The sequence below is a fragment of the Lygodium microphyllum genome, chromosome 5, assembly GCF_053477565.2.
Source record: "Lygodium microphyllum isolate KBCC chromosome 5, Lygodium_microphyllum_v1.1.10, whole genome shotgun sequence".
NCBI lineage: Eukaryota > Viridiplantae > Streptophyta > Polypodiopsida > Schizaeales > Lygodiaceae > Lygodium > Lygodium microphyllum.
The window spans coordinates 165,745,126-165,889,304 of record NC_141139.1 but is presented as its reverse complement, the minus strand read 5'-3'; the positions used below and the strand labels follow the sequence as shown (position 1 = coordinate 165,889,304).

Genomic DNA, 144,179 nt, shown 5'->3' with positions numbered 1-144,179 from the left:
GGAGTTACAGAATCATCCTTGGTTCCTGTATATGCAAAATCGTCACTAGGAAGTGACTGTGTGGTCAAATACCACTTTCGCCAGTTTTGCAGATTTTCCCTTGTGAGGGTGAAGCTGTGGTTTTTGCAGTGGCAGAATTTTTTGCAGTCTTCTGTAATGGCATCTGATTCTCTTTCACAGATTGTCACTGAAAAGCTTGACAAGAACAACTTCCAAGCATGGAAGTTTAGAATGACGAATTTCCTTATGGGAAAAGGATATTGGGAATTTGTTGCAGGAAATGAAGAAGAACCAGTTCTTCCTGATGTTTCCAATCAACAGCAAATGCAGGCATTTAAAGCATGGCATGAGAGAGCCAGGAAAGTTATGTATTGGCTGTCTATCAGCATTTCAGACTCTATGATTGTGCATATTCAGGATGCAAGTACGCCAAAGGAGGCATGGGATACTTTGTCAAAAATGTATAGCACAAATACGCAAGCCAGGAAAATGCAGCTCAAGCAAGAGTTGCACAATGTGCAAAGAGAAAATATGAGCATCAACGACTACCACATGAAGGTGAAGAAGATTGCAGATGCACTTGCTTCCATTGGGTCACCAGTGGAAGATGATGATTTAGTTTCTGTGACCTTGAATGGTCTAGGAAAGGATTATGCGCAGTTTCGGACATCCATTTCCGTCCGTGAAAGATTTCCTGATTTTGAGGAGTTGATTGCTCTTTTAATTTCTGAGGAGCAGAGAAATGGTGGTGCATCTTCTTCAGGAGGAACTTCAAAAGAAGCTGTCTTCTACTCAAATGCTGGAAGAGGTAGAGGCAGAGGTAGAGGAGGCCGATTTGGAGGCCGTGGTAGAAATGAGAATATGTAGCAAACTCAAGAAAACCAGTCCTATGGAGGAGGACGTGGTAACTCTAGAGGCAGGGGGAGCCAAAGAGGTCGTGGTGGATGGCAAAGAGGTCAAAATGCAAACAGTAATGTTGAATGCTACTACTGTGGTAAAATGGGTCATATGGCTAAAGACTGCTATAAAAAGCAGAATGACATCATGAATGGAAAACTGCAACAAGGGAATTATGCATCTTCTAGTAGACAGGGTGATGACAGAAATGAGCATTTGTTCATGGTGCAGCACATGAACAATTCTGTGACAAGTGCAGAAGAAAGCAATGATGTATGGTATGTTGACTCAGGTGCATCAAACCACATGACAGGTCATGCAGAATGGATGGAGGATGCAAGGAAAATGGAGAAACCAGGATTTGTGGAGACTGGTGATGATACTGCATATCCTATTGTGCAGATTGGAAAAATTCCCTTGTCTATGCAGGATGGGAAAAAGAAATACCTGTCCGATGTATTTCATGTCCCGAATATCACCAAGAATCTGGTTTCTGTTGGTCAAATGGTTGAACAGGGCTTGCAGGTCAGATTTAATCCTCATGGATGCTTTGTTGAGGATATGAAAAATAAAGGTCGCTTGATAGCAAAAGGAAAGAAGAAGGGCAGAATGTTTACGTTGGATGCAGACATGTCTGAATTGAGTGCAGCAATGTTTGCACATGGGACCGGTGTAGTTGCAGATATTGATATATGGCATAAACGCATTGGTCATGTTAATGTACAGCGACTTAAATCAATGCAGGCCCAAAATATTGTTGCAGGATTGCCAAAATTCAAGGTTGCAGAAATGCATAAAGTATGTGAAGCCTGTCAGTTTGGAAAACAGGCAAGGAAACCATTTCCTAGACATGTTCAAGAGAGTAAGAAGCCATTGGAATTAATCCACTCTGATGTGTGGACTACTAAAGCTGCATCTCTTGGAGGCTGTCATTATTTTGTCAGTTTTATTGATGACTATAGCAGAAAAGTTTGGGTGTACTTTATGAAAAAGAAAAGTGAAGTTTTTGGGCATTTTAAAACTCTTAAAGCTATGGTTGAAAAACAAACAGGCCTGCAAATAAAATGCCTAAGGTCAGATGGAGGGGGAGAGTACCTCTCAAATGAGTTTGCAAGGTTCCTGCAGGAGCATGGCATAAAGCAGCAATATTCATGCAGTCATACCCCACAGCAAAATGGAATTGCAGAAAGAAAAAACAGACATATTGGAGAGGTGTCTCGTGCCATGCTCAATGAAAAAGACCTGCCAGATTTTTATTGGGCTGAAGCAGTTGCTACAGCAGTCTACATAATGAACAGGACTCCCACTGCAGCAATACATGGAATGACTCCAGAGGAGAGGTATACTGGTAGGAAACCAGATATTTCTCATTTGAAAATTTTTGGTTGCATTGCCTATGTACATGTGCCAGATGAGCTGAGATCCAAGTTGGATCCAAAAGCTGAGAAGTGCATCTTTATTGGTTACTCTCTGCAGCAAAAAGGGTATAGATGCTATAACCCTTCTACTCGTAAGTTTACAGTGAGCAGAGATGTTGTTTTTGATGAGATGAGTAGCTGGTATAAACCAGTAAATGTGATTGATGATGTAGATGCACAAAATGGTAATGCTGCACAGAATTCACAGCAGCAGTCACAAAATATTAGTGGACCTGGAGCGTCCTCTAGCAGTGGTTCACATTCTTCGCCATGGTCAGGCAGATTGAGATCAGGAGAATCTTCTCAAAGCAATGCAGATAGTGGTATGCAGGTATCACGAAAAGGAAAAGAGAAGGTTGATCAGCCCATGTTTGATGTGAATGCAGGTCACTCTTATGTGGATGGTGAATCCAGTGGCTCAGAACAGAGCATTGATGATGAGTTGGGTATTCCTTCTATTGTTACACCTGGAGTAAGGAAGACCAGGGATGTTTTGAGAGCACCTGGGAGTGAACCTACTTTGCGCAGGTCTACGAGAGCTAGGTATCCTGTGGATAGGCTGAAATATGATGGATTTACAGCCATTCACTATGCATATATGGTCAAAGTGATACAGGAACCAGAACCCACATCTTTTGAGCAAGCCATGGGAAAAGAAAAATGGGAGAAAGCCATGGATGAAGAAATGGATGCCTTGGAAGCAAATGCTACATGGGAGTTAGTACCTTTGCCTAAAGGTAAGAATGCAATTGGCTGTAAGTGGGTTTATAAGGTGAAGCATAATGCAGATGGTTCTGTGAACAGATACAAGGCAAGATTAGTAGTCAAGGGGTATGCACAAACATATGGCATTGACTATGAAGAAACATTCAGTCCGGTTGCAAGGATGGCAACCGTAAGAGCAGTCATTACTATGGCTGCATCAAAGGGATGGTCTTTACATCAGATGGATGTAAAGAATGCCTTCTTGCATGGTGATTTGCAAGAAGAGGTATATATGGAGCAGCCACCAGGTTATGTGCATGCTGTTCATCCTGAGTTTGTTTGCAGGTTGAAGAAAGCCTTGTATGGCTTGAAGCAAGCACCTAGAGCATGGTCTGACAAGATAGGACAGTATCTTGTCACTATTGGCTTTCAGATTTCCAAGGCAGATTTCTCACTTTATGTGAGAAAAACAGAGAAATGTATTATGCTGCTTGCCATTTATGTTGATGATTTGATTATGAAAGGTGACAGTGATGAAGATATCCTTCATGTGAAAATGCTATTGAAGCAAAAGTTTGAGATGAAGGATTTGGGAGAGCTGCGTTATTTCTTGGGCATTGAGGTGATTAGATCACCAAGTGGGATACAGCTCTTGCAGAGGCAGTATGGATTGGACATGCTGTCCAAATATGGGATGACAGGCTGTAAGCCTATTTCAGTTCCTTTGGAGCAAAATGTGAAGCTGAGCACAGATGCAGGTGAGCTTCTAGAAGACCCTACTATGTACAGACGCATAGTAGGAAGTTTGATTTATATGACTATTACCAGGCCAGATTTGAGCTATGCTGTTGGATTGGTAAGTCAGTTTATGCAGGCTCCAAGGAAACCACATTTGGATGCGGCTAGACGCATACTCAGGTATGTGAAGTCCACATTGCAGTATGGACTATTTTATGAGACTGGGGTTCAGATACAGTTGCATGGATACACTGATGCTGATTGGGCTGGTAGTATTTCTGATAGACGATCTACCAGTGAATATGTGTTCTCTTTTGGGAGTGCTGCAGTCACTTGGAGCAGCAAGAAACAGCCTATAGTTGCCTTGTCGAGCACAGAGGCTGAGTACAGGGGTGCAGCAATGGCTTCATGTGAGGTAGCTTGGTTGCATAAGCTACTTTATGATATGCATCAGTCTACAGATGGACCAGTTGTCATTTATTGTGACAACATGAGTAGTATACACTTGGCAAATAACCCAGTCTATCATGCTAGAACAAAGCACATTGAGGTGCATTATCACTATGTGCGAGAGAGGGTTTTACTAGGTCTTATTGATCTAGTTTATGTCAGCACAGAGGATCAGGTAGCTGACATATTTACGAAGGCATTGGGCGCAGAGAAGCTGCGCAAGTTCAGAGACCTGCTTGGTGTGCAGGAATTGGGATTGAGCTCGAGGGGGAGTGTTGAGATATCGAGCTCCACTCGTGATACGCCAGGGTGACCGTTGTGTATTTATGTCACCGACTTGTCAGTTGCAGACGCGGTTGGTACACCGCCCATGAATAATAGCTACATGATAGCTATCCTTATCTACTCTAGTTCGTGGCTCAGTTAGTATGCCACCTTAGTTAGTTGAGTTTGGTTTGAGACCCATATAGAGGGTTCTTCTATTGCTTTGTACTTGAGTTCTTTTGGCTTACACAACTAAGAAGAGGAAAACTGTTTTCAGCCTCCACCCTTGTGTGTCTTCCCCCATTGTGCAAGCAAGAAAGCTTCAAGCGAGACTCCTTCCTTCTCTCCCACAATCTTGACAGACAGGTGGTGGAAAGGAAGCTAGGAAGATAGAAGGACAATGGGAAAAAGGGCCTAGGCTACGGCCGGCCATGTAAAAAAGGGGAAAAAGGGCCTAGGCTACGGCCGGCCATGTAAAAAAGGAGAAAAGGGGATGACCGCCCAAAAGGGATTTAGGCTAGGAAGATAGAAGGACAATGGGAAAAAGGGCGGCCATGTAAAAAAGGGAAAAAGGGGATGACCGCCCAAAAGGGATTTAGGGTTTTGTATATAAAGTTGAAAAGTGAATGAGAAGCTCATTCTTGTGTGTGGCCAAAAGTAGCTCTCCTCTTCTTCTTCTTCTTCTTCTTCTTCTTGCTTGCTTGAAGCTTGTGCTTGAGAGAGGGAGTGTGAGAGTGTGAGGGAGTGAGTGTATGAGGGTGAGGGAATCGGGGAGGAGAAGCTCTCCATCTTCTCCTCTCTTCTTCTCTTCTCTTCTCTTCTCTTGTCTTGCTCGCGGCAATGGATCTTGGAGCGTGGAGCTTGCTTAAAGCTTGCACTTGGATCGTGGAGCTACCGGAGTGCGCGGGAGAGGAGGTAACTCGATTGGCATGGAGGTAAGCTCACTACACCCGTAGATATGGATGGCGCGTCGGCTATGTGAGAGATAGCCATTAGTGTTCGGCTTGGAACGCTTGAAACAATAAGCGGTCCGAGGGTCTTGGCGGTTGAGCGAAAGCTTCCACACTAATCCTGATAATTGCATGACAACCCTTCGAGAAGTGGGGAATTGACTTCATAGGACCTATTAGTTCTGCAACACAATACTCTCAAGCCAAGTATATCATTGTAGCCATTGACTATCTAACGAAATGGATGGAAGCAAGGGCTACAAGAAAGAATGACGTGAGAATGACTGCCAAATTCCTATGGGAGCAGGTGATCTCATAATTCGGCTGCCCCATCGAAATGGTTAGCGAACAGGGCACACACTTCATTAATGAAGTAATTGCGCATCTTCTATCCACCTTTCTAATTATCCATCGGAAATCCTCGCCATACTACCCTCAGGCAAATGGCTAGGCAGAATCCACAAATAAAATTCTAGTAAACGTCCTAACCAAGGTAGTCTGTGCTTCGTGCAGTGACTAGGATAACAAGCTGATTGTAGCCTTGTGGGCTTATTGCATAGCCTATAAAATGACTGTAGGCTGCCAGACACCTTTTAGGTTGACCTATGGAACTGAAGCAATTCTACCTGTAGAGTTCTTCGTTCCTAGCCTAAGGATCGCACTACATGAATGATGGGAAGGGAAGGAAGCATGGACGAAACGCCTAATTGAACTCAAACGCCTCTCGGAAACTCGCCTTCTAACTACCCATGTGCTCATATGCGAGAATGCACAATGCAAAAGCTGGTTTGACAAGCATGTCAAGTAGTGCGACTTTGAACAAGGCAACTTAGTGCTCTTGTACTCTGTTAAGGGGCATAAACAGAAAATGAAGTTTAAAGGTCTAGGGCCTTTTAAGGTTAGTGCCATCAGCCGAACCAGTAATGTCAAACTCAAGACTCTAGAAGGCGAGGGTGTAGGCTTCTTCAATGGCAATCGCATCAAGAAGTACTACCCTCCCACGCATCCTTTGCATGAACCACCAATGTTAGAACCATCGATCAAAGTAAGAGTAGCCACAATCATGGAGATTGACGATGAAGATGAGGAAGCTGTAGAACCTGCTTACCTCCACATCACGGTCATTGCCAAGCAAACATGCAATGTCAATGCCTTGATCGATGAGGGAGCAGACTTCAATGTCTTAACCCACGATCGTTAGACCCATATTGACAAACCACAACTATAGCCCACTACTTCCAAATTGAGCCCATATGGGGGCCGATCATACGCACTCGTAGGGAAATGTAGGGCCATAGTTTCTATCAAGTCTGAGAGCATACCAATGATATTTTATGTGTTTCCAAACGTTGAAAATGTAGGCATAAAATCGCTACTGGGTCAAACCTTTAAAAAGAAAGCTCACTGCAATGTCAATTATGAGTTGCAGTGTATCCACTTAGCCATTGGCAATGTTCGCATAGTGGCAACTTTCAGGAAAGGCTGTGCAACTCCTATGAGACCCACAATGCCACCAGTAGAAATACATTCAGCCAAGTCCAAGGAGGGGGGGTTTTGATTTGTTACAACCCCCCAAGCCTCTATGCCAGCAACTTACTAAGTCCAAAGTCAATGCCCATGAACCCCAGTTAAGGCGAGTACCTAAACATTAGAGCCTGCCGCCGCCAAAAAGCAATCGGCCACACCTTCACAAGGCTAAGAGCACAACCTCAAAACCTAGGAGGCCAAAACAAGCTACAGACAACAACGTGTGGTCAAGCAGCAATGGGTTCCTAAGACCCTATTGCAGGCACAAGGTTATTATGAGGGTAATGCCTGGATATGGATCCCTAAGGCTAAAACAACAGAGAGCACTGATAAAATGCCACCCTCACGTGTACCCATACCCAACCATGCAGTGTGTCAAGGCCTAAAGCTACAAAAGCCTCGAGATACCAAGCCCATCAACCCACAACTGATTATGCCCATGAAGACTAATCAGGTCTTAGCCCAAATCTCAGCCTGCTACTCTTGAACCAGTACCACGTAACTCAACCAAGACTCAAGAAGCTGCATCTGCAAGTAGTGGTGCCCCATTAGCAGTCCAGTCATCCCAGCCCATTGTGTAAGGGACCCATCCTCAATCTTGGGAACAACCAAGCCCACAACCATTTGTTGCCAAACTTTCTAGTTTTGTCAAATCTCAACCACTCACAGGCCTTAGACCCTCCTATGAGTGGAAATCATTCTTGACACTGGCGCGGCAGATCTAGCCGAAGACATAGGGAATGACGTGCTTGCTTGCCTCAGCAAACGCTTAGATGCCACATTCATATCACTGGCTCTGAGCTACGACCACTTGGACTTGGACGTGTTGCAAGAGCCCTTTGCGAAAAAAGTTCATACAATGCCTTATTCATGGGACACACTCGATTTTGCATTCATCAAAGCGCCCCACTCAGCTACTGCAGAGTTGCTCCATACTAAGATATCTATAGAGCAATCCATCAAACAACGTCTCATTACGTCATATGATAAGAGAGCTACTTTTGCTATCATTGACCAAGAAATCGAGGAGTTAAAAAAACTTGCTAAAACCAAATCCTCGTTCTTATAGAACTGGTTGTCAAGATTGTGGGAGAGAAGGAAGGAGTCTCACTTGTAGCTTTCTTGCTTGCACAATGGGGGAATACACACACAGGTGGAGGTTGAAAACAGTTTTCCTCTTCTTAGTTGTGTAAGCCAAAAAGAACTCTAGTACATAGAAATAGAAGAACCTTATATATGGGTCTCAAACCAAACTCAACTAAGGTGGCATACTAACTGAGCCACGAACTAGAGTAGATAAGGATAGCTGTCATCTAGCTATTATTCATGGGCGGTGTACCAACCGCATCTGCAACTGACAAGTCAGTGACATAAATGCACAATGATCACCCTAGCATATCACGAGTGGAGCTCGATATCTCAACACTCCCCCTCGAGCTCAACCCCAATTCCTGCACACCAAGCATGTCTCTGAACTTGCGCAGCTTCTCTGCGCCCAATGCCTTCGTGAATATGTCAGCTACCTAATCCTCTGTGCTGACATAAACTAGATCAATAAGACCTAGTAAAACCCTCTCCCGCACATAGTGATAATGCACCTCAATGTGCTTTGTTCTAGCATGATAGACTGGGTTATTTGCAAGGTGTATACTGCTCATGTTGTCACAATAAATGACAACTGGCCCATCTGTAGGCTGATGCATATCATAAAGTAGCTTATGCAACCAAGCTACCTCACATGCAGTGTTGAGATGACAAGCTCAACACATGTGGACATTGATGATGGACCGCCTGGTTAGATGGGTCCACACGTCTACATTTAGCACGTCGGTGGTCATTATGACTCTCACATGGCCACTGACTCACTACTTATTATATTCAGGTTGTTACACCTATTTACAGCTGGCATAGTTATAGCGCCAATCAACTAGTGTAGTCGGTTATGCATTGTTTGACTTAGTAGGCCACTTTCCTTTTATCTTGTATCTTATCTATACTTTGTGTACATTGTGAAGTGTGTGGAAGAAGAAGAAGAAATCAGCAAGAAAACGTTTTGGCCTCCATCTCTCTTCTTGTCTCTTGAGTGAGCTTCTCCTTGTGCATTCTGTGTGTGTTCAGCGCAGCATCTTGAGCAATCCCCTCCACCACGCGATTCTTGACATGGTATCAGAGCCGCACCACTGAGAGAGGCTGATTTCGAAGGTTGAAGCAAAGGGGAAGAAGCAAGGTTCGAGCAAGCAAGCCACGGGTAAGAAGCTCTCCCATCCTTCCACTCTTTCTCTTGGATAGTGCCTGTGGAGGCACCGGAAGCAGGGCAGAGCAAAAATCTCAGATTGCAGTGAGATTTGGTGTGCGCGAAGAGCACTGTATATTCTGCAGATCAGCCCTTTAGGGATTTTCCGCAGTTATTTTGGGCATTTGAGGCCGTTTCAGGGCCCGTTTTAGAGCCGCAAGTTGCGGATAGCAGTTTCAGGGTACACTGTGACTTCAGCTGTATTGACTGACAGTGAGTGCGCATGTTACATATTTCAGATCTGTAAGATTAAAGGTGTTTACCAGTGAGTAAACACGAGGTTTATCTGCAAACAGGTTGCAGATTGCATGTATTGTTGAGCAGACAATGAAAAAGGCTGTCTAGTGTATTGCTGTGCACTACAGGTCGAGGATTGCAGAAGATTTGCTTGCTGTTTGGTATTATTCTTGTGATAATGGCAGAGAACAGTGGAAGCCCCATCATTGAGAAGCTTGACAAGAACAACTACCCTTCATGGAAGTTCCGTGTCACGAACTTTCTTATTGGAAAAGGCCTCTACGAGTTCGTTTCAGGTGAAGAAAAGGAGCCGGAGGTAAGTGATCCTCCAACTACAGAAGAGATAAAGGCACGAAAGGAATGGAATGCAAAAGACAAGAAGGTCATGTATTGGTTGTCTACAGTAATTGACAATAATATGTTGGGACACATTAGAAATGCAGAGAATGCATATGCAGCTTGGACCATACTTGAAAGTATGTTTTCTGTAAATACAAAGGCACGAAAGATTCAACTCAAGCAAGAGTTGAATACATTGAAGAAAGGGAAGATGTCTATCAATGAGTATGCATTGAAGGTAAGGAGTATTGCAGATGCATTGGCAGCGATTGATGCAATGCCCGATGATGATGATTTGGTGTCGTCTACCTTGGGTGGACTTAACAATGAAAAGGCTTGGAAGTCTTTTGTAACTTCCGTATATGTCAGAAAGCCATTTCCAGATTTTGATGAGTTGGTCTCTCTAATGATCACTGAAGAAATCAACATGCAGAGTGAGACATCTGAAAGAAGTGGTGAACAGGTCCAGGCTTTCTACTCCAGTTCAGGAAGGGGACGTGGTAGGTTCTCTTCAAGAGGCCGTGGTACAGGACGTGGTAGTGATAACCAGCAAAATAGATTGAATCAGCAATTTGGCGATATGCAGGTTTCAGGAGGTCGTGGTAACTTTAGAGGCAGGGGGAGCTTTAGAGGAAGAGGTGGATGGCAGAACAGAGGTTCTAACAACTCTGGTATCGTGTGCCACTACTGTGGCAAAACAGGTCATATTGCAGCCCAATGTTATGCCAAGAAAGATGATATTCGGAGTGGTAAGTTGCAGGAAGGAAACTATGCATCGTCTTCACGACAAAATGAAGACAAAAATGAACGTTTGTTTGTTATGCAGCATATGCTGAATGCTGTTACAGGAAAGGGAACACATGAAGATGTTTGGTATGTCGATTCAGGTGCATCCAATCATATGACCAGCCATGCAGGATGGTTTGGAGAGATGCAGGATTTGCAGAATGCAGGTTATGTGCAGACGGGTGATGACTCATGCCACCCAATTTCACACATTGGAAAAGTTCCCTTGTCCTTGCATGATGGTAAGACAAAGAGTCTTTCAGATGTATTACATGTGCCATCTATTACAAAGAATTTGGTGTCAGTCGGTCAAATGGTAGAGCAAGGACTGCAAGTCAGATTTAATGCAAAGGGCTGCTTTGTAGAAGACTTCAATGACAAGTGCAGGTTGGTAGCAAAGGGAAGTAGAGTTGGACGTATGTTCACTCTAGATGTCGGAATTCCTACTATGAATGCTGCTATGTATGCCAAAGGAAAAGATGTTGTTGCAGACATTGAAATTTGGCACAAACGCATTGGACATGCAAATGTACAAAGGCTGAAACTAATGCAGTCCAAAGGGTTGGTTACAGGTTTGCCTACATTTAGAGTTGCAGAATTTCAGAAGGTATGTGAAGCATGTCAGTTTGGTAAGCAGGCAAGGCAACCTTTTTCACATGATAGAGATGTAAGCAAAAATATTCTTGATGTTGTACATACAGACATTTGGGGGCCTACACAAAATGTATCTCTTGGAGGTAGTTCATACTTTGTCACATTTATTGATGATTGTTCTAGAAAGCTGTGGGTATATTTTATGAAGGAAAAGAGTGAAGCATTTGAGCACTTTAGAACTTTCAAGGCTGCAGTTGAAAGAGAAATAGGCTTGAAAGTAAAGTGCCTGAGGTCAGATGGAGGGGGAGAGTACCTCTCAAATGAGTTCAGTGATTTTCTGAAGTCTCATGGGATAAAGAGACAGTTCACATGCAGGTATACCCCACACCAAAATGGGGTTGCAGAAAGGAAAAACAAGCATATTGCAGAAGTTGCACGCGCCTTGATGGCTGAAAAGAATATGCCTAAGCATTTTTGGTCTGAGGCTGTTCATACTGCTGTTTATATTATGAACAGAACCCCCACAGCTGCAGTTCATGGTATGACCCCCGAAGAATGTTTTACAGGTAAGAAGCCTGATGTTTCACACTTGAAAGTATTTGGTTGCATTGCGTATGTTCATGTGCCAGATGAGTTGCGGAAGAAACTGGATCCAAAGGCTGAAAAGTGTGTCTTTATTGGATACTCTTTAGAGCAGAAAGGGTATCGCTGTTACAACCCTGTCACATGTAAGTTCAGAGTGAGCAGGGATGTCATCTTTGATGAAATGAGCAGCTGGTATGCATTTAGTGGTGATGCATTGGATGTTGATGATGATCATGACACTCATGTGCAGGCTGAAAAGCAAGAATCACGGACTCTTAGTGGACCATAGACATCATCTAGTAGTCCTTGGTCTGGGAGACTAAGGAGTATCTCTACATCTTCAGGTGCATCTAGTAGCACTACAGGTAAAGACAAAGGAAAGAATAAAGTGTCAGAAGGCATTGATGCAGTTCTTGATGGAGACTCCAGTGGCTCAGAGAGCTTAGATGATGAGCTTGGCATTCCTTCAGTGAGAACTCCAGGTGTGCAGAGAGCACGGGCTGATGCAAAGACTCCATTGAGTGATCCAGTGGTACGCAGGTCTAGCAGGGTGAGATACCCTGTTAAAAGATTTGGTTTTGAAGGTTATGCAGCTCACCATTATGCTTATATGGTGAAACTAGTTGAGGATGTTGAGCCTACATGTTTTGAGGAGGCTGTTGGTCATGCTCATTGGGATGCAGCAATGGATGAGGAGATGGCTGCATTAGAGGCTAATAAGACTTGGGATCTAGTATCATTGCCAAAGGGAAAGAAAGCTATTGGATGTAAGTGGGTTTATAAGATTAAGCACAATGCAGATGGTTCTATTAGCAGGTACAAAGCTAGGCTGGTTGCAAAAGGCTATGCCCAGACATATGGCATAGATTATGATGAAACCTTCAGTCCAGTTGCTAGGATGGCAACTGTCAGATGTGTGATTGCTTTGGCAGCAGCCAAAGGTTGGAGGTTGCAGCAAATGGATGTAAAGAATGCCTTCTTGCATGGTGATTTGCAGGAAGAAGTGTATATGGATCAGCCAGCAGGTTATGAAGATTTAGAGCATCCCACGTATGTGTGCAGATTGAAGAAGGCACTCTATGGGCTCAAGCAAGCACCTAGAGCATGGTCCGACAAGATTAGAGAGTATCTTGTCAATATTGGTTTTTATGTTTCTGATGCTGATCACTCACTTTATGTGAGAAAAGGAGATGCAGGTTTGGTCATCATAGTCATCTATGTGGATGACTTGATTATTACAGGTGATAGTGATAGTGGGATTGCTGAAGTCAAGGGTTGTTTGAAGATGAAGTTTGAGATGAAGGATCTAGGTGAGCTAAGGTACTTCCTTGGCATTGAGGTGGTCAGATGTGATGATGGTATATGGCTGTCCCAAAGACAGTATGGCTTGGATATGTTGTCCAAGTATGGTATGACAGCATGCAAACCACTTTCAGTCCCGTTGGAGCAGAATGTAAAGCTGAGTGCTGATGTTGGGGATGAGATAGAAGACCCTACTATGTTTAGGAGGATAGTGGGGAGTTTGATTTACATGACTATTACAAGGCCAGACTTGAGCTACGTTGTTGGTCTTGTGAGTCAATTTATGCAAGTACCTAGAAAACAACACTTGGATGCAGTGAGACGCATATTGAGATATGTCAAGTCCACATTACATTATGGACTTTTCTATGAGGCAGGTACAGACGTACATGTGTTTGGATACACAGATGCAGATTGGGCTGGTAGTATGTCGGATAGAAGATCTACCAGTGGATACATGTTCTCTCTTGGTAGTGCAGCAATTACTTGGAGCAGCAAAAAGCAATCTACAGTTGCTTTGTCGAGTACAGAGGCTGAGTATAAAGGTGCTGCTGTTGCAACATGTGAGGTAGTATGGCTGCAAAAGTTATTGGCTGATTTGGATGTGCAGGTGGAAGGTCCAGTTGTCATTTATTGTGACAATATGAGCAGTATACAGTTGGCTAGAAACCCTGTGTTCCATGCCAGGACAAAACATATTGAGGTACACTACCACTTTGTGAGAGAGAAGGTACTAGCAGGTGAGATTGACTTGGTGTATGTCAGCACACAGGATCAGATAGCTGACATCTTCATGAAGGCATTGGGTACAGAGAAGCTTCAAAAGTTTCGAAGCTTACTTGGAGTTGCAGAGATGCAGTTGAGCTTGAGGGGGAGTGTTGAGATGACAAGCTCAACACATGTGGACATTGATGATGGACCGCCTGGTTAGATGGGTCCACACGTCTACACTTAACACGTCGGTGGTCATTATGACTCTCACATGGCCACTGACTCACTACTTATTATATTCAGGTTGTTACACCTATTTACAGCTGGCATAGTTATAGCGCCAATCGACTAGTGTAGTCGGTTATGCATTGTTTGACTTAGTAGGCCACTTTCCTTTTATCTTGTATCTTATCTATACTTTGTGTACATTGTGAAGTGTGTGGAAGAAGAAGAAGAAATCAGCAAGAAAACGTTTTGGCCTCCATCTCTCTTCTTGTCTCTTGAGTGAGCTTCTCCTTGTGCATTCTGTGTGTGTTCGGCGCAGCATCTTGAGCAATCCCCTCCACCACGCGATTCTTGACATGCAGCCATTGCTGCACCCCTGTACTCAGCCTCTGTGCTCGACAAGGCAACTGTAGGCTGTTTCTTACTGCTCCAAGTGACTGCGGCACTCCCAAAAGAGAACACATATCCACTGGTAGATCGTCTATCAGAAATACTACCAGCCCAATCAGCATCAGTGTATCCATGCAATTGTATCCGAACCCCAGTCTCATAAAATAGTCCATACTGCAATGTGGACTTCACATACCTGAGTATGCGTCTAGCCGCATCCAAATGCGGTTTCCTTGGAGCTTGCATAAACTGACTTACCAATCCAACAGCATAGCTCAAATCTGGCCTGGTAATAGTCATATAAATCAATTTTTCTACTAATGCATCTATACATAGTAGGGTCTTCCAGAAGCTCACCTGCATCTGCGCTCAGCTTCACATTCTGCTCCAAAGGAACTGAAATAGGCTTACAGCCTGTCATCCCATATTTGGATAGCATGTCCAATCCATACTGCCTCTGCAAGAGCCGTATCCCACTTGGTAATCTAATCACCTCAATGCCCAAGAAATAACGCAGCTCTCCCAAATCCTTCATCTCAAACTTCTGCTTCAATAGCATTTTCATATGAAGGATATCTTCATCACTGTCACCTGTCATAATCAAATCATCAACATAAATGACAAGTAGCATAATACATTTATCTGTTTTTCTCACATAAAGTGAGAAATCTGCCCTGGAAATCTGAAAGCCAATAGTGACAAGATACTATCCTATCTTGTCAGAGCTTGCTTCAAGCCATACAAGGCTTTCTTCAACCTGCAAACAAACTCAGGATGAACAACATGCACATAACCTGGTGACTGCTCCATATAGACCTCTTCTTGCAAATCACCATGCAAGAAGGCATTCTTTACATCCATCTGATGTAAAGACCATCCCTTTGATGCAGCCATAGCAATGACTACTCTTACGGTTGCCATCCTTATAACCTGACTGAATGTTTCTTCATAATCAATGCCATATGTTTGTGCATATCCCTTGACTACTAATCTTGCCTTGTATTTGTTCACAAAACCATCTGCATTGCGCTTTACCTTATAAACCCACTTACAACCAATTGCATTCTTAACTTTAGGCAAAGGTACCAATTCCCATGTAGCATTTGCTTCCAAGGCATCCATTTCTTCATCCATGGCTTTCTCCCATTTTTCTTTTCCCATGGCTTGCTCAAAAGAAGTGGGTTCTAGTTCTTGTATCACTTTGACCATATAGGCATAGTGAATGGCTGTAAATCCATCATATTTCAGCCTGTCCACAGGATATCTAGCTCTGGTAGACCTGGCAAAGTAGGTTCACTCCTAGGTGCTATCAAAACATCCCTGGTCTTCCTTACTCCAGGTGTAACAATAGAAGGAATACCCAACTCATCATCAATGCTCTGTTTTGAGCCACTGGATTCACTATCCATATAAGAGTGACCTGCATTCACATCAAACATGGGCTGATCTACCTTCTCTTTTCTTTTTTGTGAAACCTGCATACCACTATCTACATTGTTTTGAGGAGATTCTCCTGATCTCAATCTGCCTGTCCATGGCGAAGAATGTGAACCACTGCTGGAGGACACTCCAGATCCACTAATATTTTGTGACTGCTGCTGTGAATTCTGTGCAGCATTAACATTTTGTGCATCTACATCATCAATCACATTTACTGGTTTATACCACCTATTCATCTCATCAAAAACAACATCTCTGCTCACTGTAACCTTACGAGTATAAGGGTTATAGCATCTATACCCTTTCTGCTGCTGCAGAGAGTAACCAATAAAGATGCACTTCTCAGCTTTTGGATCCAACTTGGATCTCAACTCATCTGGCACATGAACATAGGCAATGCAGCCAAAAATTTTCAAAGGAGAAATATCTGGTTTCCTACCAGTATACCTCTCCTCTGGAGTCATGCCATGTATTGCTGCAGTGGGAGTCCTGTTCATTATGTAGACTGCTGTAGCAACTGCCTCAACCCAGTAAAAATCTGGTAAGTCTTTTTCATTGAGCATGGCACGAGATACCTCTCTAATATGCCTGTTTTTTCTTTCTGCAATTCCATTTTGCTGTGGGGTATGACTACATGAATATTACTGCTTTATGCCATGCTCCTGCAAGAATCTTGCAAACTCATTTGAGAGGTACTCTCCCCCTCCATTTGACCTTAGGCATTTTATTTGCAGGCCTGTTTCTTTTTCAACCATAGCTTTAAGAGTTTTGAAATGCCCAAAAACTTCACTTTTCTTTTTCATAAAATACACCCAAACTTTTTTGCTATAGTCATCAATAAAAGTGAAAAAATAATGACAGCCTCCAATAGATGCAGCTTTAGTAGTCCACACATCAGAGTGGATTAATTCCAATGGCTTCTTAATCTCTTGAACATGTCTAGGAAATGGTTTCCTTGCCTGTTTTCCAAATTGACAGGCTTCACATACCTTATGCATTTCTGCAACCTTGAATTTAGGTAATCCTGCAACAATATTTTGGGCTTGCATTGATTTAAGTTGCTGTACATTAACATGACTAATGCATTTATGCCAGATATCAATATCTGCAACTACACCGGTCCCATGTGCAAACATTGCTGCACTCAATTCAAGCATGTCTGCATCCAACGTAAACATTCTGCCCTTCTTCTTTCCTTTTGCTATCAAGCGACCTTTATTTTTATATCCTCAACAAAGCATCCATGAGAATTAAATCTGACCTGCAAGCCCTGCTCAACCATTTGTGTTGAGATATCGAGCTCCACTCGTGATACGCCAGGGTGACCGTTGTGTATTTATGTCACCGACTTGTCAGTTGCAGACGCGGTTGGTACACCGCCCATGAATAATAGCTACATGATAGCTATCCTTATCTACTCTAGTTCGTGGCTCAGTTAGTATGCCACCTTAGTTAGTTGAGTTTGGTTTGAGACCCATATATAGGGTTCTTCTATTTCTTTGTACTTGAGTTCTTTTGGCTTACACAACTAAGAAGAGGAAAACTGTTTTCAGCCTCCACCCTTGTGTGTATTCCCCCATTGTGCAAGCAAGAAAGCTACAAGTGAGACTCCTTCCTTCTCTCCCACAATCTTGACATGGTATCAGAGCCTTGTTCGTGGTAAGGAGCTCAAGAAAGCAAGCCAAGCTCGCGGTGTTCTGGTAAGAGGAGCAGTGTTGCTTTCATTTTCTGTTTTGGGAGCAGATCTCTGCAGGTAGCATAGGCGGAAATTGCAGGAGTACATTGTCTCAGGTTGAGACGCCCCTCGGGGTGAAGCAAGAGGGCAGTATATGCTGCGGGAAATAGGGCTTTAGCCCTTGGCGACCTTGTTTTTTTGATTTGAGGCCATTTCGGGGCCTGTTTTGGAGGCGGAAGTTTTCTGCACGCACTCAAGAAAAGGCCCAGTTTTATGCTGTGCAGCCACAGTTCTACAGGTCAGTGAAAAGTTACTGTAGAAATTGCATCGTATGCTTGTGCGCAGAGACATTGGGAGTTACAGAATCATCCCTGTTGCCTGTTGATGCAAAATCGTCACTAGGAAGTGACAGTGTGGTCAAATACCACTTTCGTCAGTTTTGCAGATTTTCCCTTGTGAGGCTGAAGCTGTGTTCTTTGCAGTGACAGAATTTTTTGCAGTGTTCTGTAATGGCGTCTGATTCTCTTTCACAGATTGTCACTGAAAAGCTTGACAAGAACAACTTCAAAGCATGGAAGTTTAGAATGACAAATTTCCTTTTGGGAAAAGGATATTGGGAATTTGTTGCAGGAAATGAAGAAGAACCAGTTCTTCTTGATGTTCCCAATCAACAGCAAATGTAGGCATTCAAAACATGGCATGAGAGAGCCAGGAAAGTTATGTATTGGCTGTCTACTATCAGTATTTCAGACTCTATAATTGTGCATATTCAGGATGCAAGTACGCCAAAGGAGGCATGGGATACTTTGTCAAAAATGCATAGCACAAATACGCAAGCCAGGAAAATGCAGCTCAAGAAAGAGTTGCATAATGTGCAAAGAGAAAGTATGAGCATCAATGACTACCACATGAAGGTGAAGAAAATTGCAGATGCACTTGCTTCCATTGGGTCGCCAGTGGAAGATGATGATTTAGTTTCCGTGACCTTGAATGGTCTAGGAAAGGATTATGCACAGTTTCGAACATCCATTTCCGTCCGTGAAAGATTTCCTGATTTTGAGGAGTTGATTGCTCTTCTAATTTCTGAGGAGCAGAGAAATGGTGGTGCATCTTCTTCAGGAGGAACTTCAAAAGAAGTTGTCTTCTACTCAAATGCTGGAAGAGGTAGAGGCAGAGGTAGAGGAGGCCGATTTGGAGGCCGTGGCAGAAATCAGAATATGCAGCAAACTCAAGAAAACCAGTCCTATGGAGGAGGACGTGGTAACTCTAGAGGCAGGGGGAGCCAAAGAGGTCGTGGTGGATGACAAAGAGGCCAAAATGCAAACAGTAATGTTGAATGCTACTACTGAGGTAAAATGGGTCATATGGCTAAAGACTGCTATAAAAAGCAGAATGACATCATGAATGGAAAACTGCAACAAGGGAATTATGCATCTTCTAGTAGACAGGGTGATGACAGAAATGAGCACTTGTTTATGGTGCAGCACATGAACAATTCTGTGACAAGTGCAGAAGAAAGCAATGATGTATGGTATGTTGACTTAGGTGCATCAAACCACATGACAGGTCATGCAGAATGGATGGAGGATGCAAGAAAAATGGAAAAACCAGGATTTGTGGAGACTGGTGATGATACTGCACATCCTATTGTGCAGATTGGAAAAATTCCCTTGTCTATGCAGGATGGGAAAAAGAAATACCTGTCCGATGTATTTCATGTCCCGAATATCACCAAGAATCTGGTTTCTGTTGGTCAAATGGTTGAGCAGGGCTTGCAGGTCAAATTTAATCCTCATGGATGCTTTGTTGAGGATATGAAAAATAAAGGTCACTTGATAGCAAAAGGAAAGAAGAAGGGCAGAATGTTTACATTGGATGCAGACATGTCTGAATTGAGTGCAGCAATGTTTGCACATGGGACCGGTGTAGTTGCAGATATTGATATCTGGCATAAACGCATTGGTCATGTTAATGTACAGCGACTTAAATCAATGTAGGCCCAAAATATTGTTGCAGGTTTGTCTAAATTCAAGGTTGCAGAAATGCATAAGGTATGTGAAGCCTGTCAGTTTGGAAAACAGGCAAGGAAACCATTTCCTAGACATGTTCAAGAGAGTAAGAAGCCATTGGAATTAATCCACTCTGATGTGTGGACTACTAAAGCTGCATCTCTTGGGGGCTGTCATTATTTTGTCACTTTTATTGATGACTATAGCAGAAAAGTTTGGGTGTATTTTATGAAAAAGAAAAGTGAAGTTTTTGGGCACTTCAAAACTCTTAAAGCTATGGTTGAAAAAGAAACAGGCATGCAAATAAAATGCCTAAGGTCAGATGGAGGGGGAGAGTACCTCTCAAATGAGTTTGCAAGGTTCCTGCAGGAGCATGGCATAAAGCAGCAATATTCATGCAGTCATACCCCACAACAAAATGGAATTGCAGAAAGGAAGAACATGCATATTGGAGAGGTATCTCGTGCCATGCTCAATGAAAAAGACTTGCCAGATTTTTATTGGGTTGAAGCAGTTGCTACAGCAGTCTACATAATGAACAGGACTCCCACTGCAGCAATACATGGCATGACTCCAGAGGAGAGGTATACTGGTAGGAAACCAGATATTTCTCATTTGAAAATTTTTGGTTGCATTGCCTATGTACATGTGCCAGATGAGTTGAGATCCAAGTTGGATCCAAAAGCTGAGAAGTGCATCTTTATTGGTTACTCTCTGCAGCAAAAAGGGTATAGATGCTATAACCCTTCTACTCGTAAGTTTACAGTGAGCAGAGATGTTGTTTTTGATGAGATGAGTAGCTGGTATAAACCATAAATGTGATTGATGATGTAGATGCACAAAATGGTAATGCTGCACAGAATTCACAGCAGCAGTCACAAAATATTAGTGGACCTGGAGCGTCCTCTAGCAGTGGTTCACATTCTTCGCCATGGACAGGCAGATTGAGATCAGGAGAATCTTCTCAAAGTAATGCAGATAGTGGTATGCAGGTATCACGAAAAGGAAAAGAGAAGGTTGATCAGCCCATGTTTGATGTGAATGCAGGTCACTCTTATGTGGATGGTGAATCCAGTGGCTCAGAACAGAGCATTGATGATGAATTGGGTATTCCTTCTATTGTTACACCTGGAGTAAGGAAGACCAGGGATGTTTTGAGAGCACCTGGGAGTGAACCTACTTTGCGCAAGTCTACGAGAGCTAGGTATCCTGTGGATAGGTTGAAATATGATGGATTTACAGCCATTCACTATGCATATATGGTCAAAGTGATACAGGAACCAGAACCCACTTCTTTTGAGCAAGCCATGGGAAAAGAAAAATGGGAGAAAGCCATGGATGAAGAAATGGATGCCTTGGAAGCAAATGCTACATGGGAATTGGTACTTTTGCCTAAAGGTAAAAATGCAATTGGCTGTAAGTGGGTTTATAAGGTGAAGCACAATGCAGATGGTTCTGTGAACAGATACAAGGCAAGATTAGTAGTCAAGGGGTATGCACAAACATATGGCATTGACTATGAAGAAACATTCAGTCCGGTTGCAAGGATGGCAACCGTAAGAGCAGTCATTGCTATGGCTGCATCAAAGGGATGGTCTTTACATCAGATGGATGTAAAGAATGCCTTCTTGCATGGTGATTTGCAAGAAGAGGTCTATATGGAGCAACCACCAGGTTATGTGCATGCTGTTCATCCTGAGTTTGTTTGCAGGTTGAAGAAAGCCTTGTATGGCTTGAAGCAAGCATCTAGAGCATGGTCTGACAAGATAGGACAGTATCTTGTCACTATTGGCTTTCAGATTTCCAAGGCAGATTTCTCACTTTATGTGAGAAAAACAGAGAAATGTATTATGCTACTTGTCATTTATGTTGATGATTTGATTATGACAGGTGACAGTGATGAAGATATCCTTCATGTGAAAATGCTATTGAAGCAGAAGTTTGAGATGAAGGATTTGGGAGAGCTGCGTTATTTCTTGGGCATTGAGGTGATTAGATCACCAAGTGGGATACAGCTCTTGCAGAGGCAGTATGGATTGGACATGCTGTCCAAATATGGGATGACAGGCTGTAAGCCTATTTCAGCTCCTTTGGAGCAGAATGTGAAGCTGAGCACAGATACAGGTGAGTTTCTAGAAGACCCTACTATGTACAGACACGTAGTAGGAAGTTTGATTTATATGACTATTACCAGGCCAGATTTGAGCTATGCTATTGGACTGGTAAGTCATTTTATGCAGGCTCCAAGGAAACCACATTTGGATGGGCTAGACGCATACTCAGGTATGTGAAGTCCACATTGCAGTATGGACTATTTTATGAGACTGGGGTTCGGATACAATTGCATGGATACACTGATGCTGATTGGGCTGGTAGTATTTCTGATAGACGATCTACCAGTGGATATGTGTTCTCTTTTGGGAGTGCTGCAGTCACTTGGAGCAGCAAGAAACAACCTACAGTTGCCTTGTCGAGCACAGAGGCTGAGTACAAGGGTGCAGCAATGACTGCATGTGAGGTAGCTTGGTTGCATAAGCTACTTTATGATATGCATCAGTCTACAGATGGGCCAGTTGTCATTTATTGTGACAACATGAGTAGTATACACTTGGCAAATAACCCAGTCTATCATGCTAGAACAAAGCACATTGAGGTGCATTATCACTATGTGCGAGAGAGGGTTTTACTAGGTCTTATTGATCTAGTTTATGTCAGCACAGAGGATCAGGTAGCTGACATATTCACGAAGGCATTGGGCGCAGAGAAGCTGCGTAAGTTCAGAGACCTGCTTGCTGTGCAGGAATTGGGATTGAGCTCGAGGGGGAGTGTTGAGATATCGAGCTCCACTCGTGATACGCCAGGGTGACCGTTATGTATTTATGTCACCGACTTGTCAGTTGCAGACGCGGTTGGTACACCGCCCATGAATAATAGCTACATGATAGCTATCCTTATCTACTCTAGTTCGTGGCTCAGTTAGTATGCCACCTTAGTTAGTTGAGTTTGGTTTGAGACCCATATATAGGGTTCTTCTATTTCTTTGTACTTGAGTTCTTTTGGCTTACACAACTAAGAAGAGGAAAATTGTTTTCAGCCTCCACCCTTGTGTGTATTCCCCCATTGTGCAAGCAAGAAAGCTACAAGTGAGACTCCTTCCTTCTCTCCCACAATCTTGACAATTTGACCAACAGAAACCAGGTTCTTGGTGATATTCGGTACATGAAATACATCCGACAGGTATTTCTTTTTCCCATCCTACATAGACAAATGAATTTTTCCAATCTGCACAATAGGATGTGCAATATCATCACCAGTCTCCACAAATCCTGGTTTTTTCATTTTCCTTGCATCCTGCATTCATTCTGCATGACCTGTCATATGGTTTGATGCACCTGAGTCAATATACCACACATCATTGCTTTCTTTTACACTTGTCACAAAATTGGTCATGTGCTGCACCATAAACAAATGCTCATTTCTGTCATCACCCTGTCTACTAGAAGATGCATAATTCCCTTGTTGCAATTTTCCATTCATGATGTCATTCTGCTTTTTATAGCAGTCTTTAGCCATATGACCCATTTTACCACAGTAGTAGCATTCAACATTGATGTTTGCATTTTGGCCTCTTTGCCATCCACCACGACCTCTTTGGCTCCCCCTACCTCTAGAGTTACCACGTCCTCCTCCATAGGACTGGTTTTCTTGAGTTTGCTGCATATTCTGTTTCTACCATGGCCTCCAGATTGGCCTCCTCTACCTCTGCTTCTACCTCTTCCAGCATTTGAGTAGAAGACAGCTTCTTTTGAAGTTCCTCCTGAAGAAGATGCACCACCATTTCTCTACTCCTCAGAAATTAGAAGAGCAATCCACTCCTCAAAATCAGGAAATCTTTCATGGATAGAAATGGATGTTCGAAACTGTGCATAATCCTTTCCTAGACCATTCAAGGTCACAGAAACTAAATCATCATCTTCCACTGGTGACCCAATGAAAGCAAGTGCATCTACAATCTTCTTCACCTTCATGTGGTAGTTATTGATGCTCATACTTTCTCTTTACACATTGTGCAACTCTTGCTTGAGCTGTATTTTCCTGGCTTGCGTATTTGTGCTATACATTTTTGACAGAGTATCCCATGCCTCCTTTGGCGTACTTGCATCCTGAATATGCACAATCATAGAGTCTGAAATACTGATAGACAGCCAGTACATAACTTTTCTAGCTCTCTCATGCCATCCTTTAAATGCCTGCATTTGCGGTTGATTGGGAACATCAGGAAGAACTGGTTCTTCTTCATTTCCTGCAACGAATTCCCAATATCCTTTTCCCATAAGGAAATTTGTCATTCTAAACTTCCATGCTTGGAAGTTGTTCTTGTCAAGCTTTTCAGTGACAATCTGTGAAAGAGAATCAGATGCCATTACAAAACACTGCAAAACATTCTGTCACTGCAAAAAACACAGCTTCAGCCTCACAAGGGCAAATCTGCAAAACTGACGAAAGTGATATTTGACCACACAGTCACTTCCTAGTGACGATTTTGCATCAACAGGCAACAAGGATGATTCTGTAACTTCCAATGTCTCTGGCACAGGCATACGATGCAATTTCTACAGTAACTTTTCACCGACTTGTAGAACAGTGGTCGCACAGCATAAAACAGGGCCTTTTCCTGAGTGCGTACAGAAAACTTCCGCCTCCAATACAGGCCCCGAAATGGCCTCAAATAAAAAAAACAGAGCAACCAAGGGCTAAAGCCCTATCTCGTAGCATATACTGCCCTCTTGCTACACCGCGAAGGGCGTCTCAATCTGAGACAATGCACTCTTGCACTTTTCGGTTGTGCTACCTGTAGAGACTTGCTCCCAAAACAGAAAAATGAAAGCAACACTGGTCCTCTTACCACGAACCAGGCTCTGATACCATGTCAAGATTGTGGGAGAGAAGGAAGGAGTCTCACTTGTAGCTTTCTTGCTTGCACAATGGGGGAATACACACACAGGTGGAGACTGAAAATAGTTTTTCTCTTCTTAGTTGTGTAAGCCAAAAAGAACTCTAGTACATAGAAATAGAAGAACCCTATATATGGGTCTCAAAACAAACTCAACTAAATAAGGTGGCATACTAACTGAGCCAGGAACTAGAGTAGATAAGGATAGCTGTCATCTAGCTATTATTCATGGGTGGTGTATCAACCGCGTCTGCAACAACTGACAAGTCGGTGACATAAATGCACAATGATCACCCTAGCATATCACGAGTGGAGCTCGATATCTCAACAATGGTATGCTCTTTGATTGTAATGGAAACTCAAAGGATGCCAAATAATGACCAATGCTGAGCAGCGATGCGCCATCAAGACATCGAAGTATGACCCAACTTATGTCACTCCAACTTTGTATAGGGTGTTAACAACTATTCATGACCAACCCCTGGAAGAGCACATCAAAGGACACCCTTACCTTGATCGCCTCCTGACAAAGGAAGAGTTACATATTGCTAGCCGTATTGATTCTGGTGACTTCCTGACAAATGTCCTTACTTACATCACACACGTAGGTAGCCGACCCTTCGATCTGGACCGCAAAGCTTAGTTGGAGTACAATCCAAACTTCTATGCTTGGCTCATGCAAAAGTAAACACTCGATCCATATGTTGAATGCCCTAGGCCCGTTAGCCTTCAATCCTAGGAAGGATTCTTCTCAAATCCGAAAGGGGAGGGGATAAGGTTAGTGAGTCAAATCAGAACCAATCAAAATCAAGAAAATGCATAAACACATAAGAAAAAACACACCGCTATGAAAACCTCAGTCAACACTTAAACGCAAGAAGGAAAGAAACACGTTAATTTGCGATTGAGAAAAAATGTCACAAAAATGTTGAAATAAAGGGTGAAAAGTCTGAAAGGAAAGTTTATGTTGGAGCTTACATGTTTTCATTCAACAAACATGAAGCCTTTCTTTTCAGCAAATAACTATTTCAAAAGCACTAATGGGAATGATGGTTCATGACAGGATTGAAAGATGTCGCAGCAAGATCGCGCTCACTGACTCCCTTTCACGGAGGAGGAGAGGACACAGTACGACATCAACTTAGAAAACTGTGCTTATAATCAGCTGAAATGGGAAGGTGTAGCCAAGGAGGAGGCCGCAAGGACAGTGGTGGAACAACATAACCTCTTGAAGTACCTAGAGAAGTTTGCGCAGGAGCCTGACCACACAAAGTGTGTGGAATTTTTGAGAACGTACAACCCTGATCAAGAATGCAGAACAGTGGCTATGGGAAGAGGGGAGAATGCTCAATAGGTGGAGGTGCCATTGAACTAGGCGTTGGTGGAGAAGGCATTGGGGCTGGAACCTAAGGTGGAGAAGGAACATAAGATAGATGTGTATGATATGCTAAAGATAAAGAGGGAGGATGTTTTGACAAATGACGGTGTCAACATACAGGATATCCCCAATGCTGAGGCCCGCATGCAGGCAAAATTGGCGCACTCACTTTTCTCCAGCAAGCACTATAACTCCCTCATGCACCAAATCAATGTTCCTGTGTTGGAGAATGTGGCAGCCCACACCTTGGATGAGGTAGACTGGAATAGCTACGTGTGCAAGACTATAGACCAAGCAGCCAAAGCACTAGCCCTAGGCAACAGACAGGCAGGCGGAGAATCCCTAGCCTCTAAAAATACCGAGAGGAAGAAACCTTCCTCGAAAGCCTCCTTCATCGGGTATGGAATTGTGCTGATGGCCATCATCCAGGAGGTTGTAAAAGAAGCCCAGCAAGGAAACGAAGGAGTAGATGAGACTCCAGATAGGTCGCTGAACCACCAAGGCAAAGAGCCATCGAGCGACATGACAGGAACTGAGACAGAGAAGGAGGATTAGGAGGCTCAATCCAAAAGAAAAAAAAAAGAAGCCCACCAAAAAGACAGCTCAGAAGAAGAAACAGAATGAGAGCAGGAAGAAGGAAAAAGAAGATCTAGAGAGAGCCAAAAGGGAATCCCTAAGAGAGGCTGCAGAGGGGAAGAAGAAGGAGAAGAAAGAAGTTGAAAAGCTAGCAGAAGAATCAAGGAAAACAGAGGAAGTGAGAGAGAGAAGAGCTGCAAAAAAGGAGACCGAGCTGAGGAGAAAGGAGGAGGAAGATATGGCTGAAGCAACTTGGTGGTCCATAGAACAGCAAAGCCGACTCGATGGCCTAGGGGCTTTAAGTCCACCCAAGGATGACAAACCCGGCTCAAGCACTCATGTACCCAAAGTCATACCGCCTGTGGTCATCGAAGGCAAGGGTAAGGCTCCCATCCATCCCATCCTGTCCCTCTTGGTGCCTGCCAGTGAAGCAACCACTTTCACTCCAAGCATCCCAGCCAGCCCAGATGTAAACAATTTTGTGGCATGGATGCATTACTTCATCAATAAGGAACTAGCCCAAGGAAAGAGTGTGGAGACTACGGCCACTGGGTTGAAAAGGCCAGCCACAGATGCCGAGTCTAGGCAGGATCCGAAACACCAAAAGATGGAAGCTTCCACCACTTCAATCCCTACTATTATGACACCACCAACAAACTATGATGAATATGTTGTTGAATTGCTCTCTCAGTTAGAGAAGGCAAAGGAGGAAAGAAAGATAGCGGTGCCTGAGTTGGAAGCGGAAAAGGAGTCGATGGTAGCCTTCCATCTTGAAAAGACGAGGCAAATGGCTATGCAACAAAAGGAAGTCTTTGATGTAAAACGGGAACTAAAGGCTAAAGATGACAAGGAGGAAAGCTGGCGGCAATGGCTCGTAGATGAAAATCAAGAGCTAGTGAAAATGCAGAGAGAATATAAGCTTTTAATCATGCAACATGAGGATCTAGCAACAAAAATAGGTCGGGGATCAAACGGGGCATGAAAGGGTTTGTCGTAATGGAAGAAGGAAGGAAGTAAGAAGAGGAGCAAAACCACAGAGAGATGGAAACCATGAACAAAAAGTTGAGTCTTGAAAGAAAGGAGCAGGAGAGAACGAGCAAGGAATTGGAAGACCAGGAGCAGAGACTCATGGCCCTGGTACAAAGGCAAGGAGAAAGTATGGAGGAAATAAAAAAGAGAGCCGAAGAGTGGGTAGGCCAAAATGAACGAAGAGTGAAGACCTTGGCACGTCACTTAGATCTCGTGGAAAAAGAGAAAATCCTAGTAGAAAGTAGAGCAGAGGCATCCCAAGTGCGATTTAATACTCAACAATGAGTTTTCCTGAATACTCTGATGGATGCCACTCACATGGAGGAAGGGGGGTCCCTTGAGATGGTAAAGAAGAAGCTGAGCATAGCATGCAGAGCTCTGTGAGTAGGGCTACACATGCCCCCACAACCCGTTGCAGTTGGGCTGAGCCATGATAAACAACACAGGTACCTGGCCTAACCCCCCAAGAGATTGATGCACTAGGGTTTGTAGAGGAGGTACAATAGGAAGATTACCCATGGAGTGAAGCTGAACTGCAATTTGACATGTGCAGATTCGAAGAAGAAGTGATCTCACAACCCCCTTCAACCCACTCTGAAGAGCAATGGTAGCCAACAGACACATCCATGGAAATAAAAACTGCCCTGAGGGAGAAGAGAAAGAAAATAGTGGAAGAAGCCAGACAAAGATTGAGGGCTAACCCTATGGCATAGCTATTCGCACCTCTTCCACCATGCCCAGATGACCTATTGGCCAGTTTCCATGCAGAACTCGTAGTCTGGGAGAGACAAGAAAAAGAGAAACAACCTTTTAACTTTAGCTTCCTCCTCCCCAATGGCCTACGTAGAGTCATTTCCCTTAAAATAGTGGATGAGGTGATCGGCGTGTGGAAGCCGGCTATTGGGCCAACAATGGCTGGAAGAAAGAGAGAAGAATCCCACTCTCTAGGGCACCAAGGATGTAGAGTATTGGCAAAATAAGGTGTTTGAAGTGCCTCGGTCTGTGCCTGGATACGAGTACCAGCCACTATGGTTGAGACGTATCTACGATGACAATGTGTTCTCATGGATGGCTTTTTGTAATACCATCCCTTTTGAGAGAAACAACCCCACCTTCATAGCATATCCTCGTAGGGTAGAAGTAGACTTTGATGCAAACACCCATGGCCGTTACGACTTCCCCATCATATATGACCCACGTACTACCACCTTAGCACAAGCCCTCACTTTCACCTCAGACAGCCTAGATGCTACCATGACCCGCTTTGTTGCTGACTTCTCCTCCTGTCTCGATCCTGCTTTCATTACCACATGCAACTACCTTAGGCTATTAAAAATCCTACTTAGGCAGGACCCCACCTTAGCAGAACATGGTCTCCCCCCACTCTTTTTTGACCCTAGCGCCATAGATAGCTACACGATGACCCACCTAATGATGCGAACCAACCTTCTACCTTCCTTCTACCTTGCTATTCTGGAGGATATGAGTGACAGCCAATTCACCCGTTGTAATTACCCATTCCTTAAACACAAGTTGCGGCACGTAGCTCACAGTCACTGCACCTAGGGGTCCTTAAGTTAGACACATCTGGTGGCCTCAGTTGCGGCAGACTCTATTCCTAACCCCCTAACCCTTTTTGCCTCCCCAGTTCATGCTTAGGGCACCCCAAGGGCAAGATATACCTAGGAAGATAACACTCTATTAGACCTATCAACCTACTAAGCTACACAGATCGCACCTCCCTTTGCATGAACAGGGTCCTTGAGTGTGGGACATCACCCAAGCTTACCTAGGGTTAGACCCAACTCCCTGTTCCACTAGCACAAGCACATAGCACTGCATGGCAAGGTAGAAACTCCCCTTAGGTCGAGCACTTTCTCCTTCTAAGTACAACAAGATGCTACAAACCACCAACTTTGGAGGCCCCCATCATCTACTCGACACACCTTGGGTTCTCCATCCAAACCATTACCAAAGCTTCCCAATCAAAAGAGTCCACATGTGGCCCTATCATCACCTCACCAACCACTTGCCCAGACCCCACCCTTCCACAACAAAGAGCTCGAAGTGCCATGGGACTAGCACCCGTCTCAGAGGGGGGTAATGTTAACCTTAGTTCAAGATGGCAGAAATATGAAGCAAAAAGTGAAAAAAGGACAGGAAAAGAGCAAAGGTACAGAGGCGGCCCCTAAATATAAGCTAAGGCAAAAAGCACAATTTTAAATGGAAGGCGCCTCAAAAACTCTAGAAACTCTTGTAAAAGAGTGCCAGGCTCCCTCCTGTGCCATTTGTAAAAGAATAGACAGGTGTAGGCTTAAGACATGAGTCAAGAAGAGGGAAATAGGAAAAAGGACCTTGCTACAATGGTCGGTCATGTAAAAAAGGATGGGTACCCATGAGATTTTGGGGTTTGTATATAAAGTTCAAAAAGTGAATGGAAGCTCATTCTTTGGTGTGTGGCTAACAAGAGACCTCTCTCCTTATCTTCATCTCTTCACCTTGCTTGTGTGTGTGCTCTTGAGAGAGGGAGAGTGAGAGGGTGAGGGAGTGAACACGTGGGAGTGAGGGATCAAGAGGGTGAAGCTCTTCACCATCTCCCCTTCTCTTCTTCTCTTCTCTTCTCTTTTCTCATGCACGCACAACTATGGTGGATGGAGCTTTATGGAGGAGGCTTGAGGATGCTTGAGCTAGCATCTAGGATCGTGGGGCTACCGGTGTGTGCAAAGGAGGCAACTCATTTCGGCATCAAGGTAAGCTCACTACATTCATAGGATCAAAGGCACATCGGGTAGGTGAGAGATAGTCATTAGAGCTCACTTAGAACGCTTGAACAATAAGCGGTTCGTGGGTCTTGGTGGTTGAGCTTGAGCTCCCTCAACACTTGTGTGAAAGATGGATGCAATCATTGAATTTCAAAAGTGGCCAATAGTTGGGATCACAAGGGATATATTCAGGAGAGTAAGTGACTATTTGCTTATTTTTCATACTATCTGCCTTATTTTTCATTTTCTTATTTGTTATGGTTCATCTTGCTGAACTTTGTAGATTGTGGGACTAATATATCTCAGTGGTGATTATGTTGTGATTATGAGGTGATGCAATATTGTGGGTGATGATAGGTGGTGATCTTCGAGCTTTTAAAAATGTCAATGTTGTTTATGGTATCTTGGAAAATTATGTCGAGGTGATCATCATGTCGATATGGCCCATTATTGCTTGGTAGTGACCTTTGTGTGCTATGACCCCTGCCACTAGCCAACAATTTCGTGTATCGAAACTCTTAAATGAATAGGAGTGTATCCAATGGTCCCAAGATATTAAGTTTGTGTTGTCTAACATTTTAGCTTCGTTGCCAAGACCAAGGACACATCAATCTAAAAGTCACTCATGCATTTATGTGTTGTGGAATAGGAGGGGCATGCAAATGCCAACTCCAAAACGCTTGCACATTAGATAGGGAATATTTTGTGATTACTCGAATGTGAAAATTTCATTCCTTTCATTGGATATAATGAATAGTAGTATATTTTTCTCATTATTTATTTGCATTCTCATTTATTTTTATCTCCACTTTATTCTATTTAATATTTTAAAAAATAAAAATAAAAATGTTCTAGTTGTTATGATTAGGGAAGGGCGGTCTTGCTTAAGTGTGTGGTTTTATTTTATGGTCTTGTTGGAGAGAGAATTTTTAGGGTTGAAGAAGAAGTAATTTTATTGCTTTTTAATATTTTTTAGGGTTATGATTTTTTTCAAAAAAAGAGAGAATATAAAAAGAAGGAAGAAGAAGAAGAGAAAGGAAAAGAAGAAGAAGAAGAAGAAAAGAGAATGACAAAGAAGGGAGAGAAAGAAGAAACACAAGAAGAAGAAGTCCCCTGCCAGCAGCCACCCCCCCCCCCCCACACAAATCGTCTCCCCCACCATCTCCCTCCTTGGATCAACCATCGCCACCGCCTCCATCTCCCCTCCTCGGATCAACCATCCCCCCTTCTTCAACATCCTTTCCCACCTTCTCCACCCCGCTCCACCTCATCACCACCACTCCTTGCCTCTCCACCCCCAAATTTTCCCATCTCCACCACCACCATCTCCATCCTTCTAACCCCCCACCACTATCTCCACCTCTCTCACGCCCCAACCAATCTTCCTATAGTGACATGGTTGTTTTTGCATAGAGCCAAGTCTAAGATTGAATTTGCCCTTGACTCCATCCCCTCCACCCCTAATGCCGCTTACGACTAAAGAACTCATCCTAGAAGGAGGAGGGTCTCACAAATAAGGATTTAGGAAGAAGGGTTCAGGTAGAGGAGAGTAGTTGTGCAAGGAGCATTGATCCTACGACAAGAGAGTAGCATACAAGGATTTGCAATCCTATAAATATTGTTGGTTGTCAAATCTTTCTATCTCCCTCTTTTTTATTGTATTGTTGGCATGGAATGGATAGATCTGAATGAACTTGGAGAAGAGACACATTGAAGAGAGAGAGAGAGAGAGAGAGAGAGAGAGAGAGAGAGAGAGAGAGAGAGAGAGAGAGAGAGAGAGAGAGAGAGAGAGAGAGAGAGAGAGAGAGAGAGAAGGGGGTCCACAACCAACTTGGCTCTTTATAATCTTTCTAGTGGCAGGAGAGAGAGGGAAGTCCAAGGAGGTGGTGGGCTACTTAATGCTAGGAAGTAGAGGCTGCATAAATTTTAAACCATTTTAAAGCTTCTAATGTGTCAAGAGAGGCCTTTACACAGACATGTGCATGCACATATGCACACGTAGACATACACATAAGACTTAACACTTCCTCCATGATCGTACACACATGCATGTGCAAGTGCACCTAGAACACATGCACGGATCCACACATGTGAACATAAGACTTACACTTTGCATAAAGGTATATTGCATGTAAGACACCCCATGCACGTGCCCTAGTAACCTTGTGTACCCCTGCACATACACCATGACATATGTACATAGACCTAGCACACATGTGCATGGTTGCTTGCACATGCATTAGCATCCCTGAATGTGTATATAAGTCTCAACACATGCGCATATGCACTAGCAGTTAGATCTTGTGTACATACCCTCACAAGCTGTGTACACGAGTGCATGTGCACAAAACCCCTCGCACTAGGACACTTGCACATATCCCTTACACATGTGCACACACAAGTGTACATAACGTAAGTTATTGCATATAGCCACATGCACACACAACACCCATGCACACATCCCCCACACATGCACATAGACACATGAACATAGGTTTCTATAAATTTTACACACATTCCTACACACATGCACATATATCCCTATACATAGACATGTGCACATGCACATAAACCCACGTACACAAACATGTGCCCATAGGTCATCACACATGTACATAACCCTTGTACAAATACACAAGATCCCTACATATGTGCACACAATCCCTAGGACCCCTACATGCGCACATTTACCCATAGCTAGCCATATATAGCTTCCCTCGTGCACACATGCACTTGCACACAAGTCCTTGCACTCGCACACGTGCACACACAAGTGCACATGCACATAGGTCATTGCACATAGGCACAAGCACACATCATGCTCACATCCCATCACATGTGCACACATGCATACATGCTTGCACATGCAACATCCACATACACAGCACCTACGCATGCACATAGGTTCATGTAACTTTTACATATGCACGTAAGACCTTGCACACACACACACCCACATGTGTACATAGATCCCTACACACAAACATGTGCACATGCACATAAGCCCATGCACACAAACATGCACCCATAGGCTATCACACATGCACATAACCCTTGTGCAAATACACAAGACCCCTCCATATGTGCACACAATCCCTAGGACCCCTACATGTGCACATCTACCCATAGCCAATCATACATTGCTTCCCTCATGTGCACACAAGTCCTTGTACTCACACACGTGTACACGCACAAGTATACTTATACATAGGTGATTGCACATAGACACTAGCACACGTGCATGCACACACAACCCCATGTACTAAGACTCTTGCACATAGTCCCTTGCACATGTGCACACACAATCACATGAACACATATGTCATTGCACAAAGGCATTAGCACTTTAGAAATTTCACAACAATCTCACACACTCGTACATGCACATGCACACATGCATATAGATCCCCACACATCCATGGACACATGCACATGCACACACATGCATGTATAGACTCATGCACACATGCATGTGGACCATTGTTTAGGCACACGATGATCCCATACATAAATACATCACACACTGCACATACATATGCTTGCACTCACATGATTGCAAGTTAGCCTCACATACACAGGTGTATTATAATTCGAAAGCGCTATATGGTGCACCATGCATACACACATCCATATGACACTTCTAGTACAATCAGACAACTTAGTTACACGCACCAGTATATTTACATCATCTTAATGCTTGCAAGACCTAGTGCTCTCTTGTCATGCATGTGAACCTCTAACCAAACACACTTTAGATGCATTCATTCATGTAGTAAAATACTTTTGTGCATTCAAGTGCACGCAAGCATATAGGTCCACATGTGTTGCACTAGTGCACATTATGCACTCACACACCTCCTTCATAGGACCCATTCACATGCACTCACATTTTGCATGATACCCATTGATATGCTTGGATGTTGCATGTCAAGGTTCTGAAACAAAGCTTTGTTTAAATCTCCTCCCAAATAAACAAAACTAGAAAAACCTAAAAACCACAAAAACTAACAAACAAAGTAACAAAACATCGTGACACCATCTTAACCCATGGACTAAGATCCACGAAAGGGTGCATGTGCCTAAGAAGCGGTCATGAGCTTCATACTTGGCCAATCAATATAGAGACCCAAGCCTAGTCACATTATTGATCTAGAAAATATGCTTGTGCATGACCTCATTAATCACATCATCAACCCAGTGAGTTTGGAGACCACGGGGACCATTGGAAGCTTTATGGATAACTTAGGAGAAAGTTCATATGACTTCCAAGTCACAGTTGATAGCTTCTAGCAAGCTACAAGATTTGACGCTTCAAGCATGACGACTAAATCATTACAACGAAAGCTCATAGAAATAAGGGGACAAGGTATGCTTGCTCTCAATCGTCTGCTTGATCTCAACAATGACACCAAGCTATAGCTTGCCACTATGTAAGTAGAAATGGATAGCATTCTTAGGATGTTATCTAACATAGGAGTAATTGGCTCATCACAAGACTCTCTCTATGAATTGGTGCAAGAAAGACTATATGACCCATCAGAGATGATCTAGGCCATAGCACATATCACACAAATTATCTTGATAGGTAGGAAGCACGTTGACCCATAGAGACCAAGCTAAAATCCCTTTAGTGGTCAAACAATCAGACAAATACTGAGCCAGTGACAACTATAGTAGTTTCACAGAATAATTTGAGCAAGTCTACAAGGCAAATAACCTTGCGGATAATATCAAGAAGGCTCAAGAATTTGGACTTTACCTAGGTAAAAAAGAGTGCACTTGGTTCACGAGTCTTGATACAATAGTGAAGGCCTCCTTCATATTACTAAAAGCCTTGTTTATCAAGCACTTTGTTGAAGCTAGTTATGCAAACAACCTCATTGTCCTGGCTAACGAATGTGAGCAACATGAGGGGGAGAGCAAGAGAGATAACATCTCTAAAGTCAAGGGCCTATTCAAATGCATACCCCTAACAAAGACACCCACACCCAAGAAAGTCACAAAAGCCTTCATCAAAGTCATCCATGATGAAACGATTTGTGAGACCTTAGCCAAAAATTTTGAACTAAATTGGTATGTCCTCAATAATGTCCTCAACGAGGCTATCCATGTGGATGACCTACACAAAGAGCGAAGTAGGGAAATGTGAAAAATGGGATCCTATCTAGAAATTTGTGTAGGGCAAACACAGACAAATAGTAAAGAGGTGGTGGAATTAAACGATGGTGTCAAAACAACATCAAGAGTTGCTTAAAATGGTAGAGTCCCTAAAAAACTCAAAATCATATCGCCAAAATGTGCAATGCATGCACTATAGTGGCATGCACTATAGTGGAGACCATCTGCCCTTCAAATGCTCTAGACCACCCAGAATGTGCAAAAATTGCGGATATTTTAGATAGGAATTCGCGTATTGCAAAGCCCCATGAAGACGTTTGGGACCTAATTTTACCTATCCACATTATAATCATGGTATTACTTACCCTAGACAACCCCCATTTGTTCCACAATTGACTTTATCAGCTCCTCTATATCATAAAGCAACCACCTAGCATGCTTAGATCAACCCCTATGGCATCCCTAGGCCCTCTATGCCCATTATTACACACCCTCTGCCTCATTATGCCCTAGTCCACTTCATTGAAGAGCTCAATAAAGAGGACAAATATACAAATCCTTTTGTCTATTATGATGACGAAGGACATCCCATCTTAATGAAATAAAACCCAATGTCGATTATGATGTTAGTATGAGGCTACAGCTAAGGCATGCCTCCAACCTGAGAATTGTGGGCAACCAAGATATATTTCCTCGAGATACCCAGAGAAAAAAGAGCAAGCTAAAGCTAGCAATGTTGAGTAGCGCTATCATAAATGTGGAATTACACACATGTACCCAAACTATCCCCACCACAAGGCCAACACCACAACCATAAATTGTTGTTGTTGTGAGTGCCTTTAGCATTCCCATTCCAGTGCATGCTATCACTCGCTCTCAAAGAAAACTAGGAGGATTCAACCTTGAGGGACCCATAATGATGAATGAAATGGGGATCAATGAGAAGAATGTGAAATGAAAAAGGGTTGACCTCAAGCTCAAGAGCAAAGGGCTTACATCCCCACCCCAAATAACTATTGTTTCTAGTATAGAGAGTGCTACAATTGCATCTCAAACCACTAAAGAAACCCTCACTAAGGATAATTCTTACCCTAACCTCATGAAGCAACTCTTTGCAATTGACAAGGTTAAGGAATGGGTAAGGGCAACACTAGAAGGACTACACATCGACCAAGCTAATGAAATTCTCAGCATTTCTAGTTTACTCCCACTATCTCATGCTTCTCTCCCAATGAGGCCATGCTAGCTTGATGAAATCTTCATAGAGCCACCAATTGATTTGCAACTCAATGGACAAGAGATTTCTCTCTCCCAGATGCAAGTTGTTTGCCCTATTGTAATATTCCCACCACAATGCTTAATATCAAGAAACGAAATCGGGCTTGAGGCATTTTAAAAAACTACTCGTCAAGCTATCACATAAGTGACCGCACATAATTTTCTTAATATCGAGTCTTGCATCAAATCAATTCCGCAATCCGACACGAGAAGATGCCTCAATGTTCCCAACCAACAAAAAGTAAAGATGCCTCATAAATAATATTACCACTGCTTGATCATAATTTTTATTGCATTATATTTGATTTAGCATTCCCAATTCCATTTCATACATCAAAGATCGCATTGATTTCATAACCACAAGACAAATTGAAAACGCCTTAATCGGTAGACAAAGAATGCGCATGATATTGAGTAAGTTAAGTATCAAAGAGTATGGCATGACTTTATAAACTAGATAAGTCATGAGGTGACTTAGCTAAAAACCAACAGATGAAATCGTTTTGAAGAAAAAAATATGTTTTTGAAAAAATAGGCTAAAATGCGTGACCTTTTTTATGCCTAGAGGGAGAGAAAGCATTAAATAATCATCCCCATGCCATGTAGGCAATCAAAATGCATTCTTAATAAAGCTCACTTGGCTCTTGACAAGTAGCCAAAAGAATGAGTCGACTACATGCGGCACCTCATACCTATAAATACACCCCCTCTCCTTCACAAAGAAAGCAAGAAGAAATTCATCCTGATGATGGAAAATTTTATCTACTTCTCTTATCCATTGAAGCTTTGAGCTTGAAAGAGGAAAATACCCCCCTCCTACCTCATTTTCATTTTCTCTACCCCTTATTACACCTTCGTCCCGTACGACCATATAGCTAAGAAAAATATTGGCAAAAGTTTTCTAGACGACCACCAACTCTCCATGAACTACCACGTCAATTTTCCCTGATATCCGTGGCTCCCCGTTATCGCAGAAATTCAAAAAGCCCATTTGAAGCAAGGAAAACAAGGATCGCAGACGATGGAGAAAATGACACGGTAAGATTTGCGAAACCCCTGTTACTACAAACCTGATAGAGGTAACATCTTGTCGGTTTGGAAAAATTTAATATTTTATAAGCTTGTCATTGTATTTGGCTTTAAACGATTATAAGCGCATTCTAAAGAAAATGCACATGAATTGTCGCTTAGGCAAATAACCTAAGTAATATAATAACTAACTATTTAAGTGAAAAAACACTTTCACTTGGAAAAGGATTATATGTCTATCATTTTTTTAAAAATTAAATATGGTTTATTTTGTGATATTTATTGTTATTTTATTAATGACTCATGTGATCATAATAATAGAAAAAAGCTAGATACTGTGAGAGAAGCGAATATTTTATAATTTTTCCTTGAAAGTAACTATCTCTATTTAATTTTGCTAATGATAAACATACACGTATGAGTTTTATAATAATTTATAGAAAATCATTTAGATAATATCATGAAATAATCAATGCATTAAATCAACACAAACTTGTATAGAAAAATATATATTAGATGCGCATAAATTAGGTGTGTAGTAATATAATTCGATGTTTGAAAGATGAAAGAAAAATTGCACTTATGATTTTTGCATTGCCTAGAATAAAGTTTTCATAAAAACAATCAGCATTGCACTTAGGACATAGCTAAATGAAAATTGTTCTTTCTAGATAATGTTGAAAGTTCGGCAAACGATCAGACATCATCGATTAAACCATAGAATATGAGTGGAATAAAATAAAAATTATTTTCTTGTTGAAAACATACGTAATGTTAATATTAATGAGTATATTACCAAGAGCGCCGATATCATGAGTTGACCCACGTATGAATTAACGAGAAAACCTAACCTAAAATATTGAGAATGTTGAAGCAAAAGCAACTATGTGATACTCGACATCTGTGAAACTATCAATATCAGGAAAGTAAGTAAATATCAGAAGTTTGTAAGACTTGTTGAACATTGATAAGACTTTGTCGATACAAATTATAAAGTCTAAACTGACTTGGAAAAGCATTTGAAATCCTGCTAAGCGCGAGTTAGGGTAGGGCAATGCATGAATTGCTTGCCATAGGTATAAATGCCCATATTATCTTTTAGAGCGAAAATACCAAATTTTTCATAAGGATAAAATAAACTTCAGATTTGCAAAATAACTTGCAAATCCCGAAAAAGAGTTGCAAGTAGGAAGCAAAACCCTAAGAATAAGGTGGAAACTTAAAATAGAAACCCTAGATTTGGGTGGGGCTATTTCCTATACTAAAAACACTTGCTACTGTTTCTTTTTTATTTGTGCATGCATTGATGGTTGCATAGGAAAGATTGATTGTGCTTGTATCAATTAGATCTAATTGTAAATATATAATCAGGATAATAAGAGGAAATATCACGCTATGCCTCCCCCACGGCTAGACACGAAACCCTGCTCCAAGGGGGATTGTTTTGTACCACCACGAGGAGCTTTGGACCAGTCCCGATGGCCACAGGTCGCTCGGTGAGGAATCTGTTAGGCAAGAGGAGGCGAGAGCACCAGGGCGGGGGACCCTCACACGAATCAGGATGGGATCCTAGAATCCTCGGTACTAGTGAAGGGATGGAAATCTTGGAGGGTTTCTTTTCTTCTGCGCGTAGACAGAAGGGATTTTTTAGTGAATGGAGATTTATCTTCTACGTAGGTAGAAGGGAAAAATCATTGTAAATAACTTTACAAAATATGTTTTGCCAAAAGATTGTTTTCTCTGTCTTTATATTGTGCCCTAAAAATTAGGCGAAGGAACCTATGATAACGGGTTAATTAACAAAGCTACTTTCATATGTCATAACTTAATGTGATAGGTAATTAGAAAACTAAAGAAAACCATTTGTGGGAAGTGGGTGGGTGAGATCCCTGATGGATCTGTCCTATGGATGGGTGGTCTCAGTAAGCTGGGAGCTTCTCTTAAGAGATTGAACCAAATCTTAATTAGGAAAAATTAGGTAGATTCAAGTGTTAACTTTCCTAGGGTTAGGTCTTAAAACCTTGATCAATAATTATCTTAGGGAAAAGGTGTGGCAGCAGTGCCAGAACTCCATTAAGGGTCCTTGAATCCTAACCAATTACTGGAAAATAGTGTTGCACTCCATGAACAAAGGGTAACTACGATCGCTCCAGTCAGACAAGAAGTCCTTGTGGGACACCTTTGATGGAGGTAGCTAATGTATTGAGACCTTAGTTGTCAAATTAGGACCCCGAGCTTGCAGGTTGATCGTCGTGGGGATGGCCGGTACCTTTTGTTACAGGGTGGGCTCTGGGAAACCTAGATGATAGGACCCATGCCTTCTCGTGAGTGCCAGGCAAAGCCATCTAGGATAGTTCCCCGATGGACCACTAAAACGTGTTGCCAAAAAATTGCTAGGTAGGCATGTGACACCTATGGCTATAATAATGTTACACCCACCATTATCGCAACCCTTGCATCAACTAGTATTTCTATTCCACTCAGCACTTTGCTCAAAGGCAGTCCCATGATTTGGCAAGCATTGAGAAACTAGGTGGAAAGCCCAAACCCTGCCACGAACCAACCTAATCACACCATATAATGCCATTCAACGCCAGTGTCTCTCCAACCCTCAGTTCCTTAGGGGTTAACACCTTCTGGGAAGGAGCTAAATGACATGGCATCTTCCAATCAAAACCCTTGGGGATAGTACATGGCGAGGAATAGTGGACACTAGAGTTGGTATAAGTATTGACAATCAAAGCATATTCCAAGCCTACGAAAATCCACCAATTGAACTATTGCATTTTAAATTGACTGTGGCTCATGGATTTAAAGTCAAACCCTTGGGAGCCTTAAGGGATTAGCTGATCAAAATTGCTGGAGTAAAACTCAAATGAAATTTTGTTGTCATGAATGATGTAGACTATGACCTGTTGCTCGATTGATCTTGGCGCACAATGCATGTCCCATTAAAGACTGAGGCAACTGTTTCCTCTTTCTTGAAAATTAGAGGAGTTATTATGCATCGAGATGGAGACTTGGAAAATGTCCCTTATTGATTGGGACACTATCTCTATGCTATTGCAAGACAACTGTAATGATCCGCTTACCACACACCTAATGACCAAATACATTCCTCCCTTGAAGATGAGCAAGATTGGATGCACATACTTGCAAGCTGTGAATTTCCATTCAATGAGAAATTAGAATATTGCTCAGCCCACCAATACTTGAGCTAGCAAGATTCACAACTTTCTATAGATCTCCTCAGCCTAGCGTGCTTAACAAGTGGATGTTAGATGTAACCATCCAGTCTGCACAAAGACAACTAGTGCCCAAGGAGCCTTTGACTTCCCAAGAAGATGATGAGCACCATAGGCACAATGTTTCTCATGATAAAGTTGATTACTCAACAAAGCAAATGGCAGAATCATCTAATAGCCACGAGCAAATCTTCCAACTAGTGCCAAGTCCACCTAGAAGTCCCAAATCTCCTACACCTTCTTTCCCTAAATGGACATAGGAAGCACAATAGTAGTTGTCAAGTGCAGTTGCTCAATCCCAATCTCTATCTCTATTTGAACTTCCAAATGTCCAAGATGTGGGACATGACACCACCCCTAATTCACAGCCTAAGGATATCCATGTGCAATCCACTGTGACTAGCGCTAGATTTGCACAAGTGAAGGCACAAATGGCAACAAAAGACATGACCACTTCTGATCTGCGTAAGGACTTGACATTGCAGTCTACCAACAGTGGCCAATCCATTGAACTAGCCACTACTACTTTCGATCAGGAATCACAGCAATCACAATCGTGATCACGCCCCTTGCGAAACGTGTCCTTAGCAATTCACCTATGGAAGAGATGTCACAACCAACTTCCTTGACACCTCTGGCACTTCCGAAGCACCTAAAGCCTAGGCTTGAGGAGAAATACCTTGAAGATTTGGCTAAAGAGATAGCACATCTGACCAATGAACCAGAGATGAAGTGCATGATGAAGCTTGATCACAAGCTGACAGCCATCACACATGTGTATGTCCATGCGGACATCGGAAGGTCAACACCAGAGCAAACAAAGCTCATAGCCAAACCCCTGACTTGGGACAAGAACCACAACATGTTTGCTCCTGCTATGTAGCTATCGTTGAAGAATTCATAAAGGACATCCCAAAAGTCACAACTAGAGAATTGTGCTTGATACCCTCACTCTATACTGCTCAATGTGAGACAAACAAGGAAAAGCTCGAAGCAATCAAACAAAAAGGGAAAGGACAAGGTAAGTTTGTGAAAAAATGGTACTCCATGGTAGCCAAAATTGGCCACAGACTAATGACGCTCACTGAGCAAAGGAAAGCCCTTTGGACATCAATACATGATCCCACATATGTTGCCCTGACCTCATTAAGAGTGTTGGCAATAGTCCATGAGGTCCAACTTTCTACCATTTTCCAAAAAAATCCATTGTATGATAAACTACTTCTGGAAGAAGATCTACACATGGCTAGTAGGCTAGGTGTAGGGTGCATGGTACTTTATGTTAGTGCATATGTCTTATACCTCACTCAAGACCTCTGCAATCCTAGATCTCTATGCTTCCCATCAATACAACCCTGATCCCTGCAATCCTAGATCCCTAGATGCCAAGAAGATTGAGGCCAAGAGTGTTGAAGAGCTGAGGAATAAAGCATCGAGTCCACCCACCACAAATGAACTCATTATCATCTCTTCTAATGGCGGTGAAACCTCAGACACATCCATGTATTTTGATAAGTCAAAGCAACCATTACCATCAATGGTTGCTTGCAACACTCAATCCACCAACAATAGAACTTACATTGGCCAATCAAGAGTGGATACAACACTGTCACAACAGGTTAACAAAACTATACCAGTCACATCCGAGGAGAACCATGACATAATAGCAGCAAAGCCTTAGGAGAAACATGAAAACCCCAAGGACATGAGCAATCCTAGCATTGATCAATCTTGCTCATCTAGGCCTGAACCCCCAGCTATGCTAAAGCCGAGGGAAACTCCCAAAACCTTGCATGAGATAGCAACCAAGCAAGCCTTCATAGAAAATAGAAGTGTCACAGAGTGCTTGATCGAGTTGGAGGCTAAACTCAAATTATTTGCACGTGCTTACATCCTTACGGGAGCACATTCCCTAGGGAGCAGATTGAGGAATATTTGTCATATTTGGTATCCTAGGAAGAGCAAGAATATCTTAATGAGCAATATGACAAGCTCCTACATGAATGCATGCAACTCATCTCTGACGAGGAAGCCGATGAACTATGCTTAATTATGACATTCAACGAAGCACTTTGCCAAACAAATCTCTTAGAGATAGTGCAACTAAAGTGACAATCAAAGGATCAAAGACAATTTGAAAAACATTGGTTTGAAAATCGTGCTAGAATGGCCGAACTTGGAGCCCAGATTATGACACCAGATTATGACAGTCTCAAAGGAACGACTAGCCAAATGTGGTACCAACTTCCTTTCGAGTACTGACTATCATTCGAGGTATGGACTTAGTTGGAACTAGCCAAGTGAACTCTTTGATTGATAAAATTCTCACTAAGGAGGAGCTACATGTTGCCAGTAGACTCGGACAAGGCACCATGCTACTCGATGTTGCAAATTATATGTTGTTATTGAGTGGGCTGCCACGATTACTAGATACGTATGTCACACTCCAGTACAATCTTGAGTTCTAAAATTGGTTTTTATCCTCACAAAGTGACATGGATTCATAAACATGTACATAAATAAACAATGTGTTTTGTGACTCTGTATAGATAATACCAAAAGAAGCAAAGCCAACACACACACAAGCAAAGATAATCAAGTGAAGGTGATATGCATCAAATTCAACACTATGGGATTCAGATAAGTGATGTCTTTTTGAGCTGCACCTGTTCATTATGATTGAAACATATGACTTGCATGTACTCTCATGAGTTTCCAAGTGAATATAGGATGACACAAAACTCTGTACGAAAGTGTTCAATGTCCAAGTCACCACAAGACCACCAACCCCACAAAAATCCATTATGGAAAAAGCAATAAAAGTACCAAGAACAAAGAGCCACGACGAAAGCCCCGCTTGCCAGAAGAGAAAATCACCCCTACATATTGCACACATTGCATTTGAGCATGGCCCAAAGCATAGCCATTGGCTACTCTCTCTTTCTTGGCCAAACTCTACATCTGGGTAGAAGCCATGCTCTCAACAATGACAAACGTTTCTTCATCAACTAGGATTCAATTCACTAGATGCTCTATCCCTTGTCCATGCACAACTCACTCTAGTTGCTACCTCAATTGTTCCGATGTCTCACATGTTACAAAGAGGAACTAAAAGGGAAGGGTAAGATTAAGGTGGCAAGCTCTCGTTCACAAAGGAGGAGCAAGCAAAGTACGGCTTGATGGTAGAAACGAGGGGTTTCAGCCAGTTCACATTCAAGCTTACCCTAAACCTAGAAGACGTCATCATGGAGGAGCCAGCCACAAAACAATTACTCCTGGACTAGTGCAGTCTATAGAAATATGTAGAGAATGTCATGCAGGCTATCGATTACAGCAAGCGCGCAAAATTTTGAGGAGCTTCGATGCGGAAAGAGACTATGGCATGGTGACGGTAAGAAGAGGAGAAGGAGCTCACCAAGTAGAGGTGGAGTTGTGCCTTACAATTGTGGAGAAGGCCTTGGGTTAGCTAGTAGCAGGAATGAGAAATGCCCAAGGAGGGATGTGCATAACATGCTGGGGGTGAGCTGGCACCAATCTGAGAACAAGAGGGAGACGAAGGCCACAAGGACAGCAGGACAACATGGAGAGAGTTACTAATAAAAAGAAGAATGAACAACCACCTCAACATCAAGAGCGAGAGGACAATCATTGTTGAGTACCAAGGCTCAAAAATTGTCAATTCAACAGGAGAGGAAAAGATCACTCTCAAAATCCCCATGAGAAGAACTCAATCCACCTCCAAAGGAAACAAAGAGCTGCAAAGGGTGGAGGAGGAATTGGAGAGACTAGAAGAAGAGTGCAGGAAAGTGCCAGAAGAGGAGGAAGAATGACTAAGGCAAAAGGAGGAGAAGGAGATTTCTCTAACAAAAATGGAATCAAAGATTTAGCCTACAATCTAGTACATTCCAAGGGTAAACGCCTTTTGGTGGAGAGCAAAGTCACAATTGTTAAGATAGGAAGGCTAGAGCAACAATGTGCATCCTCCTTGAGCACATTGAATATCACATAGCCGAAAAGGAGAAGAGACATCGAACAACTAAAAAGAAAACTAGAGCTAAGAAGGAGAGCGATGCAACATGGGCTCCATGCCAAGCCATTCATTCCTTGGTAAATCTCTTAGGCCCCCTCGAAATGTAACTACTGTAGAGCATCAAGATGATATCTAGCGTGCCCCCTCCCAATGCATCTCCAAAAAAAAAAAAGAAAACAAACAAAAGACCCACACAAAGCAAAAGGAAAGGAACAATGAGCTTTTCCATGTATATCAAAGTGCCACAAACATTGCACCTAGGGGTCCTCAAGTTAGGCATGTCCGGTGGCTTTGGTCAGTCGGTTGACCCCCTAGCCCTTCCTGTCCCCCCACTCCACACTTAGGGGGCATCAAGGGCACGACACACCTAGGGATTTTGTGCTCACCTATGGTTAGATCAGTCTCCCTAAATGACACCCACAACACTTCTCCTCTACACAAACTGGGTCCTCAAGTGTGGGACAACACCACAGGCTTCCCTAAGGTCCTCGACCCAACTCCTAGTTGTTTCACTAGCATGGACAGCATGTAACACTACACAGTGAGGTAGACACACCCCCAAGTAGTGCACTTCCTTTTTCCTTTTTCAAGTATACTCAACAATGACGATCAACCACCAACATTGAAGGCCCCCACTACCTGATCAAATCTAATCTCAGCCGCCTCCGCAATCTAATATTAGTGTCAATGAGCTCAATTATGCTATATCATGTTGTTAAAATCACAAATGATGTCTCAAGAAGCCTTCAAGTGTACTTCTCCTCAACATCGACAATTTTTTCCACCCCATTGAACCCTCTCTTCATCCACACATTGCTTCAAGGAACTAGAGTAGCCTAGCACTAACCCCTAGGGAGAGACCATATGAGAAGTTTTCAATTGTAAGTATTGAAGACTCCAACGAAAGTGCCATCAACTCTTCATCAACACTCAACTCTAAACTTTTGTCCTTTATCATCATGCAAGCCCACCAAAGAATCGTCACGCGTAGAATCCCCAGAACACCAACACCTTTGCTAGCCATGAGTGTGACTCCTGAAAAGGAATAGCCCTATCATCAACTACAACAACCCTATCACTAGCTAATCACGCCAACAATGTGCCACCAATGACCTTCATTTGCACCACCACCAAAACTTCTCCAAGGCAAACCACAACAGCCCCTTCCACCCACTTCTTCAGTGCATGCTAAAGCTTGCTACCTACGACACTCGTCTAGGAGGGGGAAATGTTAACCCTCAAACAAACAAGGTGGAAAATTCAAAAAATCTAAAGCAGAAGACAAGGCCAAGACAAAAGTGAAACAGAAGACGAAGGTGTGCTAAGAAAAATTTGGGAATACAAGAAGTGTAAAAAAGTCTTAAATCAAGAAGAGAGGCGCACAAGAAAAAGTGCAAGTCAATATTTTTATAAAAGAGCACAAGGCACACCATGATTAATTTTAAGAGTGCCTATCTCTCACTCGTGCAAATTGTAAAGGTAGATGGGTGGTAGGAAAGAAGCTAAGAAGATAGGAGGACAATGGGAAAAAGGGCCTAGTAGGCCACGGTCGGCTATGTAAGAAAGGGGGATAAGGGGATGACTGCCCAAAAGGGATTTAGGGTTTTGTATATAAAGTTGAAAAGTGAATGAGAATCTCATTCTTGTGTGTGGCCAAAAGTAGCTCTCCTCTTCCTCTTCTTCTTCTTCTTCTTCTTCTTCTTCTTCTTCTTCTTCTTCTTCTTCTTCTTCTTCTTCTTCTTCTTCTTCTTCTTGCTCGCTTGGGCTTGAGCTTCAGAGTGGGACTATGAGAGTGTGAGGGAGTGAGTGTGTGAGGGTGAGGGACCATGGTGGAGAAGCTCTCCATCTTCTCCTCTCTTCTTCTCTTCTCTTCTCTTGCTTGCAACAATGGATCTTGGAGCGTGGAGCTTGAAGATTGAGCTCGCTTGAAGCTTGCACTTGGATTGTGGAGCTACCGGAGTGCTCTGGAGAGGAGGCAACTTGATCGGCTATGGAGGTAAGCTCATTACGCTCGTAGAGAGAGGTAGTGCGTGGGCTATGTGAGAGGTAGCCATTAGTGCTCGACTTGAAACGCTTGAAAGAATAAGTGGCCCATGGGTCGAGCGAGAGCTCACCTCTACACCAGTAAACCTTCAATGCAAAATGTGGGCCAATACTATCTGGTTGTCAAGTTATTTGCTTTAGTACACCTTTCATGATGACCCCTAACTCAATCACCACCTCTTTCAAGGGCTATCCAACCCCAATAGATGAGCTTGTCTTGCATAAAATCCTTAGCCAATGGTGATTGGGCTTCCATAATAGAACAAACCTTAGTTTAAGTATCTTTAGAGAACTCATGACCAGCCCCACATGGTGATGGAATAATTTGCATTGAGTCCTATTTGACTTCAACAATGATATTTTCATCTTGCTAATGTGAGACCAAGGAGTTAATGTTGAGTAACTGAGTGACTTTGAGGATGACCCATCAATGTAGGACATTGAAGATTTTGATTCGAACTCCATAGATTACAGCACTAATGGCTACGTCATTGAGCGAATCTGCTTGGATGCCAAGCCCTCTCAACTCGAGATCTTACTCATCAATGTTGGGGTCATCAGGGTAATATCCAAATTAGAATGGCTTGAATATCCTAATGTTTTAGACTACGAAAAATTGGGACATCAGAGCATTAACCCATGTTCAAACCTTGAAATATTGCTTGTACAAAGTGGCAATCATCATAAATCCCAACTAGTCTGTGCACTCTAAAAATGAAACTTTGAGCCCATTTGCAAAGAAAACAATTGAAGAATGGGACATGCAATAGTACATCAAAGACAAAGTTAGAAGAATTCTAGAGATTTACCTCTATGCTTCACAAAATTTAAGAAATGTGACTGAATAATCATATTACTTGGAGCTAAGCAAGAAGGAATATCCAATGAACCCATTGAGGGACCAGCAAAAGTCATAGAGGTGAATATAATAGAACCTTCTAAACCCATATATATTGCTAAATACCTCAATGTAGAGGACAAAGCATGACTTTGGACTTGTTGAAAGAATATCAGGATGTCTTTGTGTGGAGCTTAAAAATGCTTTTCCATGAAACTGATTGTGGGATGTGAATTGGATGATTATTCCAAGTGCTTGTGTTTGATGGTGAATGCATGGCAGGGGTCTGTAATGACAAGTTGCCTTGGGAATAAAGGAACGTCCTTCTTGGAAGATGATATTAGGTTGATTGTTGATTGTTCTTGGTTCTTAACTGGATTAATTAAGGAAGGATATTTTGCGCGCGTGGATCATCTCCAAGGTCACGCCGCGTTTCAACCCGAGAGGGCATTGCTCAATTCATGGGTCGAAGGTCGAGTGGTGAAAAGGCCAAATACGGAAAGTGTGTCTCACTCCTAGGTCACTTGGGGTTAGTGGAGCTCTGGACACCCCTTGTCGAGTCCGAAACGGAGCTGTAGACTACCGTAAGCCCAACGTCTGGAGGTGTTGAAAGATCATATTCTAGATACTGGATGGAAATTTTGGTGCCATGTGATCTGGACCGGGTACTTCTATTGGACAGAAGGGATACATGATTTCTCTTATATGGGCAGGAGACAAAGATTAACTTGAAGATAAGTTAAGGAACTTGTTTGTTAAAAGGAATGCTTGTTTTGTTTTCATGTCAATGTTGTAAATTACGCAAACGAACCCCGTTTCCTAAAAGGCCTAATTAAGGGAGCTGATTTTGAATGTCACACATAAATGTGATAGGACCTAATTAGAAAACTAAAGCTATCAAGGGAAGCTGATTTTGAATGTCACACATAAATGTGATATGACCTAATTAGAAAACTAAAGCTATCAAGGGAAGTGGGTGGGCAGAACCCCAACGGGTCGGTCCTACGACAGGGTGGTCCCAGAGAATTGGGAGGCTTCTCACAAGGATTTATTGCCGTTCGATTTTAGGTATTGTTAAGTTAGAAATCGATTCATGCCATTTTAGGGGATCAGAATGGGACTATGCCCTACGGGAAAAGAGATTGAGCAGCACATCCCTCTCATTTCCCATTCTCTTTGAACCAAGTGTGGTATGGATCTTCTTTGGATTGGGCATCTCTATATAAAGTAGAATGCCCAAAACTTGACGCTAGAATGCTATTAGGAGACCTTGGCCCTAAGAACCCAGATTTCAGGTTGATCCTAGTGGGTTCGGCCGTGAACATTCCTTTACATGGCAGACTCAGGAAACCCTAGGCGACAAACCCGAACATTCCCTAGGAGTGCCGTGCGATGATGCTCAGATTCATTTCTCGATGGACCGCTAAAATGTGTTTAGACAGCTAATAGGCGAGCATGTTACAGTTGGTATCAGAGCCAGGTTCGTAATGATATGTGATAGATTTATGTATGGTTCGTAGACGTATCATAAACAAAATAACCTAAGCAGTATGGCTTGATTGCCAGACACCTTCTGCACCCACGAATGCTGACATGCAAGAGAAGAAATTTATTTATAAGCAGGTTAAGGCACCTGAGTTTGATGGAGAAGGGACAGATGTTGCAACAGAGACAGAGATATGGATTGAGTCGACGGATGATTATTTCTCTACTTTGGGAACTATTGCTACCAATTAAGCAATGATAGCCAAACTTAAGTTAGTTAGCCAAGCTCGGTTATGGTGGAAGCAATGGTGCAAAGATCAAGGTATTTTTGGAGCCGCTATCACTTGGGCTCAGTTGAAAGATGTGGTACATGGACGATACCTTCTGCCAACCTACCAAACTTTGAGAATGAATGAATTCTTCAAGCTCAAGCAGTTAGAATTAACCTTGGAAGCCTACTACTCAAAGTTTACAACCCTACGAAAATACGCGCCACCTATGGATATTGCGCAACAAGTATCCAAGTTTTGCCATGGCCCACTAAACACTCCTCTAAACCACCGTCTAAAAGCAATGCATCCAACGAATTTGCAAGATGCCTTACTTCGATCAACACCAATCGTCCAAGAACTTGGATCGGGCAATTGTGACAAAGATGTCCTCGAGATCACAACAAGAAATGCCACACGTGTGGAGAGATAGGGCACATCCATAGGGGATGTCCCTACCATCAATGCTTCCATTGTAATGAGCTAGGGCATGTCCAAGCAGATTGCTCCAACCTAAGTCTAGAAGATAGTGAACCCCCAAGGAAACGAAGCCACACAAGTGTAGTCTATGGATATATAGAGGAGTCAGTCGAAGACAAAGACCTAGAACCTACTACACCTCTTCAAGATTATTAAAAAATCCTAAGAATTTTGTCGACATGAATACAACTTGTATTGGAATAAACTTTACTCTTGTAACTATAGTTAACCATAGTAATATGAGTTGCATCTATTTTGAGCCTAGAATTTGCAAATGATTAGAGGTACTCTGGCAAGGAATGATAGTTATAACCTGCAATAAATCTCCCTTAAGACATTTCTTCTGAACTAATATGGATTGGGTCTTGCCAGAATGACGAAGTTTGGGAGTATTCTTTAATACTGCAAGCAAAGCCGATTGACAATGGACCTCAATCCAAATCTAAGAAGAGAACAATTCTTTAAAACAAATTTTTTGCGATAAAGGACCACTTCAGTCTGTTGAAAGGATCCTAGAACAATTTGGGGCCTAAAGAAGAAAATCCTGCCAAGGATGACCAGAAATCTTGTGACTCCAAGTGATAAAGCTTCGTGTTGTTTCTATTGCAAGGAGCTAGGTCATTTCAAAAGGGAATGTCCAAAGCACCCTAAACATCGATGCTCCGAGCGCTACAACATTGGACCTAACCACGGCAATTGTCCCAACAAGACTCAAAGACTTGAACCTACAAGGAATGAAATTGTACAAGCTCCAGTGATCCAACATATACTAGATACTTAGGAAAAACCTAGAAGATATCCATGAGATGTAACTACAATAAACTCTTCTCTTGTAATCCAGACTCGGATAAATCCAATATGCTTATGAGTGATCAAAGTAGCACATCATATGCATGGTGGGTCCTAACCCATAGAACATAAGTCCCATTAATGCTTGTCTTTCCCATTTCTTTCGAGATGAGGACATCTGGAGTTCTCTAAGGGGGAGAGGATGTAGTGTCCCATCGTTACAAATGCCCCCCCTTTAATAATCTTTTCGTGAGACGACCCCTTAAAAAATCAAATTTAAATAAATTTTTAACGTCCCCCTTGATCCGAGAAAATCACAAAAAAATATTTGTCTAACACTTTGTTGATTTTCTGTACATTTGGAAGTTTGAAATAAAGAAGAGGATGAGAACAACCTCTTGGGAAATCCAAGAAATCACTGGATGAAAATATTTCATGGACCGGTTTACTAAGGGGGGGTGAAGAGTAAAGATCAATGGAGGAAGGTGAAGGAAAAATGTGTAATGAGAAAAGAAAAGACATGAAATGGATTTGGAGCCATCCAAAGAGCATGTGAGGCTCATAATGTCATGGCTTTGGAGCCTTATAATAATTCAAATAAATGGGACCCTTCTTGGAAGCATTAGTGGAAGAAAAATCAGGCACATGATTTTGTAAGATTTTTAAAAAATACTTCCACTCCGATCCAAAAAAACTTTTCAACATAAACGTTGTAACGTGTGAGCTGAAGTTTTGGCTAGTATTTTTTTATAATTTTTTGGAGCTACGAGTCGAGAGATATGGCCAAAATGGTGGATGCCAACTTTTTCCAACTGCCGTGGAGACCACCTCCCAATTTTATACACACCCACACTTAACACTTCCATAAAACATCATTCATTAGACTCCCAACCCTTTCCCCTCTCTTCTCCTCTCTCTCAAGCTAATAAACCATTAAAATTCTCCTCCTAAATCATCCTTAATTGTAGTAGTAATGTATGAATTCTCACTACTCTCTCTTCATTATTGCTAGGTATGATCTTATTTTATGAAGATTCTCTATATTTTTTAATAGGAGAGGTCTTGGACTCAAGCTATGGGGGGGAGAATAGAGATAACTCACCTATGATGGAACTTGATTAAGTACAAAATTGGTCAACAAAACATCTAGGTGGAGCTTCCACATTGGTGGAACCGCCTTAATGCAGCTTTGGTCGTGTTAATTCCTATTCTATCTTAGCCTCCTCCCTAAACACCCTCAAGGCCTATATTGTTAACCCTCAAACGAACAAAGGTGGAAAATCTGGAAAAGCCAAAGCAGAAGACAAGGCCAAGACAAAAATGAAATAGAAGATGAAGGTGTGCCAAGAAAAATCTAGAAACACAAGAAGCGCAGAAAAGTCCTAAATAAGGGAAAAAGGTGCACAAGGAAAAGTGCAAGTCAATACTTTTGTAAAAGAGTGCAACCGCATCATGATTTAATTTAAGGAGCGCCGGGCTCCGGGCTCTCACCCGTGCAATTTGTAAATGTAGATGGGCGGTGGAAAGGAAGCTAGGAAGATAGAATGACAATGGGAGGAAAAATGACCTAGGCCACGGCCGGCCATGTAAAAAAGGGGATAAGGGGATGACCGCCCAAAAGGGATTTGGGGTTTTGTATATAAAGTTAAAAAGTGAATGAGAAGCTCATTCTTGTGTGTGGCCAAAAGTGGCTCTTCTCTTCTTCTTCTTCTTCTTCTTCTTCTTCTTCTTCTTCTTCTTCTTGCTTGCTTGAGCTTGTGCTTGAGAGAGGGAGTGTGAGAGTGTGAGGGAGTGAGTGTGTGAGGGTGAGGGACCGGGGAGGAGAATCTCTCCATCTTCTCCTCTTCTCTTCTCTTCTCTTCTCTTCTCTTCTCTTCTCTTCTCTTCTCTTGCTCGCGACGATGGAGCTTGGAGTATGGAGCTTGAGGATGGAGCTTGCTTGAAGCTTGCATTTGGATCGTGGAGCTACCGGAGTGTGCAGGAGAGGAGGTAGCTCGATCGACATGGAGGTAAACTCACTACACTCATAGATATGATGGCATGTCGGCTATGTGAGAGGTAGCCATTAGTGCTCGACTTGGAACGCTTGAACAATAAGCAGTCCGTGGGTCTTGGAGATTGAGCAAAAGTTCCCACATTTCGGTTTCGTTGCCAAGACCAACGGATTCAAGCCTTGAACGCTTGCGCACTTCGAATCAAGCGCATTGAAGTAGGGTTTTCCCTGAATTGGTGCTTGAGGTAGATAGGTAGGAAGTGAGGGATTTTGAAGAGATATTTGATCTCCTAAGCAAGTAGGTTTTTGTTGTTTTGGATTTGGGAAAGCATGATGGAGTAGTGTAGGTATTTTTCTTATAATTTTTTCTTGCATTTAGGAAGGATAGGAGCAAAACATTGGAGCAAACAGTAGGGTTTTCTATTGCTGTATAACAGGCTGAAACAAGAAAATAGGGGCCCAGATTCAGATTTCTGGCTGGAAGAGTATGAGGGATTAATTTTTGAGGTTACAGTAGACTGGGATGGGGCAATAAGAGGCCCAGGGAACCAGGAAAGACCACAATGAGCTTGAGAGCCAAGGGGAGAGCGAGAGAGAGAGAGAGAGAGAGAGAGAGAGAGAGAGAGCGGCAGGGAGACCTCTGAAGTGCCGATCGATTTGAGTGCCACAGTGATTCCAGGTAAGTCTGGCATTTCCTTGTAGTGTTTTGTACCTGTTTGGAAGGCGTTGGATGATTCCAGGGAGTAGGCGTTGACCTTGAGGCATCCCGCGCAACCCGCGAGCCGTCGTCCGTGTTGTCAAACCAGTCCGTCAGATTCCCAGAATCGGACCATTCAATTTCAAGGTCAGACCATCTGACTGCTAGAATTGGATCACCCTGTCCGATCCGATTCCCAGAATCAGACCCCTGCAAGAATCGGACCTAGTCTCGAAATCGAACACTCGGACTTCAGAATCGGACACATGAAAATCGAATGCAAGGAATCAGACGGGTTCAGACTCGGATGGCTATCAAAATCGAACGTCCAATCTCAGAAATCGGATGTGACCAAAATCAGATCACTGGACCGATCGGACCAACCCAAAATCGGACGTCCGATTCTAATAATTGGACTCCTGAAAATCGGACATCTGAGAATCGGGCAAAAAATTGTCAAAATCAGATAGGTACCTAGAACACAAATTTTGACGTATCTAAACCTTGAAATTGACCCCAAAGGCTATGTAGAGCTAAAGGCACATCACAAATCCATCATTGGGCTGAAACTTAGAGCAAGTAGTTTAAAATTTGGCTATAAACGGTCCTCCAAATTGCGCATGGCGCACCTCCCCCGAGCAGGTTGGAGAGAAAACGCGCATCATGATAGGTCCTCCGGATTAGGCCCTAGTGTAGTAATGGCTCTACACAAGCATAGATCTTCACTTACAAAGCAGCAAACAGAAGCCCACACCCAAAAAAATACAAAAAGAGACCCTAGAACCTCAACAGGCCAATCTAGCCAACAAGGGCAAAAAGGCCACACTACAAAAACACATACGTGTTGCATTCAGACTACATCTAGCCAAAGCGAAAAGCAACAACATCAAGCTACAGCAGCGAGAATGACTAGATATGACAATCCTGACCATAGATGCTCTTTGAATAGCACTGCACTGACGATCCAAGACATCAGTGGAGAATCCACATCTGGTCGTGCAATTGGGGACTCAAGGGCATTTGTCAAAAGGCTTAAATTTACAAGCCAAGACCGGGAAGACGAAGACATAGTACCCCTGCTTATCTTAGGGTCAAACTCACTGCCAAAAGAGAGCATACTATCGATGCTCTGATTGATGAAGGAGCAGATTTCAATAACTTGACCTATGAGGCATGGACCCTACTAGGCCAACCAGAGCTGACACTGACTAATGCAACTCTTAGCCCTGACGGGGGGACACCCAAAACACTTATGGGAAAGTGCAAAATCCTCGCGACAATTGAGACTGAGAGCTTGCCTATCCTGTTTCATGTTCCTCCAAATAATGCTACTTGTGAAAAGGAAACCCTCCTACGAAGACCCTTCAAAAGGGCGACCAAGTGTGAAACTAACTATGTAGCATAGAGGATACACCTGACACTACCGGGTGTGAGGATAGTCATGACCTTTAGCAAGGGTGACCTCATCAAACCTCGAGGGAAAGGCAAGGAAGGTGCTAACATAACAGTCAAGCCTACCAACAAGAGCAAGGACTTGTTGAGTTGATACAAGCACAGGTCGAACAACGAGAACCAGTGAGTGAGGCCATGCTTGAAACAAGAAGGTCAAGAGACAATGCCAAGGACAGGCTTTGGACTTACAAATATCATAGAAGACCCCAAAAGAAGCCCAAGCCTTATAGACGAAGGCATCGATGGAGAGCCAATACAACACCGAGATGGATATCCAAAGCGTTGCTATGTGCTCAAGGGTATTATGCAGATAACCAATGGATTTGGGTACCAAAACCCCCTGCTAAACCACCTCTATCAGTTGAAGGCCGGATTGCATCAAAAACAACGAAGCAAAGGAGGAAATCTAAGAGAAACTCCAGGTCTCAAGGCAAGAAACCAAACATGAGTGTTCGAAAGAAAAAGCCTCAACCTAGCACACTTAATCAGCAGATGTCATATGTAACCATTGAGTGTGCACAAAGACCACTAGTGCTCAAGGAGCTTTTGACTTCCCAAGAGGATAATGAGCACCAGAGGCACAACGCTGCTTGTGAGAAGGCTGATTTCTCAACAAAGAAAATGGCACAATCGTCTAATAGCCTCGAGCAAATCATTCAGCCAGTGCCACGTCCACTTAGGAGTCCCAAGTCTCCTACACCCTCTTCCCCTAAAGGGACACAGGAAGCACAACAGTCGTCAAGTGCAGCTGCTCAATCCCAATCTCTACCTACATCAGAGCTTCCAAACATCCAAGAGGTAGGACACGACACCACCCTTAGCTCTCAACTTAAGGATATGCCTGTGCGATCCATCGAGGCTAGCTCAACTGATACTCGATCTACGCAAGTGAATGCTCTAAGGGCAACAAAAGACACGACCACTTCTAATCGACCTAAGGACTTAACACCGCAATCCACCAATAGTAGCAAGTCCATTGAGCTAGCTGCTACTACTTCCAATTAGGGATCACAGCAGTCACAGCCCTTGGCCGTTACAATGCCCCTTGACAAACGTGTCCTTAGTAGTTTACCTGTGGAGGAGGTGTCGCAACCAACTTCATTGACAACTCCAGCACTTCCAAAGAGCCTAAAGTCTAGGTTGGATGAGTTAAATAGAAGGGAAGAGCTAGACTCTCCAAAAAGGGAGGCAGTTGTACCCTCACAACCTAGTGAGGCTATTTAGCAGGCCACGGCTACATCCCATAAGGACACACTAGAGAAAGAGAATGCTGAGGCCCAACCAAGCACATCAACGATTGACCTAGTCTAGGGTCCTTGTCGTTGAGAGATGCACCTTCACTTACCAAGAAAAAGAGGAGAAAATAGCAAAAAAAACATCAGTTACAGGTGGTTGTGGACCCCAAGAACATTGACACCAAGAACGTTGGAGAGCTGAGGAATAAAGCATCGAGTCCATCCACCAATGACCCCATTGATGCCTCTCCTAATAGCTGTGAAACCTCAGACACATCCGTATGCTCTAAAAAATCAAAGCATTCGTTACCATCAACGATTGCTTGCAACACTCAATCCACCGACAACAGAACTCGCATTGGCCAATCAAGAGTGGATATAATGCTGTCACAACAGGGTGACAAATTTATACCAGTCACGTCCAAGGAGAACCATGACACAATAACAAAGCCTCAGGAGAAACATGGAAATCCCAAGAGCATAAGAAATCCTAGCATTGACCAATCTTGCTCGTCTAGGCGTGAGCCCCCAGCTATGCTAAATCCTAGGCAAACTCCTAGAATTTTGCATGAGATAGCAACCAAGCAAGCCCTTGTTGAACATAGAATTCTCGCAGAATGCTTAACCTAGTTGGATGCTAAGCTCAAAGTGTTTGCACGTGTCTATGTCCTGGCAGACATGGGCGCATTCCCTAAAGAGCAACTTGAAGAATACTTGCCATTTCCCTTGTCCTGGGAAGAGCAAGAACATCTTGACAAGCACTATAACAGGCTCCTGTATGAACGCATGCGACTCATCTTTGACGAGGAAGCTGACAAACTATGCTTAATTGTAACATTCAATGATGTGCTCTGCCAACCAAATCTCTTAGAGATAGAGCAACTAAAGCAACAATCAGAGGGTCGAAGTCAATTTGAACAACGTTGGTGTGAAAATCGCATTGCAATGGCCAAACTAGGAGCCCAGATCATGACAGTCTCAGAGGAGCAATTGGCCAAATGGCAGTCTCAAAGAGACCCAACCTATGTGGCACTAACTTTCTTTTGAGTGCTGACTGCCATTCGGGGTATGGACTTAGATGAAACTAGCCAAGAGAACTCTCTGTCTGATAAGGTTCTCACTGAGGAGGAGTTACATATTGCCAGTAGACTCGGACAAGGATCCATGCTACTCGATGTTGCAAAATATCTATCAGTATTGAGTAAGCTGCCACGAGTATTGGATGTGTGTGCCACACTCCAGTACAATCTGGAGTTCTAAAATTGGCTTTTATCCTAGTGAAGTGACATGGATTCGTAAATATGTACATAAATAAACAATGAATTTTGTGACCCTGTGTAGACAATATCAACACACACAAGAAATGATAGTCAAGTGCAGGGAGAAGAGCTGGGTTTGACAGGCTAAGCTCCTCAGGTCCTCCTCTCACCACACATTTAAAAGTTGTGTGACCATCCCCACCTCCAAGGGGAGGGCATGCAACCCTCATTACCGACATAGGAAGCCTTGACCAACATCTCTTATGGTGTGGATAGGGTATCGTCCCTTTCTATATACCTTTTCCCCTTTCCGGTCTATCCTTTCGAGGATGAGCCCTGCCCCACTCCATGACAACCAGTCCATGCAATTTAGCATGAGCCAAGATCTGCCAATGGCTGGAGGCCAAATGAACATCATCATGGGGGCCATCCCTCTACAACAAACGCTGCATGCCTCACCTCTCCCCTTCTCGTCATGTGCACTTGATAACCCACTGTATAATCCCTTCCATGCAAACAGTTTTATCCTGTCTCAAGGCCGCTTGGTTCGCATTTTGCAGGTCCCCCTATGATAGCAGACATGGAGCACCCAGTGCAACTAGCTTGCAAAGATGCTATCCGCTGTCGAAGGGAGCATGCAGCACAAGCTCCTCTGCCGGAAGGCTACGTACCTAGCTTCAAAAGGTATGCAAAGAAACGAGGCCCCAAGTGACACCGTCCCAGACGTAGGTCAAAAAATCCCTAGGCCAAGGAAATAGAAGCTCAAGGGAGCACACAAGGCATGGCAACACCGATCGTGCAGGCCCCCAACAGACGCTCAGGCACCAGGTGCTCGAAAGAGGAGAGAGCAGCTCGAGACAAGCAAGAATTTGATGCATTGTTCAAAAGTATTCTAGAAATAGTTGCGGCCAAGGACTACACCATTCAGGTCCCAGGCGACATCTTCCCTGCCCAACCTCACAGGAGCCCCTCACCAGCAAAGCCTCAGTCACCCGACCACCCGGACTCACCCCGCCTCGTACAAATAGAGTAGCCCCATGTTATGTAAAAGGCTTATTAAATGCTACATGGCCATGACCTTTTGTCTCTAAAGGGTTACATACTGACATGTTCCCCAATTGTACAAGCTTTTCATATCTGGGTTTACTATGTTTCACATCTTTAGCAAAAGAAAAAGATAATCAAGCGCATGTGATAAGTATCTAAGTCAACACCATGGAATTCAGATAAGTGATGTCTCCATGTGTTGCACTCATTTATTATAGTTGTGGCATGAGTCGTGCATGTACTCTCATGAAGTGACAAGTGGATGCAGGATGACGCAGGTCTTTGTGCGAAAGTGTTCAATTCCCAAGACACCACAAGACCGCCAACCCCACGAAGAGCCGCAATAAAGCCACGCTGTTGAAAGCAAAAATCACCCTTGCAAGTGCCCACGTCACATGGCCCAAAGCATGATCTTAACCACTTCCTCTTTCTGGGTTACACTCTGCGCCGGACACTCACAGTAGCCGTTACCCCAATTGTACCAACATCGCACATTCCAAAGAGGGTTGCAATATCTCAAGTGTATCTCCCCATCTCAACGAGTGTTTCTCTAACAACGAGGCTAGGGCACAATCATCATTATAATATCCATTTCCTGAGCCTTCGAAGCTTGACATTCCCCAACCCATTGAAAGGCTGATAGCCTTATCATATTGCAATGGTTGTACTCAGGCAAGTCCAAAAAAAAAAAAAAGAAAGAAAGAAAGAAAAAAAGAAAAAAAAAGCACAAGAAAAAGAAAACGAAAAAGGAAAAAAAGAAAAGAAAAGAAAAGAAAAAAAACGAAAAGATATGAAGCGCCCACGATCACAGCACAAAACCTAGGGGTCCTCAAATTAGGTACGACCAATGACCTTGGTTAGTTGGCTCCGTCCCTAGTCCCCTAGCCCTTTAACATCACCCACAATTGTTCAGGGCACATCAAGGGCAGGACATACATAGGGAGCTAGACCTGTCACCCTGACCCATTCGCACAATTCCCTCTTTCACTCTGCCTTAATACCATTGCAATCAATTGTGGTAAGCACCGCATGAATGGCCATGAAAAGTACACCGTCCTCATCAAGCAAGTCCAATATCTCCCAACTACTAAAAGAGTGGTGTCCTTGTGTTCAATTAGGCTACCTCATGTAGACACAATGCAAAGGATGTCTCATACACCTTCACGTGTACTTCTTCTCAACATGAACAACTTTGCTTCATCCACACATTGTCATGAGAAACCAACCCACGGTCTTCTAACTACATAATATCTAAGTATGCACGAGCACTCACATAATATCTGCACCAAAGCATATGCACAGTTTGGGTCCTCAAGTGCAGGACAATACTCTCAGCTTGCTTAGAGTTCGACCTGTCTCCCAAACTAATTGAACTATGTCTTGTGCAGGATAGAGAAGACTAGCACTACCCCTAGGGAGAGACCACCTATGAGAGGTTTTCAATTGTAGGTATTGAAGACTCTAACGAAAGTGTCGTTCGCTCTTCATCGACACCCAACTCTGAAATCTTATCCTTTATCATCCTGCAAGCCCATCAAAGAATTGTCATGTGCCGAATCCCCAACAAACCAACACTTGTGCTGGCCATCAATGCAATCCCCAACAAAGAACAACCCTACCATCAACTCCAACAACCCTACCACTAGCCACCTAGGCCACCAACGTGCCCCCAATGACCTTCCTCCACAACACCACCAACACTCCTCCACAGCAACCATCGATGTCCCTTTCACCCACGTCTTTAGTGCATGCCAAAGCCTGCTATCCACGACGGTGAGTGCCATGGGACTGGCACTCGTCTAGGAGGGGGGTAATGTTAACCCTCAAACGGACAAACATGGAAAATCCGGAAAAGCTGAAGTAGAAGATAAGGCCAAGGCAAAAGTGAAACGGAAGACGAAGGCGTGCCAAGAAAAATCTAGAAACATAAGAAGCGTAGAAAAGTCCTAAATAAGGGAAAAAGGCGCACAAGGAAAAGCGCAAATCAATACTTTTGTAAAAGAGCGCAACCACATCATGATTTAATTTAAGGAGCACCGGGCTCTCACCTGTGCAATTTGTAAATGTAGACGGGCAGTGGAAAGAAAGCTAGGAAGATAGAAGGACAATGGGAGGAAAAAGGGCCTAGGCCACAGCCGGCCATGTAAAAAAGGGGACAAGGGGATGACCACCCAAAAGGGATTTAGGGTTTTGTATATAAAGTTGAAAAGTGAATAAGAAGCTCACTCTTGTGTGTGGCCAAAAGTGGCTCTCCTCTTCTTCTTCTTCTTGTTCTTCTTCTTTTTCCTTGCTTGAGATTGTGTTTGAGAGAGGGAGTGTGAGAGTGTTGAGGGAGTGAGTGTGTGAGGGTGAGGGACCGGGGAGGAGAAGCTCTCCATCTTCTCCTCTCTTCTTCTCTTCTCTTCTCTTCTCTTGTCTTGCTCGCGGAGATGGAGCTTGGAGCGTGGAGCTTGAGGATGGAGCTTGCTTGAAGCTTGCACTTGGATCGTGGAGCTACCGGAGTGTGCAAGAGAGGAGGTAACTCGATCTGCATGAAGGTAGGCTCACTACACCCATAGATATGGATAGTACGTCGGCTATGTGAGAGGTAGCCATTAGTGCTCAGCTTGGAACACTTAAACAATAAGCGGTCCATGGGTCTTGGTGGTTGAGCGAAAGCTCCCACATATATAAAGAGGCCTTCTCTTTTGTAATTTAAAAGAGAGAGCCAAGAGGTCTTCTTCAGCCCTATTGAGCCTTCCCCATTCTCTCTCATGAGCTCATGCAGTTCATTCCCTTACTATAGCTTATGCATGCTCTACAGTGTAATAAGCCCATGCTATTGGTGTCCATATTGTGTATATTGATTATGTCTTGAGGGTTTTCCATCTCTTGTGCCCTCTTAAGTTTTATTGATTCATCTATTTTTTGTAGCTCTCTCTCTCTCTCTCTCTCTCTCTCTCTCTCTCTCTCTCTCTCTCTCTCTCTCTCTCTCTCTCTCTCAGTTTTCCTCTCTTCTCCCTCACAAGCTCCTCTCCCTCTTGCATAGAGTCCTAGCCCACTCTTCCATGACTAGGTGGTGCCCTTACCTCATTTACTTTGTGGCAAAAGGGAGTTTGGCATAGTATAGAAGCTGCCATACCGAATTTCCTTCGTCATAAATTGGTGCCCCCGCTGAGGACATTCTTATCCACAATTCTCTACCTCCTTATGTAGGATGATACAACACATAATGGTGCATCCTCTACAACAAGTGCTCCAAGTGGCTCTTCTCCAACGCCTTCACCAACTCTTTTTGAAGCTGGTCGAAGTCCACAACTCCCACAATGGTCTCCCAAGGAAGCCCAAGAAAGGAAATATGCCTATCGGATGACGGTACGTATGCGGGTAAAAGGTGTTCACGTTAGAAATTCCATTCTCTCACAACGGAAAAAATCATGGTGCCATCAATTGCTAGGTTCTCATAATTGTGGTGAGTGTTTTGCAAATAAAGTGAAGGCCCTTCCGAGAGGTCCTCGTCTCCAAATCATCAAATCCCTCTCTCTCTCTCTCTCTCTATGATCTAATCCATATCAAAGGAGGACAACTATGCATGAACGGTGTGGAGTTTTGTTGAGCTACAAAGTATGGAGACTACCTTCAACTGTTGCTAGCTCGAAGATTGGGTGTGGTTGAAAAGGTAGCCATCACACCTTATGAAATATATGTCGTCGAGGAAGGACACACTAAGGCAAGAACAATCACTGGTGAGCAAATTCTCTGTATAGCAAAGTTGGTGGGTTCTAGAAAGAAACACTCTGGGAAAAATCCTTTATAATTCAAGAAAGTGCATCCCCTCTACTCCCTTAAGTAGTCTCCACTTATGAATAATAATAATGGCCCAAATTTATACACCTTTCACTCTGTACAAAACATCTGAGTTAATGTATGCATCAGTAGGAAGATTTTCTTCCAGCAGCGTCTTGTCATGTACTTTGGGGCTGAAAGATTAAGGGAGATTCTTGTATCACCAGAACCTATAATCTTTCCAATGCTAGACTACAATGCATCCTTCAATGTATATGTCTTTATTTTATTATAATAGTTTCTCATGAATCACCGTGAATTTTATGGACCAATCTAACCTCTTGCTATGCAAATTGTGCATATTGTAGCCAACACAAAGCTTAGATTTCAAGGCATTATTAGAAGCATACTGGGGCCTAGACGTCTTGCTAAAATCAATGCATCTGTGAACCCATTCATCCTTCCCCTCATAAAATACAACTTAAGTCTAGACGTGTTTATCTTTGTACTCTACTAAGGCAACATGGCATTTCCAAGCTTCTTTGGGCACAATGGGGAAAATGCAGTGGATTTTTTTGACAACCTTGAGATGGCCTTCCTTGTCTCTGGGAGGGATGATGAAGCATTAAAGTTGAGGGCTTTTTCTTTGGTACTCAAGGAAGAAGCTAGAATGTGGTTCCAAACTCTAAATCCGGCCCAAAGATCTGAATGGGAGGGATTGAATGCAGCTTTCTTGCAACAGAGATTTCAACAAACTAACCCAACTGAAGAGTTATGGAAACGGCTTTTGGCCTTCCATTAAAGTGATCCTTATGGTTATGCAATTTATGAGGAAGGGTTTTTGAAGCTTTGGGGACAGTGGTCAGACTCACTAAATCCTAGTGAAAGAGCTCCAAACTGCCTTCAAAAGGATCGATTTATTTCAGGTTTGTACCCCTTGCTCAGGGAGAAGGTAAATGTGAAATTTCTAAATACTTTTGAAGATGCTTTGAGAATCACTAGGGAAAATAATCGAAAGATTCTCTACCAAGCCCAAGCTAGCCAAGCAGTTTTGGGAAACAACATCACAACTATGAAGGCCTCTCAAGTTCCCCCAAATGTATCTAATGCACCAGGCCTTGTTAGAGGTCAAGAAGGCATGATCCAACAAATAAACAATCTTACTAATCAACTAGAGGGTCTGAGAGTGAATCTTGTGCAAGATGCAAGGAGACCTATCGAGGAGAATGGTGGGAATCGACCACAAATGCGGCGACAAGCAAGGGAGATGTTGTGTTATAACTGTGGAGAAAATGGACATGGCATGTACAATTGTCCTCACCCTAGAAGATATGATCACCCTACCAGAGGTCCTCGACAACAAGTAAGCCCTCCTCGTGCTAGGAATCAAGAGCAAGAGCAATCATGACCTGCAATTTTACAACCACCTTATGTTCAAGCTAAGACCCTTGCTATTCAACCAAATGTTAATGTCATAAAAATAGGGGAGGTGGTCAGGGATAGAAGGCTCCAAGAAAAAATAGCGAGAGGTAAGATGAAGGTAGATATAGTAGAGACCATGCCTATCAAGCGGGTATGTGTCCAAACTGAGGCAAGCAAGGAAGAAATCAATGAGACAAGTACATCACAGACACCTAGAGATGAAGGTAAGAAGAGAAAGACTCGAACTAGGTCTAAAATTGATATCTCTGACTTTCCTTTGGGTTCTCGGACACAACCTTATGATTTGATAGCAGATCTGTGCTCTCAAGGGCCAAAAATTACTTGGCCACAACTACTTCATGCCTCTCCAAAGCTACGACGACAATGGTCAAAAATGGTAATCATAAGGGCAAGGCAAGGTAAAATGGTTAGTGCAATCAAGGCATGTGGCCTCAAAGATATAGTGCCTTTAGTGGAGGCTCAAATCAAAGGTCAACGGATTCGAAAAATATATATCGATAGTGGAGCAGAGGTTCGTGTCATGACAGAAAAGCTTATGCATCAATTAGGTTTAGAAGTAATGGAATCCTCAACCTTTAGGGCAAAGATTCCCAACAATGATGCGGTCACAAGTGAAGGCTTTGAGAGCTTCTATTTTTGGAATCACTATAGCAGTGGATGTTTATGTGATGCCAGTAAAGGGAGAAGGATATCCCCTCATCCTAGGGAGACCTTGGCTTATGGGCATCGGAGCTAGGCAAGATTGGGCAACAGGGGATCTGGAGTTGAGGCCACGTAAGGTGGGCGGCCACGATCAAAAGGTGGTTTACAACTTGAAGAGTGGGCGTCAAGAGAACCTTGAACTAGAAACGTCTGTCGATTGAGTGAAGCTCAAGTGGATGTTCCTCATCAGTAGAAGAGGAAGAGAGTTCAAGTGGAGAGAGTGATAGCACTCTCGAAGTTATGGGCGTCACCCTAAAGGAACCTACGTCATTAGAAGACAACCCAAGAATCCAAGGAGAAGATGTGTGGGATGCTAGCCTAGAGAAGATGATATCCAAGGATATAAAGGATGAAGAAAGGGAGGGTTATGTGAATGTTCTCAAGAAGCATGCGTCATTGTTTATTTTTTATTATACTCACATTACAGGTGTCACTACAGTGAAGCATCACATCCAACTCAAAGAAGGAAGTAAACCTGTAGTACAAAGATTGAGAAGACTGGGAGTTGTGCAACAGGATGCACTATTGACGGAGGTGAAGAGACTCTTGAATGCAGGATTCATATACCCAGTGGAAGATTCAGAATGGGTCTCCCCACTAGTAGTGAGGCCAAAGAAAAATGGTCTCTCTCTCTACTTTGCCATATTTCACAGTCCCTACCCCTCCATCTCTTACAATCTTAGAAACTTTTTCATTCCTCCTAAATCATGCCCTTTGGTCTCACAAATGCCCCAACAGCCTTTCAACAATTCATGAATATGGTCTTCCAACCTTACTTTGGTAAGTCCATAAGGGTTTTCATAGATGACTTTTGTATTTACAGCTCAAGGAACATACATCTACACAAGGTTGATGAAGGATTTACTCGCTTAGATAGGTTGGGTGGACAACTAAATATGGATAAATGTCACATTAGGGAAAGCAAGGTTACACTACTAGGGCATGTAGTGTCAATTGAAGGAATTGAGGTAGATCCAAAAAAGGTAGAAACATTGCTAGCTCTACCTTCCCCAACCTCCATCAAACAATCAGTCTCCTTCTTACAAAAGCTAAGATATTTGGGTAGATTTATACACTTACTCTCTCAGGCCATATATTCCCTACAGCAACAACTGACATGCCAAGAAACACTTGTATGGAGTGAACAAAGTGAAGGACATTTTAAGGAGATAAAGAAAATGTTGGGGTCACTTCCTATAATCCTCCAGCCTTGTTGGGAAGAAACATTCTTTGTAAACCCTAGCATGGGAGAAGAGGCCATTGGTGATGCTCTCCTACAAAAAGATCCAACAACATCCTTCATGAGGCCTATGTATTTTGCCAGCCACCTCATGAAAGCCTCAAAGAAGGCTTACACCTCCATAGAACAACTAGTCTTGGCCCTCACATTTGCAATAACCAAATTTCGGCCATATTTGCTTCCAAAGAGGTTTGTGATCATCACTATGGAGGATATGTTCCCCTATGCACTACAACATATGGAAATCTTTGACAAAATAGCAAAGTGGGTGGTCCGACTTCAAGAGTTTGATTATACAGTGCACGTTGAAAAAACAACTCGAGCATGCCGGATGATATTTTGACAAACAGGTGCTATGAGAAAAATCTCATGGTGAAAAGAAATGACCTTCCACCACCCCCATCCATAAAGACTCTTGTAGATGCTTATAGCCTCTACTTTGATGGTGCATACAAGAGAACTAAGGATAAGGCAGCCGCAGGCATTGTTGTTTTCTCTCTATGGTGAAGGAATCATCTTGGAAGGTGTCCACTCTAACAATGAGGCAGAATATCAAGCTTTAATTCATGGTCTTTGTTGGTGTCTTAGTAATTCAATCGAGAGGTTGAATGCTTTTGGAGACTCCATGCTATTGGTAAGGCAGATGCAAGGTACATGGGCATGCAATAATACAAACCTCTCTAGTAAAATGAGAGAGGCCAAATCTCTTATGAGAAGATTTAGGGAGGCACAAGTACATCATGTGCCAAGAGACCAGAACAAGGATGCCGACCATCTAGCATCATCAAAGCTGAATGAGTCAATGAGAGAGGCCAAATATCTTATGAGAAGGTTTAGGGAGGCACAAGTACATCATGTGCCAAGAGACCAGAACAAGGATACCGACCATCTAGCATCATCAAAGCTGAATGAGTCAATGGTGGGAGCAGTGGCCTATCAAACCCCAAGTTTAGGAAGGCAAGGAAGACTTAGAAGATATTCTACACCTCTTAGAGCAAGGAGAAGCTCCCAAACACCTAACTAAGGGAGAAAGACAGTGGCTAGCTCGAAAGGCTACAAGATATCGCATGGTAAATGATAGTTTGTATTATCTTGGTAAGGATTGTGTGCTTAGGAAAGTGCCTTTAAAGTGGGAAATTGAAGAAATCTTAAAAGCTTGCCATGATGATGTGTGTGGAGGCCACTTTGCACATGACATCACAAGTAGAAAGGTTCTACAAGTCGGCTTTACTTGGCCCAGTCTACACCGAGATGTCAAATATTGGTGTCAAACATGTGAAGAATGTCAGAAATCAAGACCACTATGACTCATAACAAGACCCCAAACCCCAATCAAGATCTATGGATCCTTTGAGAAGTGGGAAATTGATGCCATAGGGCCTCTACCATGCACTCCATCAAGAAAAGAGTATATTATCATGGGGGTAGATTACATAACTAGATGGGCCGAGGCTATGCCAACTAGAAGAATCACTGCTAAGGAAGTGAGTAAATTCATCTTTGACCACATTTGTTGTAGGTTTGGTACCCCTCTTGAAATACTATCAGATAGAGGACCAGGGTGTAGAGCTAATGTGGTGGGTAAACTCATGCAAAAGCTAAATATTCAACGACGAAACTCTACCCCTTACTACCCTAAATGCAATGGATTGGTGGAGAAGGTAAATGGAATGATTTGTAAAATCATCAGCAAACAGGTACATTTAAGGCCCCGGGATTGGGACAAGCACCTTAGTGGAGCTCTATGGGCTTATAGAACCTCCTTCAAAACCATGTTAGGGTTTACACCTTTTCATCTAGTTTATGGAAAAGAGGCTCTTTTGCCTATTGAGGTGAAATTAGCTAGCCTTCGGGTATTATGTGGCACAGTAGGCTCTCAAAAGGAGAAGTTACATCAAAGATTACTGGACCTAGAGAGGCTACAATTGGATCGTGAAGAAGCCATCAACCACTACTCCCAGGAAGCTGAGAAGCGTATAGAAAAGTTCAACAAGAAGCTAACACATAAAAACATCAAGGAGGGATCTTTAGTGCTTCAATATGACAATCGCTTTGATAAAAGAAAGGATGGCAAGTTTCTCTACCCGTGGGAGGGACCGTTTTGGGTCACAAAAAAATTCAACAATGGCTCCTACAAACTTCAAGACATTGAAGGAAAAGTGCACAAGACTAGGGTAAATGGATGACACTTAAAACCCTATCATATCAGGGTGGGGTCAGCTCAAGATACCAAAGAGTGTCTAGAGGCATAAATACCTCTAGCCAAGTTGGGGGGGCTATATGATGTGAGAAAATCACAAAAAAATATTTGTCTAACACTTTGTTGATTTTTTGTACATTTGGAGGTTTGAAATAAAGAAGAGGGTGGGAAAAACCTCTTGGGAAATCCAAGAAATCACTGGATGAAAATATTTCATGGATCGGTTTACCAAGGGGGGTGAAGAGTAAAGATCAATGGAGGAAGGTGAAGAAAAAATGTGTAATGTGAAAAGAAAAGACATGAAATGGATTTGGAGCCATCCAAAGGGCACGTGAGGCTCATAACATCATGGCTTTCGAGCCTTATGATAATTCAAACAAATGGGACCCTTCTTGGAAGCATTAGTGGAAGAAAAATCAGGCACATGATTTTGTAAGATTTTTTAAAAATACTTCCACTCCAATCCAAAAAAACTTTTCCAACATGAAAGTTGTAGCACGTGAGTTGAAGTTTTGACTAGTGTTTTTTTATAATTTTTTGGAGCTACAAGTCGGGAGATATGGCTAAAATGGTGGACACCAACTTTTTCCAACTGTGGTGGAGACCACCTCCCAATTTTGTACACACCCACACTTTCTTCCCCACACTTAACACTTCCATAAAACATCATTTATTAGACTCCCAACCCTTTCCCTGTTAGATATGATCAATGCCCCATCCTCATTAGGCGCCACCAATGATCCATGGTGCTCAAAGTTGTAAGGCCCCCATTATGAGGAGAAGCCAAATGTGAGCTCGGACATTGGTTGAGTCCTGACTTGTATATCAGATGAGGTCTATGTGACCGGATGGCAAAAAGGTGACCGTTGTGGGTTTAATCTTTGGGTTAGACAGAGTGGTTAAGCGAGTAGCAACTCGAGGCGCATTGCATCAAGTTGCAGGGTAAGGGAGTTAAAAGGGTCCCCTATTTTGGGGTCCAGGGGCCGCGGAAGCGTCCCTTGGCTGGGGGGTTGGCCCCCCTAGCGGGGGTCCGAGGGCAGCGCGCCCAGTGCGATGGTAAAGGGAATATTCCCTAGAATATTCCCTAGCCGACTAGTGGAGGCTCATATGGTAGGTCGGTCAAGCCAACCTAATGGCCTTCGCGGGCTATAAAAGCTAAACCCCTTCACAACCATCTATCATTCATCTTTCACCCTGTTAGAGTTGTTGTTCCAGCTAGCCTTGAGCTCTTCACCTATCTTCTATCTAGATCGCCATCTAAGCTTCACACAGTGGATGCGCATGGGTGGACAGAGCCATCTTTGTATCAGTTGTTTGGAGCTAAAGAATTTACTAATTCTCCTTTTATTTATTGTGTACTCTCTATCTCTTTCTTAGATTATGTTCACTGTGCCGTGTAATTTTTTACATGGTATCAAAGCCCAGGGGGCTCTAGAGATCGGAGAGTGTGCAAGAGGCAAAGGCTTCAACAGCAAAGAGAAACTATATCGACTTCTGGAAGCGGTTTTGGTGCATCAGAAGCAGTGCAAGAGGTGGCGCTACTGTACCGACTATTCAAACACTAAGGATTCGTCCATCAACCTTCAGCGAAGGCAAGTTAGATGGTACAAACTACACCTTGTGGAAGTTCAAAATTACAGCTATCCTTGATTCTTATGAGCTTTTGGAGACTGTGCTGGGGACTAACCACCATAGAACCACAGCCTACCCCCGACCCATCAAATTCTAGTGTGATGATTCCTCCGAATGCAGATCTTCTATGAGCTTGGAAACGAAGGAATGCAGATGCATTGTGTGCCTTAGTTACAAGCTGTTCTGACAGTGTTCTGACTTTGATTCAGCATACAACCAAAGCATCAGAGGCTTGGAATGTACTAAGGAGTCAGTATGAAACACGAAACCAAACAAGGATTCAAAACTTGGAGAATCAACTAGCAGTGGAGAAGTTTGCTGAAGAAGAGACAGTTGAAGCATTCATCGCTCGGATTAAGAATCTGCACGACCAGATGATTGGCGCTGGGATACAAAAGACTAGCAAAGAGCTAGCTCGGAGGTGTCTTCGGATTTGTCCACAAAAGTTTGATGGACTAGTGACTGCCCTTAATACTCAAGTAAGACCTCAAGCTTTGACTTTTGAGGAGTTTTGTGCATTATTGATGGAGGAGTTGAGGCTGAAAGCCCGAGAAGAAAGCAACAATGGAGATGCTGCATTCTCTGCCAATGCAAAAGGCAAAGGTGGTTCCTCCACCAAAAATGATGGTGACAAAAAGAAGAAGGGCAGCAAGAAGAAGTTTCAAGGAGAGTGCTTCTACTACAAGAAGAAAGGACATGCAATTGCAGATTGTCGTGTCAAGAAGGCAGATGAAAAGAATGGTACCCTTAAAAGTAAAGGGAAAGAGACAACCAATACGGCTGAAGCAGAGTTGGAATTATTCATGGCGACCATTGAGGAAGTGTGCTCCTCGACGCAAGAAGAATCTACCACTGACTCATGGGTGTTGGATAGTGGGGCCTCCCGTCACATGACCAACAAGAAATGTCTATACAGTTCTATGTAGCCTCTACAAGAATTCATCACTGTGATGGTTGGAAATGATGCTAAATGCCCTGCTATGGGCACAGGTACTATTTCTTTTGTTGCTGCAAATGGTGAAGTAAAAAAGCTTTCAAATGTGTTGTATGTTCCCGAAATCAGGAGAAATCTGTTATCAGTTGCTACCATAATTGATCTTGGTCATGAAGTGATGTTCAAGAAGACAGGTGCAAAAAATCTTGATAGTGCTGGCACAATTGTTGGCAAAGGAGAAAGAAAGAATAACCTGTATGAGCTAAGTGCTCTTACAGCCACCGCTGGAGTGGGTACAAGTAAGCTTTGGCATGAAAGGTTTGGACACATCGGATTTGCAGTGTTGAAGGAGACACAAAAGCAAGGTATGGTTGCTCACCTACCTACAATAACTGAATTGAAGGAACCATGTGAAGCTTATATGATGGGCAAGCAACAGAGAAAGGCATTTCCACAAGAAAGCAAGAATAGAGCACAGGCTCCTCTAGAGTTGGTGCATGCTGACTTGTGTGGTAAGATGCCTACACAGGCCTTGGGGGGATCTTCTTATTTTATGTTGATTGTCGACGACTACAGTAGGAAGATGTGGGTATACTTCCTTCGTGATAAGGCTCAAGCTTTTGGTAAGTTTAAAGAATGGCTAAAACTTGTTGAGAATGAAACAGGGAAAAGTGTGAAGAAATTTAGAACATATGGTGGTGGTGAGTTCAACTCAAAGGAGTTTGAAAACTTTTGCAAGAGCAAAGGGATCAAGCGTCAATTGATGGCGCCTCACACACCTCAGCAGAACGGTGTTGTGGAATGCAGGAATCACACCATTGTGGAGATGGCAAGATGCATGCTAAAGGGCAAGGAATTGCCTAACCATTTTTGGGCTAAAGCTGTTAATACTATAGTCTACATTCTAAATCGGAGCTACACAAAAGCTCTCAAGGAAAAAACACCTCATGAGGCTTACACTGGTAAGAAACCATCTATCGCACATTTCAAAATTTTTGGATGTGAATGTTATGCACATGTTCCAGATGAGAAGAGAAGTTAAAACCAAAAAGCAGAAAATGTATCTTCTTGGGTTATAGTGATGAGCAGAAGGCTTACAAATTATATGACCAAGAGGCAAAGAAGATCATCGCGAGCGGTGATGTGGTGTTCAAGGAGAAGCCACATACAGTGGAGGAGGAGAAGGCAAGTTCTTCCACTTTATCACCATCAAGCGAAGAAGTAGTCCACTATGAACCTGTCCCGAGAGCTGTCCCTATCCTTAAGGAGGAGGAAGCATCATCTTCAGATGATGAAGAAAAAGTTCACCAACCTGACATCAGCCCACCGGAAAAGCCATTGCCGCGCTGGGTGAAGCAGCTCTATGACCACAATAATCCTATGTCTGCATCTGTTGAGGAGAAGGAAGACAAACCAAGGAGGTCTCAGAGAATAGAGGAGAGGTCTTAGAGAATAGAGGAGCAAAGGAGGGCTTCTGCTCACATAGTCAATATGGCCTTGATGGTTGAGATTATGAGAGAAGTAAAGGAGCCAACTGACTTAGAGGAAGCACTTGCAGATCCATCATGGAAGGCTGCTATGCAAGTGGAGTATGACAACATAATGAAGAATGACACTTGGGAGCTAGTGGATCGACCAGCAAAGTGGACGGTTATTGGCACCAAGTGGATCTGGAAGGTAAAGTACAAGGCTGATGGTACCTTAGAAAAGTACAAATCTAGACTGGTTGCCCAAGGATTTTCACAAGTTGAAGGGTTTGATTTTCAAGAGTCATTTGCCCCAACTGCTAAAATGACCACTATTCGCATGATACTTGCAGTGGCTGCCCACAAGAAGTAGCCAGTGTACCAAATGGATGTTAAGTCAGCGTTCTTAAATGGTGACCTCAAGGAGGAGGTGTACGTGGCTCAACCACCAGGGTTTCAGGCCCCCCATTCTGAGAACAAAGTGTGTAAGCTGAAGAAGGCATTGTATGGGCTGAAACAAGCCCCTAGAGCATGGTACCAGCGGATAGATAAGTTCTTTTTTAAACCTAAACTTCAAAAGATGTGCCTCAGATGCTAACTTGTATATTTACAGGGATGGTAAAAAGTCTGTAGTGATTATTCTATATGTGGACAACCTTCTTATTACATGTGACTATGAAGATATGATCAACCAAACTCGAAAGGCTTTGAGTTCTGAGTTTGAAATGACAGACTTGGGCTTGCTGCACTATTGTTTGGGGATTGAAGTCTGGCAAGAGCCAGGAAAGATCTTCATCTCTCAAAAGAAGTATGCATGGGAGATCTTGAAGGCATTTGGCATGACCGAGTGTAAGGAGATAGCTACACCTATGGGGGTGAATGCAAAGTTATCCGTCGAGGATACATCAGCACTAGCAGACATTGGGAGGTATAGGAGGTTGGTCTGATCTACTTGTGTAACACCAGACCAGATATCAGTTTTGTTGTTGGTGTTTTGAGCAGGTTCTCAAACAAACCTCATGAGAGTCATTGGAAGGCTGGGACGCGGGTGCTCAGATACTTGAAGGAAACTCTAGACTATGGTATCATATACAGTTTTAGAACTTCTCTTGTGGGGAACTGTGACTCAGATTGGGCAGGAGACAGTGATTCCAAGAAGTCAGTTTCTGGTTATTGTTTCTCTTTGGGTTCAGGAATTTTCTCTTGGATTAGTAAGAAGCAGCCAACAGTGGCATTGTCTTCTACGGAAGCAGAGTACAAGGCAGCTTGTTTTACTGCATGTGAAGCAGTATGGTTGAGAAGGATTCTATGGCATATGGGAGTGCAAGATGAAGAACCAACTGTGCTGAGATGTGACACTCAGAGTTGCATCGCCATTGCCAAAAATCCAATGTTTCATGCACGCACCAAACACATAGAGATCTAGTATCACTATGTGCATGATTTTATGGAGGATGGGATAGTGGAACTGGTCTACTGTCCAACAAAGGAGAATGGAGCAGATATCTTTACCAAAGCACTTATGAAGCATCTGCTTCAAGTTCATCTTCAGAGACTCGGCATTGGGCCGAGGAGATAGTTCACCTATGGGTGGACATTGAGGGGGGGTGTTAGATATGATCAATGCCCCACCCTCATTAGGTGCCACCAATGATCCATGGTGCTCAAAGTTGTAAGGCCCCCATTATGAGGAGAAGCCAAATGTGAGCCCAGACATTGGTTGAGTCCTAACTTGTATATCAGATGAGGTCTATGTGACCGGATGGCAAAAAGGTGACCGTTGTGGGTCTAATCTTTGGGTTAGACGAAGTGGTTAAGCTAGTAGCAACTCGAGGCGCATTGCATCGAGTTGCGGGGTAAGGGAGTTAAAAGGGGCCCCTATTTTAGGGTCCAAGGGCAGCGCCCCCAGCCCGATGGTAAAGGGAATATTCCCTAGAATATTCCCTGGCCGACTAGTGGAGGTTCATATGGTAGGTCGGTCAGGCCGACCTAATGGCCTTCGTGGGCTATAAAAGCTAAAACCCTTCATAGTCATCTATCATTTATCTTTCACCCAGTCAAAGTTGTTGTTCTAGCTAGCCTTGAGCTCTTCACCTATCTTCTGTCTAGATCGCCATCTAAGATTCACATAGTGGAAGCGCACGGGTGGACAGAGCCATCTTTGTATCAGTTGTTTGGAGCTAAAGAGTTTACTGATTCTCCTTTTATCTGTTGTGTACTCTCTATCTCTTTCTCAGATTCTGTTTGCTGCACCATGTAATTTTTTACATTCCCCTCTCTTCTCCTCTCTCTCAATCTAATAAACCATTAGAATTCCCCTCCTAAATCACCCTCAAATCATCCTTAATTGTAGTAGTAATGTATGAATTCTCACTACTCTCTCTTCATTATTGCTAGATATGATCTTATTTTATGAAGATTTTTATAGGAGAGCTCTTAGACTCAAGCTATGGGGGGGAGAATAGAGACAACTCACCTATAATGGAACTTGATTAAGTATAAAATTGGTCAACAAAACATCTAGGTGGAGCTTCCACATTGGTGGAACTGCCTTAATGTAGCTTTGGTGGTGTTAATTCCTATTCTATCTTAACCTCCTCCCTAAACACCCTCAAGGACTATATAAAGAGGCCTTCTCCTTTGTAATTTAAAAGAGACAGCCAAGAGGCCTTCTTCAGCCCTATTGAGCCTTCCCCATTCTCTCTCATGAGCTCATGCAGTTCATTCCCTTACTATAGCTTATGCATGCTTTACAGTGTAATAAGCCCATGCTATTGGTGTCCATATTGTGTACATTGGTTATGTCTTGAGGGTTCTCCATCTCTTGTTCCCTCTTAAGTTTTATTGATTCATCTATTTTTTGTAGTTCTCTCTCTCTCTCTCTCTCTCTCTCTCTCTCTCTCTCTCTCTCTCTCTCTCTCTCTCTCTCTCTCTCTCTCTCTCTCTCTCTCTCAGTTTTCCTCTCTTCTCCCTCACAAGCTCCTCTCCCTCTTGCATAGTGTCCTAGTCCTCTCTTCCATGACTAGGTGGTGCCCTTACCTCATTCACTTTGTGGCAGAAGGAAGTTTGGCATAGTATAGAGGCTGCCATACCGAATTTCCTTCGTCACCCCTCACTACCATTGCTAACAAGTGTGGCGAGGGAGGGGGAAGAGGAAGTGACGTCAACGAGGAGTAGGAAGACAATGATGACGGTGCCAGGTGAGACATCACGATGATGTGGAAGCCATCGACGAAGCCAAGATGGAGAGGAAGGATGTGGTGAAGATGATGTGGGTGTCGCCTGTAGAGCCATCATGTGGACGACGATAGGTGGTGGTTATCACCACCACCACTCCATAATGATGCCCCCCTCCTTACCACCTATATAATTCCTCCCCAATCGTAAAGAGGAGACTACTCTTTTACCCCCCCCTTAAATGAAGGGAGGATATACCACCCCTTGCGCCCCCTTGCCTACCATAGGATAGAGAAAGAGACCCCCCTTTTTGCTATGGAGGAAGAGAGAGGGAAAGGAAGGGAGAGTTGAGAAGAGAGGAAGAGAGGAGAATGGAGCCCCAAGAGGAACACCAAGGAAAAGGGAATTCTCTTGCAAGAAAATCTATCTTGTAACATCAACAAGCTTGTTTATTATGTTTCATATGATCACAATGAAGAAAAGAACACCAGGCACAACAAATCTTCATACAGCATCATGTAGATCTCCCACGGATTTGATAGAATCAACCATATTCTTCAACATCTTCATAAAATCCATCAATATAACAAAGAAAGCAAAAGAATACACCATCTTTAAATGGAAATACATCACATAGTATTCGTCTTCAATATCTTCATAGTCTTCTCTCTCAATCTCTCATATACAATCACTCTGTTTTAGTAAAATTGGCTATCTCTGACTCTCTCTCTCTCTCTCCATTAATAATACATCATATCCTCACTACAATCTCTCAAAATCACTCTCAATAATCCCTCTTAGGTCGTGGATACCCCTCCCAAGAGGTATGTCTGATATGAAGAGTCACCAGAGCCACTACAGTGTCCTTTCATAGCTCACTACTGTCACTTCACTCCAGTCTTCACTTGAGTCTTCAGCAGCTACTTCTTTCACTTCTTTCAGCTCTTTTGCACTTGTATTCACCTCTTTCCCAAGGCTAGAAAACTTTCCCAAGCTACACTCTCATCCATCATAACACATACAGAAGCATACAGAACAGTCTACAAAACAGTACCAGAACAGCTACAGTACAAAACAGAACAAAGATAGAAGCTCTACAGAAGACCTACAGAAAGTTACAGAAGGTCATCAAAACCTCATAACTCATACTCAAACCATTCCAAACTCTCAAAAACCATTCAATAAGCTTTCACAAGATCTCAATCTTCATCAATCAATACTCCATCCCTCCTTACAGAAGACAATCAGAACAAAACAGAACAAAATAGAAGCTATACAGAAGGTATACAGAACCAATCAGAACCTATTAGAACATCACAAAACCTCATATCTCCACTGATAAACATCATGAACTTCCAAAACACAATCAATATCATCCAAAACACTCTCAAACCACTTCCAAACCAATCAATCATCTCATAAAATCAACCATTCAACTCTCAAAAACAACAAAAATCAGCCAAAAAACAAGTCATTTCAACACTCAACATATCCCTACACTTAATAAGGAAGCGTCCTCGCGACCCAGGAAAAAGGGAATACAAGTTCATTCAAAAGCTCAACTTTGATCTTCAATATCTCTTCAAAAACAATCCATCCAACCACGACCCCAACTTATAACCTGTATCTGATATAAAAAGACAACGAAAGGAAAACCCTTTATACATTAACACTTCTTATCAAACTGAAAATCACAACAAACTTGTAAAGGATATAAGAGGTTTCTTCTTCTTCTTCATCATCTTCAACTCGCCAACCACGATCCCATCACCACAATTCTCCAAAATGTAGCTCGCACGAAATCCAATCCAATAGGAAACCACCACGTTCGTTTTACATAAATTAACCCACAACACAAACACTACACACAACACAACCATCTGAATGACTCCTCCAAAAAGAGAGATTTTCATTAAAAAGCATCCACCATACATTGGAAAAGGTATCAATGAAGATGATCCCTCTTGAAAGATTGATGATTTCGGAAACGATCCATAAACAAGGATTCATCTACAAATGTTTTGGGAGGATTTTGAAAAAACTGAAGGTAGCACATCCTTTCCAACAGGACAAGGTATTTGCTAGGCAAACAAAGGGCATAAAAATACAATATATCCAGCTGCTGGGAATCAATACTCACATTGACATTCATGCACAACTTTGGAATAGGCTTTGAATCATTATGAGAGTGCCTATGCATATACGCCAAATACCAAGCAAAGTGAGCAGTTAATCTCACTGAAGGATCTGCAGACTGTGAATACTGCTGAGCAAAATGAATATAGTTCTGATAAGCTTGACTGGCAGCTGTCCATTCTCCTGGAATTACTGGCCAATTTATCTGAGGTCCTGTAAGGGAATCATTCAAACTCCATCCCCTTCTTCTAGAAATCTGATGATCAAACCCGTCATAGTCACTAACCAACTGAGGTGGTTGAGATATAGAAGTGTTAGGAGAGGGAAGTGGAATAAGGAAAAGTGGATGAAGTGAGGGGTAGGCAAAATCATAAAAGGAAGAATGATTTAAAGAAGGAGTGGCAGAAATTTGTATGGAATCAGTAAGGAAGGGTGTTAACTGATAAATAGGAAATGTGGAAGGTACATGAATGGATGGAGAAGGACATGGTGGAGAAGGGAAAAATACTCTATCCTCAATAAAGGAGCAATATATAAAAATGGAAATTTGAGGAAAAGATGAAGGTTGGAAAAGAAGGGGTAAAATAGTTGAGGAATTGGATTGACAAAGGGAAAGATATAGATCATATCGATGAGCCATTTGTTGGTAATACAAGAGGGTAGGAACAGAAGGTCCTAAGAGAGATCTTCTATGATAGGCATCAAAGAAGGTAGAATCAAATGGATTATGTTTTGAAAGATAAGCTAAGAGATCCACCCTCAGTTGATTAGTACTCTGGGCATAGGTAGGGGCTATGTTCTGTCTTTGATTCAGGACCACAGAATCAATCATGGTATGCCAGGAATTATCATGACAATTAGCCACTGTGAAGGAGTAACTCTGGAACATGTCAGCTATGCGCAACTCCAAATGGTTGACATACAAAACAGCTTGTAGAACCATGTCTCCCACATACAATGCCATATCCACCTCATCTGGAATTAACAAGTCTCCTCGTAGATACATGTAGGACATCAACATGGTATCTGTCGTGACAGAATCTTCAAACACCATCCTGACCACCTCTGTCAGCAACTCAGCAGACCAAGCCCCACTCCATCCATCCTCTGGAACAGGTAAATCCATCGTGGAAAGCTTCATGTAGAAGGCCAACTTCTGTAATTGGTAGTGGACAAAGAAAGAATGGTCTGGTGGAACATATTCTTGAAACTGCTCAAATGTAGACCATAACAAATCCATTCTGGATTGCAATCTTTCCACTTTATCTTGGAATAGAGGATACAAGGTAGCCTGTCTCTGAAGAGCAGCCAAGTCCTGCTGTGAGAGAGAAGGAATCAAGGGAACATTAGGGCTTGGAGGAACAGATCGTGACTTTGCCAGTTGATCTTGTAACTGCTTGATTTGGGAGGCTTGGGATTTCACTGTGTCATTAGCAGTCTGTAAGGCTGAAAGTTTGTCATCTAAAAGAGTTTGAAACTCCTGCGCTTCTCTAGACATCTCTCCTTCTCCTTTGAAAGGCTAGTAACCTCTAATTGAACCTCTGTAAATTGAATCTTCAAAGAAGATATCTCATCTCTTTGGGTTGCAACCAGTTGGGTTTGTTGCTCCATCTGCTTAAACAAATCTGCTAGGGTATCCTTAGCAGAGGCTAACTCGGATGTTGCCTTATGCAACTGGTCCTTAGACTGCATGAGTTCTTCATAAAAGGAAGCGTACAGCTGTTGAACACAGGCTGTCACTGACAATTCAATGGAGCTCTGAATGTCTTTACAGAGGAAAGGAATTGCATCTCCTGAGACTAGACTGTTCACTGAGGGAACTGATATGTCCAACGATCCTTTGCAATGTGCTCTGAACAGGTTATTACATGTGAGATACCCAGGGAGATCACTGCCAGAGGTAGCAGGAATGGGCACTGAAGGAAGAACCGAAGGAGCTTTATCCGCTACTCGCTTCAAGCATTTGCGCTGTATGACCAGGGGAGGCGGAGAATCATCATCCTCTATATCAATGGGTTCGGACTCATCTGAAGGTGGAGGAGGAGGAACTGGATCTGATAGAGGAGGTGGAGGCACACTCTTCTGTAAACCTGAGTAGGTCAAGAAGGTTGACAAGTATGATCCATATGTGACATTGGTAACATTACCCCTGGTGACTTTGACGAAATGTTGATCCATTTTAGTGAGGAGGTAAGTGCTCCAATCAATAGCAACTCCTTTCAACACCATCCTTGAAGCTGTGAAAAGCTCTTTGGATAAGTACTGGGATGGCGTTTTGGCAGGCATAAACCTGTCCTGGAGAAACTGACAGACCATCTTCCACACGGAATCAGTGATCATGGAAAAGGAAACTCCTGAAGAGTTGATCACCTTCTTAACATCCAGCATTTCCCTTGTCTGCTTTTGTAACAGCTTCAAAATCTCTTCATTAAAGAAAAGCTGACGAGTGGTAACAAAAGGTTCACCTTTGGAGGGAAGAGACAGAGCCTTCCCTAGGCCTCGAGGTGTCAAAGTCATAGAAATACCCTGGACCAATCCCGACTTCTTGCTGTAGAAGGCCAAAAACTCATCACACAACGATGGATCCTCGGGAAGCAATGGAAAGAAGGTAGCCACAAAAGCAGCGAGTCCCGCCTTCGTGAGGGGTTCAAAAGTGAGTAGGGAAGAGTAATCCCTACTAACTAGTGGGACATACTGGATAAAGGGAGGAGCATGAGAAGCGCCATTCAGATGGTTACACACACACCACAAACACAGACAATCAAGGAGAATGCCTGCAAAGCAACAGACAAAAAAAACCAAGGATAAGAGAACAACCAAAATAATAAAACGTGACTCGACCAACTAACCCCAAGCAAACCACAGCCTAGAAAAAATTCGACATGACCTCGAGACATATGCGACCGAAAGCTTCATGCTATGCATCATACAAACACCCAAATCCCCGTATTAGGCAATAAAGAAAAAACTACACACCGTACCCTTAACCGTAACAAAGACACTAAACCAAAACATCACCACAACCTACACACAGCAAGACCACAACTTTGATAAACCAGTGTTGGACCATGGAAACAACTCCAAAACTGCGCATACCCATCCCACGAAACCGGGTTCATTAAAAAAGGGAATTAAGTGCAGTGAGGGGAAAATTAATTTAATGAAAGGTTCATTTTAATAAATTATTAAAAAATGGGTGAAGTTTTATTAAGTGATAAACCTTAACAAGAAAACGGCGGTTCCTTCTTAAAAATTTAATTACCAATTATTAGATTAAAGCGGTGCTTTAATTCGAATCCCGAACTTCGATACCTAGACTAGGTCTCTAAATGCAAGTTCATTTTTAAAAAATTAGGGTGATGTGGAGCATTTTTTTGCCAGCGCGTGCTCTTGTGACGGCTGGTTCATTTTAATTAAAAATATTAAAGTGCTGCTTTAGCGCACGTAACGCGTGCTAAGTGAAAGGCGGGTTTATTTTTATTTTAAAAAAATGGTGTGTTTAGCGCGAATGTGCGTGCCATGGTGGTGTTTAGGGTTCATTTTTTTTTAAAAAGTATGTGTTTGTTTGTTTGTTTTGTTTTATTTCTTGTTTGTGGGTTTTTTTTTAAAAAATTTTGAATTAACCGTGGGTTTTGGGGTAGCAGAAAAAAAAATAACAAATAAAAAGGAAAATACCTGGTAGTGGGTGTATGGAAATGCAAAGAATGCGCTCTCCTCAATCCAAAAATATCTGGATTTGTTTTTCTAGATGTTTAGTTTGTGTTTGGATGAAAAAGGTGTTTTATTATTGATTTGTTTTTTTTAAAAGGAATTTAGGTGTGAAATGAAATAGTGACAGCTTAGAAAAATATGCCAAAAATAAGTAAAAATTGTAATGGAAGTGTTATGAATTTTTCAAAAATTAATTTGGAATTTTTTTATCATTTTTAATGAAATTTTTCAAATTTTTTTGGGTATTTTTTTAAAAGATTTTGGAATGTTAAAATGTTTTGAAATTTTTTTCCTAGAAATTTACAATTTTAAAAGGGTTTGCGGGTTTGTGAATTAAAAATCTGGGAAAATACCAAGAAATAGGCTGCGTGGCAGCAATCAGCTAACAGGCTCCTGCACACGATCCCACACACGAACAATCTCAAGCACCCACACGCGCATGTGTTGGTGGCTCGAGGGAGAACAAGGGTGTAGGAAGGGTGGGTTCCTGCGGTTCAGTGGGTGAACAGTGTTTTAGGAAGGGGGACGGTGGGTTCGGCTGGTGGGATTTCTGCGCGGGAACAGGGGTTTGGGAAGGGGTACGGTTTCTGCGGTGCTGCAGGGAAACAGGGGTTATGGAAGAGGTTAGAGGGGATTTGTGTGTTGTGAGGGAAAGGGGGCTTAGGTGGATGTAGGTGGGGTGGTTTATGTTAGAGGGGAGGGAACAAGGGCTTGTGTGGGGGGGTGTGGGTGGGTGTGTGTTTGTAGTGGGGGAAAGGGGGGCTCGGTTGGGGGTGGGGAGGGAATGTGTGTGTACTGGGGGTGAAAGGGGATTAGTGAGGAGGTGAGTGTTTGGGTGTGCTGGGGGGTGTGAATGGGGATTAGGGAGGAGGTGAGTGTGTGGGTGTGCTGGGGGTGTGAATGGGGATTAGGGAGGAGGTGGGGGGTAGTGGGTTTTCTAGGGGGGAATGGGGATTAGGTAGGAGGTGAGAGGTAGTGGGTTTTCTGGGGGGGAATGGGGATTAGTGTGGGGGTGGGGAGGGAAAGTGTCTGTGCTGGGGGTGAATGGGGATGAGTGTGGGGGTGGGGAGGGAAAGTGTGTGTGCTAGGGGTGAATGGGGATAAGTGTGGGGATGGGGAGGCAAAGTGTGTGTGCTGGGGGTGAATGGGGATGAGTGTGGGGGTGGGCGGATAGTGGGTTTGAATGGGGGTGGGAAGGCGGGAGGCCGTCGAAGCGGGAGGTCGTGGCAGAGGCGGGGCCAGGGGCGTCAGAGGTGAAGACGGCGGTGGGCAATGGCGGCGTCGTCGGCAGCCAGGGCGGCAGACGTTGCAGACGGTGACGGCAGAGGAGGGGCCAGGGGCGGCGAACGACTGGCGCCGCGGACGGGCGTCAAGGCGCAGGTTACCACGGCGTCGAGGAGGCGTCAGCGAGGGCGCCACGGGAGAGGTGACTGGGCCGTCGGACGCTGCAGAGGAGGGGCCAGGGCGGCACAGGCGTGGACGTCGCGGACGGGTGTCACAGGCCACAGGGCTGGACCAGGGCGGGGAGCGCGCGGGGAGCTGGTGTCACGACTGGGAGGAGGACGCGGACAGAGGGCGCTGTAGGGGGCGGCGACGACCGTGGCAGAGGGCGTCCGTTGGGCGAAGGGGGTGACTTCAGCAGTGGCACGGCGGGGCGCTGCAGAGGGGCGGCCCACAGGGTGGGGACGCCAGGAGAAGAGGGGAAGAAGAGGGAGGAGGAGGTGGAGGGGAGCAGGAGATGGAGGGAGGGGAGGAAGACGCAGGGAAGGGAGAGGGAGAGGTAGTTGGAGGAGGGAAGAGGTCGGGGTAGGGGGGGGATAGGGAAGGGTGTGGGATAGGGGTTAATGGTTAGGGCATAGGGGGGTTGCCCAAGGGGTGGGGTAGGGGTAGGGGTTGGGGGTAGGGTAGAGCATAGGGGGGTGACCAAGGGAGAAAATGGGCAGGGGGCCCATAAGAGAAAGGCATACCCCCCCATCCCGCGCATGCGCGCGCATGCGCGGGGCGGGGGTAAAAAAATTTGCCGTGACAGGATTGAAAGGGCCCCCGGATGCGGGAACGAGGCATGCGGATGCGACCAGGGCGCGTTAAAACGCGTAAAATTGAAAACTGGCGCATTCACGTGTGGGACGGGACGCGTAAGAACACATAAAAATAAAGAAAAATTAATACCTCCCAATCCGGAGGTCAAAACAAAATGTTGTAAAAACAAAAAGTGGGAAGGACGACAAGGGGAAGACATGGAAAATGTGCAACGGAGGTTCCGGGGTAAAGACAGGGCATTCACATGCAAAAAACACAAAAAAAGACCAAAAAACACAATTAAAAATTAATATCGGAAGATCCGTGCATTGAAACGAGGTGCAAAAAAAAGAAAAAATGTGCAGAAATACGTGCCCGACAATCCTATCACATCAAAACATAGTTACGACTGAGATAAGACATGTTCACGTGGGAAAAACCCAAAAAAACAGACCCGAAAATGGGATCGGAAATTAATATTGGACAAACCGTTCACTGGAATGACATGCAGTAAAAAGGAAAAATGTCCGTAGGAAGGGGTGGCACAGGTTTGTCACGTTAAAATGCAATTCCGGTGGAAGTAGGAGGGGTTCACATGCAAAAAATCCAAAAATACGCCCGAAAACACATTTAAAAATTAATAATAAAAAATACAGAAGGCGAAAGAGGGTGGAGGAAAAAGGAGAAAGGTGGGGGAAGGCACGATGGACACGGCTATCAAATAAAATTGGGACTCCGATGCAAACAGGGCAGGTTCACATGGAAAAATATCAAAAAGACGCACGAAAAAGTCTTAAAAAACCGGAAAATTAATATTGGTCAAACCGTGCATCAGAATGACTCGGAGTAAAAAGGAAAAAGGTCAGGGAAAAAGTGATTGTCAGGGCTATGATGTCAGATCACGGTTCCAAAGCAAGCAAAGCATGTTCATATGAAAAACCGGCTAATTTGCGCAAAATGCTTCAAAAATTAATAACTCGAAAATCGTGCACCGGAAGAGGGGAAGGTAAAAAGGAAAAATGGTCAGTTCAGAGGGAGGAACAGGGCTATAAGGTGGGATTTGGACTGCGGTAAACTTAGGGTGCAGTCACATGGCAGGACCTCAAAATCAGGGAATGAAGGAGAACTGCAAGGGAACAGCCCCAAGGGTGGGTGGAAAATGAACGAGTGGGTGGAAATGGACCCCATTAGGGTAAAAGCAAGTCATGGCATAGATGCATTAGCAGGTTGAGGCATATGCAAAAGGGTATGCAATGTAGACGCGCAGGGACGCGTCCCCACACTTAAGACCTTAACGGATAAGGTTAACCGAGTAGCAGGGACCCTAGGACCACATAACAGACCATCCACCAACGTCCCCACACTTAAAACATGAACGTCACTGAGAAACAGAAGGTGTAGGGTTAGAAAAACTATCCATTTCTTTTACAGGCTCTGGAGCTTTGTTGGACTTTGTTGCTGTTGAGGGAGCAATCCTTAATCCACGTCTTCTTGTCAGTATACTTTTGAACCTTTTTCGGCAACTAGGAGACAACATCAATAATTGTCGGAATGTGAGGTTTGGTTTAAAGGTATCTAGATCTCTGACCAGATCATATTCCTTAATATGATCCACTGGCTTCTCTAACAGGTTAGGGAATGGGGCAACACCCATTTTCATTTTCCCTCTTTCTTCCAACAGAGGCATCATGGGAACTTCTTCTGCCACTTGTGGCACTTCCTCCTATTCTATCTCCTGGACCTTTGGTCCTGTCTTTGGAACTGTCTCTGTGACTCTCTGTGGCACTGTAGTGCTCTGTACGGCACTGTCAGGCTCTGTTTTGTTCTGTTCTTCTGGTGGAAGATTGAACTTCACTGTTCTGGCAGGAGGATTGTTTTCTTTCTGGATAGGTGGTTCCTTCTTCTTTGCACGTGTGATGGCAGCAACTTCCAATTCCACTAAATTGGAGGTAGGCTCTTGGGCCTTGGCCGGACTATCAGTAGCACTATTTTTCATTAGGGCTGGGCTTGGACAGTCTTTTGCAGTGTGGCCTTCTCATTTGCATCGACTGCATAAGGGCTTGTAATCTACTGACCTTCTAGGATTTGGACAATTTGGTGAAATGTGTCCCTTTTCTCCGCATTTGTAACACTCCACTTCTGATCTCTGACCACCGCCAGACTGTCTTCCTCTGTAACTTTGGGATGGAAATCTTCTGGGTCCGAAATTAGGACCAAACTCTCTAGGCTTGGGTCCAATATCCTGTGTTATCATTTTGGATTCCAGCAAGTTGAATCTTGCATCTTCTTCCTTCCTTCTCCTATCATGCATCTCCTTCAGAGAGCAAATGTCCTATGTATGGTTCTTCCGCAAACAGTAGGAACAGAAAGCTCCAGGAATGGTTGGTTTTCGTGTACATTCAGTGGCTAAATGACCTGCTTGATGACACTTACCACACCAAGTATTTGACCGCATCACATCTCTTCCTGCTCCTGCAACGTTGGATATGCTAGTGATATTCACTTTCAGCGTATGTAGCTGCTCTGTAATCACGTCCATCAACTCCTTTTTGATATTTGCAACTGAGTTGGATAAGTAATCCTTCAAGCTTTCTCCTCCTGAAGTACTGGCAGTAGGGTTTTGAGGAGTCTCTGTAATCACTACATAAACAGGTTGGGCTGGTGCAGAAGGATTTCTGTTCTGATTCTAATTCAGAGCTCCTGTTTGAACTGTTGGCTGTTGGCTCCAATTGGTTGGGTTCCACTGTTCCTGCTGATTTGGCATTGGGGAAATTGGTTGGGACCATTGTTGTTGTGGTTGAACCATCATTTGAGGCATTGATTGTGGCCACTGTGGATTTGGTGCACTGTACTGTGATACTGGGGGCATCTGTTGGTAGGGGTAGGGGACAGTCCCGGGGACTGCATTTGGTGGGTACATCATTCCTGGCATCAGAGGAGGTGGGACTCCTCTTCCTGGATTCATCGCCAATCTAACTTCCACTTCATCATACAGTCTTGCACCTTCTGTTGCAGCTTGCAATGTGGCTGGTCTTTGCAGCTCCACAAACTTACGGACTTCTGGTTGTAATCCTCTGAGAAACACCCCCTTCTGAATGCCATCATCTAGATTATGGTTAGTCCATATCTTCAGGATGGATTCCATTCGTGAGACATAAGCTTCTACTCTTTCTCCAGAGGACTGACTTAGGTTCATAAATTCCTCTCGCATCGGCTCTTCAAAACCTTCACGCCTGAATTTAGTGAGGAAGGCCAACTTCAGGTCATCCCATGTGCCAAAAGTTCCTGCTGCTTGTCTCTCATACCACTGAAACGCCACGCCCTTGAAAGTGGCGGGGAATATTGCTAGCCAATGCTCAGGGGTTCTGGCATTGTTAGCCACACATGCTACCATAAACTCTGCTACATGAAGATCGGGGTCTTCATTGTACTCTCCCTTAAAAACTGGCAATGGAACTACATTCGCTGGCCTGTCATCAATATTTCCAGGACAGATCTGGCTTGGAAGTGGACCTCCAGCAGGAGGAGAAAGGGCTTGATGTGCCATTGGGACTTCTGTAAAGAGTTCCGCAAGGGCGTCAAAGGCGGCTTCTGCTGCGAGCTCGTTCTCAGCCCTAATTTTTGCTTTCTCTCTTTTCACGTACCTCTGGACTCGTTCTAACGCTTGCCTCTTTATTGTGTCATTCATCAGGGGGTTGGCTCCACTATATTGTTAGTCCTCCACAGAGGGTTAACAGAAGGCTTCAGTCTCTGGAGGACTCTCTTACCAACATTTCTTCTACTTCTTCCTTTTCAACGTCTCTGAATTCTGCTTTCATGCCACTGCACAGAGGAAGGTATTCGGTTCTGAAGGTGCCAAAATGCATACGTCTAAGCATTGTGGTGGTGCCCTCATCATAGTAGTGCCAGCTTCTGATGGTTTCAACAGTGTATATTGTGAAGAACACTCTGTCTATCAACTTCCAGTGGGTTGCCAATTGAACAAACAGAAGATTATCAGTGCACCAAGCATCCCACGTATCTTGCTGTTGAGCATCCACGAACAAATTCCAACTTTTTTCCTTCTTGTCTCTATGAACCTCCACAGACCAAGACTCCTGAAGCTTCTTCACAATCTCCCACTTGATGATGTCTGAAAACTTCTCAATGAATACCAAATCTTCCATGGATGGTCATTCTCTCTGTTTCTTCTCTTCAGTTTGTTCCCAAACAGTTTGCCACCAAGATGCAAGTTTTTGCTGCTTCAACAGGAAGTGGAAACTGTCCACCACATAGAGCATGCATCATGATGGTGATGTGTTTCCGCCATTGTGGGATGAACTTCTTGTGGAAAGTGGCTTTGATTATGAGAAATTCCAACTCTTCAGTGGAAGAAGGAACTTTACAAACATCCATTGAATTCTTCTCTTCTTGGCAATGCCATTTCCTTCATTTTCAGTCTCTTCTGGTGCTTGTTGATGCCAAGATTTCCCCGGCTGCGCACCAAAAACATGGAGCCCCAAGAGGAACACCAAGGAAAAGGAAATTCTCTTGCAAGAAAATCTATCTTGTAACATCAAAAAGCTTGTTTATTATGTTTCATATGATCACAATGAAGAAAAGAACACCAGGCACAACAAATCTTCATACAGCATCATGTAGATCTCCCACGGATTTGATAGAATCAACCATATTCTTCAACATCTTCATAAAATCCATCAATATAACAAAGAAAGCAAAAGAATACACCATCTTTGAATGGAAATACATCACATAGTATTCATCTTCAATATCTTCATAGTCTTCTCTCTCAATCTCTCATATACAATCACTCTGTTTTAGTAAAATTGGCTATCTCTGACTCTCTCTCTCTCTGTCCATCAATAATACATCATATCCTCACTACAATCTCTCAAAATCACTCTCAATAATCCCTCTTAGGTCGTGGATACCCCTCCCAAGAGGTATGTCTGATATGAAGAGTCACCAGAGCCACTACAGTGTCCTTTCATAGCTCACTACTATCACTTCACTCCAGTCTTCACTTGAGTCTTCAGCAGCTACTTCTTTCATCTCTTTTGCACTTGTATTCACCTCTTTCCCAAGGCTAGAAAACTTTCCCAAGCTACACTCTGATCCATCATAACACATACAGAAGCATACAGAACAGTCTACAGAACAGTATCAGAACAGCTATAGTACAAAACAGAACAGAGACAGAAGCTCTACAGAAGCTCTACAGAAGACCTACAGAAGGTTACAGAAGGTCATCAAAACCTCATAACTCATACTCAAACCATTCCAAACTCTCAAAAACCATTCAATAAGCTTTCACAAGATCTCAATCTTCATCAATCAATACTCCATCCCTCCTTACAGAAGACAATCAGAACAAAACAGAAGCTATACAGAAGGTATACAGAACCAATCAGAACCTATCAGAACATCACAAAACCTCATATCTCCACTGATAAACATCATGAACTTCCAAAACACAATCAATATTATCCAAAACACTCTCAAACCACTTCCAAACCAATCAATCATCTCATAAAATCAACCATTCAGCTCTCAAAAACAACAAAAATCAGCCAAAAAACAAGTCATTTCAACACTCAACAGAGAAGAAGAAGAGAAGAAGAAGAAGAAGAAGAGAAAGAGAGAGGAAGAGAGAGAGGAGAAGAAGAAGAAGAGAAGAAAATGAGGATAAGAAGAGAAGGAGAAGTAGAAGAGAGAGAGAGAGAAGAAGAAGAGAATAAGAGGAAGAAGAGAAAGAGAGAGGGAGAGAGAGAGGAGGAGAAGAGGAGGAGAAGAAGAGGAGAAGAAGAAGAGAAGGAGAAGAAGAAGTAGTAGAAGAGAGTGTGAGGAGAAGAAGAAAGAGAAGAGGAGGAAGAAGAAGAGGGAGAGAAAGAGAGAGAGAGAGAGAGAGAGAGAGAGAGAGAGAGAGAGAGACTCTCCAAAGGGACCTACTTCCCTCTCCCTCCAGAGAGGGTGGCCAAATGCATCTCTTTCCCTCGTGGCTGTGAACCTATACCCGTCTCGCAGGATTATCCTCCCAATCACAAACTCAGCTCTCTCCCCGATTGGCCCACTAATCAAGCACAAGGTGTGGGAGCCTTATGCAACTCGCAAGGACCGATGATGGCTTCCAAGTGGAAAATGATACCCGTGGATGGAAACCCCACAACGAGCGACGAAGCGTCGGGCAAGGACATCACTACCCACCCAACTACATTACCGGTTGTAAGTAATGTATTTCCAAATTAATAGGTGCTTGCTTTGATTTTTGACATGAGATTCATTACACCCATGTTATGCCATACAAGAATAAGACATTAAAAAGAATAAATTGCATCGCAAGTGTTCGAAGGATTGCATGGAAAGCAGCTTATCCTAGAAAAGAATCCTTATCGAGCTCTAGTCCTTTGTCCAAGCTCTCGTTAATAGCTTATGTTGATAAATTGGGAATCTTGATGTTGTGCGTAGCTAATGCAAACGACGAGCATAAGGACTAAAAATGAGATACCTTGAGATTCGTGCGATAGCTACGATGTTATCAATCCTATTCATGGACTAGAATGGATACAAACAGCTATAGGCCTCAAAGGCAAATGAAGAGCTCAAGAGTTAGGGAAACTCAAGACAAAGGATAGGCCGATGCTTTCGAACTTGCTGAGAAGAGGGTTAGGCTATCGATCAATATAAGTGCCCAATAGAATTTACATTCTCTCATAGTTATATAAGACCTTGGCATGTGTCTTAGCCAAAATGTTAAGTAGATTTTGCATGAAATCGCTTAGACCCTAAAGGGGAGAGCGAGTATGCGATGGAAGGTTATCGCGATTGTTCTTGCAATGTTGGAAAAGGTTATCATTGTTTTTGTTGAATTGATCTAACATCGTCTTAAAAAAGCTTTTGCATTAAACTGGTTGTGGGATGTCAATTGGATGATTGTTCCAAGTGCTTGTGTTTGATGGTGAATGCATGGTAGGGATCTGTAATGACAAGTTGCCATGGGAATAAAGGAATGTCCTTCTTGGAAGATGATATTAGGCTGATTGCCTTGAGAGAGAGGTTGAGCAGTGCATCCCTCTTGTTTCCCATTCTCTCTTTGAACCAAGTACGGTATGGATCTGCTTCAGATTGAGTATCTCTGCGTAAAGTAGGATGTCCAAAACCTAATGCTCGAATGCTGTTAGGAGACCTTGGCCCTAGGAACCCAGATTTCAAGTTGATGCTAGTGGGTTCAGCCCCGTGAACGTTCTGTTGTGAGACGAACTCGGGAAACCCTAGGCGACAAACCCCGGAACATTCCCTGGGAGTGCCATGCAGCGACGCTTAGATTCGTTTCTCAATGGACCGCTAAAACATGCTTAGACAACCGATAGGCGGGCACATTACATTAATCTTGAATTTTCTATTTTGTAGATAGCAGCCCAATGTGTTCCTATTCTTAAACCTACCCCAACCCCTATACACATCAAGGATGTCCTTAATGAAGATAAAGTTGTGTTCTCTGCTAAAAAATAGATGGATATGGATATACAAGAATGGAGAGTAGGCCACCTCAAGATCAAAGTACTAACCAACCTCACAAACTTGATAACTAGGCATGAAGCTATCCAAAATATGGTCATCCAATGTGGCTTGGTTGAGTATGTCAAAGCTATGGAGACATGCATTCATTCCTTGATGTATGATGGTCTCATCAAAAGCTACAACCATGATACTTAAACTAGGCATCAAGGCAGGTTCATGTACTCAGTGCAGACAAGCCAACATTATCAAGACAAAGAAGTGGCCATTGAGTTTACTCCAAACTTGATTGAGGAAACTGTAGGCATCAAGGCAGGATCCAGGAAATAAGTTAAAGCATCCCATGTGACTCAAGTGACTCAACAATTGGGGGAATTAGCAATAGCTGCAAATGGAGTTAATTTGAAAAAATATCCCAAAGGAGGGACTAAGAGTCATAGCACATGTGCTCCATTATATGCTTACTTACTATAAAACCAAAGCCTACCTATCGAAGTGCCCAAAATGGTTAATGGAGGATATTTTGACAAACAATCTGGTTGATTCTAGAGTGACTAAATTTAATCAATTACTAGAAAGCCCTTACAGGCATAATTTAGTCAGCTAATACCCTTATGGCTTTCTACTAAGGGCTTTCCAGTAATTTACTAAATTATGGCCGTAAGCCCTTATTGGCATAATTATTGAACATAAATACCATATTAATAAGTAGTTAGAGTGACCACTTGAGTGTGTCAATATTTATAGCCATTATGGCATGTACAAAAAATCATCCCAAAATGTCAAATTCACTTATAGATTTAAAATCCAACCACATCCCTACTTTAACCATATACCTTAGCACTATCTTACTAGTATAAATGAGTTGTGGTATCACATACATCTTGTGCTTATGCTACAATCATGTGCATACATGTGTGATACCATAGGTTAAAAAATAAAAATGTTAGAATGCATGTACTAGGACAATGCTTAGAATACCATGGTTTTTTTGAAAAATTATAAAGTAATGCATCCTTTCATGTTGTATAACAATGAGGAGTCATCATGCTACATTCAATGAAAGATGCCGCTATGTGATCATGTTTGGTAGACCTAGTGTGGGTACTAAGTTGGATTAGTGTACCATCCTCTTTCAAACATGATGTGTTTTGGGATATTGATAGAGGATGGTGGTTTGCATTTAAAAGGTGGCGAGGCTAATTGTAGTACTCTTTATAGTAGCATTCCTATGGCAATATGTTGGGGGTAAAGGCGCCTCCGCCGTGCCGCCCCGTGTATTACTACACTGACAGTACCCGCCACTGCACACTACAGGTGGCGGGCGCCCGTCACGTCACTTTATTCTTTATTCTTTTAGTGACAGTTTGAATAAAGGAAGGCCCGGTCACACATTGTGACTGTTGGAGCTCCCATTTCTTGTCTCTCTCTTTCTTGCTCTTGCTCTCCCGCCATAGCTCACGTGCAAGCTTCGATCCTTCTCACCTTTCAACTGGTATCAGAGCTTGGCATTCTCTTACTCGAGCTCGACTCGGTGCTTCCCGACCTTCGCATCGACTTGCTTCATGCATTGGATCTCCATCCCGGCAGCCATATCCAATCTCCCCGAGCTCCCGTCACTCCCCAGCTTCCCGAGCACCTTCCCAGCCTATTGAGGCACCTTCAAGGCATTGATACTGAGGTATTTGATCATTCTTTCAAGGTTTTATTTCAGTCTACAGGTTGCAAACAGCAAGGGCAGCCATGGCTTCAAACTCTTGAAGCTTATTCCCCTCATATTGTGTCTTACACCTATCAAGGCTCAAAGAGGCTTGTCATAGGCCTTTGATATGCCCTTCTTGAGCCCCCCATTACCCCCTTTTCAGCCCATGTGGATCAGCAGCAAGTTCAGCACCAACAGGGCAGATTGCATCATTTTTTTCCAGGCTGTGAGCACTCATCTACTTCAGCTCCACACTTGGCCAGTGCTTCTTGCTCTCTACCTTGATCAAGAGGGCTATAGACTTCATGTTTGATGTCATTCAAGCTTTGGGCATTGGTCTTGATCATTCGGGGCTGATTTCTTCAGATTTGGGACTGTCATAAACTATCATAACAGGCTGAAAATAGGGCAGCACCATTGGCATTAGCATTTGTTGCTTATACTCCATTCCGGTTATGCTATTTGATGCCCGCATGCGGTCTACATGATGCCTAGTGCCTTGGGAATGTATGCACATGATTATGCCATGATTTTGGCTTGAAATATTGGCTGATTTGGGACTGTTATTTACTGTTATACAGTACTGGAAACAGGGCAGCCATACTTGGCATTGGCATTTGATGCTTATACTCTACTCCGGTTACCTTATTTGATGCCCGCATGCGGTCTACTTCCTACCCGGGTGTATTGGGGATGTATGCATTTGGTTTGACCATGATTTTGGCTTGAATTCGGGGCTGAAATCTACCGTTTAGAACAGTAAATACATGCTGGAATAACAGTGGGCTGAAGGTACTTTACATGCTTTGGCACTTACCTACCGATACCGGATGTATGCTTTGAGCTTTGGCATGATGTCTCTGACATTTGGGGACGACTTGGAGCATATGTATGAGATTATGGGATGCTTTTGAGCTTCGCATTAGCTCCGTCTTCACTGGCATTTGGACCGACTTGGCATGCTCGTGGACCGCCTATGCCTCATGTCTCTGCTTGACAATTAGGCTTTTGCATTACATGCTTTAGTTCGTGACATATGCTATTTGGTTCATGTATGCCATACCGACATTTGGAGCTTGGATTTGGATGTATTTGAGCATTCCCGGCTTACTTGATCACTGATCTTGGTTGCTATTTGGATGTCATTGAGTTGACTGAGAGCTTATTTGGGCTTATGTATTGCTTCATGGTTAATATGACCGGTGCTTCATGTATGTCATGCTCTCTTGGATGCGCTTGATGCATTGACAGGGTCACTTATCACTGGTGCTTTCTCTTGGGTTGTTTGAGCTTTTGAGCTTGCTTTGTACGCCTTTTGTGCCAGTGGGAGCATTTTACATGCTTGCTTGACCTTTGACAGTTGCATGCTATTGGAGCACTTACATGTATTTGGAGCAGTTTATGTCTTGAGCAGCTACATACGCATTGAGACTTTGGGATCATACTTCGATCTTTATGGATATGCATTGATGTACTCTTGGTTCACATGATGCTTATGAGCTGAGTCTCATATTTGGATCTTTCTCTTTGAGCAGACACCTATTTGTGTCAGGTTTTGGCAGTTACAGGAACACTTTGCCTAGAGTGTCTGGGGGTGTGCCTTTCACTGGCAGATGTTATTTTGACATGCTTCGGTGTTGAGCTCATGTTCTTTTCACTATCATTGGCCTTGCTTATGTCCGTTTCATGCCGGCTTTGGACCTAGCATTGTTTGCTTGACATTGGATCCTATTTTAGGACAGATTGCTCTCTAGACTGCATACCTACAATTTATTACAGCAAGCAGTTATTGGTGGACTGAGGTGTACTTTTCATGCTGAAATATCCTGATTTGGTGTACCGCACCTAGTACTAAGTGGGCAGCCACTTTTGGCACACTTTGCTCGCCCTTTGGACCCCGTTTTGGTCATTTTTGGGCAGTTTCTGCAGTAAAACGACAAGTAGTTTTGGACTGTTTGGGCATTTCCAGCCTGCATAATGGCGTCATCTTCGCATGATAGTGCCATCTTTAACATTACAAAGTTGGATGGTACCAAATACTCTTACTGGGAGAGTCAAATATGGCAGGTTTTGGTGCAAAAATCTCAGATTAAGCCACTTCGGTTGAGTGGGGAGCAGCCTGAAACTATGGACAATGACGACTGGCTTGAACTTGATGAGCTATACAAGTCCACGATTGTATTGTCTCTCACTGAACAGGCACATTATAATGTATTTGAGGAAGCACAGAGTGCATGGGATCTATGGAATAAGATCAAGAATCTTTATGATAAGAAACGTCCGGCGAGTCAGATGTACTGGTTGAAGCAGCTTATGGATCTGCGCATGAAGGATAATGCGACTATGTCTGCTCACTTGAGCCAGTTCCATGCTATACTGAAGAACCTGACTTCGCAGGATATCACCTTTGGAGAGGAAGTAACTCCTCTTTTCTTGCTTGGGACTCTGAATGAGTCATGGGATGTATTCCGCACTGCTCTTTGTGCCTCTAGTGCTACTCTAAAATTGGCAGATGTTGAGAGTGCTCTTCTTCAGGAAGAGGTGAATCGCAAAAACTTGGATGCCTCTTGTGGTAGTCATGCTTTGACAGTTAGAGGCAGGAATGACAGGAATGATCGTGGTAATAACCGTGGTTGTGACTCGCAGAAGGGTCGGTCTAAATCTCGTGGCAAGTCGCGTAGTAAGTCGCGTGGGCGCAATGCAAATGTCACTTGTCATCATTGTGGGAAAAAGGGCCATATTAGACCACAGTGTCATGAGTTGCGCAATGAGAAGCGCAAGGATAAGGGGAAAGATAAAGTGCAGGAGAAGTCCTCTGATCGCAGCATAGTACCTGCAAAGTCCAGCGTCAAGATTGAGGAAATTAATGTCACGCAGACTGAGGAGTCCGATGGTGGTGATGGGTTTATACTTGCAGCTAGTTCTTCTGATGCTTCACACTTGACTGAGACATCTAGTATGTATGCACAGTGCTGGTTATTGGATTCCGGAGCATCCTTCCATGTGACGCCTTACCGTGAGTGGTTCCACTCTTACCGCACTATATCTGGTTCAGTCAGACTTGGAGACGACAGGTCTCTTGACATTGTGGGCATGGGTGATATTCAGTTGCAGTTTTCCACTGGCAGTTCATTTTTGCTTAGGGATGTACGTCATGTACCTGCGCTTACACGCAGTCTTATGTCTGCAGGATAGCTGGATGATGCAGGATTTCATGTATGTTTTGGGGATTCTACCTGGAAGATTACTCGTGGCAGACTTGTGCTTGCTAGAGGCGCCAAGTCTGGCAGCCTCTATCCTCTTGTTGTATTTGGGTCCTCAGTTGACCATGTTTTGGCAGTGGGTTCTATCCCACATGTATCACTTTGGCATGCTCATTTAGGGCACATGTCTTTGAAGGGAATGAAAATGTTATCTGGTTTGCAGTATCTTCCGCCTTTGGATTATGCATGTTTTGACTCATGTGATCATTGTCTTTATGGTAAGCAGAATAGGTCTACGCATAAGAAATCGGGTAGGCCACGCATGAGTGAGCCCTTGGCATTGGTGCATTCCGATGTTTGTGGGCCTATGCCTTGCATGTCTATGGGTGGCACGAAGTACTTCGTTACCTTCATTGATGATTTTTCTAGGAAAGTGTGGGCTTATCCCATAAAGCAGAAGTCCGATGTCTTGGCAGTTTTTCAGAGATGGCTTGCTCTTGTTGAGAACCAGACTAGGTATAGGCTGAAATGCCTTAGGACAGATAATGGGGGAGAATATGTCTCGCATGCTTTTGAGCAGTTTTGTGATGACAGGGGTATTAAGCGTCAGTTGACCGCCCCTTACACCCCACCCCAGAATGGTTTGGCTGAGCGCATGAACAGGACTATTCAGGAGCGTGTGCGCTCTATGCTTAGCCATGCAGGCCTACCCCAGAGTTTTTGGGCTGAGGCAGTTAGTACGGCAGTGCATGTCATAAATCGATCGCCTTCCAGTGGATTGGATTTCCAGGTTGCAGAGGAAGTTTGGGCTGGTAAGCCACCCTCTTATGCGCATCTCCGTGTCTTTGGATGTGAGGCATTCTGCCATGTGCCCAAGGACAAGAGGAGCAAATTGGATCCAAAGAGCATTAAATGCATATTCCTTGGCTATGGTGAGTCAGGAGAGATGGGCTATCGCCTATGGGATCCGCAGGCGTGGAAAATAGTCCGCAGCCATGATGTCGTCTTCCATGAAGACAAGATGCACAGGCAGCCTGAGAAGGTGGTTGAGATCCGCAGAGTGATCTTTCAGGAGGAGCCTAGAGCTCCAGCACAGCCAGTAGTACAGCCTGCAGCAGTTCCTCCACAGGGCTAGGGTGTTGGACAGGCAGTTAGACAGGCAGTAGAGCCTGCGGTGAGACAGTCTGCTAGAGATAGACGCCCACCTGACAGATTTCAGCCCTCTATGCATTATGTTTTGGTTACAGATGCAGGAGAGACTTTCACTTATGATGAGGCTATGCGCAGGGGTGACAGTCACTCTTGGGAGAGGGCTATGCAATCTGAGATAGACTCCCTGCATAAGAATGAGACTTGGGATTTGGTTGCCTTGCCTAAGGGCAAGAAGGCTTTGCCATGCAAGTGGGTGTACAAGCTGAAAAGTACCCTTGGACACCCCAAGCTGGCATACAAGGCTAGATTGGTAGCAAAGGGTTTTAAGCAGGAACATGGTGTGGACTTTGATGAGGTCTTCTCTCCTGTGGTTAAGATGACCACCCTGCGCTTAGTCTTGGCTTTGGTTGCACAGCTTGACTTAGATCTATATCAGATGGATGTCAAGACGGCTTTTCTACATGGGGACTTGCATGATGAGATCTATATGGATCAGCCTAAGGGCTTTGCAGAACCTGGCAGGGAGCACCTAGTGTGCAAGTTGAAGAAGAGCTTGTATGGCTTGAAGCAGGCACCTAGGGAATGGTATCATAAGTTTGATGCCTTTATGCAGTCACAGGGCTACAGCAGGAGTGCTATGGATCCGTGTCTTTACACGAAGAAAGCCCGTGATGGCAGTTTGCTTATCTTGGTACTCTATGTTGATGATATGCTGATAGTAGGGAAAGATCATGATGAGCTAGATGCTCTTAAATCTCAGCTGAAGAAGAGCTTTGAGATGAAAGATTTGGGACAGGCCTCACATATACTTGGGATGCGCATTAAGCGCGATAGGCATCAGGGGCTTTTGTATCTCTCACAGCGGGAGTACATTCATAAAGTCCTTGAGCGCTTCCGCATGCAGGACGTAAAGCCTATTGGCTGTCCATTACCTTCTTATGTGAAGGTATCACAGGCCGATTGTCCGCAGACAGATGAGCAGAGGGCCGAGATGGCCAAGATCCCTTATGCTTCAGCCGTGGGCAGTTTGATGTATGCCATGATAGCCACTCGTCCAGATATTGCGCATGCAGTTGGTGTTGTGACACGCTATATGGCTACACCTGGCAGTAGACATTGGGATGCCGTGAAGGGTATCATGAGGTACCTGAAGGGCACAGCAGATATGTGTATTTGCTGTGGTAGCCAGGATACAGGGGTCGTGGGGTACACTGACTCCGATTATGCAGGACATGCAGATAGTAGGAAGTCCACTTCTGGCTATGTATTCACCTATGCTGGAGGGGCTGTCTCTTGGATGTCCAGGGTTCAGAAGTGTACGGCTTTGTCTACCACTGAGGCCGAGTATGTTGCAGCCACTGAGGCTTGCAAGGAGGCCATATGGTTAGGCCGTCTAGTTGCTGACCTTGGGATTGATGCTACACCTACACTGCATTCGGATTCTATGAGTGCCATTCAGTTGGCTAAGAATCCGGTCTTCCATGCGAAGACGAAACACATTGAGGTGAGGTATCACTTCATACGTGGTGTCGTGGAGGACAGGTCTGTTGACCTTGTCAAGATCTCCACTGACGAGAATCCTGCAGATCTGCTCACGAAGAGCCTCACTACTGAGCGCTTTGCCTTCCTCAGGAGGTTGATGGGCGTTGGATGAGATGTCGCCTTTCCTCATCCCTTGTACCTATGTACATTTGTACTGTCTTTTCTTTTTTTCTTTTCTCTCTCACTAGGGCAGATTCACCTTTAAGTGGGAGGTTGTTGGGGGTAAAGGCGCCTCCGCCGTGCCGCCCCGTGTATTACTACACTGACAGTACCCGCCACTGCACACTGCAGGTGGTGGGCGCCTGTCACGTCACTTTATTCTTTATGCTTTTAGTGACAGTTTGAATAAAGGAAGGCCCGGTCACACATTGTGACTGTAGTTCCCATTTCTTGTCTCTCTCTTTCTTGCTCTTGCTCTCCCGCCATAGCTCGCGTGCAAGCTTCGATCCTTCTCACCTTTCACAATATACTTAAAATCACATGTGCCATTTGTTAGGAGTGTAGCATGGGAACCCTAAGCAAGCAAGGTTGCATGAGGGAAGGTGAGGTGGGAATGAACTAAAGGGCAAGGGAAACTCTAACCCTAGCCCACATTAAGGCTATATAAATAGTCTGGAGGTCACTCTCAAGTGTAGAGACAGTGCACCAATTGTACCTTGAGCAACTTACTAAGTAAGATTTCCTTCTTGTACTTGAGCTCTCTCTCCCTCTTGTTGTGCACATAGCCTTATTCTCTCACTCTAATTTCCAACATGGTATCAGAGCCATCTCTAATCCAATAAGCTCCCTCCAACTCCATCTCACACTAAGTGCACATGAGAGTTTCATTTTTTCATCATATCTCTTAATCTCCATAGCTATCTGCCATACCCACCTCTATTGGAGGACCTAGGGAGAGCATAAGGGAGAATTTCAAGTCCTAATTTCTTCTAGGATCTCTTCCTTACCTCAAGATGTAGTAGCACAACACCTTAGAGATTGACAATGTCCACCACAAAAGGCGGCATGTTGAAAATGCAGATTTGGTGCAATTTTGGACAGCATGAAGTTTGAAGACATGGCACAACCTATAGAAGCACAATCATGGTGGCCAGCAAAGGGATTTGTTAGCCCCCCAAGTGAGCTATCTCTACCTCAAAGGGTTTTGGAAAATTCCCTCTCTACTGGCTACAAACAAAAAAAACCCTAAGAGTGAGTCTGGATAGCAACCATAGCTAGAAAGCTTCAAGCTTTCCCACTCCAACTTGAATCACCCTGGAAGTCATTAACAGTGATTCTAATCACAGATTAATCTTCTCTAGAGATTGTAACAAACCTTGAACCTCCCACTTTGGGTTGTACATACTTAATGGGCATCAATAAGTCCATCAAAAGACTGACATTTCACATCTCAAGTGAGGCATAAAATTGAGATGAGTGCTTGTAAGCACTAATGACCTACTTCTTAGTCATAATCTTGGTTTAACTTAGTTGTGGAATATTCTTTATGCCTTCAAGAGATTAAGTCATTGATCTTAAGCATATCTCCTAAATTCTTAACTCTCATCATCTCCCTATTGATCATCGTAAGGCTATGTGTCAAGTATAAACACATAGACCATTTGCTTCTCTTCATCTAATCTATTTGTCTGAGTACACATCAATTGTGTACTCAAGTAAGGCTATTGATCATTGTAAGGCTATGTGTCAAGTATAAACACATAGACCATTTGCTTCTCTTCATCTAATCTATTTGTATGAGTGCACATCAATTGTTTTGAGCTTTCTATTCACTCGGATTAAGACATCATTTTAATTTCTTCCACCCTTATTGTCAACCTTGTAAAGGTTAGACAATACCATTGGCTTGTGCAATTGGTAAGACTTGCCTATCATGGGTTATTTGATGTAAAGCCTCAAATCTACAAGCTTGATGGGAGAGACTTCAACCCATGTGAATGAGGGAAGGTGAGGTGTGAATGAACTTAAGGGTGAGGGAAACCCTAATCCTATCCCACAGTGAGGCTATATAAATAGCTTTGAGGTCACTCTCAAGTATAGAGAGAGTGTACTAGTTGTACCTTGAGCAACTTAATAGGCAAGTGATAACCAGGAAATCAGTGCAAATAAAGGCACAAAAATGTGCTCACATGGAAACAACTTTTGTTAAATTGATACTTTGCAATTGTACCCCTTTGTCAAAAATCAAATATGAAGCAATGTAAAATGTGTAGTCCAAAAGAGACACACTATAAAATATTCCTAGGAAAAGGAAAGGTCAAACCCTTTTGTCTCATGCTAAAAATGAAAGGTCTTTAGACCTTAGTCCATGTATGCAAATTTGAATTTTTATAATTCAAGAAAGGAAAAGGAGGTGGTTGCAGCCGTGGGATTTGGGGAGGTGGGAGGTTGAGGTGGTTACACCCTCTCTCTTCCTTTATCTTCTTCTCTCACGGTTCATTTCTCCCTCTCTCATTTTGGCACAACTCTCATCTTTCTTGTTCTTGCTTCCCTCTCTTGTGCTTCATGCTCATTTCTAATGGAGAGTGAGGAAGAGGAAGAGGGTGAGGATGGAAGAATTTCTCTCAATTTCTTGTGTGCCTTTCATTTGTGTGTTTGGAGAGCATGGTTCTTGGTGAGAAGAAGGAGAGTTTTCTTGCAGGTTTTGTGGCCAGCAAATGTATTTGCAGCCTCTCTTGGCCGGTTCGTGGTTCTCATGGTACCGTGGTAGGGTGCTCTTCATTTGGTGCACTGGCCGGGAATTGGGGTGGCTATGGAGCTTGCAAGGATAAATGGGCTTCTACCATTGCAAATCTGAAGCCAAAGATGGTCAAATAGAAGAAATGAACACGGAGAGGTTCATAGGCCACCAAGGTTTGCTTCAGGAGCCTACAATGTAGTTTCAATTTGAAGAGATTTCAAGAAGGATCGAGAAAGATGGTGAATCAGCGTGTTTTGCTCTGTTCTGGGAAGTGGTGTGCGATGAGCACAGGATCAACCCCACGGGTGCATACCACAGTGACTCGGACCTGCAAATGGAGTGCATCAAAGTCTACTTTAAACGAGGCCAACGGTGGGCTATGCCTCACGTCCCCCACGCTGTGCTGATGGACCTGGAGCCTGGCACCATGGACAGCGTTCGCTCGGGGCCTTACGGCCAGATCTTCCGCCCTGACAACTTCATCTTCGGCCAGACCGGCGCCGGCAACAACTGGGCCAAGGGCCATCTGGGAGGTGGTGTGCGACGAGCACGGGCGACCCTCTGATCTGCACCTCATGTTCTTCTCTTCTCGAATGTGCGTCAATTACAGCTCCATCGTCTTATCCATCCAAAATCCACACTTTAATCGATAATCTTTTGAACAAATACCTTCTTGATGGTGGTTCATATGCATACTTTCCTAAGCATTAAGTCACACCTTCTTTTACCAAGCCTATTCTCTAGTATACACAAAGTATTTCCATGAATTTCCTTTTAGCTTTTGTTTTATTCCTAATATTACCTCCTTTCCTTTTCCTTTCTAAAATTAAACTCGGTGGAGTACATCATTGCCATATCTTTCATGAGGATTTGCTTTATGGTGATATCTTTTTTCGAGTTCTCTTTCTATGCTTAATGAGTGGTTATCTTTTAGTTCATGCTAAGTGTGATGTCTTTATGTGCAAATTGTGTGAAAAGCCCTATCTCTTGCGTGATGTATGATTTTATGTGGTATGTTCATGACCTAGGCTTTACGACCTAGTTATGTTTTTCTATTGTGTGTTTTTTTCCCCCCCCCTATCCAATGGCAATTCAAAGACGATTGAAGAAAAGAAATGAAGACCGAAGATGAAGACAAAGACTTTTTCAAAGAGCTGATTGTGGTTCTTCTTCAAGTTTGTTCGTGGGGACGCTTCACACTTAAGTGTGGGAGGAATGATAACCAGGAAATCAGTGCAAATAAAGGCACAAAAATGTGCTCACATGGAAACAACTTTTGTTAAATTGATACTTTGCAATTGTACCCCTTTGTCAAAAATCAAATATGAAGCAATGTAAAATGTGTAGTCCAAAAGAGACACACTATAAAATATTCCTAGGAAAAGGAAAGGTCAAACCCTTTTGTCTCATGCTAAAAATGAAAGGTCTTTAGACCTTAGTCCATGTATGCAAATTTGAATTTTTATAATTCAAGAAAGGAAAAGGAGGTGGTTGCAGCCGTGGGATTTGGGGAGGTGGGAGGTTGAGGTGGTTACACCCTCTCTCTTCCTTTATCTTCTTCTCTCACGGTTCATTTCTCCCTCTCTCATTTTGGCACAACTCTCATCTTTCTTGTTCTTGCTTCCCTCTCTTGTGCTTCATGCTCATTTCTAATGGAGAGTGAGGAAGAGGAAGAGGGTGAGGATGGAAGAATTTCTCTCAATTTCTTGTGTGCCTTTCATTTGTGTGTTTGGAGAGCATGGTTCTTGGTGAGAAGAAGGAGAGTTTTCTTGCAAGTTTTGTGGCCAGCAAATGTATTTGCAGCCTCTCTTGGCCGGTTCGTGGTTCTCATGGTACCGTGGCAGGGTGCTCTTCAGCAAGTTTCCTTCTCGTACTTGAGCTCTCTCTCCCTCTTGTGCACATAGCTTTATGCTCTCTCTAATTTCCAACCAACACCATCATTATGGGCCAAAAATGTATACTGAATCATCATTTCAAGGTTAATATACAGACTTGAGACAACATACCTAGAGAGGTTAACCAAGTAGTCCAACCATGTTATAGGAGAGGAGGTGGTCCATCCCTATCTAAGACTAGACAACAAAAGTTATTATAGTTACTCCACTACTGAAGAGAGTCAAGGAGAGGCATGTAGATAGCAAAGGTTGTGAGAGAGGAGCTTAGTAGGGGTAGGAGGACGACAATGGAGGAGTGATGCTCCATGTAGTTGTGTGAGGGGTTTCAAATGTTGAATGCTTTTTATATCTAGTTGCATTGTAAATAGCCAATAATTAAGGTTTCTCTCATTCCCCATTCCTATTTCTTCCATCCATTGTGTTGATAGTTGAGGCTTTCTCTCATTTGTTAGCCCTATTAAAGTTCTATTATAGCTCACTTTTTCATCTACTTTAGCAACACTTGTGAGGTTTCAACAAACCCCATTGTCCCGGATCCCTCTTTGCGCAACCAAATCCCAATGGGGCCTGCTATTACCTCCTGCTAATGCAGCCCTTAGGTGAAGAAGATTTGAGACCTTAATACATGTCATCATTGCACCATTAGTGCTCCGAGAGGGAGCAAGGGAAGAGGAAGCTTCATGTAATAAAATAAATTAGCTATATAGCCGTTAGGAAACCTTATAAGGATTCCACTTTTTAGTGGTTCTCCAACAAATATTTTCCCATTTTTTAAAATATTTATTCAGGTGGCAATCAGGTTCCCATTAGGAATCCAAAGCCAAAGGCATTTACTTGTGTAATACCAAATGCTAGTTAAGTAAGAGAAGATTCCTTCATGTGGTGGGTCAAGTACCCTTAAAGTATCCAAACCAAGGTGTTCCAATATAATACCTAACTATCACAAGGGAGGAACATGCTTACATGCTATCAATATTTTTGATTTCTAGCATTCTCCCTATATCTTTATTTAGGTTACTTTGTGCACGCACATGCATGTTGGTTTTTCAAAAAAAAAAAAAGGAACCATTGAGCATCTTGGTGACTATGGCAATTGTGTATACCTACCCTAACCCTTGTACCCATGTGTGCGACCTAAACAAATGGTGTTACTTAAGGGACAACCACCCTAACCCTAACCCTTGTACCCATGTGTGCGACCTAAACAAATGTGTTACTTAAGGGACAACCACCTGCCATAGGTTGGGTTTCTAGGTAAGCACCCATATGCTTATTGGTTGAACATTGCTTGGAGTCAAGGTAAGTTGAGATTCACCATTCATGGCTCAGTGCTTAGAGATTTAATGATTAGCCTCCAAAGCCATGGTTTTTGAAAGCCATTATTCAAGAACCTTTGCACCAAGAGTTGAAGTTGGATGTTGCTTGGTATGTATTAGTATTTGAGTATAAGATTGATCCAATTTGTTAAAGTGTGACCTTTTGGAATCAAGCAAGTGGCCTATTTCTACTACCGTAGATATAGTGAACGCATTTGAATGGGAGATTACCCTATTTCTCAAAAAATTTAATGTATACAACAAAATGTTCACAACCGATGGCAAAATTTAGAAAATTAGTGATATACATTTAAAGTGGATTGTGTCAAAAAATAAGAATATGTTGTCACAAAAGTCAAATTGGAGTGGCACTCCATGGTAGATAGTGAATATGTTTGGATTGGTTTGATTGAAAATGCTAACAGGATTAGGTACATTAATTAGGAGTAGATCACCTTAGAATCTAAAGGCATGGGTGAAGTGCATAAGTATATCAAATCAATAAGTAAGTGCAAATTGTTTGCAAAAATTAAATTCAAAGTAGAAAAGTTATAAGTTGCACCAAGGTGGGGATTAGCTAAAGCTCATGGGAATGCCTTTGCATTGCTACTTACTATGTTTGGAAAGTGTAATAAGGGTATTCTAATTACCCAAGAAAAAAAGAGAGTTTGTATGTGTATATGTGTGTGGGCATGTGTGTATATCCATGGGCCTTTCAATTTTGACTCTCATCTACATGTATATAATCTTTGTTATTGGGGATAAAGGCACCTATGCCTATGTTGCCTATGTATTCACTACACTGATAGTACCCACACACCTATACATTGCAGGTGGTGGATCTCCATCACTGTCACTTCATTCTTTATTCTTTCAATGACTAATAAATGAGGGAAGGCTCGTCACACATTGTGACTGTTGGAGTTCCCACATATCGAGTCTCTCTCTTGCTCTCTTGCTCCATTCACCATAGCTCACACCACCCTTGCTTAAGCTTGCTCCTAATCCCACTTGGGCTTCTCCATTCAATTGGTATCAGGGCATTGGTTTGAGAAGCTTCTTCTTTGGTTTTGCTTCAACCTGTGAATACCTATAGCTCAAGGTTTAATGGTTGCTATGGCTTCTTCCATTTGAGGTAATCGTTTGATCTCAGCTTGCTCTAGGGTTGTTTAAGCTTGCCTAGGGCCTTCCAAAGGATTGAAAGAGCACTAGTAAGTGCTCCATTGTGGCCATTAATAGCAACAACCCGATCAACATGATCTGACAACTTGTGCATGTTTTCTAGGCAACATCTCAATCATTCACAGTAGCTCCATTGCCTGCTTTGGCACTCAAGTAATCATTGGGTGTTGCTTGCCTCACTCCCTCTCATTGGTAATCATCATTGAGGATTGGTTTCGAGCTCATATACTTCAAATATTCAATGTTTGAATAAGATGGCATGCTACCATAATAGAGAGACAACCATTTCACCTAATGTCTGAACTCATTTATGCTCATATGCTCATGATATGATGTTGGGATTACTGGTAGATTTTTTGATGATGCTTTGAGATGCCTTGCAGACTACTTTGAGTTTCCATTACTCAATTTACACAATTATTTTCACTACTACAATAAACAAGGTAGCAAGCATTTACACAGGGAAAATATATGCCTATTGCTCTTTGATGCTATTCGATTACTTCATTGGATGTATTGATGTATGTCATTGATGCTATGCATCCAAACATGCCCTTGAGAGCTTTTGAGCTTTGACTTTGAGCTTGGTGACATTCATATTGGCAGTGTCTACTTGACATAGTGCCCCTACACTTATGGGCTTGAGGACTTACTACATGTATTGCTCTCAAATGTATAATCCGGATGTATCTTAGCTTTCAAATGCTTATGTATTTCATGTGTTGAGCTTGCACCTACTTAGTTGGTATTTGGCTTTGTTCCAATGGATATTTTACAATTGAGTAAAGCTTTGGTTATGTGTATGCTCTCTTGATGCTCATTGGATGCAATTATTCTTCAATGGGCTGATTTGATCATGCTTTGGACCTGGCACCTACTTTTGTTAGAGTGATGTCAATCATGCATACACAATGCTTGGCTATGTATTGAGCTTCATTACCCTTACTCAGTCGGTCGTGCATTTGGTAGTTTTCCTTTATTCCTCCAAAGACCTACTATGTGCATGATGTCTATGTCTACTAGATGTACGATTTACTAAAACATTGAGGTTGTGACATATCTTCATACCAGTTGTATACATATTCACTACTGCTAGTTGCTCTTACATATCTCATTCATTACAACAGTGTGAGCTTGGATTTTCTTGATTGATTGCCACAATTTATCTTGGATTCACTACTACATTTATTACATTAGCGTTGTAATTGCAAGTCTATGCATTATCTATGAGAGTAGATGCTTTGATTTGATAGTTAATTACTAGCAGTTATAGTGGAAAGCCCTACACTTTGGTGTTTTCTTTCAATTAGACCTTGTCTTGGTTGTGATGTTTCACAATTGATGGATGATTCAAGTATGCAATCCTCCTCCTCTCTTGATGTTTCATAGTTTACTAATGCCTCATTGGATTATGCTCAATATTGGTTGATCGATTTAGGGACTTTATTTCATGTTACCCCTCATCGAGAGTGGTTCCACTCCTATTGTAGCATGACATGATCTGTTAGATTGGATAATGACTCGGCATTGGATATTTTTGGTATTGGAGATATATGGCTACAGTTTGCTTCAGGTAGCATATTTACTTTGCGTGATGTATGCACATAACCTCAGGTAGTATCATCTTTACTTTGCATGATGATGTAGGTTGCTTTGTATCTTTTGGTGATTTCTCATGTAAGATTACCTATGAGAATCTTGTCCTTGCATGAGACACCAACTTTGACACTCTTTATCCCTTACTTGTATCTGGGTCTATTGACCATTTTTTTGGTCGTGACTGTAGTACCCCATGTATCATTATGACATCATCACCTTGGGCATATATAATTAAAGGGACTAAAAATGCTTACCTATTTATAATATCTTCCGCCCCTTAACTATAAATATTTTGATTCTTGTGATAATGGTATTTATGGTAGGCAAACACATAGTTCACATAAGAAGTCTCATATTACGCACATAGATGGGCCTCTAGCTCTTTTTCATTCTAATGTTTCTAGACCTATGCCCTATTGTGGCATGAAGTATTTTGTTACTTTCATTGATAATTACTCAAATAAGGTCTAGCTATATCTTATAAAGCAAAAATCAAAAGTATTGCCTACGTTTTAGTGTTAGCTTGCTCTTGTTGAGAACCGGTCTCAGTAATGGCTGAAATGCCTACAATCTAACAATGGGGATGAGTATGTATCTAAAGCCTTTGAGCAATTTTGTTATGAGAAGGGCATTAAGTGTCATTTTATCCCCGTCTACACCCCACCCCAAAATGGTATAGCTAAGCATATGAATAGGATGATTCAGGAGAGAGTCCATAGTATGCTTAGCCATCAGGCTTACTGCAACATTTTTGTGCTAAGATAATTACTATTGTCATATAGTTGATAAATTGATTTCCTTGCACAATGATTGACTATCAAGTAGTAGAGAAGGTAAGGTCTTAGAAACCTCTGCCATATGCTCATTTTGCGTGTCTTTGGTTGTGAGGCCTTCTCCCATGTTCCCAAGGACAAGCACAACAAGCTGGTTCCTAAGTTAGCGAAATGCATCTTTCTTGGTTATAAGAGATGCGAGTGAGATAAGCTATCATCTATGGGATCCGCAGGCTTGAAGGTCATCCACAGCCATGATATTGTTTTCCAGGAGAAGAAAATGTACAAATAGCCTAAGAAGGTAGTTGAGATAGGCAGGGTGATATTTTAGGAGGAGCCTCCTACTCCCATATAGCCAAGTAGATAGCCTATAGTTGATGCTCCAATGACCCGAGACCATGATGTTAGACAAGATGTACATGCCCCACAACCTATTTTGAAACAATCTACTAGAGATAGGCATTAGCTTGAGCAATTTACGCTCTCCATGGATTATGTTATGGTGACATATTTTGGTATCTCTTACTTATGATGAGGATATGTGCAGAGGTGTTGGTCACTCTTGGAAGAGGGCCATGCAGTCAGAGTATGATTCATTGTAGACAAATCATAGGTTGAATTTGGTTCATTTGCCTAGTGGAAGGTGTGCTTTGCCATGCAAGTGGGTATACAAGTTTAAGAGTACCCCTAGACACTCCAAGACAATGTATAAGGCCAGATTGGTTGCTAGGGATGTTTAAGCAGAAGCATGGTGTTGAATTTGATGAAGTCTTCTCTCCTATAGTCAAGATGATTACCCTATGATTAGTTGTGGCCTTGATTGTGTAGTTAGATTTGGACCTTTATCAGATGGATGGAAAGGTGGCTTCTTACATGGGGACTTTCATGATAAGATTTACCCCAAGGGCTTTGAGAAAAAAGATAAGGAAAACGTAGTATTCAAGTTGAGAAAGAGTCTTTATGGCCTTAAGCAAGTACCTAGGGAATGGTACCACAAGTTTGACACTTTCATGCATTCACAAGGATATACTTATAGTGATATGGATCTATGTTTATATGCAAAGAAGGCTCGTGATGACAACCTTATTATTTTGGTACTTTATGTGGATGATATGCTGATTGCTAGGAAAGCTCATGATGAGCTGGATGCCTTGGAAAGTTAGCTTAAGAAGAGATTTGAGATGAAGGACATGGGATATGCCTCACATATTCTTGGGATGCGCATTAGGCATGATCTCTCTAAGGTGCTCCTTTACTTATCACAGAAAGAGTACATCTAGAAGTTCCTTGAGCAGTTTTATATGTAGAATATTAAGCCTGTTGGCTTTAGGCATTCTCATGTGAAGGTTAGTCAGGCCCATTGTTTGGAGTCTTATGAGTAGAAGACCAAGATGACCAAGATTTCTTATGCATTTGCAATGGGTAGTCCAATGCATATCATGATATCCACTCATTCTAACATATCGTTTGCAATAGGAGTTGTGACATGCTATATGGCTACAACTTGCATGCAGCATTGGGATGTTGTGAAGGGTATCATGAGGTATTTTAAAAACACTACAGATATGTGTATATGTTATGGTGGCTAGGATATAGGAGTCATAGGGTACATTGACTCTGATTATGTAGGGCATAAAGACAATATGAAGTCCATCTCTGGCTATGCCTTTACCTTTGCTAGAGGTGCTATTTCTTAGATGTCCAGGGAGCAAAAATACATGGCCCTATCTACTACGGAGGTAGAGTATATTGTAGCCACTAAGGTTTACAAAGAGACTCTCTGGTTAGGCTGTATTACTGATGTGGTCCCTCCATTGTATTCAGACTCTATGAGTGCTATTCAATTGAGCAAGAATGTGGTCTTCCATATGAATACAGCACATTGAGGTGTGTTACCAGTTTATCAAGATCTCAACTCACTAAAATCATGTAGATATGCTCACTAAAAGTCTCTCAGCGAAGTGTTTTGCCATCCTTAGGAAGGTAATAGGTGTTAGATGAGATGATGCCCTTCCTCATCCTATTATTGTACTTTATGTATATTTGTACTTTGTCACCTTTTTTTTTTCTCTCCTCACTAGAGGCATATATTGCCTTTAAGTGGAAGGTTGTTGGGGGTAAAGACGTCTATGCCTACGATGCCCATGTATTCACCGTATTAATAGTACCCGCACACTTGTACACTACAATGGTGAGCACTCATTACGATCACTTCATTCTTTGTTCTTTCAGTGACTAATTAATAAGGGAAGGCCAATCACACATTATAACAGTTGGAGTTCCCACATCTTGAGTCTCTTTCTCTTTTGCTCTCTTTCTCCATTCACCATATCTTATATCTCCTTGGCTTTCGCTTGCTTGTGCTGCCACTTGGGCTTCTCTCTTCAATCTCCTCATGTCATCTAAGAGGAGAAAGAGAGGACACATAATTGGATGCCGTACTATTGGTTTCTTGCTAATAAAAAGATGCTCATTTTATAGATGTGTTTGTTAGCAAAATGCCAATAAGCACAAAAGAGTCATATAGAGAAAGACAAATACAACAGCTTTGTCAATTTAATAATTTCATAGGTGTCCAAGTATAATTGCATACAAAGTCACATTGTGTATAATTATCATGTTATGAATGGTTCACTTTGTTTCTTTATAAGCATACTCCTGTCACTTGATTGCCTACCATTTTGATTTTTACAAGGCTTGCATGTTTAAAAGTTTTTGTTTGTGGAAAGTTATGTGTGTGTATGTAGAGAGGGAGGGAGGGGGAGAGAGAGAGAGAGAGAGAGAGAGAGAGAGAGAGAGAGAGAGAGAGAGAGAGAGAGAGAGAGAGAGAGAGAGAGAGAGAGAGAGAGAGAGAGAGAGAGAGAGAGAGAGAGAGAGAGAGAGAGAGAGAGAGAGAGAGTAGCAGTAGTAGTAGTAGCAATCTCAAGATGCCCTATGACATATTGCACAATTCCAAGATTTGAACCTTTGTGGATTGAATCTTGATACTAGGAAACACTTGTAGGGGGTTGAGAGAGAGAGAGAGAGAGAGAGAGAGAGAGAGAGAGAGAGAGAGAGAGAGAGAGAGAGAGAGAGAGAGAGAGAGAGAGAGAGGAGGAGGAGGAGGAGGAGGAGGAGGAGCAGCAGCAGCAGTAGCAGTAGCAGTAGCAGTAGCAGTAGCAGTAGCAGTAGCAGTAGCTGTAGCAGTAGCAGTAGCAGTAGCAGTAGCAGTAGCAATAGCAGTAGCAAAAGGAGTAGGAGTAGTTGTAGTTGTAGTAGTAGTTGTTGTTATGTGGTATGAATAATCTCAAGATGCCCTATTTGTTGTTATGTGGTATGAATAATCTCAAGATGCCCTACAACATATTGCACAAATCCAAGATTTGAACCCTTGTGGATTGAATCTTGATACTGGGAAACACTTATAAGGGGTTTAGAGAGAGAGAGAGAGAGAGAGAGAGAGAGAGAGAGAGAGAGAGAGAGAGAGAGAGAGAGAGAGAGAGAGAGAGAGCATGTGCATGTGCTTGTGTGTGCATGTGTGTGAGAATATGCCCCTGTGTGCACATGTGTGTGCATGCATGCATGTGAACCCTAATACATAGAGGCCATTAGATACAAAAGAGAAGGCACATGAGACCCTCTTGATAAGTTACCCTCATGGAATATTTAGACCTTAAAAAGCGAGTGAATGCTACCCACTCGAAGACGTGAGGTAAGAGTCATGAAAGTGCTTGAAAAAGATGCATATGAGGTGAAGATTATAAAGCATCAAAGGTTTCCAAAGTTGTTAGGTGCCCCTTGACTACAAGTATCGAGGCCGAGGTAAGCCTCGATATTCAATTGATACAAAATCATATCACATTTAAAGTTGTTTATATGAATGAAGATAAAAAAGCATCAAATGGCTCACCAGAAGACTGAAAATATATTTGGAGATGGAAGGTAGCACCCTTGATGGATTTCATGGTCTGGAAGAGGTATTCTTGTGAATGTGCATGGTGCGAGAGTGCCCAAACAAGTTGAGGAAGGAACTTGTGGTGTTTATGACCTTGTTAAGAAGCAAAGGTTAGTAGGAGGGGGGAAGTGGGGACTTGTGTTGAAACATTTTGCGAGGAGCACAAAGGCATGAGAAGTGCCGCCCCTTTCATGCTATCAGACAGTGATTTTTAGATCCTTGTTAGTAGTGCAAATAACGCTAAGAACAACAGATTCTGTGAGGCAAGACAGTCCTTTTTGGGTGTGTGCTGATGTGTATGTGTGTGTTTACTGGTCAATGACTGGGAACATGCACCCTCTGCTGCATTGCCTGATGAAATAACATGTCGTTAGCCCTGTTCAAAGAGCTCAGACAGTAGCGCGCCTCGCTCTCTCACCCTCCCTTTGGTAAGTGTCTCTCTCTCTCTCTCTCTCTCTCTCTCTCTCTCTCTCTCAATTTGAGCAGCTGGTCTTGATCGCAAAGAAAGAAGATTTCTGTAACCTTGGTTGACATGTGATGTTATGGTATGTACGTAAAAATGTGATCTCTCCCGAATGAGGAAATTTTTGTGTGAAAGCCACTAAAGAAAGGCCTTCTGTGGGGTTTTCCCTGAAAAGGAGAAGAGAAGGCACGCTAGCGGATCCTGCTTCTCTGCACTAGTAAAGAGGGAAACGCCTTTTGGGGAAATGCTAGAGGGTCATTTTGGACTCTTAGCAATTGATCTAGACTTGTTAATTTCCTTCCTACAGCCCTGCCTTTAAGCATTTGGGCTCAGTTTTTGTGCGCGCTTTCTTTGACAGGATTTTACATTTTTCGTTCTGCATGTATGCAGCCTAGGATAGGATTGGATGTTCATCTGCTCTGGTCTCAAGAAGAGGTCCGAGCCCCATTACAAGAAGTTTTCAACAACTTTCCCATGTCGGGAAAAGGGCTCTTATCCCTTGTTTTTCTGCATAGTGTTCAACATCATGAGCTTCTGCTCAGGAGGCTCCCCACAACTGCACCCAGTTAGGTGTGTGGTCCCTCCCTCTCAGAATCTCATGATGTTGTCAGAATTCACAATATGGGAATTCTAGTGGAATTTCTCTAAAACTTCTTGCGATGTATGCAGCCTAGGATAGGCTTAGATGTTCAATTGCTCTAGTCTCAAGAAGAGGTCTGAGCGAGTACTGTACTGACTTTGAGGTCGTTGTTGAGGACAGTTGTTACACAGCTTGACAGTTTTTTTTCCTTTTGTCCAGGTTGATCAAGTGGAATATTCATCATCCTCACAAGCTTTGCAATGGCGGCCACAGATTCATTGTCCCGTATCGGTTTGGCTGGCCTTGCTGTGATGGGCCAAAACTTAGCTCTCAATATTGCTGAAAAGGGCTTTCCAATTTCTGTTTATAATCGTTCTACCAACAAAGTAGATGATACTGTTGAAAGAGCCAAGGAGGAGGGTGAGCTGCCTGTCAAAGGTTACTATGACCCTAAGGACTTTGTGCTCTCGATCCAGAAGCCCAGAGCTGTCATCCTTCTGGTTAAAGCAGGATTCCCTGTTGACCAAACTATTGCAACATTGTCAAACTTCATGGAACCAGGTGACTGTATTGTTGATGGAGGCAATGAATGGTATGAGAACACAGAACGCAGGGCGAAACAAGTTGCAGAAAAGGGTCTTCTTTATCTAGGGATGGGAGTCTCTGGAGGGGAGGAGGGTGCTCGATATGGGCCGTCTTTGATGCCAGGAGGGACACTTGAGGCTTACAAGTACATTGAAGACATTGTTACAAAAGTAGCTGCCCAAGTTGATGATGGGCCATGTGTCACATATGTAGGAGAAGGAGGATCTGGCAACTTTGTGAAAATGGTACATAATGGGATTGAGTATGGTGACATGCAGCTCATCTCGGAAGCTTATGATGTGCTGAAATGTGTTGGAGGCCTGTCTAACCAAGAAATTGCAGAAACTTTTGCAGAATGGAACAGAGGTGAGCTTGAAAGTTTTCTTGTAGAGATCACTGCTGATATTTTTACTGTTAAGGATGACCAAGGTCAAGGAGAGCTTGTGGATAAGATCCTTGACAAAACCGGCATGAAGGGCACTGGGAAATGGACAGTCCAACAAGCTGCAGAGCTTTCAATAGCTGCTCCCACCATTGCAGCGTCCCTTGATTCTCGGTTCCTGAGTGGTCTAAAAGAGGAGCGGGAGGCAGCTGCCAAAATCTTCAAAGAACATGGACTAAGTGATGCCTTGGGATCTCAAAAAGTGGACAAAAAGCAGCTCATTGATGATGTGAGGAAGGCTCTTTATGCCTCTAAAATTTGCAGCTATGCCCAAGGTATGAATCTCATTAGAGCAAAAAGTATAGAAAAATCTTGGAACTTGAATCTTGGGGAACTTGCTCGCATTTGGAAAGGTGGCTGTATTATCCGGGCCGTCTTCTTGGATCGGATCAAGAAGGCTTATGATCGCAACCCAAAACTGGCTAGCCTTTTGGTGGATCCTGAGTTTGCCAAAGAGATGGTAGAAAGGCAAGCAGCATGGAGAAGGGTAGTTGGCCTTGCTATTTCAATGGGTATTAGCACACCAGGTATGAATGCAAGTCTAGCATACTTTGATACATATCGGCGTTCCAGACTTCCTGCAAACTTAGTACAGGCGCAGCGTGATTACTTTGGGGCGCATACATATGAGCGCATTGACCAACCTGGTGCATTTCATACAGAGTGGGCCAAGTTGGCAAGGAAGTCCAAGACAGGTGTCAATGGCCACACTTAAAAGCTGTGGTCGCATTACAGTTATTGGATTCCCTATGATCTGACTCAGTCCAGAGATAGAAAACTGTGCAGTAAGGGTTACCCTTCTGGGAAGCTTTGGTTTTCCAGGTTTTTGGGAATCATACTGCTTCGGAATAGTTTTGCAGGTCGAAGGAGATTTAATAATTCTGTTCCTCTGAAATTTTCACAGCACTGCGAAAACAATATTTGAATGTTGCTGTACTTTTACCGTCATTCATGGGCAGCTATTAAACTTTCTTCACCATTCATATGAATAACTGCAATCTGATTCATCTAGGAGGGCTTTGGTTTTTCAATATGAAGCTAGCACCTTACATTGGAAAGTTCATCAAATTCTTGTGAGTCTGTGTTAGTGGTTCTTCAGGTGTAAAGAAATCTATCATTTGCCAAGCGTATATATTGGCTGCTGCCCAATGCACAGCCTCTGTGGAACCAGCAGAGTGATTTTGCTGGGGCTTTCCATGAGTGTCCCAAACAAAATTCTTGAAAGTATACCATGCTTACCAATGTTTGTGAAGGTTCCAGAATTACAGATTCCATGGAAGACCAGAAGGTCTTCATGCTATTCTCTGTTTAGTTCATTATTGCATTCGCTTAGCAAATGATTGAATTAAATCATTCACTACTGTAATTTGTTAAAATGGCCATCTAAGCATGGAATGACCTCAAATGATTTGATTGTAGCCATTAGTGCCAGATTAGCAGTCTATAAATGGTTTTTCCAAGTTGATCTTCTTTGTATTACACGTTCTAGTCTTGTATTCTTGCGGTGATCAAAGTCTGTGCCAGATTGGAATTCAGGAATTTGTGTTTTTCGAATCCCTTTGTAGCAGCTTACAGCACATCCAAGGAGTTTTCAGTAGTAGAGCAACAACATTCCTGGAGGTGACAATTCTTCAGTGTGAAACATGGAAATACCCAACTTGACAAGAAGCATAGTTTATTCTGTTTTCATAAAACACTCAAAATTTAAGAATAAGGACCAGAAATGGTTCTGTTCTCCATATTTCCTTTCAACACAAGTTGCTTGTTTCGAACCCTCGGAGACGAGGCAGGTTGAGAATGTCACCATTCATTTGCAACCTTATAATTAACAACTTGGTAACCATGGTGAGGGAGCTTTAGATATTTATTCAGGCAGTGCTAGTCACCCTATAGATAACCTATTATGTCCCCTTAAAAAGTGCTTTTAGTGTGTTTTCTATGGCTGTACCCATTGTTGGAAAAATGTGGATAAGTTTAAAAAGACTCAAAAGTTGTTTTTGCCTGCTGGGTTCATTCACTGCTGTATGAAGAATATTGGTGTGCAAACTCTCGAATGAACTATGAAAGCATCAATAAACAGGTGGATTATGAGATGCATGTAATACACAAATGCAACATGTTACATTCCTCTGAAGTGCCATGGAATCATGCATGTGACCACATCCTTATTTTGAGAATGAATGGTTTGATGAACATGGTCGAGATACATCTGGTAAGTGTGCATTTTCCAATGATTTGTGGCTATGGCAAGTGGGTAGGCTCTTACCGAGGTTAAAAGACAACTTGGCCTTTTGCATTGATCCACACTTCAAACTCTTGTGGAACAGTTGTGCATGTTCATGTGGGCATGCAAACATGTTCTTTTGCAAAATATTAGATCCAAATTGAAATCTCTAAGTGATCCAATCAGAATTCATTAATGCCAACTCTAGTAAGCTAATCAAAAGTTACACAAAATCTATTGAGTAGGCAATAGTGCCATCATGTTTTCCTAGTGAGAACTTAAAGAGTCATCATCCTTCATATTTGTTAGCATTAACCTAAAGGCTATGATTTAAAGAAGGTGCCAAGAGGTAGATGTGTCTCAAGCATTTTCACATTACATCTGGTTAGATGCAAATATCTTCACCAATTAGCAATATCCACTAAAATCCAAGCATACATGCAAGTTGATAATTTTCTTCATCTAGTCCTTTTGATTTGATTATTTTTCTGCAGTGTAATCATGTTGCAATTGAGTTGGCTTTCAAGTCTTTTCATGGAAGGATTATTTGCATCATTGTTGCTATGATGGGTTGTGATTTAGTACCATCAGGTTGGAAATTGCAAGAACTCTATCAAATAGAAAGGAGGAGTTGGTTTTGGACACAAGGTTAGGATAGACCCAATCCCTTTCTTAAAACAATGTATTTATGCTCTGCAATGGGTTACAAAGGTCTTTTGGTAGACTTAATGATTAATGCTCAATATTACGCAATATATGCATAGCGGATTATTGTAACTTTGGAGGACTTCCAACTTGTAATAAATCTTCAAGTTGTGAAGGATGGGTGCCATTTCAATGAAATGAACATAGTTTGTAATGTTATCTTTTTTGGAATTGTGTTCTCTAAGTGTACTAGATATGTGACTATGTCCCATTGCAAAATTGTTATACTCACTTAAAAGTATGAATTAAGTTTTTGCTCTCATCCTTCACTCAACTTTGATGTGCATGTTTTATATGACTTGCTAGCAGTTTGCTAGCACATGTGAAGGTTGTGTTATTAACTTCTTACTTACATTGCTATCATTCTCAATTTTAATAGGAAAAACATGTACAAACTCGCCATTTTTTATTATAGACTTTACTTTGGACACCTTTGTACAATCTATGTGGTGTGAAATTTCTAAGGGTTAGTAATTGCACGTTAATTTCTTGATTATAGATCCATCTATAATTTTATGTAGGATTATTTTAAAAATACCGAACTTTACTAGAATGTATTAAAACGCCACTGGCACATCCATTAGGTGGCCAAGAGCCCATCTTTAAAAAAAAAAGTGAGTAGCTCCCAATGACTAGCATGGAGCTACTTTTTTGGTAGAAAAGTGACAAGAGATACCAAGCTTTGGGCCAAGGATACTGCCTTTTTTTTTTTGGCAAAATAAAAGCTTGGATCTTAGCCATCTAATGGGGTGTGCATGTAAAATTTTGTAATATTTCAATAAAAGGTTATGTATTTAGAATTCCACGATGGACTATGCATATGAAGATGCATTTACTCAATTCAAGGCTTTAAACTGGTTAAAAGTTCATTCTTCCTCTCATTTTCACATCTTACTTTAATTATTTCCTCCATTCTCACATCCGCAACCTCTATCTCTCATTTATCCCTCCCACCTCGAGCTTGCATGGTGCATGCCAAGCAAGCCTCTTGTGTTTCTCAAGCAAAGACTACACATCAAGTCCTACTTGGAGCAGAAAGAGGTGGAGCCTCCTTTGATGTAGTAGTAGGTACTTCCCCTAAGGCATAAAGACCACCACAAAAGAAGAAAGATGGAGGTTAGCCACTAATGCCCTATAGGAGATAAGGTGTACCTAGGGAAACTATGAGCTCCTTAACCTAAAAATATCCTTCCAGAATGTGGTTCAAGAAATTATATAGGACTTGTAATTGATCAGGCCACGAAGGTATCAAGCATGAGTAGTTGATTGACCATTGTCACACCAGTGGATTGTTGTAGCCATGGAGGCCATGCAAATGACTTGTAGAGGGGTTTCTTATTGACTTCTTTGATGATACAAAGTTGGTAACCATTCATGCAAAGCATGTTACAATCACATTGACAAAGATATGAACTTTATACATGGCTTTGATAGGGCAAGGGTACTCCTCCATAGACTTATGACACTAATGGTGCAAGATCCTATAATGAGTGCTACATCATAATAGCTTAGAAAGCCAAAACATTTTGTATGCTCTATAATAATGGAACACACACACACACACACACACACACACAGATGCAATGTGTACTCAAATCAATTCATTTAAGTTTAACATATTAATGCATTAGAATTAGTAAAGGATACATATACGAGCTACTATTGCCTATACATGATCATAGGTATACATACTGCATGTGTTTACATAATTAAATCAAATTACACCAACATACGCAAATGCATCATTCACATATCACACATTAGTGTCACACTTAGAGAAACCATACATTTATTTAAAATATTTATATTTATTAGGACAAATCAAAATATCTTATATTCATCAATAAAAATACATGTGGTAGCTAATAGTGATGATCAATACAAAGAGTCGATAGCCAATAAGGACTCTCATTCATTCCTTATCTTTTTTAACGATAGAGAGGAGTATCCAAATTCAAATGAAGATAGTTCTTTCTTTGCGTAAAAAATGATATGCTTTCCCTTCAAATCCTCCTCTAGGAGAAGAAGGTTTTGACACTTTTACAAGCTCACCTCATGTGGCGCACGCTAAGCATATAACACCACATGTTTAGTCAAACAAGTAAAGAAGCTTTGAACACTTGACTAGCACCACCTTCTTCAAGCTAAATGTTATAGGTATTGCTCAAAAAGGTTTAAACTTGGTTAAGGCTTGAATTTTCATGATTGTTTCCTCCCCTTGTGGGGTGAGCATTTCTTGCGAAAGACCACCACATTAATAATAAGTTTGCCAATGTATTCCTTTAAAGCTAAATCCTTCTATCAATCTACATGTCAAGATCCTCCTTGTCTCAATGTAAACTCATCTATATACTATATATCTTAAGCAATATGGTCAAATCAATAACATGATTAGTATTGACCTACAATTATTAGAATGCGATGAAACTTGACCATAGGGTGTGTTGAGTCCCATGGAGTCCACTAGTCTTGGGTCAAAGTAGTGCTTGTAGCCACCTTGTTCAAAGTTTGGTATCTAAGGCCACTTTCCTTGCACTCTTATAAAATTATTCTCTCTTTGTAAGCCTTAATTAAAAAGCTTTGCTTTCTCATGATAAAACATGCATATAAGTAGCAAGCAAGCAAGTTTCTACTCACTCTTTGTCTCTCTTTATTCTCTATTTGTGTCCCTCACAACTCACTCTCCACTCTCTTCGCTTTGCTCATGTAGTGTGTTATTGCAAAAAAGTGGCTCCAGTTGCTAGATTTCAAATAAGGTAGCTATAAGCATCATTTTGACCCAAGATTTGACTGGTGGATCATGAGGACTTGATGCATCTTATCCTCAAGTCTCATTGCATGAAAATATATGGTAGTGTATTATTTTTCAACATGATATCAACGAGAGAGAGAGAGAGAGAGAGAGAGAGAGAGAGAGAGAGAGAGAGAGAGAGAGAGAGAGAGAGAGAGAGAGAGAGAGAGAGAGAGAGAGAGAGAGAGAGAGAGAGAGAGTTATATTAACGTCTTCTAAAGACCAAAACTGGCCTATGAGACAAACTGTGATACAACTGATGAGGTCCAGCTATCCAAAATAAAAGTGCTGAATGAAAAGCTAAAAACTGGGAACTGAAAATACGGTGCTGTGAGTGTGATAAGTGTCGTGTATGTGTATGTGCGTATGTAGCTCTGGTACTCCAGATAATGGCTACAAAGGGGGAACAAATGTCGGCTGTGATAAAGTGGTGCGATGTGTATATGTAACAGATGCAGGGAGATATACTATCCTGGGATGTAGTAGCAGTCGTCGAAGTCGTTAATAGCAGGTGATCCCTCCTGGATGCAGGATGTGGTACATCGGCGGTGGAGAAAGAGCAAACTGGAGATCTGAGATCCAATGTGTCGAGTGTCGTCGGATCTCAGTCTGCTGTCGATGTAGATCAAGAATCCTCCGGATCTCCTGTCGGTGTGGCTGTGGGGTCCGAAACCCACGGATCCTCGTGTGGCGTCGGGTACGCTGGTCCTCAGCCTGCTGTAGTGTGAGCCCGGAGGTCTGGCTGGAGGCTGGTACAGTAGCTCTCACTCTGTCTGTCTGAAAGAACTGTGTAATATTCGTCTGGGTGGGCCCCTCTCTGATTGGCACCCGCTGTGTGCTCTACTGTCTGATGTGCCATGCCTCTCCCAGAAAACGGCCAAATGATCTCTGATCCATATCAGTCATACATCCCTGAAGTGAGCTGCTCAATGTGTATCTAGATCTCAACTCTGAGTACGCCGGGCATCTGAGAACAAAATGCTCCTCACTCTCCACCTCTGATCTGCAAAGGGGGCATATCCTCTCCTCCTGTGGGATGCCACTGGCTCTGCCACTCTCAATCATAAGCTGATGTGATGATACCCTGAGCTGTCCAATAAGAACTCTCAATTGATGTGGCATATAGATCTGCATATATCTCGGAATCTCTATGAATCCCTGCTCTGATATGCTCAAGAACTGTGTATAATAATGTGCCATCTTTGATGGCAGTGGCTGTGCAGGGCTGACCCATGTCCTCTGTATATAAATATGCCATATCTCCTGTCTGATGACTCTGTTCCTCTCAGAGAGAGAGAGGGTGTAAGTGGGAGCCTGAGTATCATATAGAAGAGGTGGGAGTCTATCAATGTCCAGCCCATGTCTGTCAAACCAAGCTCTAGTCTGTGCATACCATGATGTGGTATCCCCCGCTCGAGCCATCTCCTGAGATGCCATATATGCTCTGTATGCAATGCGATCTCTGTCCATATCCTGAAATCTGTGTATGAAGCAGACTGTTTGAAATAATGCCTCGACTAGCTCGCACAATGTCATGTGGGACTGAGGCCTTGCTGCGAATCAATCTAGATATCATGATCACCTGAGGTCTCTCCATCAATGTCCATACATAATCGGCAAGGCCTGGCCCCCATATAGCTGCTCCATACATCAGTGCTGGAGTGACTAGAGTATCAAAGAGCCACCCCTTGGTGCGGGGCTCCTAGAAATGTGCCTGATGACACTGTCGCTCCATAAGAGCCAATGCTGAGTATCCTCTAGTGAGGCGGTCACGAGCTGCCTGTGTCATCGAGAAAGTCCCTGAAGCTGCTGTAAAGGTGACTCCCAAATATACATATGATCTAGTGACCTCAATACTCCCTCCTGCTGCCATGAAAATACTCTGTCTGCGTATCTGAACTGATGTATGGAATATAAGAACCTTGGTTTTACCAAGGTTCACTGTCATGCCTCTCTGTATGCAAAAATCATCCAATGCTAATAAATGCTGCTGTAATCCCTGAGCTGAGTCTGAGACCAACACAATGTCATCTGCATATAGTAAGATATAAACTGTGGCTCCACTGAGATCTATACCTTCACCGGCTCGCTGTTGAATAAACTCTGCTATCTCATCAATGTATAGCCCAAATAGAGTCGGTGAGAGTGGGCATCCTTGTTTCACACCAATGGTGCTCACAAGGGGATCTGATATACCTCCCGGACATCTGACTCTGCCAATAACCCGCTCATATAGTGCATAAATACCCCACATCATGTCATCATCCACCCCCAGATCAAGTAGGCATCTGAAAAGCCTCTCTCTCGGAACCATGTCAAAGGCTTTGCGGAAATCCACAAAGCAACAGTACAATCTCTGTTTCTTCACTTGTGTCTTGTCGATCAGACAACGGAGAGTGAAGATGTGGAGAGAGAGAGAGAGAGAGAGAGAGAGAGAGAGAGAGAGAGAGAGAGAGAGAGAGTGTGTGTGTGTGTGTGTGTGTGTGTGTATGCGCGCGTGCGCGCGCTTATACAAATGCAATAAAACAACAACAAGGGTTAGAATCAACACTATACTATATTAAAAAACTAACAATTAAAAAATTATATGTATGTGTGTGTGTGTTTGTATATGTATATACATATATACCTCTTGCTCCAAATGAACTTTGCACAAGAAGATAACAATAATTAGAGCCAACATCAAGGTTTATTGAAAATACGAGAGAGAGAGAGAGAGAGAGAGAGAGAGAGAGAGAGAGAGAGAGAGAGAGAGAGAGAGAGAGAGAGAGAGAGAGAGAGAGAGAGAGAGAGAGAGAGAGAGAGAGGTAGTTGTGTGTTCTCTAGAGTTGCGATGAAAAGAAATTGTAGAGGTAAGTGCAATAGCCAAAATCCTAATTACTCTCACTAAATGATAATTAGGGTTTTGATCAAAACCCTAATTACTCTCATCATAGAGCTTCAATGGAGATGAAAATTTACCAAAATGGAGAAGAGAGGGAAAGTGCTTTGTTGCTAAATTTTTGGGCCAGACTGATTTTGTGTGGGAAAAAAGAAAATTTGAAAATTATCCAAATAAGGGGGGTAAAGTAAGAGGTCAAAGAAACACAAATTTTTGCACTATTTATTCTTGCTTTTCTAAATCCTGAACTACCCATTTTTAAAATAAAAAACACAAAACTAGGTGAGAGAAGATTCGCTCTCCATGGATGTCAACATCTATCATTCTTATTGCACAATCCAAAAGGCCTACCTCTTAAACTATAATATTTTTAAGGGCCCATTTTTTGTTCAAATTTTTTCTAATGGCTTTTTGGTAATAGAGGCTGAAAGATGAAGTTACTATCAAAGCTAGGGGATGTGGTCAAAACGGTCATTTTTATAGAGACTTGGAAGCTAAGAAATGACATAGTGGTTGGGTGGGTCAAGCCTTGTGTTCTCAATGGAAAAATGTCATTTTGTTTGTAATGAAATATTGGTTGTACTTAAAGCCTTTTGACCTACATATTTTACTTATTTAATAAACAACTACATTATAAAAACATATAAAGGATATGGGTTGTACAAATCAAAAGATACATACATGAATCTACTACTCCAATTGAGAGATGGGTACAATTGGCATGCACCCCTCCTCCAACCTCACTCTTAGATGCATCAATTGGAAGCTAGTTCAAAGATGGAAGAATATATAGAGAAATAATAGTCCTCATAGAATGATATTTCAAATATTTTGAACAATTTGGTGTTAAAAGCAGCTACGCTTTGATACCATGAAGTCCAAGAAACTGAACTCACAGCACATTAAAAGAAAACCTTGTGGTTAGTAGAATACTAAAAGCACACAAATTACCATATTCAAATAAGGAAAAAAAGAGAATTAACTAAATGAATGAATGAATGAATGAATTGATAAATAGGTCCACAAATTGCAATGCGGTTGAGCTAAAGCAAAGGAGAAAGATAAACCCTATGATCTCTTGTCTATCAAGGTGTGGGATAATAGAGTTATCAATGATGTCATGGTAGGTGAATGTGCATCATACTAGATAGATTTAGCAATAAAAAGTGGCAATCTAAAGGTGTAGGGGTACTAAAGAAATTAAAACAATGAGGATGAAGATAAACACACATACACACTATTATTTCAATAGTTAATGAAGTTACATGAGAAGATTGAATTCCATGCGGGCTAGGGAGCTTCTCAAATGGGTTGCATGAAGAAACACAAGTGGAACTAGATGATAAAGGGTGCCAATAACTTTTAGAGGCATACAAGTTATAGATCAAATGAAGGAAACTATTGAAAAGGGTTTTATTGGTTGACAACACGATGCATCACCAAGTAAGGGAATAATCAAGCAAGTTTGGCATTTGGAGACATATAAGAGAAAACAAGAGCATTTAAGCATTTAGAATATTCCAATGGAATCAAAATGTGGATTGTGGAAAAGCACACACTAGCATGCCTCAAAGCACAACCAAGTGAGATTGCCAAAATAAATACATATTTAGGAGTCCTCCCTAATGAATGGCATGGAGAAACACAAGAGGAGCTAGATGATGAAGACTACTAGGGATATTTAGAGTTGTATAGGATAGAAAATAAACCAAGTCCATGTATAGGATAGAAAATAAACTAAGTCCAATTATAGATGAGAAATGGTTCAAATGGATGATATCATGGGGAATCAAAATATTTCATGAAAACCAAAATGTGAATTACAAACGAACTTACACCAAACACATCAAACAAAAATAGGGCAAAAGCCATCATAGAGGAGTTTCAAAAACCTATTGTAATGCCTTGGCCCCTTCGGCCCCTCCCCGCACATGAAGGGCACTTAAGAGGGGGATTAAACAAAGTTTTAAAACCTTTGTAAGTTAAAAAGGAAGGAGAAAAAGAAATCAAATGGTTATGTCCACTAAAGTATATCGCCAACTCACCCCATCTCACTCATCTTCTTGAGATCATTTCATCTCATCCTGCTACCTACTACTGCCGTGCATTGCAACCCTTCACCACCATCCACAACAATCACATCATCTTCATCTTGAACATCTCTAAGCATGCCCATGTTTCCACCTTGCAAGCCACACATATGTCTGTGAATGATGAGAGGAAGAGAGAGATGATTCCAATGTAATGACAATGACAAGGGGTAGAGGGCTATTAGTTCTAAGGCTATAAAGCTTTATACTATGCACAAATGCTAGTTTTTTAATGGCCACAATCATGCTCAGAGAGAGAGAGAGTTAGGAGAGAGAGAGGTAGATGAGAAGATATAAGGGAATGTAGAAGGGAAGAAGATATGAAGGGAGAGGAGATAAAAAAAGAGGGAGGAAGAAGTAGAGAGAGAGAGAGAGAGAGAGAGAGAGAGAGAGAGAGAGAGAGAGAGAGAGAGAGAGAGAGAGAGAGAGAGAGAGAGAGAGAGAGAGAGAGAGAGAGAGAGAGAGAGAGAGAGAGAGAGAGGCAATGAAGGAGAGGAGGATATATTTTTTATTTGAGGCTCAATAGCAAGTTTCATCACATTTTTGGCAAGTAGTAACACCCCTAAGTCGGGTAGTGCCATGCTAGAGGGCGATCCCTCAACCCCACTTTGATTCTACCATTCTTGCAGCCATGGGAGCACGTCAAGTCCATGAGTTGCAAAGGGCTCTAGATACTTCCCTATGCTTCTTCTTTTCTTCTCTCTCGGACATCACCAATACCAGCTATCCCCAATGCCAAGTCATTACCTAAATGGAAAAATTCAGTCATACTACGATAGGTGTGAAACCACTCTCTATGAGGGGTCACATGAAAGGAAGCCCTTGAATCTATCAACCAACACTGAGTATATCCTGATAAAGCATCAATCAGCTTATGAAGTATCCAAGGAAGAGGCTACTAATACGAGAATGTGATCTAAATATATTTTCCACATTAACTTAGTCTCTATGATTAACTCAGAGTCTTGTTTCATTAAGTTGAGACTATAAATAACCTATGGTTCTCTCTCAAGAACTTTTTGTCTCCTAAGTCTTAGCTCAAGTTTATCAGCACCTAAGTTAATATACCCTTGCATGGAACTATTGCGATAAGGGCTCATTGAAAGTAAAGATTATGCATGGGAGTAGAATGAAGAATGCTATGCTTTCATTGTGCATGAAGTGTTAAGCCTACTTAGGAAATAGCTTTTGATGTAAAGAAAAAAATAGAGCCATATTTTTTAGCATGTGACTTCAGTATTAGGAGAATAATGTGTCTCATTTTCTGTCTACACTCTAAGGAAAATTAAGTTGTGGATTGCATCTTTTTCAAAGCGCTCAAAGGATGTTATTTTGGTTTTTAATGAGTTCCACCTTTAATAAAAGTCTAATTTTTATAGAATATTCAAAGTTATTGTTTGGATTGATGTTATAGAAAATGGAATCTTTTCCTAGTTGATGATGAGAGACTAATTGCTTGTCTATGTATTTATACAAAATTTATTGTGCCCTTTGTGGGTGGATTTTTGATTTCACACTAAATCTCCCCCAAGGTTAGTGGTGGAATCCCTTCATCAAAGGGCTAGTTTGACTACATTGGAGGCTAGGACTAGCCCAAATGCAAGAGGTCTCTCCATTGAGAGGATATTAGGCTAGGATGTGACAAGGGTATTAAGAGGGCTCTAGTAGTATAAATGCCTTAGGTATGTCAAGGACTAGCCTAACCCCTATGAGCCCAAAATGGACTTCTTGGAAGGCCTTGATGCTAGATAAGGGCAAATTGGTAGACCGTGTGCTTGAGACTTGGACATGTCCTAGATTAAGGGATGAATTCCTAGGGTCTCATTACATCTTAGAGAAGGTCCAAGAAAAATACATTCTTTTGCAATTGCTTTTAAAGGATTGCTTGACATAGTCTTTGTGTTTATGAAAATAACTTATGTGCATGAACCAATGTTTAGTGATCAATTAATGAAGCTATCTTTGCATGCCAAATATAAATGTTCTAGGATAATTAGATAACTAAAACACACCCTCAAGGAAAGTGAAAGGATGAGATCCTTGATGGGTTCGTCCTACTACAGTTAAGTGGTCTTAGTGAGCTGAGAGTTTTTCTTCAAGGTGATGTAATTAGAAAAAGGCTGACTTGACTGCCTAGTGCATTATCTTGGATCTCGATCAATGCCATTTTAGAGGACTAGAGTAGAGACTATACCCTACATGTAGAGGAGTAAATGGATATTGCTCCCCCTTATTTCTCACTCACTATGAACCAAGTGCAACATTGATCTACTTGACTTGCAAATACAGTGGCTCAAAGACGAGTTGTTAGATGACCTTAGTATCAAATTAGGAACCTAGATTCAAGTTGATCACTATGGGTTATGATCAAAACATTCTATTTTGGAGTGGACTCAAAAGAGCTTAGGTGATAAACCTTGTATTATTCTAAGGAGTACCAAGAGATGTCACTTAGGATAATCTCTTGATGGGATACTAAATTGTGTCATCAAGGGGTCCTTAGTCCATGGATGTTACACCTACGCATTGATTTGCTTTAGGGTCATGATGTAGCTAGCAATTCCATAGCTTTCATAGTTGGTTTTCTTTTTGTTCCCACAAGATCCCAAAGTGGATCTCTTTTTGTGCATATAGCAATCCAAAGTTAATTTCTTTTGTGTCAATGGGCAATTTTAATGTGTGTCTCTTTGTTCTATATGCTTTGAGGCATCTAAAGGACATTAATACAAATTCTCTCTCTCTCTCTCTCTCTCTCTCTCTCCACACACACACACACACACACACACACACACACACACACACACACACACACACACACACACACACACACACACACACACACACACACACACACACACACACACACACACACACACACACACACACACACACACACACACACACACACACACACACACACACACACACACACACACACACACACACACACACACACACACACACACACACACACACACACACACACACACACACACACACACACACACACACACACACACACACACACACACACACACACACACACACACACACACACACACACACACACAATCATCCATTAGTCTACCATATAGAGTAGACAGTTAGTTTCACACCCATCTACATGCATGTGTGTGTTGAGCTACCTATGCACTCAACAATGGGACATGAGTGGAGCTCCTATTTTTTTTAGGAGTTCAACCTCCTTTGGCAAACTAGCTCCCACCTACTTGCTCTCCCTTCTCTCCAAAACCATCAAGTTCACAAGCAATCAAGAACGCAAACCAAATGGTTTGAAGGATGTAGTAGGCACATCCCTTGCTCCTTTTGGTTCTAGTTGATTTGATTTCGAGCTTGAGATGGATGATGATCCTGGTCCAACCTCATCCACTTCAAGAGCTTGATCCACACTTCATTCCATTTCGAGATCTAACCTCCATTGTCAAGAAGAAGAAGTAGAAGGATGATGATGATGGAGATGGAGAAATAAAGAATGCTTCACCTTTGTCCCTCACACTCTCAACCTTAATCTCTCTCTCTCTCTCTCTCTCTCTCTCTCTCTCTCTCTCTCTCTCTCTCTCTCTCTCTCTCTCTCTCTCTCTCTCATTGGACCAACTGATGGCCCCACCCTAGGGAATCATTGTAGACATAGCCTCAATGAGAAATGTAGAGCTTGTAGGAGCCATTATTTACATATATAACGGATTGGAAAACTATACCTTGATGCTACCACCTCTCTATGCTAGACAAATCCATTATAGATATCTTGGAAAGAGAGTACCCTAAATTAGTTTCATATTATATTTGGTTTAGACCTTATTTTGTATTGTTTATTCTCCGTTTGGTTAGTCATAGCATTAGATTACGGCTATTTTGGGACTTCGAAAAATTCCTTGACTTTCAAATGATACATTTTGGTCTCATAGGTCGATTTGGCCCTTTGTAGATGTTAATATAACTTTCTTTATTTATTTCTTTTTCTTCTCTCTCTCTCTCTCTCTCTCTCTCTCTCTCTCTCTCTCTCTCTCTCTCTCTCTCTCTTAGTGGGAGCAACTAAGAGGTAAAAATGAGAAAGAGAGAAAGAAGCTTTCATTCATACACAAAAATGACTCTTTCATTTTTTGTTGACTTATATGCACAAAAATTTCCACTATTTTTGACTCTTGTGTGAGGTTTTCATATCCATTTCTCTCTCTATTGCAAGGATATTAAGAGTAAGATGTAGGTGAATGGGCTTACCCCAATTGTTCATGGTCTATGACCACTAGGTATTCTATCCATTCTAATTCTAATTCTAATTTCACTCTAGCTACTCTAATGTCTATTAGCCATCCTTCCTCATCCCAAATCATTGCTAGAGAATTCTTCCCTATCATCACCATACTCACCTTCACATTACCCTCTCTATTATTGCTAGAGAATTCTTACCTAGTGCCATTAAGTCTTCCTCTGGTTCTTCCTATTGCATTAGTCAAACAACTAAGTTGTTGTAGTAATTTCAGAGTGCCCACCATTACAATTTGGTCCATTTTCACACTTGTTGTTGTAGAAATTCCTCAAAATAAAGTAGGTTGGCCTGAAGATTCTCATTGAGGTACCATCACCATTGAGTAATGATTTTCCTTAGTCCTATATGATTGGTTAGAATGCCAAAACCCCTGGCACTAGGGCAAGGTGGCTTTGGATTCATCATGAGAACATCTACCATTGAGTCAATCGTGCTATGTTCACCATTGTGTAGTAAGATCTTATTTGTCCAATTGACTCATCCATTCATATTCCTCCTTGTATTCATTTTCTTATGTGAATGGCAAGTTGAGTGTGGCTAAAATGTGCATCCAATCCTACTCATCTTCTAGGTAGGGATATACTTATTGAGGGAGCTAGTCATAGTTGCACAATTGGTGTCTCCCTTGAGCATGCTAAAGATGGCATCCAAGTTTATATATGTGCTTTTTCAACATCTATTTCCTAAGAGAATACTAGTATGTTAGCACAATCTTCAATGAATTGAAAATTTTGCATCCAAGGGTGGCCTAGCAATAAGTCATAGTCCACAACCTTCATGACCACGATGTTCACTATGACGTTAATTCCCATGATCTTGATGGGCTAAATCTTAAGCAATCGTAATGATTAAACGTTGTTTTCATTGGCCACCATCAATTAAAATGCATGCTTTCCATGGGTGGCTCCATCTAGCAAGCATGACCTAATGGTGACTACACTCACTCCCACACTCTGTCTAAGATACCTCTCCTTTGGGTATCACCTAGAATTTCCATGAGAGGGATGGCATAGTGCTTTTTGGCTCCCTCCTAGTACATGTTTACTCCAAGAACCCCTAGAGACAAAGTCAATACCCCACCATTGGTGGTGCTCCCTTATCCCATGAAGTAATGAATCACACAAGTGGGACTATTCCATAGGAGCATTCTAAGTGGCATTGACACATTAGTTGAAGACATGGCAACAATGAGGCTAGGTTTCACTTAGTTGGATTGGGGCTAGTGGGTTTTCTAGTTAAGTTCCCATGTCCCCTTGATCACACTCATGTGGCCTAGCCCTTGTTTAGTTGAGTTAGAGGATAATCCTTTTGGATTGTGTTGTTAGTGGTGTTGAGATAGTGGGGCAATGCTGGATAGGCTTATAGTGCTTGAATCATAATTATCTTATGGCTCTCACTCAACTTCTTGAGATTCCTACACCATCTATTTACCTTATCTATTATTTATAATTCATGTTTGGCATTAGGACATCATGTCTCCTTATATGTTGTTGCCTTCTCTACTAGCAGAGCTATATTAGCACTTTTTGCATTAGAGGTAGTATTTTTGGTGGACGTGGTAATGAGTTTCCTAGAAATTTTCTTCTTTATCATAGATGCATTGGTTTTGGAGGGCCCAAGAATGAAGACGACAACTTTTTTACTCGATATCTATGCAACATTGTTTATAAGAAAAGGAATGGTATTCTCATCATTTATCATATTTATCCTTAAAGAGGTTGAGAGGTATTAATGGGAAAGTGTCTTTACTTGCATTATATTTTCATTTAGGAAAGCTAGGGTACATGTGAGCGATGCCATATTTTGGGTATCATTAATCTACATGACTGTCCTCATTAGGTTTTACCTTTTACAAACATCTAGAGGACGCATGTCCTGGTTGCCCATAGTTCTAGCATTCAATAGGGTAGCTTTGAGTTGGAGGTGTTTCTCTTCCTCATCCTAGAATCATGACGAGAATGGGTCTATAGTGCACAAGGATTGCATTACCTTGCTTGTTGAATGTACATAAGGGCTTGTACACTCTTCCTCTTCCATAAGCTCTTTCAGATGGTGGATTAGTGCTTCACTAGGAGGATGCATGATGATAGGAGATGCTGGAAGAAGAATGCCCAAAGGATTCATTTCCACCCTTTGCATTGTAGGCTTTTGCTTAGTATGGGCTTGCAAGGCCACTTGAGAGGGCCTAGGATAGTTTGGTGCCCTATTAAACTATTGGTAAAAATCATTCATTGTATATTGGTTTGGGTAGGGTAAGTGCCTTGAGTCTCTACAATAAGTAGCTTCATACTCAAAGCATCCACAATTTGTGCACAACCTTGGGGGATTTGACCATCCAAAAGGTAGAAGTTCCATTATGTATGCACTACAAATTCTATTGGTATGGTCATGGCTATTTTAGGGCCTCAGTAAGTTTCTGGCTATCTCAAATTGTTGCAACTAGAAAGCACCAAGCAAATCTTGGGTTACACTCACTTTTGTGCTGCTCCTAGAAAATCCAACATTGCTTCCCAGCCTATCCCTTTTGTTGTGATTTCTCTCTCGGTGTTAATTATTGATCCACATAGCTTTATCCAACATTTGATCTATGAAGTATGGAAGTGCTAGCTATAGCTCCATAGATTTGTTCATCTTGCATGCCCTTCAAAAAGTCTATAGTTACATCATTGGCATTTGGCTGCTTTGTGGTAGGAATGGGCTTGTACAAGTCATGGACCTTCTCTCATGATCTCTTTGTCTTGCTACTCTAAGTTCATGAGTCATATTATGACATTGTCCCCATACTCAGCTTTGGCATAGCACATAAAATAGGTCCTCAAATACTTAGAAGTGGGACTTCTTAGTTGAACTCAACTTAGTAAACCACCTTCTACCTTTATTACCTAAGCACAATTTGAAGGCTTGCACCTTCTTGGTGTCTAAGATTATCGGCTTCATAAACTTATTCAAACTACTATAGAAAGCTATAGGGGTCATCTTATTCTTTAAATTTCTCTATTTTTTTAGTGATTAGCAAGATTTTAGATTGATATATGAAGCCTAGCACAATTCCTAGCCCTATGTGTAGCATGTTGGAAATATGCCTCTTACTTGTTGGCAACACAACTTGCCCTACATTGGGTAATAGCAACCTCCCAATGTTGTTTAGCTCTCACTGCATACTATTCTTGTCTTGCTAGGTTGCTATGGTCAAGTCCATAAGTTTATTAGGTGTTTGCTTGCTTTACCCTAAAAGCATCTAGTAATGCTCTTCTGTGTCCAATAGATCACTAATATCCTTTTCTATAGTGGCTCGAAAGCTACTTAATGCAATGCTTAAGTCCTTTGATGGTACATCATTCAATTGTTGTTTCCCCTCTCAATTGTAGATGCCCTATTCCTTATTTTAGCAGCTTGGTTGTTGGTGGTTTGGTATAAGTGTTGTGATTTGACCTAGGGTGGGGTTCTACCATCTATTTACATAGGTTTTTGTGTTGGCTCGAAATGTCCTAACTTGTCCTTGTTTATTTGTTCTTAATGATTATGTGGGAGGTTATTTTTTAAGGATTATGGGATGATTTCTTACTAGTTTTTGGGTTTCGGGTTATTATGCATGGTGGGTTCCCTTAATATGTGTTTAGATTTTCCTTATCACAGTCTACCCCAATTGTAGTGATCTTCATTTAGAGACTTGCTTTAACACTCCTACATTGTGGTCTCATACTCGAACATGATTTCTTTTTTCTAAAAACAAGTGAGCATGTATACATAGTCCTATTATCACAAATTTTGTTGTCTTTCTAATCACGTTGATTTACCACTCAAGCCCTATTTTCCTTGCTTAAGCTCTTGTTTCTTCACTCAAATTACAATCTATATAGGTACTAGCGTGTATCCCACAATTAGGGAGAATTTTGAGTCAAAAAGGGCCATGTAAGAATCTATATTAATTTCTTAATCACATCTCTTATCATGAAAACAGGTTCATAATACAAGGTAAATGCTTTGTTACAACCATTATTCATGGGAGGTTAGCAAATATAGCACACTTTGATTTAAGCACAAAAATTACAGTCAATAAGCAAGTACATTGACTGAAGTAAATATGGAGTTATTTCAAAATAAGTGAAGATAGAATTGGAGGAGAATAAATTGCAAGACATGAATAGCATGTAAACATAGATAAGACATTATCAACTTGTTGTTGAACGATTCAACTTCAAGATCTCTACATAGAAATGTGTCGAAAGAAGTAAGCAATGAATATCGAAATAACATAGTTCATCCCCATCAAGTTTTAGAGGTATGTGATAATGCTTCAATTTGTAGAGAAGGGTATATAACAATAAACAAGGTGGTAGTAAAAGAAACCTTTTTCAATACATCCTTGCAAAAGAGAGACACAATTAGAATTTGAAAATTAGCAAGATTCCAAGACAAGCACATGATAGATTTAATGCTTTTACAAAGGCATAGAAATGATATATCCTCACTTTTTAGTATATAGAAATCAACAATGTTTGGATGGATCTTAGGAGGCTACAAGCTGCAATCGTACATGGTAAACTAAAACCCTAGAGCGTGCATAAAGACCTTCCACTAATGCCAAAAGGCCTTTATGTGTGCCATGGGCTTTGGTTATCTTGAGTCTACCTAGACCGGTACCATGCTTTGACTCACATTGCTTTTGTCTTAAGACCCTTTTCATTTTGTTTCATAGATCTTACTTTCCAATTATGGACAATTTCATGTTGTGTGCCCTATTCTTTTCAAATGATCAAATTTTCACTTCTCATGGTGTTATGCACATATATTGCATTCGACAAGGGTGAGGTTCATTGTAAGGAAGATTCCAAAATTCCAAGAGGACAAGCCAGAAGGACAAACCAAACCCTCCTAAGAAGAGGGAAACCCACCACAAGCTAAAGACTAGAAAAGGATACTCAATAGGATTAAAAACCTAAGAGAAATGAGAGGCACACGAGAATGCAAAGGAGACATAGGGTCATAAAGAGACATAGGAGAAAGTAGAGAGCAATGAAACTAGAAGGGTCAAGCCTCCCACAGCTAGGAATTTTGGCAAAGGAAGCAAGGAGCCTTTGCCCTTGAGATGTCAAGTACACAAGACAAGGCACAAAAATCTATAAAAAAAAGAGCGAATCGGTATTATAATGCATTCAAAGAGATTAGAAATGCACAAAGGGAATTCCATCTTTTGATTCTTAAGGCTCCATTTTTAAGGCTAGTAAAGCAAATCTTTGATAAGTATGGGATGTGAGGTTCTAGACAAGTGCATTTCCCTACCTTTAGAGTCTACAGAGGACTATTTGATAGACTTCATGCAAGGTAGCTATATCTATGCTACCATGCTCATAGAGTTACTATGATGGACAAAGACGTGCACACAACCAAGCTCCTCAAGTAAAAGTTTGACAAGTTACATGTGCCAACTCACATAGTTGATAGGAAGGCATATGATATTCTGAATACTCCCACACTGGAGCAAAAGCTAGGACATCCAAGGCAAAGGACACAAAGGCAAAGATATAGATATAGGCATCGAAGATATCATAGGTAAGGATGATACAACCCAAGATATTGTAGGTAATGTTACTTATATACGCATCGAAGATATAAGGATCATACAATGTAAAGAGATAATAAATCTAAGAAAAGCATGGAATGAGAAGGGGGAAGAAAAGCAAGATGATGAGAAAGAAACAAGTAAACAAAGAAGGATAACAAAAGAGAGAATGACATGAGAAAGAATGAAAAGCTTAGAGAAGAAGACATCTTAAACAAGCTTAAAAACCTTGAGAAGGAAAACCTGAGGAGGCTTAATTTGATCCCAAGATAGGTGGTGGTGGATGATGGAGTTTTTGGCTCCTATCATCCCCACCTCACCATTTCTCTAGAGGATAGAATTTTCCTCTATAGGAAGGACAAGGAGATCAAACCAATGTTGGAGGTTCCTTGTGGGGATCTTTGCATACCTACAATTGTTTACACTCTATAGGGCTATGACACCTACCAATGTAGTGATGTGCATACATGCTGGTGCAACCAAGAGATGGGTCAAGCCCAAAATATTGTCCCACAATTGAGTGCTTGGTTGGTGCATGGTTATTTATATAGTGCAATGCTTTTCTAAGGGTAACAAGCCATCCTAGCATGCTAGGGATTTCCTACCCTTGATGTGCCCTGAGTTGTGCTATGGGGGAAAAGACTGGGGTTTTGTGGACTCCTAGATACAATGACTGTATGCATTCTCTCTCTCTCTCATTAAATTCCTATTTTTTTCATTTTTTTTGTATTATTATTTGCTAGATAGCCTCATACTGATTGAAGAGTTTATGTAGAATGGATGAGTGCATTTGGAAAATTGGCTATTCACCATGTCTTCTAAGATACTTAAACATTACAGTATGAGGAGTTTATGTAGAATGGATGAGTGCATTTGGAAAATTGGCTATTCACCATGTCTTCTAAGATACTTAAACATTAGGATGCAAAGATTGGTGTACATAGACACAATTGCACCATGACTACCCTATCTATTCTAGCATTCACATAAAAGAAGAGGAGTGGAAGCCCATCTCTATAATGAATGCGTGGCTATTGAAGAAATCTCACTACCAACCACAAATAATTACATGCCGCGATGAATAATGGTTTCAAACATTGTTGAACCTTCTCACAAAGTCACTAAATAAATCACAAGATCAATAAGTTGGAGTAGCTACATGTTTTTGTGCTTGAGGGTTGGAATATTAGGAATCTTAGGAAAATTATACTTTGCATGTTCTTTTTCACTATTTTTACCATGCCTCTGAGGAATTTGGTAGTATGTGGGACCGACTTGCACATTTATGTGTGCATAGTGGTAAGCATCCTCTAGACAAAGTTATCATTTTCTAAAATAGGATACCACAATTTTGACTAGCCTAGGCATGCATCCCTAGGTTGTTGCTCAAGGTAGCAACTTCTCCTCCTTGTACCTATAAGGTCGTAATGCTTGCAAAGGGCTTCCACATATTGGTAATCTACCCATTTCTCGGCTATGTCTTTGGACGTCGTAATGAGTAATTGCACTTTTTTCAAGGAAATGGGCCTTTTAAATTTGAAGTCTTTATATACTTTAAAGTCAAAAGTGATTGCAATGTTAGCCTATTTCCTTTCTTAGTACATGTGCATAGGTTCTTCTAGACTTTCACCTTGCTCCTCTCTAACACTTGTACATTGAGTGGAACATCCATCATCTTCTATGGCTAGGATCTTAATACCTTAAGCATTATTTCATAAGTTTCTTGTTGCTTCGATGTAACTTTTGAGACCTATTATTGATTTGGGACTTTTTCAGCGGTTCATTCTAGTGGTGTGAATCTAAGGGTTCTAGTAGATCCATTGAAGAAGGCATGATGGAAGGTGGTTTTAGGGCACTTTCTATTGGTAGTTGTTGAGCCTCGCTTGATGATGGGTAGCCAAAATCCTATAACTTTCAATTTCATTTATGATTGTATTTTTCATGGTGAAGATGGGACACTAATCTCTCCATGGCGAGCTCATAGCTCATCAATTTAAATGATCATTATGTCTTACATGGTGAATATGGGCCACTAATATCTCCATGGCAAGTCCATAGGTCATCAATTTGAATTATATTTTGAATTCAATATTCTCTACAACAAGATTGCAAACTCCCAAATGGGTCTTTAGTTTCTCTATTTGGTGTTTTGGGGTATTACTCTAGTCCTTGTTGTTAGAAGGATGAGAGAGATAGAGGGGCAATAGAGAGCAAACAACTCTTAATGTTCTTCTTCTTCATTATTCATCACACTTTTTCTTACTGAGTAACACCAAGTACAATGTAATACAACCTAAAGTAGTGTAAAGAGACTTAGTCTAGCTATACCAGCTAAGTCTGATCGACTTTATTACACACACATGTCATCCAACTAATCTACTGCTAGGTAGAGTTGGCAAGTGTGGTAGATAGACTGAGCTTGCATATCTCAACACTCCCCCTCAAGCTCAAGTCACTTCCTATATCCCAAGAAATGATCTAAAATGAGTGAACTTATCTCTACTAAGGGATTTGGTAAAGATATCTACCACTTGGTTTTTTGTCTTCACATGTATGAGGTCTATCTTGCCTCCAAGCACCATTTCTCTAATGAAATGGTAATGTACCTCTATATGTGATTTGACTTGGCATGATAAACTAGATTGCTTGCCAGAATCACATTGCTCATGTTATCACAATATAGTTTAACTAGTTTATCCACATGAATCCCCAAGTCATCCATCAACTTAACCAACCAAGCAGCTTCACACACATCCAATGCTGCACCCCTATATTCTGCTTTCAAACTTGAGAGAGCCACAGTAAGTTGTTTTTTACTACTCCAACTGACCATGCTTCTTCCAAGAAAAAATGTATATCCATTGGTCGATATCCCATCATACATACAGCCAGCCCAATCTGCATCACAATAATCTATAAGCTCAATGGGATTACCATGTTCATAGAATAGTCCATAAGACAATGTACCCATCACATATCTCAAAATCCTTCTCAAGCATCTAGGTGAGGTTTCCTTGGCTTCTACATAAACTAGATTATCAAACCAACTACATAACAAGTCTGTCTAGTGATAGTGAGATAGATCAGACTACCAGCCATCTATCTATACCTAGTCACGTTCTCTATCACATTTCCTATATCAATAGCTAGCTTTACATTTTTCTCCAGTGGTGTGTCCATGGGTTTGCATTCCAACATGTCATATTCCTTCAACATATTCTATGCATACTATTTTTGTATCATCCATATCCCATGAGGTGTCACATAACTTCAATGCCTCAGAAAAATTTTAGTTCTTCCAAGTTTGTAATTTGAAATTATTTTTGCAACATATCTTTTATGTCATCAATGCTCTATATGTCATCACCTGTGATTACCAAATCATCTACATAGGGCATCAAAATCACATATCCTATCTCTGTTTTCCTGGTAAATAGGCTATGATCAGTTTTGCCTAACTGAAATCCAACTGTTTGCAAAGTACGAAGTAATCCTAGAATTCCAAGCTCGTGGAGCTTACTTTAAGCCATACAATTATTTTTTCAATCTACATACATATGACAGATAGTCGGGATGCACATAGCCCTTTGGCTAATCCATATAAATATTTTCTTCCAAATCACCATTTAAGAAAGCATTTTTAACATCTATTCGATAAAGATTCTAGCCTTTGGATGTAGCTAATGCTATAATAGTCTGTACAGTTGCCATCTTAGCAACCAGACTAAAGGTTTCCTCATAATCCAACCCATACTGCTAGGCATATCCTTTCACTACCAATTTGGTTTTGTACCTCTCTAGTGAGCCATCAAACTTACATTTTTCTTTATAGACCCACTTGCATCCAATAGGCACTTTTCCCTCAGGAAATTCAACCAAATCCCATGTTTTATTTCTCAGCAAAGCCTCATATTCATCATCCATAGCCTTGCACCAGTTCTCATCCTTCACTGCTTTTGCAAAAGATATAGGCTCTTTGTATTTTAGCACTTATGTCATGTATGCATAGTGTCTCATTGAGTATCCATTGTAGATAAGCCTATCCACAAGCTTCCTTTCTCTCTGCGATCTTTGCAATAATGGAGGTCAACTAGATTCCACTCTCTCATGAGGAGGTACATATCTTTGCTTAACTGTAGGTGTAACCAGTGTAGGTATGCCAAACTCGCTATCAAGACTCTCATTAGAGTCATATCCTGAAGTCAATGGACCTGAAACAACATCAGAAACCTTCTCTTTTCTTGTATCTCTCCCCCTCACTAACATATCCATGTCAATGATTAGATGAGATCCATGGCTGCTATGTAGCCTGCTTGTCCAAGGACTTACATTGCCAAATGCATTTTGAATAGGTCCATTGATAGAAGAAGTGCATTGCTGTCCCTTTTCAACATACGTGCCTTGTGAAGTGTAATCGTATAATGTAGCCTCCTTAGCACTATATCAATATGACAACTCATCAAATACGACATCACAGCTGAGAAATATCTCTTTTTAGTTGGAACAATGCACTTATATGCCTTTCTTTCCTATGAGTATCCAATGAAAACACACTTCACTGCTTTAGGGTTAAGTTTCTTCTGTTTGTCATCGGGAACATGAATATGGGAAATACTACCAAATACTTTCAAATGTCATATGTCAGGCTTGTAGCCATATAGCTGCTCATGAGGTGTCTTTTCATGTATTCCTATAGTAGGTGTTCTATTCATAACATAGACAACCATAAGTGCTGCTTTAGCCCAATAAGACAAAGGCATATCCTTCTCATTTAATAGGGCCCTAGCTGCCTCCATAATCACCCTATTCTTTCTTTTAGCAACTTTGTTTTGCTATGGAGTATATCTGCAAGTCAATTGCCTCCTGATCCCATGCTTTGCTAAGTATATGTGAAACTCCTTTGAGACATACTCTCCACCACCGTTGGATCATAAGCATGAGACATAATAGTTTAAGCTATTTTTTAGCATGAGATTTAAAATCCATAAAGTTGTCCAACACCTCATCTTTATGCTTTAAGATGTATATGCATGTGTACTTGTTATAGTCATCCTCAAATGTCACATAGATACATTATGTGCAGTTCCCTAAACATCTGAGTGCACAAGCTCTAAAGGCATGTTGCTATTCTATGTATTTTTGGCAAATTGAAACCTCGTTTGTTTCCCAAATTGACATGTTGAGCATACATCTCTTAAATTAGCATACTTAAACCTTGGTAGCCCTATAACAAGCTCCTTATGTTTATGTCCAATCCGTTTATGCCATATATCAATGTCTCGAATACTTACCTCATCATGAGAAAACATAGCATCATTCAACTCAAGTACGTTTGCACTTAATGTAAATATCATGCCATGTCTCTGGCCTTTAGCTACATCCTCCGCTATACTCCTCTATGAAGCAACTATCTCTATTAAATCATAGATGTAGGTTTTGCTCAACCATCTGACCTACAATTAATAGATTATTGGTAATTGACCATACATGCAATACATCATGAAAGTGGTTTTTCTTACCATCAGAAGCATAACCAAAGGAACAATCCACGTGTATGCTATGCCATGTTAAGAATCATCTCCAGTACATACATAGCCATTAGCACTTGATTTTAGCTCAGTAAACCACTTGCCATTGGTGTCATGTGGTTTGAGGCACCATAATCTTTATACCAGACATCAAGTGATTTTCCTTGCTGCTTGCCCTTGTTGCATACATGAGTCATAGCAAAGAGTCTCTCACCAGTCTCAAGGCTCTACATGACTAGAAGGTGCATAATGAAATTGTTGTCTACTCTTCTAATCAGCCTGCTTCTTCCAACACTCTTTTGCAATGTGGCCATGCTTGCCACAATAATGGCAATCTTTATCCTTATTAGCATCTTCATGAGTAGACTGAGTATGCTAGGATCCTTTGCCCCTAGACTAAGATCTCTCCCTTGCACAAGAGTATCACCACATCTGCCAGCAAATCCCTGCTGACCTTGTCCATGTTAAGATGCATGGTGATAAGTTTCTCTGTCATGGCTAGAACCTCTACCACGATAACCACGGCCTCTTTGATTAGGGTAAAAAGTTGCATCTTTTCTTTTAGAGCTACTTGAACTCATAGCCAAACCCAATTTCACTTCTTCATGGATAAGCAAGGATAGGAGCTCATTAAAGTCAGGCATTTTAGCCTTGACTTAATTTGACATATCAAAGGACTTGTATTTAGGCCCTAGACTATTCAGGGTCACAGCCAACAAATCGTCATCATCTACCTCAGTCCCAATGGATGCTAGTTGATCTGCAATAGTCTTTATTTCAGTCACATAGTCCTGAATGGACCGTCCTTTCCTGTCGTTCATGTTAAGCTTCTACTTCAGCTGTTTTTTTCTAGCACTAGTGGTAGTATCATAGTATCTCATCAGAATATCCCATGCATCCTTTGGTGATCTGCAATTCATTATTTGCATAACCATAGCATTAGAAATACATAGGGATAGCCAATGCATTAACCTATGACCTCTCTCAGTCCATGTTCAATGTGCCCTAAGATGATTAAGTGTTGCATTCCTATCGAGGAGTTGGACTCAGCCTCTGCACCTATAACAAAGTCCTAGTAGCCCTTACCAATGAGATAGTTCTCCATCCTAAACTTATAGATAGCATAGTTGTTGTTGTTTGATTTATCACCCACTATTTGAGTTATATTATCAATTCTTTCAACATTTGTCATCTCTATAACTGTGTGTATTCAATGCAATATACAACCTATAAATGATTGACTCCTTGTAGTTCAATATCAAACTCCCTGGAGTTTCAAGATCATACTCCCTATAGTTTTAGGATTAGACTCAGTGTAGTTTCAGGATTAGACTCCTTGTAGTTTTAGGATCAAACTCCCTACAGTTCAAGGCAGTTTTCCTGCAGTTTTAGGAACAATTCTATTGCAGTTTCAGGACAGTTTTCTTACTGTTTCAGAAACAGACTGTGAGTAAGCAATAATGAAAAACACAATCAAATGAGCAGAGACCAAGCTCAAATTAGTTCAAAACATTCTATGGCATTGGAAAAACATCTAAACATGATAGCATGTGCACGTAGACTTCATCTCGTGCATATATTGTATGCAAACAAGCTATGTAACAATAGACACAAGCACAATCTCTAATGACCAGCAGTCACTTCCCTATGCAAACCAAGGTATTCTCAGCCCAAAACATCCTCAAGACATCATAGACATGTCCCACTACATCAGGGATTCAATACATGATCAGGCAAGCATCAATGCTTGCACCGTACGCAAGTAGTTGTGCCAAATATTCTTCCCATAGGCTGTTTACAACTAGTCCACTATTATAACTAGCAATATTTCAATCTAGATCAAAGAATTTAATGCTCATTTACATCCACAAAATGTCTTGCATTCATGGATCAACATCCAAGCATTTATGGGTACCAAATAGGTGTCAAGATGCTCCAAAACTTCAAGTATAAGCTCTCATATATTCAATGACAGATTTTAGCCTGCAACTTTAGATCTATAAAGCATTACATAATTGAATTCTCAGCCCCTTTTAATCATGCCAAATGCAGAAACTACAAAGCATATACGTTTCCAAACATATCATGTACTTGTCTGTGCCCAACACAAGCATTTCAAGGCTAAATACTTCCCACAATCTAGGCACATACATGCACAGTTTTAGCCTATTTACAATGGTTTCTAGGTTCAAATGGGGGTTGCTCCTACTGTGATTGGTGATGTCGATAATGCTTGCTTTGACTAGCTTCTGAGCTCTATAAGCTTCATGACCTCAAGCATATAGTTCATGAATATTCAAGTCAAACATGGTTACATTCTCCTAAAGTGTAACAAAACTAAAATAGGTGCATTTTACCTTGTTCATGTTTTTTGACCTACTACCCTTTATGATGTCAGTGCTCATCAACATGAGCTCGTTCATATGGCAAGAAACCCCCTTGGAAAGCCTCAATAGGCTCTAGTCAACTCAAAAAACACAAGATACATACCAATGAACAAAGCTATGGCTGCCATTTCTACAAGGCATTTTAAGATAGCTGTCTTTTTTCATGTAGACCACTTTAGATCTCTTCATTCTAGCTCCTAACTTTAGATTTGAGCTCCCATGCTTCTCAGGCTTCACGAAGTCATGGGGATTCATGGTTCTGATACCATGTTAGAAAGATGAGAGAGAGATATAGGGGCAATATAGAGGAGACAACTCTCAATCTTCTTCTTCTTCTCATTATTCATCACACTTTTTCTTACTGAGTAACAGTAAGTACAATGTACTACAGCCTAATTCAAGTAGTATAAAGAAATTTAGTCTAACTATACCAACTAAGTCTGACTGATTTTATTGCACACACATGTCATCTAGCTAATCTATTGCTAGATAGAGTCGATAAGTGGTAAGTAGGCCCTTTAATTCTTCTAGGTCTTTATTCTTTTTTATGGTCTTTATCTTCTAGCTGGTTATGGAGGTCCTATTGATGTTGTGTGATTTTTTTAAAGAATTCTTAATCAGCCTTCATTACTCTATCCAACATGATCTATAATTTCATGTTATCTCTTACTACCAAATTCTTCTCCCTATTAAGCTCTTCATCTTATTCCATTACTATCAAGTTTTACTCTAGTGTAGCTTAATCATCCACCTCACTCATGAGAGTAAAAAACATACAATTATTGCCCATCACCTTTAGAGGTAGCCTCCTCCCCAATTCTCCCTTTCTTTAGCTCTAATAGCTCTTCTTGTGTGGTGAGGAGGATAGCCAATACTTGCTATAGTTCCTTGGGCCCTTCATTGACTTTCTCCTTTCTCTTGTTAGAACTTCTAGCTCCCCTTGTTTGTTGACCATCAACTCTTATTATTAACTCTTCCTCTCTTGTTTGCATGTCTAATGAGCTTTGCTACCATAGTTTGGCAATGATGCATGTGAACATAGTTAGGACCATTGGGGAACTTTTTTCCCTCTTAAGGAGGCTTTTTTCCCCCTGGCCTTGTGTATACGGCTATTCACTTTAGGGCATACTTAATATTGTAAACTTCTCTATTGATACTTCTCAATACACTTTGAGTTGTGCTCTCTCAAGCATCTTGTTTTGCAAACAGTGCACTTGTATTCCTGTAACCTAAATCCAATAATTGGTTTTAGAGTTGGCTTTGACCTCTTAGGTAGAGTTGTGAGCTTCGCATGATTTCCTCATGTGAGAATGAGATTTGATGAGTGTTTTAGTTAAAAAAAACTACTAAGTGATCCCACAAGGCTTGACATCATCAAATTCTTTTATCAAGTTCATTGTGGCCTCCCTTTGGACTATCAATACTACACATGGTTTTTTTTCCTTTTGTGTAGAAATTTTTACATCAATTAATTCTGTAAATAAGAGTTTTTACCATCTCCTTTATACTATCCTACATAGCACAAGTTGGTTTTGTGTATATTTTCCTCTATATATGTAACTTTTGCATCATGTAAAATTAATGGCCATGGCTAGCAATAATGATATATTCTATATGTTGGTTGTTAAGGACAAGTTGGATGAAACCAACTATTTGATGTGGGCTTATACGATACATCATGTACTAGTCAGAAAGGGTACTTGGAACGTTGTGCATGGAATTGAAAGATGTCCTAGCATTTTTTTAGAAGTTGCAATTATAGCAAAAGCAATAGAAATACATATTGTCGAGGATGATCTATTCTATATTTACTCTAGTTAATGCTAGAGCACTACCACCACCTACTCCTAATCAGACTTGTTGAAATAATAGAGATACAAAGGCTCATGCTTTGATCACATTCTTTGTTAAATGTATCATGATCCCACATACTTGCTTATGTGGGACAACTAAGGATACTTGGGATACTCTTGTAAGTTTATATGAAGAAATAAGTTTTGCATTGTTTACCTGCTTAAGTAATTAGAGAGTGAATATATGGATGAAGGTGATTCCATGGATAGTTTTCTAACAATGATCAAAGATCTTAAGGGTTATTTTGATTGTTGCAAATAATATTTTTCTAGATAGTTCACTTATGCAATTTATTCTCAATAGTCTTTCCAATTCTTAACAAAGTTTTGGATCTATTCTTCATTAGATGATGAAACAAT

At 42.0% G+C, this 144,179-nt stretch overlaps 1 protein-coding gene across 3 annotated transcripts; it reads left to right on the top strand.

Annotated features, from left to right (window-relative positions):
- The first annotated feature begins 111,507 nt into the window (after window positions 1–111,507).
- On the top strand, window positions 111,508–114,540 carry LOC148036645 (6-phosphogluconate dehydrogenase, decarboxylating 3, chloroplastic-like). 3 transcript variants are annotated; one of them, XM_087678685.1, is made up of 2 exons: window positions 111,508–111,867; window positions 112,702–114,540. In XM_087678685.1, the coding sequence occupies exon 2, from the start codon at window positions 112,743–112,745 to the stop codon at window positions 114,222–114,224; it is 1,482 nt and encodes a 493-aa protein (XP_087534811.1). In that variant the 5' UTR covers window positions 111,508–111,867; window positions 112,702–112,742; the 3' UTR covers window positions 114,225–114,540. The 3 variants fall into 3 exon arrangements, with proteins under 3 accessions (XP_087534811.1, XP_087534812.1, XP_087534813.1); XM_087678686.1 differs by lacking the exon at window positions 111,508–111,867 and adding an exon at window positions 112,165–112,472; XM_087678687.1 differs by lacking the exon at window positions 111,508–111,867 and adding an exon at window positions 112,598–112,616.
- The last annotated feature ends 29,639 nt before the right edge of the window (window positions 114,541–144,179 follow it).

Bases quoted from the DNA above. Each gene is read 5' to 3' on its own strand.
- LOC148036645 (XM_087678685.1), top strand. From the start codon at position 112,743: ATGGCGGCCACAGATTCATTGTCCCGTATCGGTTTGGCTGGCCTTGCT.